The sequence below is a fragment of the Pinus tabuliformis genome, chromosome 1_2 (assembly GCF_031772625.1).
Source record: "Pinus tabuliformis cultivar Carrire ecotype Pingquan chromosome 1_2, CPIR1, whole genome shotgun sequence".
Classification (NCBI taxonomy): Eukaryota; Viridiplantae; Streptophyta; class Pinopsida; order Pinales; family Pinaceae; genus Pinus; species Pinus tabuliformis.
In genome coordinates, this window is record NC_142298.1 from 490,185,297 (window position 1) to 490,329,475 (window position 144,179).

The window sequence follows — 144,179 nt, forward strand, 5'->3', positions numbered from 1 at the left end:
TACCAATGTTCAAGCCTTGAGATTTTTATTCGTCAATAACCCTTATCCTTCTTGTGCTTAGGTTCCTCCTTTTTCAGATCTAGATCTGCACCATAACCCGATCACACGTATTCCAGATCTAGCACAATATCAGATATTCAATAATTCAGATGGTGATTTGCCACATGATCTCCTTCCTCTTTTATAGTTTTAGGCCTTCCACAATACCACGGTCCAAAACCATAATAAACCAATACCAAGGGCCCAAAACCTGGGGTCAACTCTTCTGACGAGATACCATGGTCCACAACCATAGGTTCAAATTCCAAGGACTAACAACCACGGACCAAAAATAAGTTTCCCACCATGTACGCGCTTTTATGTGCATAAAAGTGCGTGTATACGCATACGCGACTTCGGAACGTATAAACCGCGTGTATACACGTCTTCTGCAAGCTGTACCTGCGTATACAAGATTTCCTTTATTCTAAGCACCTAAACTGAGATCTATCACCAAAGTGAGTTGCCATCAAGGACAACACCTGTACCATAGCGCCATACCTGTGCCAAAATGCCAACAAGTTCTCCTCATCATGCATGCATGAAGAATTGTCTCTGGTGCTCCGTCTGATCTCCTCCTGCACAAGATCTGACCAAAGTCTCTCCCATCCTGGCAATTTCTCACGACTATTGACAGAGTCCTGATAGGAATGCCAACTGTTCGGAAGACCAAGGAGAGCCAAGCTCACCAAGTTCTCATCACCGACAGTCACCCCCACACTTCCCAGCTCATCCCGGCATTGGGTGAACTTCGTGAGATACTTGGACATACTGTCTCCATTCTCACACTTAATGTTTCTGAGTTTATCCTTGAGTGCCGACTTCCTCTGGTCGCTCTTGCTTTGGAATATATTTTTCAACTCTTTCCACATCAAGTATGGAGAAGCCTTTCCATGCAGGCTGGATACCATGTGATCCTTCATGCCCTCCAACAGAATCCTTCGACACTTTGCTGTCTTCTTTTGCCAAGCCACAGCTTCAACAACATCAGTAGGTTTTGGGACTTCAGCCTCTATGAACTCCTTCAACCCATTGTCATCTAACACCGCCTCCATCCAGTCTTTCCATGCAATATAATTTGAGCTGCCTTCAAGAGCATTCTCCAATTGCAATCCTTAGAAAGACATTTCAAATTTGACACCAAGAAAACACTGCTGCAAATTCGAATTCCACCAGCTCAAAAACTCAACCTCTTCTGATCTAAAATTCGTGAGAACAAAGTATTTCTTGTACAGAGATTGACTGTATGGGCTTTTACCGGATATCTCACCTTCCAAAGGAAGGATGAATCCAGAGGCTACCTGGCCCGATTACAAACTCTGCCTGAAGAATAAGATGTACACACTTTCTGAATAATAGATCTAATGATCAACAACTCTGATACCATGTAGAAACTTTTTCTACAAATCATCTAGCTCTGATACCATGTAGAAATTTTGAATAATTAAGTACTTATTCACAGAGAATATCTCGATTATACACTATTGCAGAATACATGCACAATACATAATCTCCTCTACGTTGATCATCAATTTAGCAACATCAAAAACAATGAAACATCAATCGCATGCACACATTAACACAGTATGTAACCCGGGGAAAGCATACAGCTGGAAACCCCACACTATCTGTATATTATAATGATTGAGAACATTTAACAATACATAGTACAATACTCCTCACAAGTACTTAGTACTATCTCCACCTGTTACACACAAAAACTAGCTCAGATCCGAACAAGTCACAGGTTCAAATCTTCTCTGCTTCTTTGCCTCCCTCCATTGCACAATCCAAAGTGAAAATCACATGAGCACAAGCTACAATTTCCTTGGTATTGGCCCACACTGCGCAATCCTCATTGGCATTACTCAATCCATGCATGTGAAAATATCATGCACAACTATAGTCAAAACTGATAGCAATCTCAACCTCTAACACCTGTCTCCACTGAACTGTACATGCACTGAGTTAACTGATGTATTCTTCAGTTGCATTATGAGTTAATAATTAGTGAATTAATTAATAATTAATTCACATCACTCATCACTAGTGTATTCTGCAGTTAGACTAAATACAACTAGTTTAACCAAGTCAAACTGAACACAACTCCATCAACTCCACAATCAACTCCACCAAACTCAACCACATGAGTTCTAACTGATGTCCTGCATGCAATAGCTCAACTGAGCCACAAAGAAAGCGTATTTCCTTCTGACAACTGCATGTGCCACATCTGTAGCTCAAACTGAAGTGCTCCAAGAGGATAAGATAATGTTTATAGTCCAAATATTATTATGAGACAATAATATTCGACTGTTCTATTTTTAGCCTGGCAGTCTAAAAATAGAAACCTGCCCATATGTCTAAAAATAGAAGTCCATATATTTTTACCAACATGACCAATCATCCACAAATAGCATCATGCAACTCATAGACCATGATCCATATGTCTAAAAATAGACATAGTCTAAAAATAGACTTTGCACCAAAAATAGCCTGCGGGCCCACTTAGTGAAGGCGAATTCTTTTCACTAAGATCCATCATCTTGTTGCATTTTCAACATAACCCAGCCGACCTAACAATAATAATATAAAGCCACAAAAATAACAATAGAGGGATTCTATGGGGCACAGTAATAACAATATGGGGATCATAGGGGCACAACAATATTAATAAGGGATGCAACTACAATAATAAAGGGGTAATCACTAGTATTATAGGGACCCAACATGCCCCTCTCCTTCAAAAAAGTGTTTTCCTCAATGCTTCAGTAGTTCTGGATGCTTCTGTATAAAATTCTCATCCTCCCATGTGGAATCTTCAGCGGATAAGTTCTTCCACTTGATAAGATACTCTAAAATTGATCGATTTCGTTGCTGTCGAGTTCTTGTTTCTGTGACTACTTCCGGTTCCAATATAATTTTTCCTTCCTTGTCAAGTTCTGGAAATATTTTTTGAACTGGGAGCTTGTCGCCTATAACCTTATTTAAACATGAAACATGGAAAACTGGGTGAAATCGAGAAGCTGTAGGAAGCTCCAATTTGTACCCAAGGATTGTAGCCATTGGACTCCTAGTACAACATCAGCACCTCCCATTCGAATGGAAAGCATTGGGCTAGTCAATACATATTCTCCCATAGATAGCTTGATATTATGGCACTTTCCAGAGCAATTTATCGTTCCTCCATTTGCAACCATCACTTGACACTCTGGTGTTGGATATATGAAGCAATTCAATTCTTTTGCTACCTTACAATGAATAAAATTATGGTTACTTCCTGAATCAATCAACACTATTACCTTTTTCTTCTTGAATTGTCCTTTGATCTTGATGGTCTGAGGAGTGGTAATTCCAGCCAATGCATTACAAGATATGGTCTAATTCGTTTCTTCTTTATCTAGGCTTTGTTCTTGGAGTATATCCTCTTCTTTTGACCTTTCTTGCTCCTTTTCTTCTTCCTCTTCGCAATCTATGTAGAATAATTTCTTCTCAGCACACTTATGACCTTTAGTGTATTTGCTATCACAACTGTAACAAAGCCTTTTTTCTCTTTTTTCTTCCAATTGTTGTGGTGTCAACCTTATAGGTTGTGGAAAACTAGGGGCAACAACGCTTCAATATTTACAGTTGTGAGTGGTATGCTTCCTGGTTGCCATAATTTTGCTTTCCATTTTTCTTGCTAACTTGAATGCCTTCTCTAATGAATCAGGTTCCCAAAGGTGAACATCGTGTTGGCTATTATCCTTTAAAGTCCCTACGAACACATCAATCCTATGCTCCTCTGGGATATTTTTTACCCTTATGTTCAATTTTTGGAACTCGTCAATGTGCTCCATTATTGAACCCTTTTGTTTGAGACTTATCAATTGGCTAAAAAAAGTGTTGCTTTTTGTATCCTCATAATGTGTTTTCAATTCTTCCGTAAAAATTGCCCAAGTGATAATTTGTTTATGATAACAAAGCCATTGATACCATACAAACTGATTTGGTTCCAAATATAAAGTTGCAATACGTACCTTTTGTGTGTTTTGCACATTATTGAGATTGAAAAATTGCCCCATCTGTAATATCCATGTTGCGGGATCCTTGCCATCAAACTTCCGCATATCGATTTTTGGAATATGGTGGGTCTTCGATCCAACATTAAAGTATATGAAATCATGATTAAAATTTCTTTTGTTTGCATCATGAATTTACTTTACTTCCCTTTCACCAATTGTAAGTATTTCTTGTAGAAAATTTGTCAAATCTGTCTTCAAATCTGCCATGTTTGTCTTCAAATCTATCTTCAAATCTGCCATGTCGCTCTTCAAATCTGTCTTCGAATCATCCATCTTAGCTTCCATGCCCTTTATTTTAGATTCCATGCCATTTATCTTAGCTTTTGTTAGCTTTTGTGAGAGTGACATTTGTTGCACTTGGTCTTGTAATTTTGATATATCATGTAGCATATCTTCCACTTCTTCATGAGTCATGCTAGAGCTTTCAGGTTGCTTACTAGGTGATTGCATTTTCTTTCCTTGGGGCATCGTTTATCGATAATAATGCTCTACTATTCCCTTTGAATTCCTTCAAAATAATTTTTCAAACCAAGCTTAAGCAAAAATTTTAAAAAATCTACACCTTTTTTCACTTTGTAGGAGCTCAATATTGCCTCTGATGTATCTCTATATTTTCAAATCATCCAGTTCTAAAAATGTGACCTGAAGTAGCCCTCTGTGTCCTATTTCCAATGCCACCAGTCTCATCCAAATTGGATTCTGCAAGGAATAGTTATGCCAAATCTCCCACAGTGACTGGATTATAGACTAGTTCAGTAGAGCGAAAGTACGACATGCCACGAGTCACTATTTCGACCTTTGGCTTTGAAAAATATCTAGAAGAAACTATAGTCCGTCCTCTTTTTGTAATTTTTGACAAAATTTCAATCCTATGTTTAGAGAGAAAGTTATGACGAGTTTTCCTAGGTCACCTGTTTGGAATGTAATTCAGGAGTCTGCACAAAGACCAACTTCCTTAGATCATATCTCCGCAAATATAGTGCAAAAAGCTCTGAAATTTGGATCCGAGGTTCAATGCGATTTCATCTCAAATGGGTTTTTTTTTAAGCTTCTGAAATGTCACAGAAAAAAAGTTATAGCAAAAATTCCACGATGACCTATTTGGAGCAGCGAAACCCTAGAATCCAAAGCTCTGATACCAAATGTTATGAAACTAGCTCACAAAAAGATAGAAAAGATAGATCAACGCCTTAGAATTCAGCCTCTTCGAGGGGGAAACCTCCTTTACATTACACAAATGAATGATTCTTTGATGATTCAAATGAAAAAACCTCCTTTCTATATATAGGAGTCTAAGGAGTCACAATATAAGCCAGTCGACCTAACAATAATAATATAAAGCCACAAAAATAACAATAGAGGGATTCTATAGGGCACAATAATAACAATATGGGGATAATAGGGGCACAACAATATTAATAAGGGATGCAACTACAATAGTAATGGGGTAATCACTAGTATTATAGGGACCCAACATGTTAGTATGCCCAAACCGCAATCTCATCATTCTTCTATAGTCCCGCCATCCCTCAAAGTTATCCTTGTGCGTACCCCACCATCATGTGTTTGTAGCGTGCATTGCCAAATCTAATGCTTGGAAGCGGTGATGCTCAGCGAATTCATGTTCAAATGCATCCAAAAACTTATCCACGTTAGTTAAACCATCATAATAAGGTAAATTCCTTACCTCCGATGACACACAACGCATCGATTTTGTCATCATATTACATCGCAGCTTAGATAATTCATGCAACCTATTCTACTAGTGCTCCAACTCTTCGTTTAAATCTAAGGTAAAAGAACTTTCTCGGTCCCATGAAATTCTTTCCTCCACCGTCAAGTTAATCTAGTCCTAGTATCGTGCTGTTATTTTGTAGATATGATCTATCTCGTCCTCACTATCTTCATAGTCACAGCCCGGTTTAGTGTAGTGCGACCCTTCTGCAGGGTCCAATGACACTACAACTCGAAGTGATTTCCATTCAAACGACATTGTCATTTTATTCAATTTGATGACTCCATTCATGTCAATGGCCCAGTCAATTCGCAGGAGCACGGGGTATGGATTGATGTCATCAATGATCTATATCAATTCAAAGTCATCCATTGTGCTCACACCTTCAATATCAACAATTACTCCATATAATCGTCCCATAGGGATGATATTTTACTGGTGTGCCATTCTGAGCTGAATCGGAGACCACTGCAGTGCAGGTCTCCCCATTCTTTCCCATGTCTGTTTAGGTAAAATGTTCGCGTCAGACCCTAGATCCAAAATGACCTGGTCCATCTCATATTCTCCTATTTGCATGGTGAGCCTCATCTTGCGTCCTGTTCTTGCCTTATGTATGCCAATTTTTCTAACTACACAGTGTCCATCAGGGGCATTTTCTTTGCTAACGCATTTGTTTATTAACTCTTGCAGGCCCTTCACAACTTTTCTATCACGCATCAGTTTCATACAGGTCTCCAAGAACGTAGTAAGGATAGAGGGGTTGACCTCTCTAGGTGTACTGGTTTTGTGTACTTTGTTTTGGTTTCCTGAGGTGGATGCCTCAGTGAAGCTTTTCTTGGCATCCATAAATGTTTCCTTTGTGCACTCCAAATAAAAACCAACCTCCTTTTCTAGGGCCTTGCGGACCCACTCGTCCTCTTAAGGGTGCTTTCCCTTATCATCACCAGTCATTATTCTACTCCTCAACACTATATTCACATTCTGATCTTCTTCATGGGGCTCAACTCTCATCATTTGTAAGTTCTGTGTAGGTTTCTGAGGTTGCGCCTTCTTCTCCTGCATCTTAGCTATCAACACAGTGCATTCTTCTATAGTGTGGTCAAACTAGCTGCAGTATTGACATGACGAGTGTGTCTAATTCTGACACTCTCGCACGTAGTGCCCTGGCGTTCCACAGTTATAGAAAATAACTTGTCCGTGACCTCTACCAGGTCCTCCTCCTCTGCGGCCTTGTCCTCTTCCTTGATAACCTCCACGCGCTCCTCTGGCACCCTGACATGGAGGCCGAGTCTTTGCTTGCATCCGGTACATATGCATTCTCTCCATCATTAGTTCATAGTTGCGACAATGGCGCTCATCATGGCCCACAGATTTACAGATGTTACATAACGACTGCTGTGGTGTCTGAATGAACTTTTGAAGAAAATGACAATTATCCGTTGCATGTTTTCAAGTCACCTAACAAATAGTGCACCATAGCGCAGCTCCCATGCTCGGTCCTCTTGGGGCTTTTGGCTTCAGGGGAATTGGTCCCTGTTACATAGTAATTTGTCACCGTTTGTCACCGTCCCTGTTACCCCTGTCCCGCACACTGGAGGACTCATTTCGGGACCTGTGAGAAGTGACATGACCTGAAACCACTTGCATTATATTCCTCTAAGTATGAGCTTCATATGCCCTGAAGACATCTCCTGCAGAATACCCATAAAAAGACCTCTTTTTGCATTGGCGCGGTTCCACAGTGTACTGCTCACGCCAATGGGGGAAATCCTCTAAAGAGGGCATGCCAATGGCGCTCTGTCTCAGAGTCGCACTCGCGCCAACCCAGTTGGGTAAAGTTTTTAACAAACAAACTTCCGAAGGTTCTCCTTAACCCATTCACCAACTGAATCCGTGTTGAGTTAGGATGGTTTTGCTTCGAATCTCCATAGAAGGGAAGTGGTTTGCCACCTTTCATGGAAGCTTCTTAGTGATAAAGCCAATCCCATGAATATTGTGGTTGATCCCATCTCCTTCCCCTCTATCTATAAAAGCTTGTTCTTTTGCCTTGAGCAAGCTAGTTCCAGCAGAGTGCTAGTGATAGTAAGAGTTCCAAGAGTTCAAGAGATCGAAGTTGCAAGAGCCTTCTTTGCATCCATAAGGCCAAATCTAAGTGAGGAGATTCTTGTCACCAAGGAGAGAGAGGCTTGTTTCCCATCCTAACAAGCTTTGCAAGACTTGTGTAGCTGATCACTCAGCCAAAGGAGGATTCGACGTCAGAACTATGGTTGTATTCTTCTTTATTGTTTATCAATAATAGATGACTATCATTATGGTTCCACTCTCATTGTCCTCTGTAATGATTGATGTTGAGTTATATCTTTTCTGACTGATATATAATTGCATCTATTGGATTTTATGCTTGTATTTGTGTTGTTCTTTGCATGTGCAGGTGTCCAATCACGGAGATCGTGGGGATCGTGACCGGCCGAAGCAAAGGAATGAGAGCGACGTCTCTTCTATGAATATTAGCGTTGGAATCCAAGTAGGTTCTCATCATCCACCTTTAATTTGCAATTAGGAACTTGCGTGATAGCATTGTTTGATTGTTGCTAGACCCGGTCTGGGCTAGTAGGGATCGTCTCTGTCCGCAGAGGGGATTTACCTCCACAACAATTTGGCGACTCCACTGGGGAGTTAGCTTGTTGTTTGATTTGTAAACTTTAGATGGAGCCTGAAGTACGGCCAGATAGCCTTCGAAATGCTATTGCTTTGCATTAGCGAAGTAGATCAACGCCACTTCAGTCAATCTCTGGTTTGGTTTATGGACTAAACAACTTGGAGTTTGTCTTGTCTCTTTAGTTTTCTCTTGTTTGGATTGCTTAGATAGCTTTCTGGGTTGGAATCCAGGCTGCGATTTGTGGCTTATTATGATCATTACATGACTCATTCACTGGATGGCTGTGACCATGCCTGAGTCTATTTATCGATCCTCACTGGATGGCTGCGCCCATACCTTGGATCTAGATTCTTGTGTGCTCCGTTATGGATGGCTGCGACCATACCACATATATCATGTACTTGAGATATCAGTTGTATTTCTTTACGCAGGTTCTCCGGCGGCAGTGTTTTCAGTTACGCAGGTTCTTGTAAAAGCATTTCACCCCTCTCTCTCACTCGGGCCTCATGCTTTAGGGGGCATCTGTTACACAGTAATTTGTCACCGTTTGTCACCGTCCCTGTTACCCCTATCCCGCACACTAGAGGACTCATTCCGGGACCTGTGAGAAGTGACATGACCTGAAACCACTTGCATTATATTCCTCTAAGTATGAGCTTCATATGCCCTGAAGACATCCCCTCCAGAATACCCATAAAAAGACCTCTTTTTGCATTGGCGCGGTTCCACAGTGTACTGCTCGCGCCAATGGGGGAATCCTCTAAAGAGGGCGCGCCAATGGTGCTCTGTCTTAGAGTCACACTCTCGCCAACCCAGTTGGGTAAAGTTTTTAACAAACAAACTTCCGAAGGTTCTCCTTAACCCATTCACCAACTGAATCCGTGTTGAGTTAGGATGGTTTTGCTTCGAATCTCCATAGAAGGGAAGTGGTTTGCCACCTTTCATGGAAGCTTCTTAGTGATAAAGCTAATCCCATGAATATTGTGGTTGATCCTATCTCCTTCCCCTCTATCTATAAAAGCTTGTTCTTTTGCCTTAAGCAAGCTAGTTCCAGCAGAGTGTTAGTGATAGTAAGAGTTCCAGGAGTTCAAGAGATAGAAGTTGCAAGAGCCTTCTTTGCATCCATAAGGCCAAATCTAAGTGAGGCGATTCTTGTCACCAAGGAGAGAGAGGCTTGTTTCCCATCCCAACAAGCTTTGCAAGACTTGTGTAGCTGATCACCCAGCCAAAGGAGGATTCGACGTCAGAACTATGGTTGTATTCTTCTTTGTTGTTTATCAATAATAGATGACTATCATTATGGTTCCACTCTCATTGTCCTTTGTAACGATTGATGTTGAGTTATATCTTTTCTGACTGATATATAATTGCATCTATTGGATTTTATGCTTGTATTTGTGTTGTTCTTTGCATGTGCAGGTGTCCAATCACGGAGATCGTGGGGATCGTGACTGGCCGAAGCAAAGGAATGAGAGCGACGTCTCTTCTACGAATATTAGCGTTGGAATCCAAGTAGGTTCTCATCATCCACCTTTAATTTGCAATTAGGAACTTGCGTGATAGCATTGTTTGATTGTTGCTAGACCCGGTCTGGGCTAGTAGGGATCATCTCTGTCCGCAGAGGGGATTTACCTCCACAACGGTCCCCCTCCTGTAATATAATTCACAAAGACAGGGTAGTGGTCTTTATCGTGCCCTTGACTCTTGCATTTCAGACACCAGACCTCCACACACACCTCTGGTTTAGTCTCCTTCTCTTTCTTTAAGCTCTGCAATTCCAAGCAGAGGCTCTACAACTGGGAGTGAATCTGTTGTACCCCCAAGGTCGGATTGTGAACGGGCGTTGCATGCAATGTCATGATGATTTCCAGGGCTTCTTTCTGCGTTCCTATCTTCTGTTGTGGCAAAGCAATCCTCAGGTGGGGCAGAAGTGAGGCTATAAACAACTCCAAGTGTGCAAAGTGTTCTCTGTTGGACCGATATCCATAATTTATAGGGGTTTTTGAATTCAAATCTGACCATTCCCCCCAAATTTTGATCATTAATGCAGTTTTGGTGGCATATCTGCAAAGATTTTTGCCTTAAATGCTACCAGCCCTCACCTCTTAACCGTCTTCTGGCTGTCAAGTCATGAACATTGACTCCAATGATCACTTTCATGTTGTGCTGCACGTACCCCTCTCCATAGCACAACTTCTTGCATGCAACACCATAAATTGTAACTCCACCATCTTCCGTGTAGCCCACCTGTTGTGTAGTCCTCCGACCTTGGCAGTGTAGCTTATAGTCCCGTGCTCCCTTGCAACTACCTGGAGCACTAAGACTATCTTGCGGCCATATAGTCATTGTGCAGGATCCCCTATATACAGATTCAATCGGCTGCCATTCACTCTTCCCGAAAAGGGATCTCCATTCAGCTTTGTGAGCTGAACTATGCTTGTTATAGACATTTTTGGGCACTGCAACCCCAATCATACATGTCCATAAACCAAGGGTTCCTAAGTCCCTAAAAGTGTTGTTTCACACCCTAAAGGAACAAGGTCAGCTGATTACATCATCTCCCAGAAGTTCTCCACAGGAAACTGCTCAGAACTGGTCAAAGCTGGACCATACAGACTGCCCAGTGCAGAGAGTGCGATGCATCTCACATGCTCAGTATAAAAGGTGCGATGCATACTGGAAAGCCCTTCTGTAGGGTGTGATGGGTGAGAGTAGACAAATGGTAGAGACAGTTTGCAAGGTGGATCGTCATGGAATCTTCCAGAAACTTCTCCTGTGACACTTGCCTCTCTGAATTCGCCCAGGGATGAGTAAGAGATCATCAATCTCTAAGTGGAATCAAGAACTATCAGAGAGAGGACACTAATAAAAATATCAGAAGCTGACTTAGCCCCTTCCGATCATCTCTATATGGATCCCGCATCCCAGAGATCCAGAGGTTGGAATTTTGTATCTTGTAAGGAAGAGCTATTGGTTTCTTGGTGGAATATCATAGTGTTGGGTGATTTAAGCTTTTCATGAGGTGAAGAAGGGCTTTCATGCTGGGAGGATGATGCTGGGTCAGAACAATTGGTTGTAATCCTCTTTTCTATTCTTGATATTAATAAAGCTATTCAAGTTTTCCTCCACATTCTTGTATGTTTGATGATATATGCATTTGTGTGGTCAATATATATATGGTCCTATATTGTTTATGGTTGTAGATATTTGTTCTTCGATAGTATTATGTTGCTTTGATTCCACAGGTGCTCTTTGAAGTTGGGAAGATGAAGGCAAAGCGACAAGGATCTGTCAGAAGGGAGAGGAACCAAGCAAGGAACTAAGCACAAGACTGAGGTTGGTGTCCTTTGTTCCCCTCTTATCTACTTCTCATAAAGGAGAGCGAAAGTAGTTTTAGTTTGTTTGTTTCTAAGATAGATACCAGTCTTAGTGGGACTAGCAGCTCTAAGTGGACACTAGATTTCCCGATAACAAAATGGCGACTCCGCTGGGGAACAAATAGATTGTTTGCTTGTCTATATTTGTTTTTTTTATAAACTTACAGACAGAGCCTGAAGTCAAGCTAGCTAGCCTTCGAACTGCATTTTCTATGCAAGTGCAAAGTAGATTAATGTTGCTTCAATCTATCTCCGGGTTTTGTTTATAAACTGAACAATCGATTTGCAAACCTTCTAATTTCCCTAGTGGTGGCTCTAGTAACCTCATTAGATTAGCCCCTGTGATTTCTATTTACTGACTATCATTAGCTCAGCCTAAATCCTTGAACTAAGCTCCAAACTGTGACCCGGAACCAAGTTGAAGTCTCGTCCCTAGACCATCGCACTTTCTCCTCTTGGGAATTTGGATGCATCGCACCTCCCGTGTGTAGTAGGTTCGCTGCATCGCACTTTCCCTGTGTTGCAGGTGCGCTGATCAGACCTCTTCTGCTCTCAGATTTTGGTTTCTGTGTTCACTCTCTTCAGCTTTATTCAGGAGTTTTGCTGTCTATGATCAGTATACCACTGTAGAAACTCCCTTATTTTTCATGATTCCACCTCCATACTACAAAGAATTTCTAATTTTTTTATGTATTGTGCGCCATTTACAGTTCTCTTTTACAAAAAAGTAGCATAATCAAACTGTCGTCTTTTGATTTGAAAGTGTTGCAAGTGTCATTTTCAGTCAAAAAAAAGAATTCTATTGTTCTTGATGGTCAATTATACAGTTACTCTTGTATTTGATTTGAATTAGTAGTTTTTCAAGTGTCGAAAGCAGTTTTCAATTCAAAATAGCAAAGTGTCGTCATTATCTTCCTTTCATTTTTGAAGAGAAATTTGTTAGTACTGTCGCTTTGAAAAGATAATTCAGATTTGTACTTAGCATTCTTCTTGTCATTCAAACATTAAGAAATCTAAAAACAAATACATGCATGTGCATTTACATTTAGACTGCTTGTTGGTTTGATTTAGGACAATGCATCTAGTGTGTGCTCTCTGCTCTATGTTGAAAGAATATCGTGTCTCTTTCTTTAGTAGCTAGGATTTTCATTGCAAAAAGAAGATTAAACGATTGTTTATCATCTTAGATTTCATTTTAGAATTGTATATCTATATCATGCGGTGAACCTGAAAGGAAAATTTCTTAAGAAATATCAACTGTAAAATAAATTCAATGAACATAAAAACGCTTTGGAACCTAACGCACAACATCTAGAAGTCTAGGCTAGAGACATATTCCGACGTCGTAAAGCCTGGTAACTGCCACTTTCATTGTTGGTTGGGTGATTCCTCCTCTTTGAGATGACAAGTGCCAGTACGAACTTGTGCTCCCACGTATTATCGAGTATATATTGGGAGACCACAATAGTTTATATCCTTTAAACATAGGAAGTTGTGTCTGCTGCCCTATCGATCGTAATGCACTGAACACAGCATTCGGGAAGATTGACTGCCGTACCGTAAAAAGTATTCTGTAGTTTTGCGATTGGTTTGGTAATCCCTTTGTCTATATTTCCACAGTAGTCTCTTTCTTTCCTTTTTAGACTCCTTAAAGGAAAAGGTCCATCTCAGCACTTGTCACTTCAGGCTCATTAAAAATCAAAGGCGACTAGAGTCATCTTTTGTTTTTTCTCGACTCTCAAAAATTGAAAAAACAAGTTGTGTCAAAGCATCTAAAATTCATTTAATTCAAAAACATTTTCCCCTTTATTTTTAGTTAATCGAGTAATTCGCAGTCGTGGAGGAAAGTCAATTAAAACCTCGTCATTCGCGGAGACTTACGAGTCAACTGTCTTTGTCTCCAGAATCAAAACTATTCCGGACAAAGCGAACTCATTTAACTAGCTCAAAGTCCCCTGGTCTGGTTGGAACAAGTGTTCCGACACCCTCGAAGACTCCGGTTACTCCAAACATTTCTGGTACCCCTGCCTTTATAGAAGAAGTTCCGCAGCCACTAGAGGATAGTAGAACTGATCCTAGTGTGAGGGTAAACACTTCTATACCTGAACCGGCTCCATCTACAGCTGATTCGGAAGGTGTTATTCCCCAAACATCTGTCACTGCAGAATCTATACCTTCTTCGACACCGGAAATATTTTACGGACCTGACGGTCTACCTCTTCCACCCGGGTTGATTGCTATAGAAGAGATTGTGGAGGATCCCCCATCTAGTACTCCATCGCATTTTGGGGTTGGGATCACCCTACATCCTTCTTCGTCAGAAATTAGTCTACCATTATCAGAAGCTCCTATAGAATCGCTAGGAAATCTTTTGGATAGACTAGATATGTCTGAACAACCGTCGACATCTAGGACTGTGTCATCTAACACAGTAGCGGCAGAACTTCCTACTGCCACTCCGAAAATGTTCGTCGACGTACCATCTATCGCAACTAGCTCTCAATCGCTGGATGGAATCCATCCAGGGTTATTTTGACAGTATTGTCTATTCCCGTTTGTTCGTCCAGAATAATATCTGGAATCTCTTATGTTGAGTCTCAGCAAATTGATCCTTCACAGTGTCAATTTGGGCAGTCCATTCCTCAAAGGCAAATCATTCCCTTAAGCACTAGATTACCGCTATATGGGGGGCAATATGCCCTTTCATTGTCTCCTCCGGGAGATCAAACATACGAGAGTTCACAACAAAATTCAGGTTATGCTGGAATTACATCCAGTGGTTGGATGCCAATACTGCCTCAACAACCAAGAGTTGTATACTCAATGCAACAAAGTCTGCCTATGTCAAATATCCCCACTACATCAGCTATTGTGATGGTGTCGCAAGTACAAGCGTTACCTATTGTATGCCAACCTCAAGTCTCTCAGGTCGCAATCCAACAGCCCCTTGTCTCTACGACGCCACCACAATCATCGATTAGTGGCTCCTTAACTGGAGTGACCCAGGCTCAAACGGGTACCATTACCCCTCATCTTGGTCAAATAGCCAGTATTGGACAACAGAACATGGTCTCACAACCATGGCTGGTGCAATATCAACAACCGCAATTCCAACAAGTTTACCAAGGATCTGAGCACCAAATCTTTGCAAGTAATGGGCAACCGTATATTCAAAACGGTCAACATCAACCATTTCATAATGGTTATGCCCATCAACCTTACCAAAGTTATCAGCATCAAATGCACCATGTTGGTATGCAAAGACCCACGGCTCAGGCAATCCCATCTTATCCTGGGTATGCCTCACCAAACCTGAATCAACAGTTTCCCTTCGTGGCAACTTTAGAGTTTCTAGATCTAAATCGGCTAACAAATGATCCAATCACTTATGCCCCTTGGTGGCCAGCGATTCCTCATAAACTTCCGTCAGATATTTCTAAATTTAATGGAAATCCGGGTGAAGACTCGTCGAATCATGTGATGACCTTTCACCTGTGGTGTTCATCTAACACTCTAAATGATGATTCGATCAGGCTTCGCCTTTTTCAAAGAACGTTAACTGGTCCAACAGTAAAATGGTATATCGAATTGCCTAGAGATTCATTTGATAACTTGAGTACCCTAGCCACAACCTTTTTAACCCATTTTTAGTTACCCATAAGGTACGAAACAGGAATAGAGCTTCTTACCAATTTCAAGCAAACGACAGTGACTCACATATCCGATCATATTCATGAGTGGCGACGTCATCGTAGAATGGTAAAAACATATGTTCCTAATCAGCTGTTGGCTGAATGGTTTATTAAGTCATTGTTACCTTCTATTACAGAAGATGTGGCAAAGGGAGGAGTCGTCACTGAAGAGCAAGTCATTGCTCGTGCGAAATATTTAGATTTGATCTATACTTAGTCTGGCATGCTCTACGATAAAATCCCTGATGCTCCTAGACCAGAATTTTCCATTCCTCCCTCTCCTAAATCAAACAAAGACTCTCATGCCAGGGATGGCGTGATAGGAATGACCAGCACGAAAACCGTAAAGGCTAAGTCGAAAAAGGCCTGTACGGTTTCAGGTCAAAATGCAAATGAAGAACTTCTCGCCTCGGAAGTAATTGCCGTATCGACTGAAAAAGGCAAAGAAACCAAGCAACTAGGAGGCAAGAAGAAAAAGAAAGGGAAGAAGAAGAAACAGGAGGAGTCGTCCCCTGAAAAATCTTCTACAAACCCTTCTGGAGATAGGAAACCAAATCGTCCATGCCTTATATGTGATGAGGATCATTGGATAAGAGAGTGTCCATATAAAGTTGAGCTTATAAAATTCTTCAAGAATTCAAAAACCTCGGCGGTATTGACTGATCCGTCTCCAAACCCGGGAACCAATCTGGTTGCTAGTGACAATGCTTCCTGATCCCAAGTGCTTATGTTGTCTATCTCAAAGCAGCAAAATGATGCTTTGATATCGACAAGGAATAAAGATTACAGGAATCCATAGCTGTCGAATAACAAGGCTACCGATCAACCTAGTAGTTTGACAACAACTTCAACCGAAGTTGTGCCACCCATCATTCCTGAACTAACGATAAAACCGCCTAAGGGAGTAGTACACAAATTGACATTTAATCCTCGTGCTAGAGCAACACAGAATTATAACATAGTAGAGGACCTGGCCCAATCGTCGTCCGCTATGTCGACACTTGAGGCACTGCAAAATTGCCCCTCCTAAAAGCAAGCTTTATTATCAGCGATAGGTGGGATTGACCCAACGGATTCCAATCTTGTGGCCTTTAATCACAAAGGATATGACCCTCAGTTACCAACTCAACTAGCTTTCCTTATTCAAGTGAAAGCCCTCGACAAAACTGTTCATCGAACAATTATTGATGAGGGGTAATCTACATGTATTATGTCGATGAGTTGCTGGAAAAATTTAGGCTCACCACCCTTGTCACGATCGTCAACGACGTTAAAAGCATTTGATGGATGAACATACACCCCATATGGGATTTTAAGTAACTTGCAAGTTGAACTGGGGGGCAAAACAGTAGAAATTGATGTTGAGGTTATCGATGGAAACCTCGATTACAACATCCTGCTGGGAAGGCCCTTGATTTATGCTATGGCTGCAGTTGTGTTGACATACTTCAGAAAGATTGCATTTCCCCTCCAAGGAGGGATTACGATCGTCGACCAACAAACCTTCCTCCCCAATAGTTCACACGTTACGGGAAGCATTCCAATGATCCATGGAAGCTCTCAATCACTTCAAAATGTCGGAGTAGGCCTACTAAAAGACCCTACATTAATGGGGAATTTTGCTCTACCGCCTCCAAACAATCTGGCAGAAGTAGCCACAGTGGGAACCTACAATATGATATCTTCTATATCTAAAAGATTTGAAAGATTCCTAAACATTTTGTCAGCATGGAAAATCGCCATTTTAGAAATATTGTAGCAATCAATTTTCTTGGCCTGGGAGGCAAACCCAAATCAATGCTCATTAAGCGTTTGGATAGACAGGTCTAAGGAATCTGGCACCTCTTCAGATCCCTAGTCGCATGTATGTTCTACAGAAGAAGGAATCATTAAGTCAATGATGATAGGAGAGGCACCATGGGAAGATTACCACCATCGTTCCCATATTCCAGATTACCACGAAGATTATTCCAGCGACCTTAATCATCCTTCAGTTTTTTATTTTCTATCAAATACTGTAAAAACAGTGGATTCAAAGGACGGTTCTTATCTCATGTCGACCTCGTCAAAAAATGAAACAAGGAGTCATGAGGATAGTTCTTTTACTGTGTCAACCTCATTACAAAATGAAACAAATCCCTTTCCAAATCGAATCTTTGATTACGATCTAGTAAAATCCAAGTCGATTCTTTCAAAGATCTCGAAGGTAAACCTTCATTCCAACCACTGTGTTGAATGCAATGAAGCTTGGGAGGCATGCACCTCGATTTTCATGATTATGCTGGGGGCATGCAAACTTATCATGAGCAGTGTTACCGCAGGGTTCAAGCTCATTAAAAAATAAACCCGCCACGAGCAGTTTTTGTGTGAAGCTCAAGTTCGTTAAAAATTAGACCTTAGCAATGAGCAAATGTTTCCCCGAGAGTTTAAGCTCATTAAAAAATGAACCAATCCTCGGTAAATAACCATTGTGAATGCATTATCATCAGCTTTTGAGCCCTGTTTATGTTCTTACCATCACCTCCACTCTAATTTAGCCGATCATTCACCTCCATTTGATTGTTTACCCCTTTTGAGGAATAGCTACGACGAGTGATCCTGTTAGCCATCCTTGTGACACTGCCGGGATTGGAAAATTCCAAACCTTACCTGGAATCAACTGCTACCTGAAATTATCACTTGTTCTTCAAAAAACGAGTCTCCTTTAAGCTCTTTTCGTCTCACTCGTAAACTATGAAAATATTGCCGAGCAATTGGCCTCTCCAGCTCGTTAAAGCTACCAAAAGTGCTATCCCTCCTCTAGATTTTAATATTTTTGGACCTGAGGGATTATTACACAAAAAGATCGAGCACTTACTTTGTTCGGCGCGTTAAAATTATCGAAAATTCATCCCTTTCGTATTATTTTATACTTTTTCGGACTTAAGGGATTATATGACGAAAAAGGATTATTGGAGTCTCCTTTACATCCCTTTCAGACTCTCTAAAATTGAAAAGGACCGAGTTATATTTGTCGTTAAACTCGTCAAAACCAAATAGCGACAAACTTGTCCATATAGACAAGAATGGGTTTCACTATCACTAGGCTCGTTAAAACATAGCGATGGGTTTGCCTGAAGGGAAAATTATAGAACAAGCATATGTTATCCTCCTCAAGCTTGACAAAAATAAAGAGGTATAGGTCAGCGATGACTGGGGAAAAATTGGGAAGAAAACTTGAAGAAACTTTATTGGTAGCAAGTCGCTCTTGAACATGACACTTTCACTCTAGATCCGAGTCAGGTTGGGTTATTCCGTTCACCGGTCATATCACCATTGGTCCATCACACCATCCATATTTTGGATAAATGCTACCAATCCATGTCAGTGTCGATGGTATGTTCAAGAGAAGTCGCTCAGAGAATTCGCCTGTGTCTCATCCACTGCAATACATTCACGCTCCATTCTTTCATGACCGCCACCCTGAACCCTATATCATCAGATTGTTTTCACCTCCAAAATCATTTACTCCATTCTGTGTTGTAGATGTGGGATTCATTAAGGCCCTCCTACGACGGGTCACTTCTTGTCGACATCAGCTCATTATCCAAGAAGTCGACTTAGGAACAACCCTTTCAGTACTTTGAAGCTTGCATGCCTCAATGGCAAGTTTCTCACTTCCGGTGACAGGTTTACATCAATGGCCTTCGACTGAAAGATTTTGCGTGGTGTTCAATGCCAAGTCCCTTTTCACACCACGCGAATTGTACTGTAGTACCTTGAGGGTCATCATCATTATCGGTGATTCCTCTCACACTTGTTAACAGCTTACATCATTGGCTGGTAATCTCCATGTTCGACTCTAGAACATCTTTCACATGGATCGACTTGTACTCCGAGTGAAGATTGGACGAGTTTGAAGACCCGGATCTAGTTTCATCCATCCAGGCTGCGGTATATTCAGGAAAATAAAGACATCAAATGTACATCATCACTGCACAGATGATCATCCGAATCAAAGGATGATGACTCTATCAGAATCATCAGTCTGCCACACAGACAGTTGTCTGTCTTATGTACATGAAAATGAATTTATAAAGCTGAGCATGGGAATGCCCACCTCAGCTAGATCATGAAAAATATTATGAAGATAATGTATTGTATTGTATCTTATTACAGGTCGCCTTCTAGCACGAAAAAAACTTCGGATCCTCATGATAAAGCATTTCACCCAACATCAAAAGATTAACGACCTCATGCTTTAGGGGGCAACTGTTATAGACATTTTTGGGCACTGCAAACCCAATCATACATGTCCATAAAACAAGGACTCCTAAGTCCCTAAAAGTGTTGTTTCACACCCTAAAGGAACAAGGTTAGCTGACTACATCATCTCCCAGAAGTTTTCCACAGGAAACTACTTAGAATTGGTCAAACCTGGACCATACAGACTGCCCAGTGTAGAGGGTGCGATGCATCTCACCTGCTCAGTGTAATAGGTGTGATGCATACTGGAAAACCCTTCTGTAGGGTGCGATGGGAGAGAGTAGACAAATGGCAGAGACAGTTTGCAAGGTGGATCGTCATGGAATCTTCCAGAAACTTCTCCTGTGACACTTGCCTCTCTGAATTCACCCAGGGATGAGTAAGAGATCATCAATCTCCAAGTGGAATCAAGAACTATCAGAGAGAGGACACTAATCAAAATCCTAGAAGCTGACTCACCCCCTTGCAATCATCTATATATGGATCCCTCATCCCAGAGATCTAGAGGCTGGAATTTTGTATCTTGTAAGGAAGTGTTGTTCGTTTCTTGGTGGAATATCATAGTGTTGGGTGATCTAAGCTTTTCATGAGGTGAAGAAGGGCTTTCATGCTGGGAGGATTATGCTGGGTCAGAACAATTGGTTGTAATCCTCTTTGCTATTCTTGATATTAATAAAGCTATTCAAATTTTCCTCCACATTCTTGTATGTTTGATGATATATGCATTTGTGTGGTCAATATATATCTGGTCCTATATTGTTTATGATTGTAGATTTCTGTTCTTCGATAGTATTATGCTGCTTTGATTCCACAGGTGCTCTTTGAAGCTGGGAATATGAAGGCAAAGCAGCAAGGATCTGTCAGAAGGGAGAGGAACCAAGCAAGGAACTAAGCGCAACATTGAGGTTGGTGTCCTTTGTTCCCCTAAGCGAAAGTAGTTTTAGTTTGTTTGTTTCTAAGATAGCTACCAGTCTTAGTGGGACTAGCAGCTCCGAGTGGACACTAGATTTCCCGATAACAGTGCCTCCATCCGTAATTTCTTTAATAACATATGGCCCAAGCCAGTCCATATGAAATTTCCTTGAAAATTCAGTAAACTTACTATCATATAACAATACCATATCATTTACCTTGAACGTGCGAAGCTTGATATGTCAATTGTGCCATGCTTTCTCACGCTCCTTCTGTACTTGTTGATGAAATCCAGCTAGAAATTTATCCTCCTCAAGCTCCATCAGCTACACGAGCCATTTATCCAAGGCCTCGCGGTCCACCATTTTCTTTAGAACCACTATGTGTAGACTAGGAACAATATACTCCATCGGCATTACAACTTCCACACCATATACCAATCTAAAAGGTGTCTACCCTATCAGCTTTTTACAAGTAGTCCTGTAAGCCCATAGTACTGCTGGTATGCACACATCCCAGTCATTTCTCTGCGCATTGCAAATATTCGTCAGTGCATTCTCCAAAATATTATTAAAAGCCTCAACTGTTCCATTAGCCTGTGGATGATACAGTGTGCTCTTTTGATGATAGACATGGAACTCCTCAGTCAACGCACTAATTGTCTTGTTTAAGAAGTGCATACCTCGATCACTCATTAACACCTTTGGATAGCGAAATCTGGTTAAGACATACTAAAACAAAAACTTTGCTATTGTAACCCCTGTACAATCCTCAACCGACTGTGCCTCTGGCCATCTAGTCAAAATACTCCATCGCAGTGATGATGTAGCGCGCACCAGTCTTATTCCCTGGGAGTTGAATTGGCCCAACAAAATCAATCGCACATTTTTCAAATGGTTGTAATGATACTTGAGGATTTAGTGGCAACTCGTCCCTCCGCGATGGTCTACCGATTCATTGACATGCATCGCATGCCCTACAATATGCGAATCTTTATGAAGCATAGGCCACCATAAACTTGCGTGAAAAATCTTCTCCGTAGTCGCTTTTCCTACATAATGTCCTCCCACAACCCCTCTATGAGCTTCAACGAGGATACTATTTCTCTCAAAATTTGGCACATATCTCCGCAGTATCTCGTTTGCACCCATATTATATAGATGTTTCCTTTGTGCACTCCAAATCAAAACCAACCTCCTTTTCTAGGCCCTTGCGGACCCACTCGTCCTCTTCGGGGTGTTTTACCTTATCATCACCAGTCATTATTTTGATCCTCAACACTATATTCACATTTTGATCTTCTTTGTGGGGCTCAGCTCTCATCATTTGTAAGTTCTGTGGAGGTTGTTGAGGCTGCACCTTCTTCTCCTACATATTAGCTATTAACACAATGCATTCTTCTATAGTGTGGTCAAACTAGCTGCAGTATTGACATGACGAGTGTGTCTAATTCTGACACTCCCACATGTAGTGTCCTGTCGTTCCACAGTTATAGCAAATAACTTGTTTGTGACCTCTACCAGGTCCTCCTCCTTTGTGGCCTCGTCCTCTTCCTTGATAACCACCACGCGCTCCTCAAGCACCCTGATATGGAGGCCGAGTCTTTGCTTGCATCTGGTACATATGCATTCTCTCCATCATTAGTTCATAGTTGCGACAATGGTGCTCATCATGGCCCATAGATTTGCAGAAGTTACATAACAACTACTGTGGTGTCTGAATGAACTTTTGAAGCAAATGAAAATTATCAGTTGCGTGTTTTCCAACCACCTAACAAATAGTGCACCATAGTGCAACCCCCATCCTCGGTCCTCTTGGGGCTTCTGGCTTCAGGGGAATTGGTCTCCCTCCTGTAATATAATTCACAAAGACAGGGCAGTGGTCTTTATTGTGCCCTTGACTTTTTCATTTCAGACACCAGACTTCCGCACACACCTCTGGTTTAGTCTCCTTCCCTTTCTTTAAGCTTTGCAATTCCAAGTAGAGGCTCTGCAACTGGGAGTGAATCTGTGGTACCCCCAAGGTCGGATTGTGAATGGGCATTGCATGCAATCTCATCATGATTTCCAGGGCTTCTTTCCATGTTCTTATATTTTGTTGTGACAAAGCAATCCTCAGGTGGGGCAGAAGTGAGGCTATAAACCACTCACGGTGCTAATCATCTGTGAGTTGCATATTAGCTTCGCAGATCACACATTTCGACCTTTGATCTAACTCCCAAGGCATCTCATCAACCCTCATCGTGATCTTCTTAAATCCAATTACTAAATGAGAGTTAGACTTAGACTTACTAAACTCTTTGTTTAAAGCATCCTTAGTCTCTGCAAGCATTTCCACATGATGATTAGAACAATACTTAATATACCACGTCAACGCGCGATCCTGTAGAGCAGTAACCAACTGCCCCTTCTTTATGTTGTCATCAATAATCTGCTCTGCTATCCACACAACATTCGCAACAAACCAAAACTGATTTGTATCTTCACTCTCTAGACCCTTGAAAATCGGCATATTCATTGTATTCGACACGTTGAATGGTGGTGGTGGTGGTGGAGGTGTGGGCGAAGGTGTATGCGGTGGAGGTGGAGTGGATCGATGATGTATTTAGGGAAACCCCTAAGTGATTAGCTGAACAACGCTTTGCGGTGGAGTTTGTTCCACCCCTTCATCATCACTCATAGGGGATCTAGTTAAAGGACTGTAGTCTGGTCCTAATCCTTCACGATTTCTAAAGATCCGTCCACTTCGCGTAGATCTGAACATCAAGGAAATGGCATAACCCATTTTTCACACAACAACATTTTAATCCAGGTATTCAAAGATCTTAGATACTTACCTCGTGGTCCCTTGAAGAACTTTCGCTCTGCTTCACTGTAGATGATTGAGGTATCAACAACGATTTCTGTAACAAATTCTCCTATAATTCAATCGAGCTAGTGATAAAAAACGCACACGGTCTTGTCTTTAGAGGCTTCTAATCGCCGCACCAGTTCTGGAGTCCACACTATTGGACCGTCAAGCTTCCGTCTCCCTTGACCATCCGCCAACTTAGATAACCACTCATATAATTTGATTGTGAAGGTATAAAAGAAAATTTCATGTATTTCTATATACAAATATCTATCCAACCACTGCTCCTTTGGCAGGTGCGGATTCCTGTTTTCCTGCACCATGAATTCGTGAATATTTTTGTCCAACCACTTTTCAATGTCCTTGTTTGTCGGATTGCAGTGATGCAACATCACCCATCTCCTTAGGTAGATCCCAGTCCTGGCAACAAAACCATTTGTTGGCTTAGGGGGTCTTGACCTAAGTTCAGAGTTAATTGCACCAAACAAAACCCTACACTACTGGCCTTTTTGGAAACAACCCACATAGTATAGTTTGCACTCTCACCTAGATTAGTATGGGGGGATGCTGGAACCAAGTTTCCACATCTAGAGATTAGCGTGATGTATTTTATTGCCCTAGATCTGCCTTCGTGAAGATCTATAAGCCCCTAGGGCTTGATACTGCAACTCTGTCTAAACAACCCTTAGACCTTCGCGAAGGTCTATGACCGGATTTTGCGGACCTTTATCAGTTGATTTATCCACTTACGCACATAAGAAAATAACCCTAGATCTGAGCTCGCGCAGATCTACTTAAGCGTTTAATAACCATGACAGAATGTATCACAATCTTCGTGAAAGTATTTAACATGTATCGCGTACAGTTATTAATACTTATTCCATAGAGTCACGCATAATTAGATCAATATTTCATAAGCATATTATTCATCAACAACATAAGTCGCAAGCATAAATAAACAGCGATAAACAGATAAACTCTGGAATTCTCGATAATCTTATTTATTGATCTTCAATTAGGATTTACACACTCAAAAATACCGTACGCACTCAGCTGCAGGGGTCCACGCACTTAGCTGCAGACTCTACCTAGGCGTCTACACACTCAGCTGCAGAGCCTTTCTCCTCCTATTTGACTCACCTCTCTGCGCTATATTCTATTGACACATTACTAACAATTTCTCATATACATTTCTTAGACTCTCTAATACACACCTATTTATACAATCCCATGGTTCGTGGACCATGGGTGGATCTCAAAGCCGACTCAACTTTACATAAACAAGGGGCTAAAACCTATTTTACTCCTAATCATCTATGCGCTCCGCATCCACAATTCATGGAGACTTTACATCATTTACAACAATTACATCAAAACTTGGGTTTTTAACCCCAAAACTGACCCAGGGGACCATATCCCAACAAGCATTATGTAGGGAAAGCCACCACGGAGAAGATCTTAATATTAGGGTTGTGGTGGCCCATGGTAGACAAAAATTCAAAGGAATATTCCAGTAACTGTGACATTTAACAGAGGACTGGTAGACTGTCAAAACGAGATGAATTTCCATTTAATCCACAACTCACTCTGCCTTTTGAAAAATGGGTGATTGATTTCGTAGGACCAATCAACCCACCAGGTAAGAAGACAAGTGAGCGATATATTATTACTGCAATAGAATATCTGACTAGGTGGGCTAAGGTAAAGCCAGTAAAAAGTTGCAACGCGGATACTCCCTTGCAGTTCATGTTTGAATACATTTTGTCAAGTTTTGGTTGTCCAAAGATCCTGACGAGTGGCAAAGGATCGTATTTTTTACATGACATGATTGAAGCATTGATGACTGAGTTCCAGGTACATCATCAGAAAAGTATGCCTTATCATCCACAGGAAAATGGCACCGTGGAAGCTTTCAACAAGATTTTGGAAAATGCTCTGATGAAGGTATGTAATGTCAATAGAAATGACTGGGATGTGTGCATACCGACAGTTGTTTGGGATTACAGGAAAACCTCTAAGAAATTGATGGGACAAACTCCATTCAGATTAGTTTATGGGAAGGAAGCTGTCATTCCTATGGAATACCTAGTGCCAAGTCTAAGAATTTCTGCAATCACAAACATGGTAGGCAACAACATTATGGATGAATGATTAGAACAACTGATCGCACTGGAAGAAGATCGTTTTGTCACAAGTTTCCATCAACTAGTCCATAAGGCTAGGGAAAAATCATGGAACGATCGACATATGAAGCAACATACCTTTAAGAATGGTGACTTGGTTTTATTATATGATAGTAATTTCATGAAGTTCCTAGGTAAGTTCAAAATGCATTGGTTTGGACCCTACATTTTTAAAAATATCTCCAATGGTGGCGCAGTTCAACCTGCGAAGCTAAATGAAGAAACATTCCCTAGACATGTGAATAGAATTCGATTGAAGATATATAGGGATGATTCTGTCCCTAAGATTACACAATGACTATATGGATGGAGAAAAGTCTTAGTGTTATGGGAAGTTGAAAGGCAACATGGGACTCTAAAAAACTCTGTCGAAAGACAATTGTGTCAAAGTACGAGAGTTGCACGATGTTCAGAAGGCTGGCATAGCTAGAGAAAGCTGCAACACAGAGCGGGTGGCTATGCAGCAAAGGTGGGTCTAGCACAGCCTGTCTAGAATATGACCATTGGTAGTGCTACAATTGATATGAGAGGGAATTTTCCGTTAAAAGGAGCGGGGGAAATGCATTTAAGGTGAAAATATGGGAGAATCTACTGCAAAATTCACATTTATGAGGAAGATCTAAGGGGGAACTGGCAATTTGAATTTGAAATTAGCTATAAATATCACACCCCAGTCCACATTTGGAAACTTTTCTTATTGAGAGTTGTCCATGTGTTTTTTCACTTAAAGAGTCGAGTGTGTTGTTGCATGTATAGTTACCTAAGTTGGGAAGAAGTTAAGCAAGATTTTTTGAAAAGAGGAGTATGGAACATCATGACTGTAACACCACCAATCCACAATATAACACCCAGTTCACCGAGGCTAAAGCCTACTGCCTCTGTGGTAGGAGATAAAAATCAAAAGAAATCGCAGAAGGCACTAGTAAGACAATTGCCACAAAAAATCCCCACAAAATAGAGAACAAAAGAGAGAATGGAAAAACAGAAACAACCGATGGAGCTACAAGAGTTGAATGAAGCGATTGAGGATATCAACGAAGAAGTAGTGGAACCAATTTCTCAGTTGCCACCATATATGCCACTGCGGAAGCCAACCTCGAAAGTGGCTAAGGATCCAGACACTATCAAATTTAATGTATTCATAATGTTACTACTGGAGGAAGTCCCTATTGAAGGTGAATTATTGGCAAAGGTGCCCCATCTCCACATGGAATATTGGGATTTGAACGACCTTGAAAAATTTCCGTAGCTTGACCCCAACAAGTATTTGAAGGCGGTGTACTATGAGGATTCGGGTGTCACAAGAGTTGAACCAATGAAATGGGCGACATGTATTCAATGCACATGATTGTTGAATGTGATGTACGTCCCACACTTTGGATGAAGAAACATAAACACTATTTGTGTCCGCCAGTTGTTGGCGCTGGTCCATGATGGGTGGCTATGGCTGGGAGAGCCCATCCTGATTCATGACATGTTGATATGGAGAATCATAATGCTATTGATGACATTTTGATACGGATAATCACAATGCTACCCTATCAAGGTACAAACCCCACAGATGCTTTTGCGGGGATGTCTCTTGAGGAAACGTTTGCGGACCAAATGAAGAGTCACTTCGGGATGATAAAAATCTCTCAGGGATAAGCCTTCATTTCAATCAAAGACAAAGCTATGTGCTTTGCTACACAAATGTTGGTCTGAAATATAATGAGGAAGTGTAGTGCAGATGAATTGTCAGCACCAATGGTATGCTTGGCTATGCAGTGCAGCAAGGGCGTTTAGCTCAACTAGGCATAGTATTTATGCCAATAATTCCTCAAATATTACCATGAAGAGCAGGAGGAGGGAAAAGCATTCCACTAAGTGTGGCTCTTAGTGTTGATAATGCTGATAGCTTGGAGGACGCTGGATGATTCACAGTTTTCCACTGCGGATCAGGTTTTGTGTGAGGTTGCAAAAATTTCCTCCCTGTGGGAATCAAAGGACCCTACTCGCGCCGTAGAAAATAAGATGCTCTAGGTGTTATTTGAAATGGATCTGTAGATGGTGATCAACCAGAAGCCAAGGTTGTCAACGAGTATTCAAGGAATATTAGAGCATCGCTGACTTGGGCCGATTTCTACCATGTTTATATCCACTCGAGGCATGATTTGGTGGAGACATGGATGAACTTGTCATTTTTGGTCAATGAAGAAGATATCACCTAGCTAGTCCTTCAGTGGTCGACTGACTGGCTCACTCTGTTAGGAGCTGAGGCAGGCACATTAGGGACTAGTGAAGATGCACCAAAGGAAAAGAAGGTGACACAGAAGGTCACCATTGATGTAGAAAAGAATACTATGCAGGAACAAGAGTGCAAGGAAAAAGAAGAACAACACACATAAGAACTTGATGACAGTGTCAGACACCCCTATGTAGACATGGAGGACGTTGATTCTCCATTTGTTGTCAAGAATTGAAAGAAGACAAGTGCAGGAGGCACATGTAAGAAGTTGAAATATGATAAGTTCACTAGCATAGAGCCCATGGTTCTCACTGATGGGGACCTCGATGAAATTGGAGACATCGTCTGATTTGTGATGGAGGAGAATTGGGGAAACATCAAGGATCACTACAAAGCCATGTTGACAGAGGTCCAAAAGGGCCTCAAAGAGTTGTAGTTTTAGGTGAGCCAGTTTCAAGTGAGCGTTGTTCAAGCGAGCCGGTCTCAAGTGAGGGTGGTACCAAAGATATTAGGTAGTGTGCAGTCGGTACTCAGTTCAGAGCTCTGCACTGTACACATGCCTGATGGATCTTTACGGTTGAATAATTTTGAAGATAGGGAGAGCATATAGCAGCTTAAGAACGTGAGTATTAACCTTACAGCACTACCTTTGCAGACATTGCATGAGCTACACGAGGGTGTAGAAGATGAACTTAAGGTGCGAGAGCAACGAGCTCTCATGGTGATCAAAGATGTGTAGATCACTAGTTAGAAGATGTGCCATGAAAAGCACAAAGCTCTCCAGGATCGAGATGAGGCAGCTACACGAAGGAAGTAGCTAGAGAAGGCCATTTCTAGAGTATGTTGCGACCTTCCATAGCACCAAATTTAGCTCAAGGCTGGCTCAGAAGACAAAGTGCAGCAACTGGCAGATGCATTCAGAGAGTTGTAGGCACAAGTGGATAAGGTTCATTTTGATTTGCAAATGTAAATAATTGAGCTATAATTGAAGCTATAGCCCACCACACCACTTGAGATCTGAGAGCAGCACGAAGATGCCATTAGAACTAACATGGAAAAGATAGGTTCTACAGTCAAGGATTGTAGCCAACTATTCAAGGAAACACTAGAACTATGGGCCTCACCGCAGGAGGACCCAAAGGTGAAAAATATTGAAGTAGAAATCTGAGATAAGAAACTGTGATATGATGAGATCAAGGAAACGACATGCACCTTAGAACCTGTGTAATGGTTGAACTGATTGAAATAAGGGACCTCCTTGCAAGCACAAATCAAGGAGTTGTGGAAGAAGATGCAGATTATCACTGTGTAGATGTAGCCTTGGGAAGAAGAGTCAGGGAAAATCTCACAGACTGTGAATAGAAAGCTCAAAAGTATGCAACAAACACAACAGACAATCAACTTAGGAGCAAAAGGACTGACTACAAAGAAGTTGGTTGAATAAGTTCAATAGGTAGCAGCACAATGCATGTAGGTGCTTCACCTAGTGAAGTCTTTGTTCAGCAGCTTGAAAGCAAAGATGTAGAGCATACCAATAGAGTGACTCAAGGACGAGTCACATCTTTGTGTTGGGGGCCTATTGGGACTGGGTCCTCTAGGTCCACCTCCAAATTTTAAGGAGCGGAGCATGCAGCTCGCATGCCATTAAGAGTCAAGGGGTATAAGGAATGTCAAAGCCCCTTAGTTTTTTATTGTTTTGAGCTCTGCCCATGGTTTGCAAACCATGGTATCGTAACAGGAAAAAGTATATAAAGGGATGTCTTAGCTTGTATAAGGCGGTATGTTATGTTATGATACTTGTGTTTTGAGCCTTTTATCTTCTGTATTCAGGCAAAGGGGAAGGCTCCTGTTGCTGTGTGCAAATAGACCTTGGTAAGTATGTAGCTATGTGCATAGGCCCTTACAACTGAGTGCGCATGCCCCTGCAGTTAAGTGCGCAGCATCAGAAGTCTGTATTATCGAATAATTGAAGTAATAAAAGAATATTTGGAAGCATATATGTGTTATGTTATCTGTTTTAGAGTTTCTGTACTTATGCTTGAATATTGTTCACTGTAGTATATTTTCCATATAATTGCATCATGAAGACCTGGATACTGTTATTTATGTTGAATAATACATTTTGAAGTAGTTACACATAGCTTATAAATCTGTTAAGTAAGGAAATTGTTCTACGACTATGTTTATGAAGTTAATGGTTCGCAAAGATCAGATTGAGCCCTAGATTAGAAGAACCCTACAACCACACACCATACCCCTCTGGATGTCAAAACCTAGTTCTAACATCCTCTCATATTGCCTCGAGTGAGACTGCGATCTCCCTCTCATGGGTCATTTCCGAAAGGGCTAGTAATATAGGGTTTTGTTGGTTAGCGCATCCTAATTTTGAACCTGGGTCTAAGCCCCAAAGCCAACAACCATGTAGAAACCATCTATATGTGTTTATCACTACCTAAAAAACATTGTGTGTTAGGTACTTTTGGCCCTCAATATTTAAAGATTGTATTACAATAATTTTGAAGTTCCATGCATGTTAAATATTCATTAAAAATATGTATGCTCATCCTACTCCACTTCACCCAATGGTTGTTGTTAGTCGCTTTGCAAAATGGGGGATATATTTCATGTAATGTAAGCCAATCTCATCTGATGGACATTGCTACATCATTGTGGTGGTGGACTACTTTACTAAATTGGATGAGGCTATGGTTACCTTCTCTAATGATGGTTCCACCATAACACTATTCATGTTCAACCGCATTATCACTATATTTGGGGTACCCAAAATGACTGTGATTGATCATGGTTCTCATTTTCATAACCATGTGATGATGGAAATACCTTCCAAGTTTTTTTTATCAAGAACAATCAACCCCATATTATACCCAAGATAATAGGAAAGTAGAAGACATGAATAATGTATTGGAAACCATGCTCTAAACGATGGTAGGGAACACTAAGTCAAATTCACGCCTTACACTCTTTTTCAGAAATTCAGCCTTTGATTGATGAGGCGTTCCTCATCACGGCCGACATCAAAGGAGAACTCGCACAGATGAAAGCGATGCATGATTTAAGATAGGGATTTGACCCTGACAGTGAGCATTCAGCCAAGCGAGTAGAGCAGATGCAGCAGACGGTAGAGCAATGCGCTGTGGACCTTTACGCAACCCAGACATAGTTGGAAGGGCTCCGTGCCAGGATCGTCGCATAGTGACTCGGGACGAGTCATGATGATTGTGTTGGGGGCTTGTTGGGTAGCGGATCCCCCCACAGCATGTTTTTGGGGTTTAAAGCCTGAGTTTTGGTCAATGTAATGTAAAGACTCTGTGAAGGGCGCTGAGCGTGAAAGTCTAGGATGAGTCATAGGGTTGTCCACCCTAAGAAGTGTAAAATAATGAAAATTTGTGTCGGCCTACCCATGGTCCGCGGACCATGGGGTTGTATAAATAGAGCGAGGCTCTAAGTGTAAAAATAGTTTTTAGCAGGAAAGGTAGTAATAGATATATATGGAAGCAAGGCCAGAGCATAGAGGGAAAGTTAAAGTATATTGGGTCATAGTAGTATGAAGAGGCTTTGCAGCTGAGTGCACAGAGGCATAGTAGAGTCCGCAGCTGAGTGCGCTGACCCCTATAGCTGAGTGTGCAGGGTGGAGTCAAGTATGTAAGTGGATTGTACTTGGATTTGAAAGCTAATAAAACGAAGTTTATTCGGTGCATCTATTCTTGGATCTGTATGTTGATGTTATGCGTTACTTTACTCTTTTATTTACTACACACAATTGATAATTACATGTATGGTTTCTTATAAATGAATTTAATCTAAGTAATTGGCTAACGGAGACTAAATAAGGAAGGCTTGGGTAAATAACATGGGTCGCGCTGTGACTAGAACTGCATGAAGACAGTATCACAGGGCTCGAGGTTCCCGCAGGTGCGCATAGTGCAGTAAGTACGAAGGTTGGACCGTGTACCAATCACCGCATATCAGACATCCCTAGGGTGCAGAAACCTAGTTCTAGCACCCTCCCATACTACTTCGGGTGAGACCTCAATCCACGCTCTGCAAACTGTTGCCGAAAGGGCCAATAGTACAGGGCTTTGCATGGCTAAATCACTTCCGAACCTAGGTCAGGCCCCACTAAGCCAACAGTTCCAACTATAGTACTTGGAGCATAGCTTCCATTGCTTGGGTTCGCTTTTCACCCACCAATGAGATTGTGAGTTTATGGGGAATATTTCTTGGCCCTACAAAAAATATTGTGATTGTATATAGTGCCATTATTGAGCTTTTATCTGAGGCCATTTCCTTCGGTATTTTTCACCGGGTTGTGAAACTTGACACATAACTCATAATATCTTATAGGAGTCATTTCTATTTTATGAGGAGTATTGTGTTCTTTCATCATTACTTGAGGGTGCATCTCTTGGAATGATATTTTGATATAATTGTCTGTGTGTGCGTGTATATATATATATATATATATATATATATATATATATATAGATAGATATTTCTCGAGACTCTAACACATTGGTTCATTCATTGGATAATTGTGTTTTAGATTGGAATTTGTCTCATTAAATATTTTCACCATGCATATAAATAATCATCATAAAAAATCCCAAAAAGCTATAGATTCCAAAAACCCCAAAGACATTCCAATATGTCAAGGAAGGATGAGAAAAATACCTAGTGACAATGGAATGTTGATTGGTACTTTGTACGCTTTGGGATCTTGATAAGAAGTTTTGGTGGTAGGGGGATATTTTCTCCACCAATTTAGTTGTCAACTAGAAAATGCATAAATGACCTCTATTTTATCCCTTTTCCCTCTATATTAATACCTTTATAGCTATCACATGTGTGTCTTCACTTGAATTTTTCCATTTACACCGTAGAACTATTTAGTTTTATTTGGATCATGTTTTTTTGACATTTTTTTATGCTCGATTTACATTTGTGTGACAATTTTATGGAGTAAGTTGGTCATCATTCCCATGCATTATAAAAGTACCTTCATCACTATGGACCCTAAGTGCATTTTTGTAAACATGGAATATACAAGTAGGTCATTGCATTCCATTTCAGATGCATTATTAACCATATTTTCCTTCTTCATTACACCTTAGGTATGACCCCTCCAGGTATGACATTACCCCATGTTTGTTACACATCGTAACTTGTGCAGTATGACCTTCTTCCACATGGAATTCCTAGCTTATAACTTTTCATCATTTTGGTGTCCCTGCCACATATTTTTATCATTCCAAAATCCTTCCTTTTGACCCACCATGACTCTAAATTTGAGCGTCATTTCCTTATTTGTTATATTATAACCATACCCTGGGAGGATTCTATCACTTTTTCTACCTTGCAATATATGTTATGCATTATTTTAATTATTTATGTGTGCTAGTGTTCCTTGGTCTAACTTTCATCATTTCAATCACATTGGTCTTGGCCTTATTGATAGCCTTCACTTGGTTTTTTTTATCCTTCCTGGAGGGACCACTATGATGAGGGGTTCTCCCTGTGACCCCATTTTCTTCACCTCACTTACGGTGGTCCCATTAGTGTGGAAAAAGTTGCTACCATTTATTCTACTTGTTCCTCTAGGATGATCTTCCTCTGTGTGCTTCTCATTCTCATTAAACTTTGTAAGGATAGAAAGCATCCCTTTACCACTTTTTTGAGCTCATCAAACCCTCACAAAAAGGACACCCAATATCGAGCATAATTTATCTCTTCTTATAGCTTGTTAAACCATGAAGAAAAAACCTTATGGAGTATTGTTTTATATTTTTTCTGTGTTCATTAAAACTAAACAAAAGAGACACTATCAAGCTTACTTTTCTTCTCTTTCATTCTCATTAAAGTATGAAAGAGATACTAACCAATAAAAAGAGAAGGGGGGAATCAGTTTTTTCCATTTCAATAGTCTAAATGGAAGTGTTAGTCATGTTTCCCTTTAACATGGTGATGAACCCTGGTACTGCAACAAGAATTTTGCAGCTCCTAAGGCTACCGACTTAAATTATCAACCTAGGGTTTGTATAAACTTAAGAGGTGTTAGCAAAATATGTGCAACATGCAATGTGTCCTTCCTTCATTGATCTGATGACCCATATGTGATTATGGAATGCATAGTGAGTTCCAGACACTTTGGAAGAGGAATAATTTGGAGGCCACATTTCCGTAACGAGAACTTGGATATTGGGTTAGCTTGATGTAAAAACCTTCAACTACTCGATAATACCTTAGGAGGGTGGGAGGGTGTGTTACAATTATTCTATTGAGATGACTAATTTTTACCACTATAGGCACTATTGTATTATCTGAGGCAATTTCCCTTGGTATTTGTCATTAGGTTGTGAAACTTGAATCACAGCTCATAATATCTTAGCGGAGTCATTTCTATTTTATGAGGAGTATTGTGTTGTTCATCATTACCTGAGGGTACATCTCTTGGAACTATATTTTGATATAATTGTGTGTGTGTGTGTGTGTGTGTGTGTGTGTATATATATATATATATATATATATATATATATATATATATATATATATATATATATATATATATATATCTATATCTATATATATATATATATATATTTCTTGAGACTCTAACACATTGGTTCATTAATTGGATAATTGTGTTTTAGATTGGAATTTGTCTCATTAAATATTTTCACCATGCATATAAATAATCATCATAAAAAAATCCCAAAAAGCTATAGATTCCAAAAAACCCAAAGACATTCCAATATGTCAAGGAAGGATGAGAAAAATACCTAGTGGCAATGGAATGTTGATTGGTGCTTTGTACGCTTTGCGATCTTGATAAGAGGTTTTGGTGGTAGGGGGATATTTTATCCACCAATTTAGTTGTCAAATAGAAAATGCACAAACGAGCTCTGTTTGAGCCCTTTTCCCTCTATATTAATACCTTTATAGCTATCACATGTGTGTCTTCACTTGAATTTTTCCATTTACACCATAGAACTATTTAGTTTTATTTATCATGTTTTTTTGACATTTTTTTATGCTCAATTGACATTTGTGTGACAGTTTTATGGAGTAAGTTGGTCATCATTCCCATGGATTATAAAAGTACCTTCATCACTATGGACCCTAAGTGCATTTTTGTAAACATTGTATATATATTTATATCATTCCATTCCATTTCAGATGCATTATTAACCATATTTTCCTTCTTCATTACACCTTAGGTATGACCCCTCTAGGTATGAAATTACCCCATGTTTTTTACGCATCGTAACTTGTGCAGTAGGACCTTCTTCCACATGGACTTCCTAGCTTAGAATTTTCATCATTTTGGTGTCCTTGCCACATATTTTTATCATTCCAAAATCCTTCCTTTCGACCCACCATGACTCTAAATTTGAGCGTCATTTCCTTCTTTGTTATCATATAACCATACCCTGGGAGGATTCTATCACTTCTTCTACCTTGCAATATATGTTATGCATTATTTTAATTATTTATGCGTGTTAGTGTTCCTTGGTCTAACTTTCATCATTTCAATCACATTGGTCTTGGCCTTATTGATAGCCTTGACTTGGTTTTTTTTTATCCTTCCTGGAGGGACCACTATGATGAGGGGTTCTCCCTGTCACCCCATTTTCGTCACCTCACTTAGGCTGGTCCCATTAGTGTGGAAAAAGTTGCTACCCTTTATTCTACTTGTTCCTCTAGGACGATCTTCCTTTGTGTGCTTCTCATTCTCCTTAAACTTTGTAAGGATAGAAAGCATCCCTTTACCACATTTTTGAGCTCATCAAAACCTCACAAAAAGGTCACCCAATATCGAGCATAATTTATCTCTTCTTCGAGCTTGTTAAACCATGAAGAAAAAACCTTATGGAGTATTGTTTTATATTTTTTCTGGGTTCACTAAAACTAAACAAAAGAGACACTATCAAGCTTACTTTTCTTCTCTTTCATTCTCATTAAAGTATGAAAGAGATACTAACCAATAAAAAGAGAAGGGGGGAATTAGTTTTTTCCATTTCAATAGTCTAAATGGAAGTGTTAGTCATGTTTCCCTTGAACATGGTGATGAACCCTGGTATTGCAACAAGAATTCTGTAGCTCTTAAGGCTACCGACTTAAATTATCAACCTAGGATTTGTATAAACTTAAGAGGTGTTAGCACGATATGTGCAGCATGCAATGTGTCCTTCCTTCATTGATCTGATGACCCATACACGATTGTGGAATGCATAGTGATTCCCAAACACTTTGGAAGAGGAATAATTTGGAGGCCCCATTTCCACAACAAGACCTTGGATATTGGGTTAGCTTGATGTAAAAACCTTCAACTACTCGATAATACCTTAAGAGGGTGGGAGGGTGTGTTACAATTATTCTATTAAGAGGACTAATTTTACCACTATAGGCACTATTGTATCATTTATTCAAGATAACCCTCCCTTTCATGAGATTGTTGGTGTAGGAATGTTTAAAAGTATGTCATATACCCCTGCCCAAGCTTTTTCTTAATTATATTGCTCCCATGAAATTATATCTTCCATCACCAGTGGATCCCAACAGTCACCTAATCTTCGGGTGATGTCTTCTCCTTTCAAAGTATATCTATGTGGTGGGCACATGCCTCTAAGTCTAGTTGATATTTCTTACCAAATAATCTAGTTGACATCTAATACTTTTGAGTCAGGTGAAACCTATGGTGAAGAACTCGATGATTATCCTTTTCCCATTTGGGCTATTGACTATCTACTTTCTCATGAATTCATTGAAAATTATATTCCTATTGTTGAAGTGATTATGGAGGTCATGCCTATTTTTTATCATCCTCGGGAAGAACTACATCATCAGTCCTCTTTCCTTCCTAGGTTAGATAAGTTTGATGAATCACCAAAAATCCTAGTTTCCTTTAGCCCTACTGAGTGGTCCTAATCCCCCATCATACTGCATTATGTTTTCTCAAAGGGGAACGTGGTGGACATATAAAAAAATATACCAATAAACAATGTTATGAAACCAAGTGTTGCAAAAAATATCACGATTGGTGCAGATTGTACTCACCAAGGAATTGAAATTTACATCACCCTTTCCAAATAGTTTTGTGATGCTTTTTCTTGGTCTTGTGAAGAGATTCCTAGGATTAACCCTTTGATTGTAAAATAATAAATTAATATGCATGATATATCTAAGCTAATTAGGAAAATTCTTAGGCCAATGAACCATCATAAAACAACTTCTATGGAAGTAGAGGTGCAAAAACTATTATACATTGGTTTTATCTCTTTAGTACCTTTGAGAGTGTGGATTTCTAATCCTATTCTGGTCAATAAGAAACAAATAATGATTAGTGTTTGTGTTTATTATAGGAACCTTAATTTAGCATGTCCAAAGGATAATTATCTGACCCCTTTCATCGGTCAAATTCTTGGTGCTTGTACCTAAAGTGCTATCTTATGTTTTATGGATGGATTTTCTGGTTATCATAAAATAAAATAAAATAAAATCAGAATATAAAAAGAATAACATTAAGTAAAATTGACTTAGGGAAATATTCAAAGTTGATCGAGTCAAATGGTGGTGGTTTTGGGCAGGCAGTTTTGTGTCCCATGATTTTATGCCCATGGATTTCATGTAATGGTCCCTTTAAAAGGTTGTGAGGAACTCTATTGTATTAGGGCAAGGAAGTTAGCATTGAAGGATCACTTGGCTGGCTTAACTAGGTTTTGGACATGGGACTAATGGAATTCCATTAGCTAGTTTTTTCCCTAGAGTTGGGTTTTTCCCTGGGTAAACAATGTGTTTATGTTCTATGGATTATGTTGTTGGTATTTAATGTTTCTATCCATAAATATTTGTTTTCTTTTTAGTAAATTTTTAACAATTGGTATCAGATTTGAAGGTGGATATGTCATAACCATGTGTTGGATTCAAGGGACACCCTTTTTTTGGAGGGTTTATTTCACTTGCTAAGTGAGAGAGGCACACAAGTCTGAAACATGGATATTTTTTATCTGGTATTTAATTTAGATCTGATGGGGATTATGCACATGGGAGATAAAGGTTGAAAGGAATGCAATTGTAGTGTTATTGATGCCCATGACCATCATTTTCATTAATGGTCATGGAATTTCTGGTTATAATAAAATAAAATAAAATCAGAATATAAAAAGAAGAACATTAAGTAAAACTGACTTAGGGAAAGATTCAAAGCTGATCGAGTCAAATGGTGGTGGTTTTGGGCACACAGTTTTGTGTCTCATGGGCATAACCATGGATTTCATGTAATGGTCCCTTTAAAAGGATGTGAGGAACTCTATTGTATTAGGGCAAGGAAGTTATCAGTGAAGGCTGGATTAACTAGGTTTTGGACATGGGACTAATGGAATTCCATTAACTAGGTTTTTCCCTAGAGTTGGGTTTTTCCCTGGGTAAACAATGTGTTTATGTTCTATGGATTATGTTGTTGGTGTAGTTTTTCTATCCATAAATATTTGTTTTCCTTTTAGTAAATTTTTAACAATTGGTATCAGATTTGAAGGTGGATATGTCAGAACCATGTGTTGGATTCAAGAGACACTTTTTTTTTGGAGGGTTTAGTTCACTTGCTAAGTGAGAGAGGCACACAAGTATGAAACATGGATATTTTTTATCTGGTATTTAATTTAGATTTGATGGGGATTTCACACATGGGAGATAAAGGTTGAAAGGAATGTAATTGTAGTGTGATTGATGCCCATGACCATCATTTTCATTGATGAATATGAAATGCATGTTTGGAAGGAATTACTTAATGACATGATGGTTACATTGGTGAGATGTAGCCATGGAAATAAACTCTAGAAAGGAGAGCACGAGGCTCAAAGTGTGTCAAGGTGAGAGGATGGAAATATAAATTCCAAAGAAACAAAAAAACAATGAAAGAAATATTCTAATGAAGTAAAATTATTTAAAATTGCATGTAAATGGGCATACCGATGGAATACCTGGTAAGGCATGCGTACCCCAAGGAAATTCTGGGTAAAGTCTAGTGTTACACCTAGGTGATAAGGGCATTCCATGTTAACATATACCTTAGGTATAAACTTTGAGGGTGTTAATGGCTAGAGTGATATAGGATGACACACTTGGATGGTTTGGTTGAATTTGGTCAAGGAAAACCCAAAGTAAAGGTTTAAGGGGGGATTGTTAGGTAAACTTGACTTGGGGAAAGAGTTAAAGTTGATAAAGGCAAACAATTATGGTTTTGGGCACACAGTTTTGTGCACCCATGGTTTTGTGGTCATGGATTTCATGTAATGGAGCCTTTAAAAGGTTGGGAGGAACTCTATTGTAAGAGGTTAGGGATGTGAGTGATGAAACCTTGGATGGGTTAGCTAGGGTTTTGCCAAGCGGCTAATTGAATTTCATTCGTTTGGTTTTTCATCAAAGTTAGGGTTTTCCCTGGGTAAAAACTATGTTCATTGTATTTATGTTTTGTGTACTGTGCTTTTAACGTAATGTTTCTCTTGGTAAATAGTTTATTTCTCTCCAGTAATTTTTAACAAAGACTATACTCATCTGCTGATGAGGAATGTTTTCTTATTGTTAGTTTCATTTTAGTCTTAAAATTGTTTGTGCCACTTTCCAATGGTCCATGTCCTCTAGCATGAGGATCATGTGGCCCATCTTCGGGAAGTCTTTTTACATTGAAGATATATAAGATTCATTTGAACCCACAAAAGTGTGTCTTTTGCATTTGTTTGGGAGGTAACTATGTTTTATTGTATCTGAGGAGGGGATTGAAGTTGATCCTTGAAAATTCAAAGTTATCATTATTTTTCATCCTCCAAATGCTCTTTTCTAACTTCAAGGGTTATAAGGGAAGGATAAATTCTTGCATAGGTTTATTACCAACTATGTTGATATCACAAAAGGTTTTATGCATCTACTAAAGGAAGGTGTGCATTTCGTATGGGATGACTAGGTTAAAAGATATTTTGACACTGAAACAAGACATGTTATTTTCCCCATTATTAAGTCTTCCAGATTTTAATGAAGAATTTTTTCTCTATTTCGTGGCCTTTGAATCAACCATTGGTATTGTTCGTGTCTTGGAAGATGAGATGCGTAATGAACACACCATCTATTATCTTAGAAAAGGCCTTGTTGGTCCTAATATTTTATATTCCCCTATCAAAAAGTTGGCTTTAGTGGTTGCCTATGATGTCCAATGGTTACAATATTATATAATCTTGTGAAATTCCATGGTGATTGCTAACTCAAACCCCATGAAACATATCCTTAGTCAAAATTTCACCGGGGAAAAATATTTGAAGTGGATCGTCATCCTTAAAGAGTTTGATTTGTATTTAGTTGTTACCGAGGCTAAGAAATCATTGGAATTCATTGAGTTAATGTGCAATCTACCCTGATTTGATGAGGAACCCAGGGCTAAAGACTATTTACTAGAACAATCCTTATTTCTCATTAGATTATGTGATCCACATTATGGGAAGGCCTTGCTATATCTCCAAACCCAATTATTTTAGTTTGGGTTTTCTTGTGATGAAAATCGGCGTATATGCCACCAGACTAAGAATTATATTATCATTTCTAATCTTTATCACCATGGAGTTGATTCGGTATTATGTCGATGTGTCACTAATGAGGAGGATGAACAAGTCTTAAATGATTTCCATGTTGGACCATTGTTGGGAAGAGATCCCCTAGGTCCAATTCTGACTAAGTTTTGTAAAAGCCTCCACATTTTTAAGGAGTGGAGCACGCAGGTCATTAGGAGTCAAGGGGTTCTAGGAAGGTCAAATCCCTTTAGTTTCTGTATTGTTTTGAGCTCCGCCCATGGTTTGCGAGCCATGGTAGTATAACAAGAAAAGGTATATAAAGGGATGTCTTAGCTTGTCTAAGGTAGTATGTTATGTTATGATACTTTTTTTTGTGTCTTTTATCTTCTGTATTTAGGCGAAGGGGAAGGCTCCTATTGTTGTGTGCGCGGAGACCTTGGTAAGTCTGCAGCTCTGTGTGTAGGCCCCTGTAGCTTAGTGCGTGGGGTCAGAAGTCTGTATTATAGAAGAATTGAAGTAATAAAAGAAGATTTGGAAGCATATCTGTGTTCTATTGTCTGTTTTGGAGTTTCTGTACTTATGCTTGAATACTCTTTGTTGTAGTATATTTTCCATATAATCGTGTCAAAAAGACCTGGATAATGTTATTTATGTTGAATAATATATGTTGAAGTAGTTACCCATAGCTTATAAATATGTTAAGTAAATAAATTGTTCTACGACTGTGTTTGTGAAGTTAATGGTTCACGAAGGTCGGATTGAGCCCTAGATTAGAAGAACCCTACAGCCATACTTCATACACCTATGGATGTAGAAACCTGGTTCTAGCATCATCCCATATTGCTTCAACTGAGACTGCGATCTTCCCTATGCGGGTCATTTCCGAAAGTGTCGGTAATATAGGGTTTTGTTGGTTAACACAGCCTAACCTCGAACCTCGGTCTAAACCTCAAAGTGTATATTCTGCGTACCATATGGAATATTGTTGGGCCATGTTGTGTGCAAGTAGGGTTGATGGTCGACCCTGCCAAAATTAGTGTTATCATCAATTTAGATTTTCTGAAGAACGTGAAGTAGTTGCGCACCATTCTAGGACACATCGGATATTATTGAAAGTTTATAAAGGCCTACGCATAGATCACTATGCCAATGGAGAAGCTGTTGAAAAAAGACATTATCTTTTGTTGGGATGAGGATTGCCAAAGGAGCTTTGATATTTTGAAAGAAAATATGGTTACTGTGCCAATTCTGGTGTTTCCAGATTGGAAGAAAGAGTTTCATGTCCATGTAGATGCCTCATGCATAGCTTTAAGCACTCTATCGACCCAGCCAGGTGAAGGAGACATTTAACACCCAATTTAATTTTCTAGTAAGAAACTATTGAAGGCAGAGAAAAATTATTCTATGACTGAGAGCGAAGGATTGGCCTTGGTATATGCACTACAAAAATTCAGACATTATCTATTAGGTGCACACTTTAAAATTTTCATAGATCATTCTGCATTAAAGTACTTGGTCAACAAGCCTGTGTTGGGGGGAAATATTTGTCGATGGCTACTGCTCTTCCAAGAGTATGATTTTGAAGTAATCGTCAAGCTAGGCAGATTGAATGTCAGACCAGACCATCTATCAAGAATTGATAATGGCAAAGAACCTACAAATATCGAGGAAGGACTGCTTAATGCGCAACTCTTCGTAGTAAGAGTAATTGACGATTAGTTCGCTGACATCATTTCATTTTTGGCTACTGGTGTAGCTCCCGTAGAGTCTACATTGACAAAGAAGAAAGAACTGGTAGTCTGAGCTACATATTTTTCCTTGATCGCAGGACAATTGTACAAAATGGGTCCGAATGAGATATTGCGTAGATATGTCCCTGAGTATGAAAAACAAAGTATTCTAGTTGAAGCACATGGCAGTGTCATGGGAGGCCATCGTTGGCTTAGGGGGTCCTAACCCAAGTTCAAAGTTAATTACACTAAACAAAACCCTACACCACTGGCCCTTTCGGCAACAACCCGCATATAGTGCAGGTTGCAGTCTCACACGAAGCAGTATGGGGGGATGCTGGAACCAAGTTTCCACATCCAAAGATTAGTTTGATGTACTTTATTGCCCTAGAACTGCCTTTGTGAAGATCTATAAGTCTCTAGGGCTTGATATTGCAACTCTGTATGAACAACCCTTAGACCTTCGCGAAGGTCTACGACTAGCTTTTGCAACCTTTATCAATTTATTTATCCACTTACGCTCATCAGAAAATAACCCTGGATCTGAGCTCACACAGATCTACTTAAGCATTTAATAAACATGACAAATTACAATATTCGTGAAAGTATTTAACATGTATCGCATATAGTTATTAAGACTTATTCCATAGAGTTGCGCATAATTAGATCAATATTTCATAAGCATATTATTCATGAACAACATATATCGCAAGCTTAAATAAATAGAGATAAACAGATAAAATCAGGAATTCTCGATAATATTCTTTATTGATCTTCAGTTAGGATTTAGAGACTAAAAAATACCCTGCACACTCAACTGCAGGGGTCCGTGCACTCAGCTGCGGACTCTACGTAGGCCTTTGCGCACTCAGCTACAAAGCCTTTCTTCTCCTATATCAGCCACTTCTCTGCGCTATCTTCTATTGACCCATTACTAACAATTTCTCATAAAAATTTCTTAGACTCTCTAAGACACACTTATTTACACAATCCCATGGTTCGCGGACCATGGGTGGATCTCAATGCCGACTCAAATTTACATAAACAAGGGGCTAAAACCCCTTTTACTCCTAATCATCTACGTGCTCCACATCTATGATTTGCGGAGACTTTATATCATTTACAACAATTACATCAAAACTTGGGTTTTTAACCCCAAAAATGACCTAGGGGACCCCATCCCAACAGGCCCGCAACACAAAGATCGTGACTCAACCTTGAGTCACTCAGCTGGCACTGTGATCTTATTGCGAAGATCCCCCAACTCCACCTACACTATAACAACTTCGGCAACACTCTGCGTGGCTGCCTGCTTGACCACTTCCATTAGCTTTTCTGTAGCTGGTCCTTTCGTGGCCAGCTTGATTTTTTACTGTGTCTACTGCAAGCCTGTCTGTTGCAAGCCTGTCAGCTTCTCCTGAACGTTGGTTGTGACCTAGTAAGATTTGTCTAACCAAGGTCCCAACCTAGCCTTAAGTAAGGCTTCCTTCTTCTGCGCTACTTCTACCTGCGCGAGGAGCTACCTCTCCTCTTGCAACTTGGCTAGGTGCTACACTGGAGCAATGGGGTGTGCCATTTCCCTAACTTCATCATATTGCTTCTATAACTTCTTGGCCTATGTATTCAGTTTTTGTAGGTTTGGGTCTTCCTACAAAGTAGTCAACAACTCCATTTCCTGCTTAAATAATGTTTTTCACTCTGCAATTGTGGCATCTAGAGTGGCTAGTCCTTCCTGGATCATGACTCCATGCTACTCCCGGACTTCCAGCGGAGTCGATAGCTGCATCTTCAATTGCAGCTCGGTTATCTTCATGTGGAGTTCAAATTGAACTCGACTAACCTCTGCCTTTTCTTCACGCACACCAACAATTAATTTTCTAACCTTCGTCTCTCGCTATGCGTCCTTGGGAGTATGGAGTTCAGGCATAGTTTTACATGCCTCCATGACCGCTGTCTCTAGTTGCAAACTATGCACTTAGAGCGCTTCCTTTTTTTCCAAAATCTATGTCTTCTTGGTGAAAAGTTTCTGATTATTCACCTTGGTCTCACTGATAGCACTAAGTGCTTGTTGTTCCCGAAGGTGAAGTTCTCCCGCAATTCCATGTGATAATTCATGCAATTTCTCCAGTTGCATCGCGGCAAGGTTTAGGCCCATCTTTGGGATGCTATAAAAGAGGGCATGCTCTTCCTCGGTCTTAGTGTGTATTGAACCTACAGGTAAGAGGAAAACACACACATCCATCATTGGCCATAGAACTAGCTCTGCACCTATACTTTGTTCTTGTGCCGGACTGTCTGTTGCGCCACTCACTTTGCCAACATCGGCTTGGAGCTTAGTTGCTTGAAGTTGCAACTCGCAAATATCCTTCTGCACTCCTCCTAATATTTGAATGTACTACTATTCCAACTGCTGCAGTACTTATGTGGCGACATCCTTGACTTTATCACCGATCACATCTAGATCGGCCTTTGTGAGTACTAGGAGTTCATCATGTGTTTTGTGTGCCTTCTGCTTCTTCCTCGATCCCACTTGTTGTTCCAAATCTCTCCTTTTCACCATGAAGGAGGTGTGTTTCCCTTCCTCCCCTCCACCCCCTTGCCTGTAGGTTCTTCTGTTTCTATTTCTGGTGAGGGTGACTTGTCACCTTTCTGGGCTTTACACTGCTCCTTCTCTGCCTTCTCCTTTGAAGTGCGTTCCTGCTCAACTTGAGCCTTCTTAGCAACATCTTTCTTCTTTTGCACGACTAGATTCTACGCAACCTACTTTGTTGCCTCCTCCCATTTCTTTGCGGCTGCACTCTCTGCACCTGTACTTGGTGTAGTAGCTAGATCTGAAGGGGCGCGCCACTCGGCTAGCTAGCGCACCACTACCCCCTGCACATCGGTCTCTGTCACTAAGTATGGAAAATAATGCCACTTCTGCGATGGATCCTTTCGTGCCTAGATATAAATTCTATGAAACTCAACTTTGAATGCTACATAAGCTGACAATTGCATATCCAAGGTTAGGGACAACCTTGGGCACTAGTTAACTACCATGCGAAGACTTGCTTCCATCAAGACCCAAAAAAACTTGGTCTTTGTGACGCATGCGGGGTCCTTCATAGCTCATAGGGAGGCAAACTGCATTGCTTCTGGCAATCATTTTTCTAGCGGAGGAAATTGGCTGTCCTCTGGCAGCTCCCATGTAACCAAAACAATGGAGAGCAACAACCAAGCGTAATGGAATGGCTTGGTCTCATCCTACGCCTCATAGCAATTTGTGAGGAATTCTTGGGATAGGTACCTAGACCAATTGAATAGTACACCTTTCGCGTACTGAGTTGCTAGAGACACGACGAGCGATGGAACTTCATCCCCATGAAACCTTTTCATCACCTTTCCTGCCAATATTTGCATGACCAATTGAACTGTAGGGTCGTTTATTGACACGATGGAAAACCGGCGTGCCTTCTTCACGAGTTCATAATATTTTTTCATGCACTCTTCTAGCTCCTTCTTTCCCCTCTTTTCTCCAAACGCCTTGCCCTCCTATCCATAAACACCCATCATGCACCAGAGTGAGTAGTTGGCATATGCAAATTATGTTAATTGGGGTGCAGTGGTAATGTGGCACCCAAATCAAGTTGAGCAGCTCAGATTGCTCAACACCGTAGGCCCATTCCTCTATTTCTAACACTGTCACACCCGTCCCTTCATAGTATACTTGTTTCATGAAGTTATCCATCGCTAAGTGTGGAAATTTATTGTGATCTGCTAAATCCCAGTCCTCCATCTTCAGTAATGGGACTCGTACGAGCCACAGACCTTCAAAAGGCACCTGCTCAGGTAGAAAGGGTGTTGAAATGACCAATTTCTCAGAGTCCAGGTCTTTTGGAACCTTTGCCTTTCCCTTCCTCGGAGGGATATAATAAGGGAGATTTGTGAGGGGCTCTGCACCTTCGGCATCAACATATTCTGTTCCCTGGCCTTCTTCGGCCTCCAGGTCTACAAATTTTTCCTTACCTTTTTTCGACTGCTTGTCTTTTTTCTGGGTTGGAGTCGCGGTATGCTTCCTTGGGGAAGCATGTATCTGTATCAGCTTCTTTTGATTTTCCTGTGCTGCATGTTGCTTTTCCTTCGCCATGGACTATTTCAGCCTTGGCAACCTCGGCATCATGGGTACTGTAGGCGTACATTCATCACTAGATATTTCAGGTCCTGGGGCGTCAGATACAATGACTTCCCCACTCAAAGCTTCTACGGGGTTGGTGGCAGTCATATTCTCTATAAATAACTCACGTGCTTCAATAGAAATGTGTGTGTGGGAGAAGAACTCTTCCCAAAACCCTCGGCTCATAAGCGACAGATAGAAAGTTTCAGCAAAAACACCAAGTGTGAAAAGTGTTCTTTGTTGGAACGATATGCATAATTTATAGGGGTTTTTGAATTCAAGTCCGACCATTCCCCCCAAATTTCGACCATTAATGCAGTTTTGGTGGCATATCTTCAAAGATTTTGGCCTTAAATGGTGCCAGCCCGCTCCTCTTAACCGTCTTTTGGCTGTCAAGTCATGAATAGTGACTCCAATGATCACTTTCCCATTGTGCTGCACATACCCCTCTCCATAGCACACCTTCCTGCATGCAACACCATATATTGTAACTTCACCATCTTCCGTGTAGCCCACCTGTTGCGCAGTCCTCTGACCTTGGCAGTGTAGTTTATAGTCCCGTGCTCCCTTGCAACTGCCTGGAGCACTAAGACTATCTTGCAACCATATAGTCATTGTGCAGGATCCCCTATATACAGCTTCAATCGGCTTCCATTCACTCTTCCCGAAAAAGAATCTCCATTCAGCTTCATGAGCTGAACTGTGCCTCCATCCATAATTTCTTTAATAACATATGGTCCAAGCCAGTGCATATGAAATTTCCAAGAAAATTCAGTAAGCTTACTATCATATAACAATACCATATCATTTTCCTTGAACGTGCGAAGCTTGATTTATCAATCGTGCCATGCTTTCTAACACTCCTTCTGTACTTGTTGATGAAATCTAGCAAGAAATTTATCCTCCTTGAGCTCCATCAGCTACGCGAGCCCTTTATCCAAGGCCTCGCAGTCCACCATTTTCTTTAGCGCCACCATACATAGACTAGGCACAATATACTCCATCAGCATTACAACTTCCACACCATATACTAATCTAAAACGTGTCTGCCTTGTCAGCTTTTTACAAGTAGTCCTGTAAGACCATAGTACTGTTGGTGCGCGCACATCCCAGTCATTTCACTACGCATTGCAAATCTTCGTCAGCACGTTCTCCAAAATATGATTAAAAGCCTCAACTATTCCATTAGCCTGTGGATGATACAGTGTGCTCTTTTGATGATAGACATGGAAGTCCTTAGTCAACGTGCTGATTGTCTCATTTAGGAATTGTGTACCTCGATCACTCATTAACACCTTTGGATAGTCAAATTTGGTTAAGACATACTCATACAAAAACTTCGCTACTGTAACCCCTGTACAATCCTTAATCGACTGTGCCTCTGGCCATCTAGTCAAAATACTACATTGCAGTGATGATGTAGCGCGCACCAGTCTTCTTTCTTGGGAGTTGAATTGGCCCAACAAAATCAATCGCACATTTTTCAAATGGTTGTAATGATGCTTGAGGATTTAGTGGCAACTCGTCCCTCCGCGATGGTCTAGTGATTCGTTGACATGCATTGCATGCCCTACAATATGCGAATCTTTATGAAGCATATGCCACCATAAACCTACGTGCAAAATCTTCTCTGTAGTCACTTTTCCTGTATAATGTCCTCCCGCAACCCCTCCATGAGCTTCAGCGAGGATACTATTTCTCTCAAAATTTGGCGCATATCTCCACAGTATCTCATCTGCACCCATATTATATAGATGTTTCCTTCGTGCACTCCAAATTGAAACCATCCTCGTTTTCTAGGGCCTTGCGGACCCACTCGTCCTCTTCGGGGTGTTTTCCCTTATCATCACCAGTCATTATTCTTATCCTCAACATTATATTCACATTCTGATCTTCTTCGTGGGGCCTAGCTCTCATCATTTGTAAGTTTTGTGGAGGTTGCTGAGGCTACACCTTCTTCTCCTGCATCTTAGCTATCAACACAGTGCATTCTTCTACAGTGTGGTCAAACTAGCTGCAGTATTGACACGACGAGTTTGTCTAATTCTGACATTCCCGCACGTAGTGCCTTGGTGTTCCACAGTTATAGAAAATAACTTGTTCGTGACCTCTACCGGGTCCTCCTCCTCTGCGGCCTCGTCCTCTTCCTTGAGAACGTCCATGCGCTCCTCTGGCGCCCTGATATGGAGGCCGAGTCTTTGCTTGCATCCGGTACATATGCATTCTCTCCATCATTAGTTCATAGTTGCGACAATGGTGCTCATCATGGCCCATAGATTTACAGAAGTTACATAACATTAGATATCATTTTTGGGATTCAACTGCGTTAAGTAAGTCATTCAAACGTATGACCATTTCCATGAGAGGTAGTCGTAACTGACTAATTTCTCATGATTTTCGAATAGTTCACTTAGCACTCATTGCATCGGGTGATGCTCACAGGGGTGAAGAAGTGGGATTGAAACTAGTGAAATGTGGAGAACGAATCACATAGCATCAATCATCACTTCCGGGGCTGTGGTGTCTAAATGAACTTTTGAAGCAAATGACAATTTTCCATTGTGTGTTTTCCAGCCACCTAACAAATAGCGCACCATAGCGCAGCCCCCATGCTCGGTCCTCTTGGGGCTTCTAGCTTTAGGGGAATTGGTCCCCCTCCTGTAATATAATTCGCAAAGATAGGGCAGTGGTCTTTATCATGCCCTTGATTCTTGAATTTCAGACACCAGACTTCCGCACACACCTCTGGTTTAGTCTCCCTCTCTTTCTTTAAGCTCTGCAATTCCAAGTAGAGGCTCTGCAACTAGGAGTGAATCTATTGTACCCCCAAGGTCGGATTGTGAATGGGCGTTGCATGCAATCTCATCATGATTTCCAGGGATTCTTTCTACATTTCTATCTTCTGTTGTGACAAAGCAATCCTCAAGTGGGGCAGAAGTGAGGCTATAAACCACTTGCAGTGCTGACCATCTGTGAGCTGCATATTAGCTTCGCAGATCACACATTTCGACCTTTGATCTAACTCCCAAGGTGTCTCATCAACCCTCATCGTGATCTCCTTTAATCCAAATACTGAATGAGAGTCAGACTTAGACTTACTAAACTCTTTGTTTAAAGCATCCTTAGTCTCTGCAAGCGTTTCCACATTATGATCAGAAAAATACTTAATATACCACGTCAACGCGTGATCCTGTAGAGTGGTAACCAACTGCACCTTCTTTATGTTGTCATCAGTAATCTGCTCCGCTATCCACACAACATTCACAACAAACCAAAACTGATATGTATCTTCACTCTCTATACCCTTGAAAATTGGCAGCTTCATTGTATTCGACATGTTGAATGGTGGTGGTGGTGGTGGAGGTGTGGGCGAAGGTGTACGCGGTGGAGGTGGAGTGGATGGATGATGTATTCGGGGAAACCCTTGAGTGATTAGTTGAACAAGGCTTCGCAGTGGAGTTTGTTCCGCCCCCTCATCATCACTCATAGTGGGTCCAGTGAAAGGACTGTACTCTGGTCTTAATCCTTCACGATTTCTAAAGATCCATCCACTTCACGTAGATCTGAACATCAAGGAAATGGCATAACCCATTTTCCACACAACAACAGTTTAATCCAGGTATTCAAAGATCTTAGATACTTACCTCACGGTCCCTTGAAGAACAGATTGTAGATGATTGAGGTATCAACAATGAATTTCGTAACAAATCCTGCTATAATTCGATCGAGCTAGTGATTAAAAAAATGTGCGCAATCTTATCTTTAGAGGCTTCTAATCACCGCACTAGTTCTGGAGTCCACACTATTGGACTGTCAAGCTTCCACCTCCCTTGACCATCTGCCAACTTAGCTAACCACTCATATAATTCGATTGTGAAGGTACAAAAGAAAATTTCATGTATTTCTGTATACAAATATCTATCCAACCACTGCTCCTTTGGTAGGTGCGGATTCCTATTTTCCTGCGCCGAGAATTCATGAATATTTCTGTCCAACCACTTTTCATTTTCCTTCTTTGTCGGATTCCAGTGATGCGACATCACACATCTCCTTAGGTAGATCCCAGTCCTGGCAATAGAACCATTTTTTGGCTTTGGGGTTCTTGACCCAAGTTCAGAGTTAATTGCACCAAACAAAACCCTACACTACTGGCCCTTTCGGAAACAACCCACATAGCATAGTTTGCACTCTCAACCGAAGTAGTATGGGGGGATGTTGGAACCAAGTTTCCACATCTAGAGATCAGCGTGCTGTATTTTATTTCCCTAGATATGCCTTCATGCAGATCTATAAGTCCCTAGGGCTTGATATTGCAACTCTGTCTAAACAACCCTTAGACCTTCGTAAAGGTCTACGACTAGATTTTGGGGACCTTTATCAGTTGATTTATCCACTTACGTGCATTAGAAAATAACCCTATATCTGAGCTCATGCAGATCTACTTAAGCGGTTAATAAACATGAAAGAATGTATCTCAATCTTTGTGAAATTTATTTAACATGTATCGCGTACAATTATTAAGACTTATTCCATAGTGTCGCCTATAATTAGATCAATATTTCATAAGAATATTAGTCATCAACAACATAAATCACAAGCATAAATAATTAGAGATAAACAAATAAACTCTAGAATTCTCTATAATCTTCTTTTTTGATCTTCAGTTAGGATTTACACACTCAAAACTACCCTACACACTCAGCTGCAGGGGAACACGTACTCAGCTGCAGAATCTACCTAGGCCTCTGCTCACTCAGCTACAGAGCCTTTCTTCTCCTATTTGAATCACTTCTCTGAGCTATCTTCTATTGACCCATTACTAACAATTTCTCATATACATTTCTTAGCCTCTCTAAGACACACCTATTTATAGAATTCCATGGTTCGCGGACCATGGGTGGATCTCAAAGCCAACTCAGCTTTACATAATCAAGGGGCTAAAACCTATTTTACTCCTAATCATCTACGTGCTCCGCATCCACAATTCATGGAGACTTTACATCATTTACAACAATTACATAAAAACTTGGGTTTTTAACCCCAACACTGACCCAGGGGACCACATCCCAACAACCATTATGTAGGGAAAGCCACCACGCAGAAGATCTTAATATCAGGGTTGTGGTGGCCCATGGTAGACAAATATTCAAAGGAGTATTGCAGTAACTATGACATTTAACAGAGGACTGGTAGACTGTCAAAGCGAGATGAATTTCCATTGAATCCACAACTCACTCTGCAAGCTTTTGAAAAATGGGCAATTGATTTCATAGGACCAATCAACCCACCAGGTAAGAAGACAGGTGCGCGATATATTATTACTACAATAGAATATCTGACCAAGTGGGCTGAGGCGAAGCCAGTAAAAAATTGCAACGTGGATACTCTCGTGCAGTTCATGTTTGAATACATTTTGTCAAGTTTTGGTTGTCCAAAGATCTTGATGAGTGACAAAGGATCGCATTTTTTACATGACATGATTGAAGCATTGATGACTGAGTTCTAGATACATCATCAGAAAATTATGCCTTATCATCCACAGGAAAATGGCACCGTGGAAGCTTTCAACAAGATTTTGGAAAACGCTCTGACAAAGTTATGTAATGTCAATAGAAATGACTAGGATGTGCGCATACCGGAAGTTGTTTGGGATTACAGGACAACCTATAAGAAATTGATGGGACAAACTCCATTCAGATTAGTTTATGGGAAGGAAGCTGTCATTCCTATGGAATATTAAGTGCCAAGTCTGAGAATTTCTGCAGTCACAAACATGGTAGGTAATGACATTATGGACGAACGATTGGAACAACTGATCGCACTGGAAGAAGATCATTTTGTCGCAAGTTTCCATCAACAAGTACATAAGGCTAGGGAAAAATCATGGCACGATCGACATATGAAGCAACACACCTTTAACAATGGCAACTTGGTTTTATTATATGATAGTAATTTCATGAAGTTCCCAGGTAAGTTCAAAATTCATTGGTTTGGACCCTACATTGTTAAAAATATCTCCAACGGTGGCCCAATTCATTCGTGAATCTGAATGGAGAACCATTCCCTAGACGTGTGAATGGAATTTGATTGAAGATATATAGGGATGATTCCGTCCCTAAGATTGCACAATGACTATATGGATGCAGAAAAGTCTTAGTGCTATGGGAAGTTGAAAGGAAGCATGGGACTCTAAAAAACTCTGTCGAAAGATTGTTGTGTCGAAGTACGAGAGCTGCACGATGTTCAAAAGGCTGGCATAGATAGAGGAAGCTATGACCCAAAGCGAGTGGCTATGCAGCAAAGGTGGGTCTAGCACAGCCTGTCCAGAATATGACCATTGGTAGTGCTACAATTGATTTGAGAGGGAATTTTCCATTAAAAGGAGTGGGGGAAATGCATTTAAGGTGAAAATATGGGAGAATCTACTGCAAAATTCACATTTATGAGGAAGATCTGAGGGGGAACTAGCAATTTAAATTTGAAATTAGCTACAAATATCACACCCCAGTCCACATTTGGAAACTTTTCTTATTGAGAGTTGTCCATGTGTTTTTGCACTTAAAGAGCCGAGTGTGTTGTTGCATGTCTAGTTACCTGAGTTGGGAAGAAGTTAAGCAAGAGTTTTTGAAAAGAGGAGTAGGGAACATCATGACTGTAACACCACCAATCCAAACTATAACACCTAGTTCACTGAGGCCAAAGCCTACTACCTCTGTGGCAGGAGATAAAAAACAGAAGACACCGCAGAAGGCACCAGTAAGACAGTCGCCACAAAAAATCCCCATAAAATAGAGAACAACAGAGAGAATGGAAAAACAGAAACAATCGATGGAGCTACAAGACTTGGATGATGAAGAGTTGAATGAAGGGATTGAGGATATCAACGACGAAGCAGTGGAACCAGTTTCTTCATTGCCACCATATATGCCACTACGGAAGCCAGCCTCGAAAGTGGCTAAGGATCCAGACATTATCAAATTTAATGTATTCATAATGTTACTACTGGAGGAAGTCCCTATTAAAGGTGAATTATTAGCAAAGGTGCCCCATCTCCACATGGAATATTGGGATTTGAACAACCTTGAGAAATTTCCGTAGCTTGACCCCAACAAGTATTTGAAGGTGGTGTACTATGAGGAGTCGGGTGTCACAAGAGTTGAACCAATGAAATGGGTGACATGTATTCAATGCACATGATTGTTGAATATGATGTACATCCCACACTTTGGACGAAGCAACATAAACACTATTTGTGTGCGCCAGTTGTTGGCGCTGGTCCATGATGGGTGCCTATGGCTGGGAGAGCCCATCTTGATTCATGACATGTTGATATGGAGAATCAAAATGCTGTTGATGACATTTTGATATGAATAATCACAACGCTACCGTATCAAGGTACGAACCCTGCAGGTGCTTTTGTGGGTATGTCACTTGAGGAAAAGTTTGCGGACCAAATGAAGAGTCACTTCGGGATGATAAAAAACTCTCGGGGATATGCCATCATTTCAATCAAAGATGAATCTATGTGATTTGCTACACAAATATGGGTAGGAAATATCATGAGGAAGTGTAGTGCAGATGAAGTGTCAGCACCAATGGTAACTTTGGCTACGTAGTGCAGCAAGGGCGTTTTGCTCAACTAGGCAGAGTATTTATGCCAAGAATTCCTCAAACATTACCATGAAGAGTAGGAGGGAAAAGCATTCCACTACGTTTGGCTCTTATTTTTGATAATGATGATAGCTTGGAGGACATTGGATGATTAACAGTTTGCCACTGCGGATCGATATTTGTGTGAGGTTGCAAAAGAACCTGATGACGGTGTCGAAGACCCCTATTTAGACATGGAGGACGTTGATTCTCCATTTGTTGTTAAAAAGTGAAAGAAGACAAGTGCGAGAGGCGCACGTAAGAAGATGAAATATGATAAGTTCACCAGCATAGAGCCCATGGTCCTCACTGGCGGGGACTTCGATGTAATTGGAGACATTGTCTGATTTGTGATGGAGGAGATTTGGGGAAACATCGAGGATCACTATAAAGCCATGTTGATAGAGGTCCAAAAGGGCCTCAAAGAGTTGTAGGTTTAGGCGAGCCAATTTCAAGTGAGCATTGTTCAAGCGAGCTGGTCTCAAGTGAGGGTGGTACCAACGATATTAGGCAGTGCACAGTCGGTACTCAGTTCAGAGCTCTTGACTGTACACATGCCTGATGGATCTTTACAGCTAAATAATTTTGAAGATAGGGAGAGCGCATAGCAGCTTAAGAATGTGAGTATTAACCTTGCAACACTACCTCTGCTGACATTGCATGAGCTACACGAGGGTGTAGAAGATGAACTTAAGGTGCAAGAGAAACGAGCTCTCATGGTGATCAAATATGTGTAGATCACTAGTCAGAAGATGTGCCATTTAAAGCACAAAGCTCTCTAGGATCGAGATGAGGCAACTACCCGAAGGAAGTAGCTAGAGCAGGCCCTTTCCAGAGTATTTAGTGACCTTCCATAGCTACAAATTTAGTTCGAGGCTACCTCAGAAGAAAAAGTACAACAACTAGCAGATGCATTCAGATAGTTGAAGGTGCAAGTGGATAAGGTTCGTTTTGATCTACAGATGCAAATCACTGAGCTACAATTGAAGCTATAGCCCACCACACCACTTGAGGTCCGAGAGTATCGCGAGGATGCCATTAGAACTAACATGGAAAGGATAGGTGCTACAGTCAAGGATTGTAGCCAACTGTTCAAGGAAACACTAGAACTATGGGCCTCACCGTAGGAGGACCCATAGGTGAAAAAGATTGAAGTAGAAATCCGAGATAAGAAACCGTGGTATGATGAGATCAAGGAAACGACATGCACCTTAGCACCCATGCAATGGTTGAACTGATTGAAAGAAGGGACATCCCTACAAGCATAGATCGAGGAGATGTGGAAGAAGATTTAGATTATCACTGTGTAGAGGTGGCCTTGGGAAGAAGAGGCAGGGAAACTCTCACAGACTGTGGACGGAAAGCTCCAACGTATGCAGTAAATGCAACAGACAATCAACTTAGCAGCAAAAGGACCGACTACAAAGAAGTTGGTCGAAGAAGTTTGATAGGTAGTAGCACAATGCACGGAGGTGCTTCACCTAGTGAAGTCTTTGTTTAGCAGCTTGAAAGTGAAGATGTAGAGAATACCAATAGAGTGACTCAAGGATGAGTCACATCTTTGTGTTGGGGGCCTATTGGGATGGGGTCCCCTAGGTCCACCTCCACATTTTAAGGAGTGGAGCATGCAGCTCGCAGGCCATTAGGAGTCAAGGGGTTTAAGGAATGTCAAAGCCCATTAGTTTTTTATTGTTTTGAGCTCTGCCCATGGTATTGTAACAAGAAAAAGTATATAAAGGGATGTCTTAGCTTGTATAAGGCAGTATGTTATGTTATGATACTTGTGTTTTGAGTCTTTTATCTTTTGTATTCAGGAAAAGGGGAAGGCTCCTGTTGCTGTGTGCACATAGACCTTGGTAAGTATGCAGCTGTGTGCGTAGGCCCTTACAACTAAGTGCGCAGGCCCCTGCAATTGAGTGCGCAGCGTTAGAAGTCTGTATTATCAAATAATTGAAGTAATAAAAGAAGATTTGGAAGCATATCTATGTTCTGTTATCTGTTTTAGAGTTTCTGTACTTATGCTTGAATATTGTTCGCTGTAGTATATTTTCCATATAATTGCATCACAAAGACTTGGATACTGTTATTTATGTTGAATAATACATGTTGAAGTAGTTACACATAGCTTATAAATCTGTTAAGTAAGGAAATTTTTCTACGACTATTTTTATGAAGTTAATGGTTCGCGAAGATTGGATTGAGCCCTAGATTAGAAGAACCCTACAACAACACACCATACCCCTCTAGATGTAGAAACTTGGTTCTAACATCCTCTCATATTGCCTCGAGTGAGACTGCGATCTGCCCTGCGTGGGTCATTGCCGAAAGGGCTAGTAATATAGGGTTTTATTGGTTAGCACATCCTAATTTCGAACTTGGGTCTAAGCCCCAAAGCCAAAAACCATGTAGAAACCATCTATATGTGTTTATCACTACCTAAAAAATATTGTGTGCTAGGTACTTTTGGCCCTTAATCTTTAAAGATTGTATTACAATAATTTTGAAGTTCCATGCATGTTAGATATTCATTAAAAATATGTATGCTCATCCTACTCCACTTCACCCAATGGTTGTTGTTAGTTCCTTTTCATAATGGGGGATATACTTCATGTAATGTAAGCCAAGCTCATTTGATGGACATTGCTACATCATTGTGGTGGTGGAATACTTTACTAAATTGGATGAGGCCATGATTACCTTCTCTAATGATGGTTCCACCATAACAATATTCATGTTCAACCACATTATCACTACATTTGGGGTACCCAAAATCACTATGATTGATCATTTTTTTCATTTTCATAACCATATGATGATGGAAATAACTTCCAAGTTTTTTTTTATCAAGAACAATCAACCCCATAATATCCCCAAGATAACAGAAAAGTAGAGGACATGAATAATGTCTTGGAAACCATGCTCTAAACGATGGTAGGGAACACTAAGTCAAATTCACACCTTATACTCTTTTTCACATTATGGGCTTATCAAACCTTAGTTAAAACTGTGACAAGATTCACTCCCTTATAGCTAGTTTATGGGGTGGAGGTTGTACTACCCATTGAATGTGAAATTCCATATTTGAAGCTAATCATAGGACTATGACCCGACACTTCCACCAAATAATAACGTGTCCTTCATTTGGCCAATATTGATGAACAAAATAACTACATTATAGAAGGCAAGATAATCATAAGAAGTGTGTCAAAGCCCAATATGACAAGTTTGTTCAACCTTGTATTTTTGTGGAAGAAGATCTAGTTATAGTCTAATATTATGATCATAACATGTTAGGTGTAGGAAAATTAGAGCCTCTCTAGCATGGACATTATGTTGTCAAATGTGTTCTAAAAAAATAGGTTTACGAGTTATTGTATTATGAGTGAAACCCTTTATCAAAGCCTCACAAAGGGATATATATGAAAAAGTAATATTTATGAGTCCCAGTTCCACATGGTGCTTGTATATGCTATATATGTGTTTGGGTGTGGTGTGGTTGTCCTTTCATTTTGTTGTGTATCCCTTCCTTTGATTGTTCACATATGTGTTTTTTTTTATTTGTAGATGTGTATCCCTTACTTTGAGTGTTCACTTATGTGTGGTGGTTGATTGGTAGATGTCAAGTCCCTCCTTAATCTATGTAGTCTTTACAGTTGGCAGAGCAGTGCGCAGAGGGGATCCAGTTCAACTGGGTGTAGTTCCTTTGCAACGAGTTTTTGATGAACTACAGGGAGGCCCAGGAGTAGGGTAATACCTTCCACTACGCATGGTTGCTCTTATCCATCTTGTTGGTTGTAGGGGAGTTTCCGGAAGACAACCAGTTTCCCACTATTGAGGGTGATTTTCCCGAAGCCGCGAGGTACACCTCACTCTAGGCTACAAAATATGTGAAGAGGATTCACGAGACAAAGGTGTTTTGGGTGTTCATGCAGGCGAGCATCTGAATGTTGATCAACTGATGGCCGCGCCTATCTCCAAAGGTTCATAACATCTTGCAAAGCGTGACAAAGTTCAAGGCGGATATGCATAATCTGTATATTCGGGCGCGCAAGGATCTAGCACAGAAATGGTTGAAGCTTCCATTCATCGCAACAGATGATGCGAATCTCACAGTAATGGAGTCATGGCCTCCAGAGTGGCATGCCCCAGATGTGGCAGAAATGGAGAAGGTCGCAGCCGAGCAAAGAAAGAAGGACACTAAGCTATGCATCGCGTAGCTGGTTGAGAAAAGGCGCCAGGAACAAGAAGCAGCCACACAATAGAAGGTGGTTGATGCAAAAGTAGCGACGTAGATGGCAGAAACCACAATAGCACCAAACAGAGAGCCAGGAGATGTCCACGGGGTAGCAGACCGGGGAAGTGGATAGGGTAGAAGAACGTGCTGACCCTAGTTCCACATCGACCCAACTTAAGCGGTCGCGCGGCACTGAGAAAATAGCTCCCAGGAAGAAGGTAAAAGCAACAAAGACGTCTGTCGACCCGATCACACTCACAGAAGGTGATCTATTTGACATCAGTGAAATGATCCGCAACGTCACAAAGGACGTGCTCCAAGAACTGAGGATGGAGCATAACACTGTGTTGGGGGCGCTCAACACGGAGTTACAAGGCTTATAGGTACAACCCCCCCAAGTAGGTACAATGGCTCAGTACATCATAGCAGGAACCGCCGAGGCTGAACAGATGCTGCGCGCCCGTATGAACAACACTTTTGTATTACCCAAAGGCGTGCTAGCAGCAGCCAGCAAGGGTGACCGGGTTGCGATGAGCAGCATGAAAGGCGTCGACTTGAACTTGGCTGCCCTACCGCGTGAAATTCTGTACCAACTCCAGGATGGGGTCATCGCAGAGTTTCGCGCCCAGGAAGTCTACGCGATCTAGGTCCTAAACAAGCAGAACATCAACATGGGCCAGCTCAACCTCCAGTGTGATGAGTTGGTTGCCAGGCTCGTGGACTGGAGCAGGCGGTAAAGGATGCATGCAGGAGCATCCCAGAGTTGGCTGTGCTGGCAGAGCTACCAGCAACAGAGTGGGTCAATATATTGGTGGTCAGAGTCCGTGAGGCTAGGGAAGAAACGATAAAGTTTCAGTTGGAGCTAAACCTGCAGATCGTCGAGCTGCAATTGAAGGCGTAGTCATCCACGCCCCTGGAAGTTCAGGAACAACGTGCTTATGCTATCCAAAAGGGGCTAGAGGAAATAGGACAGGCAGTGTAGACCTGTACAACGATGTTGGAAGAATCCTTTGTGGTCCTCACTTCCCTACAAGAGGACCCCACCATACAACGCTTGGAAATAGAGGTGTGGGAGCTTCAAATGCAATATGATAGTGTGCGCGGGATGGCACAAATAGTGGTCTTGACCCAGTGGCTTGCGAATCTACAACAGGCGAAGACATTGAAGGAATAAGTGGATGCCACATGCCAAAAAGAGGCAGTACTTAAAGCACGTGTCCAGCCTTTGATTGATGAGGCCTTCTTCATAACGGCCGACATCAAAGGAAAACTCGCATAGATGAAAGCAATGCATGCTTTAAGACAGGGATTTGACCCTAACAGTGAGCATTTAGCCGAGCGAGTAGAGCAGATCCAACAGATGGCAGAGTAGTGCGCTGCGAACCTTCGTGCAACCCAGACCATGCCAGGATCGCCGCACAGTGACTCAAGATGATTGTGTTGGGGGCCTGTTGGGTAGCGGATCCCCCCACAACATGTTTTTGGGGTTTAAAGCCCGATTTTTGGTCAATGTAATGTAAAGACTCCGTGAAGGGCATGGAGCGCAAAAGTCTAGGATGAGTCATAGGGTTGTCCACCCTAAGAATTGTAAAATAATGAAAAGTTGTGTCGGCCTACCCATGGTCCACAGACCATGGGATTGTATAAATAGAGCGAGGCTCTAAGTGTAAAGATAGTTTTTAGCAGGAAAACCAGTAATAGATAGATATGGAGGCATGGTCAGAGCATAGAGGGAAAGTTAAAGTATATTGGGTTGTAGTAGTAGGAAAAGGCTCTGCAGCTGAGTGCGCAGAGGCCTAGTTGAGTCCGCACCTAAGTGCGTGGACCCCTGCAGCTGAGTGCACAGGGTGGAGTTGGGTTTGTATTTGAAAGCTAATAAAAAGAAGTTTATTTGGTGCATCTATTCTTGAATTTGTATGTTGATGTTATGCGTTACTTTACTCTGTTATTTACTACGCACAATTGATAATTACATGTATGATTGCTTATAAATGAATTTAATCTAAGTAATTGGCTAACGGAAACTAAATAAGGAAGACTTGGGTAAATAACACAGGTTGCGCTTTGACTAGAACTGTGCGAAGACAATATCACAAGGCACGAGGTGCCCGCAGGTGTGCGTAGTGCAGTAAGTACGAAGGTTGGACCACATACCAATCACCACATATCAGACATCCCCAGGGTGCGGAAACCTGGTTCTAGCACCCTCCCATACTACTTTGGGTGAGACCTCAGTCCGCGCTCCACGGACTGTTGCTAAAAGGGCTAGTAGTACAGGGATTTGCTTGGCTAAATCACTTCCGAACCTGGGTCAGGCCCCACTAAGCGAAAAGTTCCAACTATAGTACTTGGAGCATAGCTTCCATTGCTTGGGTGCTCTTTTCACCCACCAATGAGATTGTGAGTTTACGAGGAATATTTCTTGGCCCTATAAAAAATATTGTGATTGTATATAGTGCCATTATTGAGCTCGTATCTGAGGCCATTTCCCTTGGTATTTGTCATCGGGTTGTGAAACTTGACTCACAACTCATAATATCTTAGTGGAGTCATTTATATTTTATGAGGAGTATTGTGTTGTTTCATCACTACTTGAGGGTACATCTCTTGGAACGATATTTTGATATAATTGTGTGTGTGTATATATGTATATATATATATATATATATATATATATATATATATTTATACATTTATCGAGACTCTAACACATTGGTTCATTCATTGGATAATTGTGTTTTAGATTGGAATTTGTCTCATTAAATATTTTCACCATGCATATAAATAATCATCATAAAAAATCCCAAAAAGCTATAGATTCCAAAAGACCCAAAGACATTCCGATATGTCAAGGAAGGATGAGAAAAATACCTAGTGGCAATGGAATGTTGATTGGTGCTTTGTACACTTTGGGATCTTGATAAGAGGTTTTGGTGGTAGGGGGATATTTTCTCCACCAATTTAGTTGTCAACTAGAAAATGCACAAATGAGCTCTATTTTAGCCCTTTTCCCTCTATATTAATACCTTTATAGCTATTACATGTGTGTCTTCACTTGAATTTTTCCATTTACACCATAGAACTGTTTAGTTTTATTTGGATCATGTTCTTTTGACATTTTTTTATGCTCAATTGACATTTGTGTGACAGTTTTATGGAGTAAGTTGGTCATCATTCCCATGGATTATAAAAGTTCCTTCATCACTATGGACCCTAAGTGAATTTTTGTAAACATGGAAGATACAAGTAGGTCATTCCATTCCATTTTGGATGCATTATTAACCATATTTTCCTTCTTCATTACACCTTAGGTATGACCCCTCCAGGTATGACATTACCCCATGTTTGTTACACATCGTAACTTGTGTAGTAGGACCTTCTTCCACATGGAATTCCTATCTTAGAACTTTTCATCATTTTGGTGTCCCTGCCACATATTTTTATCATTCCAAAATCCTTCCTTTCGACCCACCATGACTCTAAATTTGAGCGTCATTTCCTTCTTTGTTATCTTATAACCATACCCTGGGAGGATTCTATCACTTCTTCTACCTTGCAATATATGTTATGCATTATTTTAATTATTTATGCATGTTAGTGTTCCTTGGTCTAACTTTCATCATTTCTATCACATTGGTCTTGGCCTTATTGATAGCCTTCACTTGGTTTTTTTTATGCTTCCCGGAGGGACCACTATGATGAGGGGTTCTCCTTGTCACCCAATTTTCTTCACCTCACTTAGGGTGGTCCCATTAGTGTGGAAAAAGTTGCTACCCTTTATTCTACTCGTTCCTCTAGGACGATCTTCCTTTGTGTGCTTCTCATTCTCATTAAACTTTGTAAGGGTAGAAAGCATCCCTTTAACACTTTTTTGAGCTCATCAAACCTCACAAAAAGGACACCCAATATCGAGCATAATATATCTTTTCTTTGAGCTTGTTAAACCATGAAAAAAAAACCTTATGGACTATTCTTTTATATTTTTTTGGGTTCATTAAAACTAAACAAAAGAGACACTATCAAGCTTACTTTTCTTCTCTCTCATTCTTATTAAAGTATGAAAGAGATACTAACTAATAAAAAGAGAAGGGGGAAATCACTTTTTTCCATTTCAATAGTCTAAATGGAAGTGTTAGTCATTTTTCCCTTGAACATGGTGATGAACCCTGGTATTGCAACAAGAATGCTACAGCTCCTAAGGCTACTAACTTAAATTATCATCCTAGGGTTTGTATAAACTTAAGAGGTGACAACACAATATGTGCAGCATGCAATGTGCCCTTCATTGATCTGATGAAATGAAGTGAATCAAAGTCTAAAATAATTACATAAATGGAAATGATGCTTGCTCAAATGTAAGTGCTAACCGTAGTTGTAGGAATGTAAAGGCTATACTATTTGCAGAGATGGAAACATTAGTCTACTTGCAGAATGTAAATGGTACATCAAAAGGAAACCTGGTCTATGCAATAGAAATAACGATGTTGGAAATGGTAACAAAACATAATCATGAAATCATTCTTCAATCATTTCATTCAAGATATATTTTTACAGAATAGTTCCTAAGGTGCTTCTTAAAGTAATCATGAAAATCATCATTATGCTCTTCAAGTCATGAATATGTTCACTAACCTTAACTGTAGAGGTGAATTGCAATGGAGAAGGGGCAAGGCTTAAGAGGTATTTGTTCTTAATCAATCATGTTTTTGGAGCCTAAGAGTCATTTTTAAATGCTAGGAGGAAAAAATCAAGCTCCAAGGACAATTTTGTTCGAGTTTGGAGGGCTTTTACACGACAGGTTGCTATAGGATTGCTACAAGATTGGATCCGTGAGCATTATGAGGTTGGTAAAGGTGATATAAAGGTGGTAAATGGTATATGAAGGTATATGAAGGCTATATGATGCTTTTTCGAAGCTTATAACCTCTCAGAGACCCATATTGCATAAAAACAAATGCACATGGTGTCCTCCAATGACCCATAATTGTACCTTTAGTGGAAGAGTTTTGAGGGCATTGTGTAGTAAGGAGAAATAGGCTGGTGATGGTAGGAGGAATGTAGTATGAAACTGATAACCCTGCAAGTCAACAGAATTACCTACACACAACAAAACGATTATGACTTTTTTCATACTTGCAAAGAGTAAAATACCTAGTGTGCCAGGTAGTCTATCCTCTAATTTATCTCACTAAATGACCAAGAAAATCGAATGAAAATTATATGGGGTAAATTTTGTTATTAATAAATATTTCATAAGACTCTAATACAAGTGGAATTAGTCAAAAATACCCCTTGTAACACGTGCTAAAAAATAATAGAAAGTTACTACTCGAAAGGCTAGAAATTCAAGTGCCAGTGAGCTAGTTAACCTACCAAATGTGTAACATGATCAAGTGAAAATGCTATGGGGTCATTTTTTTTATTAAATTGAATTTTTTTGGGACTAAGTATAAGTAGAATTAACTCAAAAGATCCTCTTTAACATAAAAATACTACTATTTTGCTACAAGAGACTTCCAAAAATTCCATAATTGCGAACTAGTAAACCAATCCAAGTAGCTCAATGATGAATATGAATTTTCAAAGTTGTTATAAGGATGAATCATGATTGTGACTCTGTAAATAACCTTAAAAAAACTAAATTCAACCATTTAACCAATATAACTGCAAAAAAACTAAATGTAGAAATAAGAGATGCAAGTGAAAAATACATTGAAAGGAAATAAAGAAATTGTACAATAGGGCTCTGAGGCTCTTGGGATGGCCAATACCAAGGATACTCAAAGTCCTATGAAGGAAACCAAGCTTTAGATGCTAAAAATGGAACCAAACTTCATTATTTGAATCAATCCAAGTACATCCTTGCTAGAAATAAAAGTAGAGCTGCTAAATAACAAGTTTTCTCCACAAGAAGACTAAGAAATACATGCCCCCAGAGGAAAAATCGAATTGGTACTTATAAAATTGATGGGGAAGCATTATCCTTGAAAGGAGGTAGATTTCCCCTCAAAAATCTGTCAAAAAGTGGATTTTGTTCCCAACAGTAAGAATCTTCATTTAATGACAGGGAACACATTCCAATATTTTCTCAATCAGTGGAGCTCCAAAATATGTCAATGATTTCATGATATCATGTTCATTTATTATCCAATTTTGGTCCATCCTGTAGCAAGGATAAAGTCCCTATATTATCTATTTCATAATTTACTCAATATTATCTCAATATTCTGCAAAAATAAATAATATTATACACTTAATAAGCAAGGATACATCAAATTCCTAAGGACCCATTAATACTATGAATTAACTCTATAATGTGCAAGTAAGTGGGTCACATACATGTTTTAAGTGTTTAGAAATAATCAAATGGTCCTAATAAAATATACAATTTTAGGGCCTATCACATGGCACTTATTTTTGCCAATACGTTACAACTGGGTTTTAGCTTGCACATGAGTTGTACCATACATATGTATTTTTTCTCCTCCGGCTAGTTACTCTTCCAATAAATATGGATCGTGCTTCAATGCCTCTTGTGTTTTTGCCTAATATCACATAGTGTTAATCAATAAATTCTTACAAGTTACTTTTGTGTCATGCTATTATATGTTCAAGGAAATTATAATCCTCAGTTGGCCATTTGTAATCCTTGTTGACCTTTTCTGTAGGCCATCCTTATGTCATTTGTACTTCTTGAATTCATATATTTATATAATCTCTTGGTATATAAGGTGTATATTGATAAAGGATGTATTAACGACCTCCTTTGATGGATCTTCTCATGTCAACTTCAACTCATTATCTAGGAGATTGATCTAGGAACCAATAGTACCTTGGAACTTGTAGACCTTAGTGGCAGGCTTCCTTGTAATCGACAGTGAGTTTTCCTCATTGGATCCTAATTAGTTGAATCCAAAAGTGATTTTTGTTGAAACATTTATTCAAACTTTACATTTTGTCCTAGTTACCTGGGGGGTCCATTTTCATCATTGGTGGGCCCCCTCACATCTATTAATGACATCACTCGAAGAATAGTAATTAGATGATTCCTACTATGCTCAACATCAACTCATTCATTCACACATTATGAATTAATGCCATCATAATCTAGTATAAGACTTTGGTTAGGGACATCTTGGGGAATGTCTTCTCTATATATCCATAGCCTCGCTGATGTATACTATGAGATATATCCACATTCTATATGTTGGTGGCTATTCTCTATTGGTATCTTCCATTGATCCACTATCTATGTATCATGACCATGTACTATCATCTGAGATGACCCTAGTCTTGTGTTAAGCAAAGGGGAGAGGAGGGCCAAGGAATAGAGGAGAGTCTACTGGTGAGTCAAGGTATAGTGTTTTTTGCATTATTCTTGTTTATGAATGGAAATTGTGAATTCTCTTCCATATTTAATGTTCTTATATGTATGAATATGATATGGTTATTATTATATATTCTGGTGCACACTAACTTTCCTTCCATGGAGGAAAACATCATCTTGTTTAGTGTTGTATGTGTGTAGGAGATCATATCAGAGAGCTTGTAGTGGGATCTTTAGATCGGAGCAGGGTTTGCAATAACTCTACAAGGTTTTAAATTTACACCAACCTTCATGTATTCACAAGTGTATTCTTCTCATTCTCTTATATGAGATGAATTATTATTAGTGCATTAGATCTAGGGATTTTAGTTGGATTATAGCCAATCTTGAATTGGCCTCTGAGTGAATTTTAAGCTAGCACTTCATCCATTCACATCATGCCTTGGTCTATTCCTTGTAGATTGATGGGGGATATATTAAGGCCCTACTTTAGTTGATCTTCTCCTATTGACTTCAACTTGTTATCTAGGAACTCGATTTAGGAAGTAGTAGATCCTTGGAGCTTCCAGTCCTCATTGGAAGGATTAATCATGATAAAAAATGACTTTATTTCATTGACTCCTAAGTAATTTAATCCATGATTTTTGTACATCAGCACAACTATTAATTCTCCATGGGTTGTGCTAGGTACCTTGTGGTCCATTTTCATCATTAACGAGTCCCCTCACATCTGTCAATCATATACCTTATTGACTAGTAATTAGATAGTTTATACCATGTGTTATCACAAAATCACTACTGAGGGCTGCAACCAAGCAAGATTTCATGTAACTCTTTCAACCTAACTTTAGACCAAAGATTAGCCTCTTTGATCAGAGAGGGCTCTCTCACAAACTCTTGATAAAATCCTTCACTACAATAGATGGCTAACTCTTTATTCATTCATGAAAGCAAAGCTGGTTGGAAACATATCAAACTGGTTCTCATTGGGCTATGGAGTCTCATATATTAAGTGAACAAGGAAAACATAGTCATCTCATGGAAGTCAAGGCTCTTTGCATTACATGTCAAACATACTCCATCAAAACATAGCTTGCCAAACACACAGGAAGTCAGAGCATAAGATTATGAATTCTGAGTGATTGTGTTACAACAAGGCTATAAAAGAACATAAAGTATAAAACACCATCATTATATTTGAACATAACAATCCATCGAGAATCTTGAGTAGAGAACAACACTGTTTTACTATTACTGTCAAAAAAGTCTTACAATGGCCCAAAACAACTCTGTTTTTCTATAAAATGTCCAACCTTTTTTACATATGAGTCATTTCTATATATAGCCAATCAAAACACTACTACCTGAGACTCCTCAACAAGCATGAAGGGAGCTCGGAATTCTAACATTAATTACCTTATCTCTATCATAAACAAACTAATTAATTACAAGAGATATCGTGCTACGAAAACAGAGGACTCCATTACATTGTCACTTCAAGTCTATCTCCTCGTGTACCTTGCTGCATCCTTGAAACTTGACACCTGTAGCACTTCAATAATAGCCAAACCAAACTGAAAACACATTCACTGGATGAGCAGCTTCGGATGCCTGATGTGTAGGTGATTCATCAACCAATAAGAATATGCACCCTATGTTCACGGTTTCTGCCTCCCATTAGTGTTCATGCATTTAAGATCATGTTTCAAGCAATTTAATCCTCTGATAGTCCCGTATGATTGAAGAAAACTTATGATCTGGCCATCCCATAACTGAACAGGTGTACCACTCAACACCTCAGCAGCCCTACCAGAACCCTAAAAATTCGGACATAAAGTGAAAACTTTAACAAAAGACAAAATTTCACCTTTTCCTTGAATACTTACACCTGGCACCTTTTTAAACATCTGAATGACTTTCTATAATCTCCATGCTAGCTTCGAGTCATCCCTTTAAGATTTGCTGACCTCAGCATTCAATCTCAACTTTTTCACATAAACAGTCATCTACAGCAGTTTCGTAGCGCGCTACGAAACTGCTGTAGGTAATCAAAACTAAGCATATGAACCTTAAAGCAACAATGACTTAGCTCTGTGATTTCTTCAGCCATTTTAAACAGGTGTAAGGACTTCAAAAAGTTTCAAAATGATGACAGCCAAAATTTACCAAAATTTGGAAGGCAAATTTCCCCTTGGATCAATTAGCTAGTTTGCCTAGCTTCCTTTTCAAGCTGCTAACTTCTTCCTTTAACACCTTGTTTCTAGCTCTCAGGGTTATGTTCATCTTTCTGACATGTTTGGCTTGTTTGATGGCTGAAACCGTCCAGGTGTACACCTCATCCACTGCATCTACCTGACTAGCAAAGCTTTTGCTACCTTTCCTTACAGCTACGAAACTGTTGTTCTGCCTGAACATAGCTCTTGGGACAGAGCTCATAACTTCTCACAGAAAACGTATTTGGAAAAACTGAAGGAGGCTTTTGTGAACCAATCCGTGCTGAACAAAAACCTCTTTTAGTTTTAAGGAACCTTACTCCAGCTGCCCAGAATCGATCCTTGAAGAAGATGTATAAAACAGGAAATTAAAAACTGCACCTACAGCAGTTTCGTAGCGCAACCTTTAGTCACTCGTTTCTCCCAGCTCATAATCAATTTGAAGAAACGGAAAGAGGTTTTTCTAGTTCAGTATGTTAGGAATAAAAACCTCTTTCAGTTTTCTAAAATATTCTTTCAGCTGCTCTAAATACCTCCTGGAAGTTGACTGCTTAAAACAGATAACTATGCCTGTAACAAACATCTTCTACAGCAGTTTCAAAAACACAATCTTCATCAAAAACATGTTCTTCAGATAAAAATGATTAATGGCTTCATTACTGTAGCTACTTGAAGTACATTCTGTGCTAACATTTGTTGGCCTTTCTGGAAAAGCATTGCCATGACTGCTGGAAGACTTGTTTGCAAATTTCACAAGATCCTTCCCATTGCTCGAAAGAGATGCAGCTGCACCTGAACAGCAACAGGGTTTTTTCCTTGTAGAACGTGTGACATTACTCTCTTCAGCATCCATGTCACCTTTATTCCATGTGATTTCTTCAAAACCTTCACTAGAAATAAGATGAGTTTTAAGAGGATAACTAAAATCACCTTGAACTAACAGCTGCTTGGAAGAGCTCCCTGTATGAACAGTTTTTTGCCGATGTTCAGTTTATGCATATGCTTCTTGTTGCAAAGAATTAGTTTGTGAAACAGAACATGAATCAGTGATATTTGCAACACTGGGATAACCTATGCTTCCATTAGAATAATCCTTCAAGGTTGTGCTTTCCATCAGAGAATGCATAGGGGAATCCTCACACAAGAGGTTTTCTTATTGTGTTTGCCCATTCCCTGTCAATATCTGTGCTTTGAGCGGGGCTGATGATACTTACTTCAGCAAAATCACTACAAAAGTTCTCTCTCCAACTCATGCAGCCATTTCCCCCATTTCGTAGCGCAGCCAGTGCAAAATATGAATTATGCGCTACGAAATCACCTAAAACATGCCGCGCTGCGAAACTGTTAAAAAGGCTTTATGTGCATCAAACTAATGTGAGCGATTTTGAACTTTTGGCATTGGAATTTTCAGTGATAACAGTGGCTCCACTTGGGATAGTGTGCCCTTGTGGTACACTAAGAACCTGCAGTTCCAGTGCCTTATCCATTTTTGATGAACAAAAATTATTTGACAAACATTTTTTTTTTTTAAGTTTCTTGGGCCTTCACCTCGGGCTTAAACCTGATGATCACTGCAGGAGATAAAAGTCTATATCTACCACTACTAAAAAAAATTGCTCAGTCAACCTTGAGCTTATTTGCATTTATCTTACCTACCTACCCTATCAGCTGCAAGCTCCACTTGTAGCTCAAGCAACATGATATTTCCAATAAAGCCAATCAATTGTCTTTTCTGATATGGGAGGCTCTTGACTGCATTCAACCTCAACATAACCATGGTAGTGGGATGACCAACTCAACTCATAATATACTTGATCTTCATAATGCAAATGAAAATGAAAGACCGGAGTGCAAAGCTTGTCCATATATTCACTTACAGGGTCCAAGAAGACATGGTTATGTTGATGATCATCATAATATTCCACATCTTTAGACAACTGATTCGCAACCACACAAGGTTCTTCTGATATGCTATCCAACTGCTTTTCTGAATGATTGTCATAAAAAATATAATTTTCCTCACTATTATGATCATTATTTGAAGTAAGCTGCTGCAAGGAATTACAAAATTGAGCAAGTTTTTCCTCTGCCTGAGGGTCATAGGAAATTTCCTCCAATATTTCTTCTTTCTGGGTGCAATCAATTTCATCTTCATCATGATCTGAAGCCTGACCAATCTGCTGCATCTCTACATCAATATCAAAGGATGAAACCTGGGTTTCACAACTAAACCCCTGCTGATCTTCATGCTGTGTTTCATGGGATGTTATATCTTCTCCTTGGTGCTGGAATGCATTGTTATGAAGAGCCTCTAAAATTTCTTCATCCATAAATTCATCATCACCATAACAATCCTCCAAGTACTGAATGAGATTTAAAGAATGTCTACAACAATCTTTGAGCAACAATAAGGAAGGATGACACTCTTTATACATGTCATAGAACACATTATGGAAATCAGCAAGAGAAGATAATGAACCATTTTCCAAACTTTTATACCAAGACCATGCTTTTCCTTCTAAAGTGGCCATAAACATCCTCATGAGACAATCATCAGGAAAGTGAACCTTAAGACTGCGTACATGCATATGAAACCTAACCAAATGAAGAGCAGCATCATCTTTCTTTTCATCTTTGAATATTGGAAGATCCTCTAACCAATCAACCTCCGGCATAGGATTTGGAAAACTAGGGATATGAGACCGATCCATAGGAGCATACCTGGCATTCATTCTTGCAGTAGAATCCATCTTGAAACTTCATCAAGCTACTGATCTTCTAGCAGTGGAGTCACCTTCTAATTTCTTATTTGATGTGTGGAGTCGCCAAGGTAGTTTTGCAGCCTCAAAAAGATGTCTGAGCTCCTGCTACCTTCAGAAGTTCAACCATTGATTTCGGGAATGAATAGACTTCAGGCTCCCGGCAGACGCACCAAAATGTTATCACAAAATCACTACTGAGGGCTGCAACCAAGCAAGATTTCATGTAACTCTTTCAACCTAACTTTAGACCAAAGATTAGCCTCTTTGATCAGAGAGGGCTCTCTCACAAACTCTTGATAAAATCCTTCACTACAATAGATAGCTAACTCTTTATTCATTCATGAAAGCAAAGCTGGTTGGAAACATATCAAACTGGTTCTCATTGGGCTATGGAGTCTCATATATTAAGTAAACAAGGAAAACATAGTCATCTCATGGAAGTCAAGGCTCTTTGCATTACATGTCAAACATACTCCATCAAAACATAGCTTGCCAAACACACAGGAAGTCAGAGCATAAGATTATGAATTCTGAGTGATTGTGTTACAACAAGGCTATAAAAGAACATAAAGTATAAAACACCATCATTATATTTGAACATAACAATCCATCGAGAATCTTGAGTAGAGAACAACACTGTTTTACTATTACTGTCAAAAAAGTCTTACAATGGCCCAAAACAACTCTGTTTTTCTATAAAATGTCCAACCTTTTTTACATATGAGTCATTTCTATATATAGCCAATCAAAACACTACTACCTGAGACTCCTCAACAAGCATGAAGGGAGCTCGGAATTCTAACATTAATTACCTTATCTCTATCATAAACAAACTAATTAATTACAAGAGATATCGTGCTACGAAAACAGAGGACTCCATTACATTGTCACTTCAAGTCTATCTCCTCGTGTACCTTGCTGCATCCTTGAAACTTGACACCTGTAGCACTTCAATAATAGCCAAACCAAACTGAAAACACATTCACTGGATGAGCAGCTTCGGATGCCTGATGTGTAGGTGATTCATCAACCAATAAGAATATGCACCCTATGTTCACGGTTTCTGCCTCCCATTAGTGTTCATGCATTTAAGATCATGTTTCAAGCCATTTAATCCTCTGATAGTCCCGTATGATTGAAGAAAACTTATGATCTGGCCATCCCATAACTGAACAGGTGTACCACTCAACACCTCAGCAGCCCTACCAGAACCCTAAAAATTCGGACATAAAGTGAAAACTTTAACAAAAGACAAAATTTCACCTTTTCCTTGAATACTTACACCTGGCACCTTTTTAAACATCTGAATGACTTTCTATAATCTCCATGCTAGCTTCGAGTCATCCCTTTAAGATTTTCTGACCTCAGCATTCAATCTCAACTTTTTCACATAAACAGTCATCTACAGCAGTTTCGTAGCGCGCTACGAAACTGCTGTGGGTAATCAAAACTAAGCATATGAACCTTAAAGCAACAATGACTTAGCTCTGTGATTTCTTCAGCCATTTTAAACAGGTGTAAGGACTTCAAAAAGTTTCAAAAAGTTTCAAAATGATGACAGCCAAAATTTACCAAAATTTGGAAGGCAAATTTCCCCTTGGATCAATTAGCTAGTTTGCCTAGCTTCCTTTTCAAGCTGCTAACTTCTTCCTTTAACACCTTGTTTCTAGCTCTCAGGGTTATGTTCATCTTTCTGACATGTTTGGCTTGTTTGATGGCTGAAACCGTCCAGGTGTACACCTCATCCACTGCATCTACCTGACTAGCAAAACTTTTGCTACCTTTCCTTACAGCTACGAAACTGTTGTTCTGCCTGAACATAGCTCTTGGGAAAGAGCTCATAACTTCTCACAGAAAACGTATTTAGAAAAACTGAAGGAGGCTTTTGTGAACCAATCCGTGCTGAACAAAAACCTCTTTTAGTTTTAAGGAACCTTACTCCAGCTTCCCAGAATCGATCCTTGAAGAAGATGTATAAAACAGGAAATTAAAAACTGCACCTACAACAGTTTCGTAGCGCAACCTTTAGTCACTCGTTTCTCCTAGCTCATAATCAATTTCAAGAAACTGAAAGAGGTTTTTCTAGTTCAGTATGTTAGGAATAAAAACCTCTTTCAGTTTTCTAAAATATTCTTTCAGCTGCTCTAAATACCTCCTGGAAGTTGACTGCTTAAAACAGATAACTATGCCTGTAACAAACATCTTCTACAGCAGTTTCAAAAACACAATCTTCATCAAAAACATGTTCTTCAGATAAAAATGATTAATGGCTTCATTACTATAGCTACTTGAAGTACATTCTGTGCTAACATTTGTTGGCCTTTCTGGAAAAGCATTGCCATGACTGCTGGAAGACTTGTTTGCAAATTTCACAAGATCCTTCCCATTGCTCGAAAGAGATGCAGCTGCACCTGAACAACAACAGGGTTTTTTCCTTGTAGAACGTGTGACATTACTCTCTTCAGCATCGATGTCACCTTTATTCCATGTGATTTCTTCAAAACCTTCACTAGAAATAAGATGAGTTTTAAGAGGATAACTAAAATCACCTTGAACTAACAGCTGCTTGGAAGAGCTCCCTGTATGAACAGTTTTTTGCCGATGTTCAGTTTATGCATATGCTTCTTGTTGCAAAGAATTAGTTTGTGAAACAGAACATGAATCAGTGATATTTGCAACACTGGGATAACCTATGCTTCCATTAGAATAATCCTTCAAGGTTGTGCTTTCCATCAGAGAATGCATAGGGGAATCCTCACACAAGAGGTTTTCTTATTGTGTTTGCCCATTCCCTGTCAATATCTGTGCTTTGAGCGGGGCTGATGATACTTACTTCAGCAAAATCACTACAAAAATTCTCTCTCCAACTCATGCAGCCATTTCCCCCATTTCGTAGCGTAGCCAGTGCAAAATATGAATTATGCGCTACGAAATCACCTAAAACATGCCGCGCTGCGAAACTGTTAAAAAGGCTTTATGTGCATCAAACTAATGTGAGCGATTTTGAACTTTTGGCATTGGAATTTTCAGTGATAACACCATGCTCGACATTATCTCATTTAATTGCCTGTTTGTAGATTCATACCATTAGGGTTGAGTATAAGACCTTGGGTTCATGTACATTTCATTCTTATATGGCACCATTCCCAATATGTGTTGGAGTTTTGTACCATCTTATGTACTTTTAGGGCTACTTTGGGGAACCTCTCTATTATGTGTCCATAGTCCTATTGATGTATACTATGACATAGATCCATGTTGTATTAGATGTTGACTTTATTGTTTTGGTGTCTTGCATGGATACAATGTATATTTCTTCCATTTACTATCATTTCATGTCATGGATATACAATGTATGGCTTGGTGGCCATATTAAATCACTCTTTATGAAAATAATAAGTATGCATGTTTAGGGATGATCTTATCATGATTGAGATTTGGATGTTAGTGTTGCTCCAATATTGTCCCTTAGTTTTGAATCATTCCTTTTTTATTATGTATATTTTCATAATGAATTTTTACCATCATTTTTTCTTTTCAACTCATGCATTAGAAGGAATTTTGTATGACCAATTTTTCCAATTTATGTCATTAAAATGAACCTAATGTCAACCCCGTTTAGTTATTGATATGAACGTGTACTTTCCTCTCCTTTGTTATGCTCACGTAGTAGCCTATCACTCCCACAAGCCCGGTATGTTGTTTACCCATCACAACCATGTAGGTATGCATCCTATCACTCGAGATACAACATGCCCTCATTTTGAGAGTGATGGAGGTAAAAATTATATAGGTGGTCCTTACCAAGGAGATCAACTCAAATTATCTTATCCTAAGCTAGTTAAGGGCCAATTATTGAAGAATCTTTCTAAATTATCATGGTTCACTAGTTGATTAGAAAAATAGATTTTGAGTAATGGTCATATATATATATATATTTTCTTCGCTCTTAACATGGTTCTATATATAATTGCAACTAAGAGAATATTTTGGTTATTCCACCTACTGTTTGACATAACTTGTGGTGCTATTTGTGGAGTAATAGTTCCTTGCATTCGTGTAATTTTAGGGCTAACATAAACTTCAAGTTATAGTTGCATATTATATTATAATTATACATGTAGTGATAATTTTTTTCCATATCTATTGATGACCCTCAGTATTACAACAACAATGCTACAACTCCTAAGGGATATCAACTTTAATTTTGAACTTGGGGTTTGTACAAAATTAAGAGGGAATTAGGACTATGTTTGAAGCATGCAATGTTTTCTTCTTTTATTGATGTGATGCAACTGAAGGGAAACTAGGTTGTATAAAGACAACTTTTTCTATCTATGCTACAAGAAATAATCACAAATTATAGAAAGAAAAAAATAGCAAGTAAACCTATTCTAATTGTAGGAAGGGAATAAAAACCATTTCAAGGAAGTTGAAACAAATAAAATATATTCTAATATAAATGGCAAACAAACTTACAGCAGAAAGAGAGTATTCAAACAATAAACCCTAATTTGCAGAATGAAAGAACTTTTTCTATAGCCACTAGGTTAAGGATTATAGGGGATCTCTAAACTTATAAATTCCATCTTCAGGGTCTAGTGTGTTATCCATGAAAATACCACCTCATTAGATTAGAGGATAGGATTGCTCTTTTTCTTGGAATACAACCCTTTTTAATGACCTTCTGAGACTATAAAACACCCTTTATTCTTCCACTAGAGCACTATAAAGCACCACTTGATCACTTAAACATATGTTACCCTAACCAATAGCATGTGGTTGTTTCAGTAAACCTGCACCATTAGACTTTCACATAGCCATTGGCAAAAAGCATGAGTTAATTAATTGTGACACCCTAATTCACTCCAGTCAACTCTAAAAAGATGGAATGGGTTTGCCTCATACTCATCCACAAATGTTTTCTATCCTAAAAAAGCAGAATAAAATGGGATAAAGAAACAAAGTTGAGGAAACATCTTCCATTCCATAGCTTTTACCCAGAATGCATCTGAAGGAGAAATTGGAAATGTTTGTAGCCTCCCTGTGGCTATAAATTCAAGGCTAGTCCATTGAGATTGGGATCAGAATTCATGTATTGTTATGTTGTTGAGATATTCATTTTTCGAGAGAGAACTTGAGGAGTTAGGAGCTGGAGGAGTTCATGCTGCAACCACTTATGGTTGTAATCTTCCTTCTACACATTTAATATATATATATATATATATATATATATATATATATATATATATATATATATATATATATATATATATATATATATATATATATAGATATTTATTTATATATTCTTGCTTTTTCGATATTGTTGTCTATTATTCATGCTTCTTGTGTTTATTTAATGATAACTTGGAAGATGGTATAATTATTGTATATTCAGTGGTGTACTACTTTTCATTTACTGATTCTTTGTATTGATTATGTTTTATATGTTGTAAAGGTTATTTTTTCTCTCTTTTGTGTTTAGGATTGATATTTGGAACTGGATAGGATAGTTTCACAACCATGCTTACCACTCAAACTAATCTACACGAAATGATCAAAAGGTAACGCTTCACCTTTTCTTTGTGTTATCACCAAAAAATTATCACCTAGCCATTTCTAACTAGGTTGATCAAAATACACCATGTAGGATTAATTTTACCATAGTAAAATCGCTTTCACCATGGGAAATAATTTAGTAAACCATTTTTATTAAATTATTTCTGATTAAAATTAGAAAACCCCATGAGAATAATTGAATAAATCATTATTTATTTAATTTTCTCTAGGAATAATTATTAAATTATTATTTGATAATTATTCCTTGTCACATTTGACTAAATCACCTAGGAATAATTAAATAATCAATATTTATTATTATTCCTTAATTCTATTTTTGGAATAATTGTTAAATCACTATTTAATAATCATTTCAATTTCACGCCATTCTTAATGCTCGTGAAATAATTAATAAATAATTTTATTTGTGAATTATTTATAAAATAAATATATTTAACCATTTTGAATATCTTTTCTCTCTCCAAAAAATATAATAAAGTATTCCTAATGGTTAGATCTTGATTTGGTCAATATTGTTTTATTATTTTCTATTTTCTATATCAACCCAATACTTTGTTATTAATAAGAGGGTTTCCCATTCATTCTTCATTGTGATCATTATCATTGTCATCATTATCATCTTCTCACATCTGAGCTCCCACTTGAATTCCATTATTTGTTTTGGGTTTTTCACATATTGAGAGAGAGAATAGATCCATGAAGCACAAGGACATCAAAGGACCCATCCCGCAGAGGGGGATTTGCAAACCCATGTTGTAGACCTCCTTCACCAAGTGTTTTAATAAAATATTATTCATTTAAAAAGTCTTCATCTATTGGGTTATTACATTGGATATTCCTTGTTTTTTTTTTTTTGGATCATATACAATTTGTTTGCTGCATGGTTTTTTCATTTTATCATTACAGATATGAAGCATAAGAAATCACATACTATTGTGTTATAGTGGCTACAACCACCCTCCAAAAGTTTTCCTATGCGTTGAATTTGGATCCTTCCTTCTTATCCATAGGAGCTCATATTGCATTGTTTCAAGTATTCATGCTTCGACTAAGACTTATATTTTTCATTTGTGCTTGTGCTTGCTTGTTTTCACGATGAATTGATATTTTTGACTCACAAGATGATCTCCCAACTTGGCCTCACAACAGTTTTGGGCTTGCCTCCAGAAACTGCACAAACCTTGAGGGTAAGCAACCTTGATTATTACAATTGCGCAGTTCAAACTAGAAGTCAGCCTTGAGCTCAGAAACTATGCAGTCATGGAAGGCAGGTCAAAATTGATCCCATAAAATGTGCAATCCCTCACTTAGCTCAGAAAATGTGTAGTGCACTAAGCTGGAAAGTTACCCATTTCCCCATAATTGCGCAATTTTCCATGACAGCGTGCGTGGCAAGTTTCCTTGCAAAAGAAAGAAAAATAAAAGGCAAAAAAGCATCCCAAGGAAGTAGGTATCTATTGTTAGTTTCCTAAAGGTGGCACATTGCTAGTTTTAGAAGTTTCTACCAAGTGTCGCTTTTCCATTATTTTAGGCATGCACATCATAAACCCTAATTTGCTCAAATCTAGTTAATAGATGCCTTTAGAGCTCATTTGTATATACGATCTTGGATCTCTAGCATTATTGAGGATATCAAGAAACCATCGGTGCAGTCTTCATTACTTTTTTAGGTGAGTATCACTTTTGTCATCTTTTGTTGATTTTTTGTCGCTTTTTGTCGTTTTGCTTTTATGAGTGTTGTTTCACTTATTTCTCTTCATGGTTGTTGAAGTTTCAACTTATTTTTACTTGTATAAGTTTTGTTCTAATTTTTTGTTTGCCTTTCACAAGTGTCGCATTAGATTTCCTATTTTTTAACCGATGGTTGCCGTTGGGGAAATTCTCCTCACATACTTGATTTTCCTTCTGTTTGATTAACTACTGCACTTGATCTAAATTGATTTACTCATACTTAGTGATTTTTTCACTCAAGCTCACATCATCACTCACTTCTGCTCATTTTTCACACTTCCTTCGGGCACGTATGCACTTTCTTTAGCCAGAAATTTCCTTGCCCAACTGGGCACTGCACAATCCTAAGGCTCAAGCCACAATCTTGGCCTCTAGAACTGCATAGTGCATAGTACAGGTTGGTTGCAACTACACATTACACAATTCCAGGAGTCAGCATGTCACCTTGGCTACTAAAACTGCACAATGCGCAATATCTCCTAGTCTTTGTGTAGGTTGGGATTGTGCATTGTTCAGTCTCAATCCTCAGGATTCACCCTTGGCTTCTGGGGTTCTGCAATGCATAGTTCCCATAGTAAACCAGTCTCCCTTGTTGATAAAAATTGTGCAATCCTTCTCTCTAGTTTCCCGGTGTGCTGCTTGGTCGTGCTTTGAAGTTAGATTTGCTAAAGCTAATGTTTGCTTGCCATGAGTGTCCTTTTTTTCCGATAGGTACCACACTTGTTAAGCACTTATCTCTTGCAGTGATTGTTACCATCATACCAAAGAAAGCTACTTCAAAAGAGACCACTAAAAGAAGTAATAGGGAGGAAATTGAGCAAACACCAGTAGACTTGCCAATATATGCGGACACTCAACTATTTATAGAAAAGGAGTCAACACTAACATGGAATCAAGTTAATGAAGCTCTTTCAGAAAAGAGCCTCGAGCAGGTCTAGAGGAAAACTTTGGAAGTGACACCAATAGAAGGCATCAATCCCATACAATATAAGGGAAAGATAAAGGTTGCTAATAGTCTTGGGGGAGAACAAAGTTTCAAGATGAAAGCGGATCCAATCCTTATGAAAAGAGATTTAGCTTCGTAAGCAAAGAGGAAGTAGAGGATGAAGAGAGAAGAGCAGAGGAAGAGAAAGGTAGATCTTGTAGGAAGTAAAACTGAGATTGAAGCAAGTAGAGAAAGAACTGAAAGAAGAATGAGAGTTCAGGAGGAAATAACAAGAAGAGAAGAAGAAGTAGGAAGAACAATAAAGGAAAGGCATTGTAGCAGAAGAAACAATGCCAATACAGGTTGAAGAGAAAGAATAGAACTAGCTAGTAGCAGAGGAGGAGGGTGAAAAAATACAAGACTAGGAGCTTTCTCAATAGATTGAAGACTTAATTAAAGTTGCAGATATGGAGTTAGAATTGGAGTCATAGAATGAGGATGCTGACCTAATTCTGAGTGCACCATATGTCATCGTTCAATCTCCACCACCTCTAGTAGTAGAGTTAGCTCCAAGGGAAGAAGGGGATTTTGTTCCTCTTGATGATGATCTGGTAACAGAATTGTACAATATATATTATGATGAATTCTAGAAGATAATTTTACATGCACAGAGAAATAATTTTCCATATGATCATGCATCACCCGGGTTCACTAGATAGAGGGTGATAGTGGCAGACACAACCAAGAATACAGATGCCATTTCCAAAGCCAACTTGGGTGTTGCAGGTGTAGCAAGATCAAACACTTACTATTTGATGGATGAGAATAAGAAATTGGCACATAACTTACACGTTGTCTGGAAAGAGATAGAACAACTCCATGTAGCATCACAGAATGTAGCTTCTGCATGAGTCCACTTGGAGAAAATGAAAACATCGATACTTGCGGAAGTATCAACACTTGAAGAGACCATGCAGGAACTTTATGAGGATATCATTACCCTACATAAGGCAGTTGTTCGCTTGCATGTTTGCAGCAATAGAACAGAGATGTTTTCAAAAGGAATGGACAAGCTACTATTGTTGTCATGCAGGAATGGACAATGTGATACAAAGGGGAATCACTTAACTTTCTAAAGAAAATGAAGCCATAGTTAGAGCCAGAGAAAGCAAGAGTTCTAAGATTGATTCAGAACAACAAGAAACTCGCCTTGTTCCTTGGAAGTATTTAGGCCTTATATGTACAATTATATAACATTTTAGATTTCATGGTTAAAACACAAAAGATCTCATCTTTCAGTTCACTCACCAAAGCAAAACCTAGGAACCAAGTCCGACATGATATTGAAGAGTACTTGAAGCAAATGAGACAGATTTCCACCAAGGAATATTTGGAGATGAACAAATGCAACAACCATAACAACATTGGTGCTCCTATCCAAATCAGAACAATGTTTCTCATGCCTTAGAATGAACTTGAAACTAGTTCCAAGACACCCGGATGCAATGGAGGCTAGAGTTTGCTTCCAGCCAGACACCATCACGTAGTTTGGGGATATCATCACACAGTACATATCTTGGAACCAATATGTGATTGAGAAGCATCAAGTGGAAGTTTCTAAGCTAGAGTTCCCCAAACTCAAGCATCATAGTGTTTTTTCTTGTTGGGCTGTCAAGTTGTGTCTACCTTATTTTGTCTTATATGGGTACAAGTGTAAATTGTAATATTATTTTAAATTATGTTGTAAGTGAAACTCCAAGTGTCAATATTGGAATATGAAGGGTAATGATGTAATGTAATGAGTCATTCTATAAAGAAGTTGAGGAGTCATGAAGGGAGTTGAAGAGTCACCCCCTCTTCTTATAAATAGAATCTCATAACTCATGTAAAGGGCTTTTGGGAGCCAATATTTTCACTAGGATTAGGCTTATAAGGAGCTTGGGAGTATTATGAAGAGCCTTGGGTTCTATGTAGTGTAAAGCGAGTATACTTCTTTGGAGGAGCAGGTGTTCTTGAATTTAATGTTCCACTATTGGAGCTAGTGGTCCGTCAATGGTGTATGTATGAATGGACTTTCACTTATAATAAAATCAGAGCCAACACACATTCATGCTAATGTTGTGAATATAGTAGGACTACTATTGTTTTATTTGCAATGTATTTTATTTAACTTATGCTTATGATTATGAACTATTTCGTTTTCATTTGTATGAATCTTTTTGAATGCATGTTGTCGTACTAATTCATCACTTTAAGTTGTGGACTATTGCACATCTTACCTTATGATGTCATTATGCTCATATGTTCCTTTCAAGCTACACACTATTACAAGCTTCCAAGAGGCACACTTCCTTTTCCCTTCGTGTGTTGGAACCTTTATGCATTGCACTTGACTTTCCGTAGGGTCACACACTTGCTCTCACCAAAGTTACCATTCTTCAATATGTGTATTCACAGTCAAGGCATAACATAACCACCCACTACTGGGAATCCTAATCGAAATGGTGTGAGGTCTAGATGGGACTTAATAGAGAGGATATCCCCTGAATGTTTGTGGGTCTAGAACCATCAAGATTTTTGGTGCTAGAAGGAGGGACAGATGACAAGCTGAGCCCTTGGAGTTTGTTTCGAATTTATGCACTCATCTAATGACTTCTTCCATAATCATAACCCCGACATGTTTTTCCAGAAATGTAAGTCTACAAGTGTCGGTGAGTATCATAGATGACTTGTCAACTCTAAAATTTGATGGAGAGGGTGAAACAATGTTATTTGAGCATACTGCTCATTTTCTTGAATTCTACACAGAACACAACATCCATTATGAGGATGTTGGTTATTCATTCTCACGTTCGAAGGGTGTGTAAGGGAATGGTCTCCCACATCTATTGATGTCTCCACACACTCTTTCAAAAATCTTGTCACAAAATTGTTTCCTAATTTTGATATGTATGATTGTAAATGTATGTGCAAGAAAATGATGCAATTGCGAAAATCACCTAATGAATCACTACATCATTTTCACAATTGTTTCATGATTTTTTTTTTGAATTTCCTAAAGATGAAGTTGACTGGCCTTTCTTGTCAGGGAGATTTCAATATATTGTTCACATTTTAGAAAATTTTCACAATATTGAATCCTTCAAACCACTCACAACATACCTCAGTGTTAGAACTTCTAAATCTGCGATGGATAAGGTTGATGTTCCAAGTGACCCTCCATTCCCTTCTCATAAAAAAGTTCTAGTTCCATAGGTTGAGGTGGGAGAAGTTGAATTCATTTGTTGATTTACCATCATCCTTTCCCACTTGACATAATCATAATTTTAGCATAGGCTTGGGCTATGAGTCTGATGGTTGTGATGAAGTGTTATCTCCTTGTCCTCCATCCTTTGGTCCCTCTAATCCTCTAGATTGTAATGTGTTGTGTTCACCTGTTTTGAATCTCTCTTTTGATGTTCATGAGAATCAAGTTTTGGATGGACTTGGTGTTGAACAAGTAACCTGCAATATCATTTTCGATGAGTATGTGTGGGAGTCTAAATTTGAATAAGAATCAGTGATGAAGGATGACCTCCTTCCTCCCGCACCTCTTCCACATTATCCTGACATTTTCCACGATTCTATCATTCCTGTTGAATCTTGTGAAAATTCATTTTTTGTTGATGTTACTACTTTCAATCATTCTCAAAACACGTGGAATGCCATTTTTTCATCTGAATGCAGAGAGGACAAATATTTTCTGCTTGATCTTCCCAATCTCTCATATTATCTTTCTAGAAATATAGAGGGTGAAATTTCTCATTATCCATCATCCCCTCTTTACGATTTGTCAGAACATGAGGGTGCCTTTGTTTGTAATATTGACCTTTTTGATCATTGTTGTTGTGATATTTTTGTTGATTCATTTGATCACAATTATGATTTTTCCACTGTCGATCTTTCTAAGACATCGGTCTTCGACAATCCATGTTTTGGTAAATTGCATCTCCCTAAAGATGTCACGACACTTCAGCTCAAGTTGATGGTTATGTCAAGTTATCATAGTAATGACCACTTTTAATAAGAAATATCTTGAACCTTTCTAAGCTCCTCATCACTCTGTTGTGTGCATTGGAAATCAACCTGTTTTACAATTTTCGCATTCTCCACCTGTGTCACGAGACCCTATCGCTCAGTCATTGGAGGCGTCATACGTGGCAAGTATAGTTGCAAATCATAAATTTTCTTCTCTCTTTACATTTTCCCCTTTTCGCAGTTTGAAAGTTTTTTCTTGCATGTCTTCATGTCATAGTGTGTCTACACACCACCATGCAACCACAAAATGTCTCCCATGCACATTTCATTCTTACTTTTTTTGCATGTACTTCCAAACTTCAAATGTTTTGATTTGCATTGTTCTGTCTTTCTAGTTTATTGTTATGCTTGTATATCTTTCTTAAAATGCATTCCCTTCTGTACATAGGCTAGATAGTGCGCGAATGGATGCTTTAGAAGTATCATTTCATGCGAGTCTAGAATATTCATTGTTAGGTTAGGAGTAGGAGTAGTTTTTTTATTTTCTTCTTTGTTTCATTGATTTGCTTTCATTTGATTTTCGTTCTACTTATTTCCTTTTGTTTTTTTTGTTTTTAGTGTTAGGATAACTTCTGCATGAGACAATGTTTGTCTTCTTAGACAACCAAGGTCACGAAGTCCAAGAGGAAGTTGTACTGCTATAAATGCTTGGTTATTTGTCTATTCCCTCTCTTTATGTGAATCTTGCATTTATTTTAGTCGATGATGGTCTAATGGAAAATATGTTCCTTTTAGGGAAAGTCACAAGTAAAATCATGATGCTTTCACTTTTAACTAGTATTTCCTACTCTAATCAGTCATCTATTTTCTGTTAATCCTTGTCAACTAAGTCGAGTAGAGTAAGGAGGGAGGAAAACCTTAACAAGTATGTCATAGGTGTATAAAAATATCCTTCTCTAAAAGGAAAAATTCTTCTACTCTCAATAAGTCAGGATCCATCTTCTGCCCCATGAAATAAATAAGTGTGTATGGATAGTTATTTGAACAAATAAACATGAAACAAATAAAAAAAATAAAAAGATTAAATGAAGGGTGAAAGAAGAGATAGGCTTATTACGTAGAGAGGTGAAGCAAGAAACTTTATCAAGGTACTGTCCAACCTTGCTAGCAACATAGCAACACCAGAGATGAAAAATAAGACTCTTACAATCATACTCCTCATCCCTAATCAAAAAAACTTAGTATAACTTGGCTCGGTATGTGTGTTATTGTTGAAGAAAATGGAAGGAAATATATCTTTAACTCAGGCTAAGTGAAGAAGCTATGATAATCGATGGAATGAACAATACTTCCAGAAGAGTTAGACCTATTTTGCATGAGACAAGATCCATATAGCGAGCTAGAGTTCTTCTAGTGTGTCATCAATGTTGTAGCGGCTACAATCACCCTCCAAAATGTTTCCTATGCTTTAATTTTGGATCCTTCCTTCTTACCCACAGGAGCTCATCTTGCATTATTTTAGGTATTCATGCTTTGACTGAGACTTCTATTTTTTATTTTTTCTTGTGCTTTCTTTTTTACACATTGACTTGATATTTCTGACTCACAAGCTGATCTCTTGACTTGGTCTCACAATAGTTTTGGGCTTGCCTCCATAAACTGTGAAATCCTTGAGGGAAAGTAGCCCCTATTATTGGAATTGCACAGTTCAGATTAGCTATCATCCTTGGGCTCATAAAGTGTGTACTCATGGAAGGTAGGCCAACACTGATCTCAGAAACTGCACAATCCCTTATTGAGCTAAGAAACTGCACAGTGCACTTAGTTGGAAAGTTGCCTAGTTCCCCAGAATTGTGTAATCTTTCCTTGCAGCATGCATGACAAGTTTCCCAGAAAAGAAATAAAACTAGAGGGAAAAAATCATCCCTTGGAAGTATGGATCTATTGTTAGTTTCCTGAAAGTGGCACATTTCTATTTTTAGAAGTTTTTGCCAAGTGTCATTTTTTCTCGATTTTAGGCATGCCTATCATAAACCCTCATTTGCTCAGATATAGTTAATTGACACCTATAGATCTCATCTACACATACGATCTCAGAGCTATGACCTTCCCGAGGAGATCAAGGAACCTTCGGTGTAGTCGTCGTCGCTTTTCTAGGTGAGGCTCACTTTTGTTGTCTTTTTTCCGCTATTTTCTGTCGCTTTTTGTCTTTTAGCTTGTGTGAGTGTTCTTTTACTTATTTCTCTTCATGGTTGTTGGTTTTTCAACTTGTTTTAACTTGTATAATTTTTGTTCTAAGTTTTTGTTTTCCTTTCATAAGTGTCGCATTCGTTTTCTTGTTTTTGCACCGATGGTCACTGTTTCGGCAACTCTCCTCACATACTTGATTTTCCTTCTGTTTGTTTAATTACTGCACTTCATCTACATTGCTTTAATCATACTTATTCAGTTTTTCACTTAAGCTTACATCATCACTCACTTTTTCTCATTTTTCACACTTCCAATAGGAAGATCTGCACTTGCTTTGGCCATATCTTACCTTGCCCAGTTGGGTACTGCACAATCCTAAGGCTCAAACCAAAAGCTTGGCCTTTGGAACTATGCAGTGTGTAGTATAGGATGGCTCCAACTATGGACTGCATAGTTCCAAGAGTCATCCTATCATTGTTGGCTTAGGAGGTCCTGGTCCACGTTCAGAGTTAGTTGTGCCAACCAACAAATCCCTACACTACTGGCCCTTTTGGCAAAAACCCGCATAGCGTAGGCTCTAGTCTCACCTGAAGCAGTATGGGGGGATGCTAGAACCAAGTTTCTGCATCTAGAGAGGAGTGTGATGTCTTTTAGTGCCCTATATCTACCTTCACGTAGATGTATAAGCCCCTAGGGATCGGTACTGCAACTCTATTTAAACAACCTTTAGACCTTCACGAAGGTCTATGATTGGTCTTTGTGGACCCTTAACAGTTAATTTATCCACTTACACGTAGCAGAAAAAAACCCTAAATTAGTGTTCGCGCAGATAGTTAGGTTATTATTAAACATAACATAATTCATTTGAGTCTTCGTGAAACTACTTAACATGAATTGCATACAGTTATTAAGTCTTATTGAAGAGAATCGTGCATCATTAGATCAATATTCCATAAACATATTGTTCAACAACAACACATGTCATAAATAGAAGTAAACAACAATACAAAAGATTTCTTCAAAAACAGCTCTTTATTGATTTCTAGTTCAAAATATAGACTGAAAACTTCGCTGCACACTCAGTTGGAGGGGTCCGCACACTCAAATGCAGACTCTACTTAGGCCTCCGCACACTCAGCTACAGAGCCTTTTTCCTTCTATCTACCCGCTCCTCACATCGCCTTCACTTCACTCAACACATAGACATGCCTTAGACTCTCTAAGACACACCTATTTATACCATTTTTCATACAATCCCATGGTTCGCCGACCATGGGTGGATCTCAAAACTGACTCAAAATTTACATAAACAAGGGGCTAAAACCCCTTTGACTCCTAATCATCTATGTTCTCCACGTCCAAAAATCATGTAGAATTTACATTATTTACAAAAATACATGAAAACTTGGGTTATTTTAACCCCAAAACTGACCCAGGGGATCCCATTCGAACAGACCCCCAACACAAATATCATGACTTGCCCTCAAGTAACTCAGATGGTGTTGCAATCTTGCTGTGAAGATCCTCCAGCTCCACCTGAATTACTGCAACCTCAACAACGCTCCGCGTAGCTACTTGCTTGACCTCCTCAACTAACTTCTCTATAGCTAGTTCTTTTGCGGTCAGCCTCATTGTTTGTTGCGTCTGCTAAAAGCCCTTGAGCTTATCCTGAATAGTGGTCATGACCTAATAAGTCTCTTCTAACCAAGGTTGCAACCTATCCTTAAGCAAGGCCTCCTTATTTTGTGTTGCTTCTACCGCCACGAGGAGCTACTTCCCCTCCCGTAATTTGGCTAAGCACTACACTGGTACAATGGAGTGTGCGAATACTCTGACCTCATCGTACTGTCTTTGTAGCTCCCATATTTCTGTACCTAGGGTTTGCAGGTTTGGATCCTCCTACAGATTTGTCACCAACTCCATGGCCTGCTCAAATAATGTCGTTCAGTCAGCGACTGCGGCATCCAGAGTGGTCATTCCTTCTTTGATCGTGGCTCTACGCTGCTCCCAGACCTCCAGCGGAGTCGTGGGCTGCATATTTAATTGTAGCTTAGTGATCTTCATGTTGAGCTCAAACTGAACTCGGTTAACCTCAGCTTTGGCTTCGCGCATGCTAGCAGCTAGTTTTTTTATCTTTGCTTTTGGCTATGTGTCCTCGGGGATAAGAAGCTCAAGCATCATCCTACATGCCTTTGCGACTGCTAATTCCAGTCGTGAACTATGCACCTAGAGCGTCTCCTTCTCCTGCAGAACCTATGTCTTTTCAATGAATAGTTGCTGATTATTTACTTTGATTTCACTGATAGCATGCTCGATGTTCCCTGATGCAAAGCTCTTCCATGACTCCATGTAGTAATGCATGCAATGTCTCCAGTGATATCACGTCAAATTTTAGAACCATATTTGGGACTTTGTTAAGGAGGGAGCGCTATTCCTTAGTGCTGGCGCAGAATGAACCTGCAGGAAAGGGGAAGACTCACACATTTTGCAGCCACAGAACCATCTCCACGGCTGTATTTTTTCCTCGTGTCAAACAACCTGGTGTGCCTCTCACCTTCTCAACATCTTCTTCGATCTTGGTTGCTTGAAGCTGCAACTCCCGAAGATCCTTTTGAACTCCTCCCAAGGTTTTCATGTATTGTTTTTCCAACTATTGGAGTACTTATGTTGCGGCGTCCTGAACTTTATCAACGATCTCATCTAGATCGCTTTCGGTGAGCACCATGGGATCAACCTATGTTGTTTGAGATTTCTGCTTCTTCCTCGATCTAGCTTGCTGCTCTATTTCATGCCTTTTCAGAATGAAGGGGGTGTGTTGTCCTTTCTCGCTGCCATGGCCTTGTCCTATAAGTTCTTCTATTTCTATTTTTGGTGAAGGTGACTTGTCACCTTTCTGGGACTCACGATGCTCCTATTTTTCCTTCTCCTTGGTAGCGCATTCCTTCTTGACATGGGCCTTCTCTACAACATCCTTCTTTCTCTCCGCGACCAGGTTCTGCATAGACTCCTTAGCTGCCTCCTTCCTTTTCTTTACGGTAGCACTCTCTGCATCCGTGCTTGGCCCAACAGCTAGATCTGAAGGGGCATGCCACTCTACTAGCCATCACGCTACTACCTCCTACACATCTATCTCTGTTACCAAATATGGCAAGTCATGCCACTTCTGCATTGGATCCTTCCTCGCTTGGATATATGTTGGGATGGGGTCCTCTAGGTTAGTTTTGGGGTTAAAATAATCCAATTTTGATGTAGTTTTTGTAAATGATGTAAAGTCTCTACTGTTTGTGGATTTGGACCGTGCAGAGGATTAGGAGTCAAAGGGGTTTTAGCCCCTTGTTTATGAAAAGTTGAGTCGGTTTTGATATCCACCCATTGTCCACAGACCATGGGATTATATGTAAAAGGCTATAAATAGGTGTGTCTTAGAGAGTATAAGAAAAGATCTAAGATAACTAAGGTAGATGATAGTGATGGATGTAATGGGTCAATAGAAGAGAAGTGTTGGTGCAAGGAAGTGGGTCAGATAGGAGAAGAAAGGTTCTATAGCTGAGTGCACAGAGGCCTAGGTAGAGTCCGCAGCTAAGTGCACGGACCCCTGCAGCTGAGTGCGTAGGGTAGTTTTGAGTCTGTAAAGCTGAATTGAAGATAAATAAAGAAGATTACCAAAGAAATATTGTGTATATCTATTTATCTCTCTTACTTCTGTTTACAATATATTCTATGGATGAGTAATGTGTATGTAAAATATTGATCTAATAATGCGCGATTCTATTGAATAACTGTTAGATGATGTACGCAAGCATGTTTATGTAATTTAGTGAAGACTCCGACAAATTATCTAATGTTTAATAATAACCTAAGTAGATTTGTGAGAACACTAATTTAGGGTTATTTTCTAGTGTGCGTAAGTGGATAAACTGACTATTAAGAGTCTGCAAAGACCTATCATAGAGCTTTGTGAAGGTCTAAAGGCTGTTTGAATAGAGTTGCAGTATCAAGCTCTAAGGGCTTAGATATCTACGCGAAGGAAGATATAGGGTGCTAAAATACATCACACTGATCTCTGGATGTAGAAACTTGGTTCCAGCATTCCCCCATACTACTTCCGGTGAGACTTCAGCCTGCGCTACATAGGTTGTTTCCAAAAGGGCCAGTAATGTATGGTTTTGTTGGTTGGCGCAACTAACTATGAACTTGGGTCAGGACCCCCTAAGCCAACAAATGGTTTTGTTGCCGGGAATCAGATTTGCTTGAAGGAGATGTGTGATGTCACATCAATGGAATCCGACGAAGAAAGAAATTGAATAGTGGTTTGATTGAAAGATTCACGAGTTCGTGGCGCAAGAAAACAGGAATCTGCACCTATCAAAGGAATAGTGGTTGAATAGGTAGTTGTACATAGAGATACATGAGATGTTCTTCTGCACTTTTCCCATCGAATTGTATGAGTGGTTAGCCAAATGGATAGCCAACCAAGGAAGGTGAAAGCTTCATAATCCTATAGTGTGGACTCATGAATTAGTGCGGCGATTAGAAGCCTCTGAAATCCAGATTGTGTGGGCCATTAATCAATAGCTCAATCGAATTATAGGAGGATTGGTTACAGAGTTCGAGGTTGATACCTCTATCAGCTATAGTGAAGCGGAGCGAAGGTTTTTCAAGGGACCATGAGGTAAGTATCTAAGATCTTTGAATACCTAGATTAAAATTTTGTTGTGTGAAAAACGGGTGATGCCATTACCTTGATGTTCGGATCTAACCAAAGTGGATGATTCTTTAGAGACTGACAAAGAGCAGGACCAAGGTATAGTCCTCTGATTGAACCTCCTGTAAGTGATGACAAAGGGGCGGAACAGACTCCACCACGAAGTGCTGTACAACTGATAACATAGGGTTTTCCATGAACACATTAGCCATCCACTCTGCCTCCACCTCCACCTCCATTGCATACACCTTCACCCACACCTCCACCTCCACCACCACCATCCACCATGGTGAATACAATGAAGCTTCTGATCTTCAAAGACATTGGGGGCGAAGATACAAAGCAATTATGGTTTGTTGCAAATGCTATGTGGATAGCGCAACAGATTACTGATGAAAAGATAAAGAAAGCACAATTGGTTACTACTCTATAGGATCACACGCTGACTTGGTACATTAAGTACTATTCTGATAATCCTCTAGCATCGTTAGCAAATATTAAGGCTGGTTTAAACAAAGGGTTTAGTAAGCCTAAGTATGACTTGCAGTGAGTAGTTGGATTTAAGGAAATCATAATGAGGGTTTGTTACACTAAAAAATGTCACCATGACTATTTACAGTTAGTATGGCTCTATCAACAGTCATGCTATCCTCCTGGGTAAGTCTTATGCCTCTGCTCTCCATGTCAAACTCCAAAAAGAGAGAAAGTCTTTGTAAATGTGTTTATCTCTGGGTACGCAGATTCTCTCGGCCTTACCTGCGTATACGTACCTAATGTTCACAAAAACTGCGTACTTGTACGCTCTGTATGTAAAGGGGCAGGTGCGTACCCCTGTAAAGGTCAAAAGGCGCGAGTTTCATCTTTAAAAAGTTACTTGTGGTCATTTCTAGAGGCTTCTAGAAGTATGTTTGACGTGTATGAAGCACCTCCAGATGGTTCATGTACCCCTACCAAAGAGGAACTTATCCCATCAATAAGGGAGCTATCCCATCCAAAGAGGGGATTATCCCATTGATGGTGGACCTGATTAACTTCCTCTTGAGCACTATAAATACAGACATTGGGCCAGAAGGAGGGGAGGTTGAAAGCTAAACATTTCTAAGGGTAGATGCTGCTGGAATTAGGACTCCCATTTAGAAGCTTGTGAGGAGAGATTACCATATTTGCTTGCTCTATTTGGAAGTGGGTGAGCTTTGTCAAAGTAAAGGAGAACTCTTGATGGACCCTGGAAGGGACTTGCACAACACCAAGGCTCAGGTTGTAATTGTTCCTTTTGTTTCCTATTAATGCAAATGAGTCCATTCTTCTCAATAACTTGTTATCTATGAGTTGTTTCATGTACTCCTTGGTCTATATGTTAAATATGTTTTATTTTATGAGATTATCAAGTGCTAATTAATCGTTTGATTGTTAGTGAATGCAGGTTTCGAAGTGAAGGAGGAGCTCATCTGGATCGGCGAGGCTGGACTACTACAACAGCGCTGGACTACAGGTAGGATCTAAACACTTGATTTCTTATATGGTAAATGCATGTTTAGAGAAGGATTGCTCTCGTTTGTCTTGTTTGTCACTAGAGAGTCTTAGGCTCCTAGAGAGGTTGGTTGTGTCCGCACTATCGACTCTTTCCGCCTGACAAAATGGCGACTCCGCTGGGGAATCCATTGATGTGAAAGTTTTTTCCTTTGTATGTAGCTTTGATCTGAGAAAAGTCATTTATTTTCTGGTTTTTGGCTCTGTGACTTTGTATTTGGGTGGGCTAGCTTAGGGTTAGATTGAATTTAGTTTTTCTTGGTTTTTCCAGTAGTACGCACCCTCTGAGTATTTCACAGTGCGTACCTGTACGCACTGTTGCTGTGTGCACAGAGCGGGCCCGCACCTGTCTTAACAGGTTGCCTGCGTACCCTGCTAAAAATTAAGAAATTTCCATTTTTTACATTTTTCCTCTTAGATTTTGCTTTTTCTTAGTGTTTACTGCCCAAATCCATTAGTCTCCTGTCAAAGATCTTCACCTGAACTTGTTTCGATAGCATTGAGTATTTTAGTGGATTTCATAGAAGTTTAAGCCCTAGGGTTTGATTTTTGAGTAGGTCCTGTAGTGACTTTGGCGGTAGAAGTTGTCAAGCCTTAGATCTCTCTGGTTTTGTTAGCCTTCTTAGGAGTCGGACCTGTCATAAAGTCTACCTGTGAGAGCAACTTACCTTTGAGTTGTCTCTTTGGCAAATTTCGAAGTGCTTGTTGATTGAGTATTGAATTCCATTTTACAAAAAGAACAAAAAGATTTGAGTTTTGTTTTGACTGGTTTTTTGATTCTGCATTAGCTGGTCCTTGGCTTGATTGTGGTCAAGTAAAACAACCTAGAATCATCCTTGTAGGCTTTTTCCTCGTTAGGTTTTCTTTAGAGTAAATTTCCTTTTGATTTGTTTCTGAGTCAATTTTTCATAGATTTTATAGATTTTGAGATTGATTTTCGTTAAAATAGATTTATATGCTTTATTTAAAAAAAAAATACAAAAACATCTCCTTTGAAAAGTTTTGTTTTGAAAGAGAAAGGATTTTTCGTGCACGTAATGAGTGGTCATGTTTGTATGCTTGGAAAGATAAAGAGTTTTATTTCCTTGATTTTCGTTGCCAAGAGAGTTGTTTTTATATAAATTTGCATTCTCTAAACTTTCTTAGCTAAGAATTTCATCGAAAAAGAAAAGTAGCGTAAATCATCTTAGGTGCATCTTTGTAGTGGTTGCGAGTCGAGTCTACACACCATTGGTTTCATTTCCGCTACCTTTTGTCTTTAAGAAAAACCATAAAATTAACGCTTAAAGTAAAATCAACTTAGTAACTTTTATTTACTAGGGCTCTGAAACAGCAATTTAGATCAGGCTAGTATCTTGGAGTAGGAGAGTAATTAACTCTCCAAGACAACATAACCAAACAAGTAGCTTATCTTGTGATAGAATAAATCCAATTGTCTCATTTGTACTCTGGGAAAGCTCCTCTTAAAGGAGAAGCACGAGCTCGTGTCTGAACCAGTGAGGGGATCAATCCTCCCTCGTTGGGAACGACGCCAGACATGCACGTATTACAAGCGGTAAACCTCGGATTAACCATTGTCGAGGAGCCAGGGGTCACTTGTCGGTAAACCTTGGATTATTGTCAAGGAACCGGCAAGGGGATTGAGCTTGATACTCTGCCCTTGCGTGTTGTCGGAGTGTAGACTATTCCCCCAGGTGCATTTGTTGCGGTTGGTAACCTTAGTGACCATTATCTTTAGGATTCTACCGAGGTGACGGTGGAGGGAAGATCCCATTGTACTTGGAGCAGACGTCGGCTAGACTCACTTGGATTTTCCGGGGGGTTCACTTCACTCGAGACGGTTAAAGTGGAGGAACTTGTGCCGGTCTATTCATTAAGCAGGTTGCCGGGGTAACTGTTCCACCCGCCACTTCTGTACTGAATCCGGCGATGTTGGGTTTCATCTCCAACTAGCGTTTTCGGTCTGGAAGGCTACTGTTTGTGCTTGGTTTGACGCCCTAGATTCTTTAGGCGTGTGATTCAAATTTGTTTGGTTCTTTAGCGACTTTAGGTGGTTTGATTTGAGATTTTACTTTGTTTTCGTGTGTAGTAGTTAAAAGTTTTTAGCTGTGGCGGAATTACCGAGACAGTCCCGTAGACTTCGGGGCAAGTCACCTGAGATTGTTACCGGAACTGATTTGTTGAGGAAACTCCGTAGATCGCGGGGTGGATCTGCTGAAGACGTCCCGGGTTAGTACGAAGGATTGAAGGTCCTTGTAACTCCTCCTAGTGGCAGTAGAGTAGGTTCACCCGAAGAAGGAGAGTCTTCCTTGGTAGTCCATCCAGATTACCAAAGTCTAGAGACAGGTTATAATCCTGAAGCTGTTACAGTTTCTGAGCTTGCTGGTAGTTTTTCATCTACTAGTGATATAGGCGAAGAACCTGAAATATCTAAACCTGTTACTCCAACTTCTAGTGTACCAGATTCACCCAGGGTAGAAAGAGTCATCACCGAAAATCTTCCTACTGGTTTGATAGCTATTAAAGAACTTGCTCCAGAGGAAGAATTAGGCGTATCTACCCTTGAAGATCAACCTACTCTTTATCTAAGAGAGCGTGAATCTATCTTTTACAGTCCTCCTAGAAGTACTACTTGGTACCTTTCGTTAACCAATTATTTAGACAACTCAGGGGTAGGTTTTTATCCACCTCGTACTCCTTTTCCACCTGGAGGTATTTATACTCCTGTAAATATGTCTGGTCAGTCGTCCGTGTTCACTCAATCTCCTGAATCTTTTTTACACGGCGGTCCTTCTGTTCCCACCGGGTATCAGTCACTTTCTGGTACCTTTGCGGGGGCATCTCCTCAACCCATTGATCATGGGTTATTAGCTGGAAACAATGGTAATAAACCATTGGGTGTAGGAGACATTTACATGATGTCAGGATCAGTTCCCATTTCTCAACCTCAAGGTGGCCAATTACCGCCTGGGGGGCAGCCTCAATTAACGCCTGGGGGGCAACCTCAAGGTACACAAATTGTGTCGGGGGGGTAGCCTCAAGGTCAGTATGTACCTATGGTGCAATACATGCCTCAAGGTCAACCCCAGCCTCAATATGTACCCCAAGGTCAACCTCAGTATCAGTATTTACCTCAAGGGTATCAACCCCAAGGGTATCAACCTCAAGGGTATCAACCTCAAGGTCAAGGTCAACCCCAGTATCAGTATTTACCCCAAGGTTATCAACCTCAAGGTCAATACTCGAGTCAAGGTTATCAACCACCTCAAGGTCAGTCATATGTTCAAGGTATGGGAACTGTACCTTTCAGTTATCAATCCTATCCTCAATCCGGTTATGGATCTCTGTATCCTCAACTTGTTATGGGTCAATACCCCAGAATGATAGTGTGGGATCCATCACAGGGTCAACAGGTGTTGCAGCCAAGTATACAGTTGGTACATCAAACTGGACAACCCGTGGTTTCTGGTTCACCCCGGCAACCGCAACCTGTCCAGTGAAATGTTCAAACTTCTGTAACTTCGGTAGTTACTCAGCCGCCAATTGCACCTAGTACTCCATCTCAAACGGCTGCAGCAACTACCGCAACATCTGCCGCACTTACTTCTGGAGTATCGACAGCTCCTGTTTCTACTGTCTCTGTGACCACTCCTCAGACATCTTTACCCTTATCTGGATCTACGATTCAAACTATGGTTCAGATGCCTGTAGGTCAGCCTGGTATAAGTACGGTTGTCACTACTCAACCGCAATTTGTTCATCAACCGTACCAGGGACAGTACCAATATGGGCAAGCTGTCCAGCAGCCGGTTTACCAGTATCAACCGTATCCTGGGTATACTTATCAACAACCTCAACAACCCCAGTACGGTCCGGTTAATCCTGGTTTTCCAGGAGGATATAATATCCCGAATGCGATTCATGTTCCAAGTTATCCTGGATATCCTCCTCCTGGGACTGGTCTTGTGACCCAGAGTTTCAGAGATCCTAACCGGCAGTTACCGTTTATCACAACTTTGGATTTACCAGACTTGACGCGCCTAATGAACGATCCAATTCAATATCTTTCGTTCTGGCCGCCAATGCCAAATAAGTTGCCCAGTGATATACCCAAGTTCGAAGGTAAGTCTGGAGAGGATCCATCCAATCACGTGATGACTTACCACCTCTGGTGTGCTTCAAATTCTATCTCGGATGATTCGATCCGCTTACGTCTTTTCCAGCGTACACTCATTGGTCTCGCGGCCAAGTGGTACATTGAGTTACCACGGGCCTCTTTTTACAATTTTAGCCAGTTAGCTACCTCGTTCTTAACTCATTTTTAGTTGCCGGTCAGATACGATAACGACACGGAGTTATTAACTTCACTAAAACAATCGATGTCCACGTATATTTTTGATCACATTCATGAGTGGAGACGTCGAAGAAGGTTAGTGAAAGTTTTTATTCCGGACCAAATCTTAGCTGAATGGTTTGTTAAATCATTATTACCGAAGATTACTGAAGATGTAGCTAAGGCCGGAGTAGTTACTGAGGAGCAAGTCATTTCTCAGGCGCAGTACCTTGACTTAGTTTATACTCAGTCGGGTACGTTACACGAGAAGATCCCAGATCTTCCAAAATCGAATCAAATCGCTGCTGCTCCTTCGGGATTTCATGCCGCTGATGGTATGATTGGTACGGTGAACACAAAGAGTAAGAAGAAGTCTTCCAATAATTCTACTACTACTATAATCACCTTGCCTGATTCCCCGACGGGAGAGTCTTCTCCTGAACTTTCCGCCGATATTCACGATGTAGAGTCATCTACGGCCAAATCAAAAAATGGTGGAAAGAAGAAAGGAAAGAAGAAGGCTAAAGCAGACAAGGCTCCGAAGGAGAAATCAGAAAAGTCGGAAACCAATGACGAAAAGCGCAAACCTCGATATCCTTGTCTTATTTGTGAAGAGGATCATTTTACAAGAGATTGCCCTCATCGGGCCGAGGTTGTGAAAATAGTCAAAGGTTCTCCCACTCTTGCTGTGTTGAAAGATCCATTTCCAAAGCAGGAGAGTAAGATGATAGGTTCTTCCTCGACTGCCAGTGAAGAACCCATTTTGATGATATCTCATGTGAGGATTGCGACTCGGTCGCTAGATTATGGTAGTAAGAATCCTGTTGATGGTAAGGAAGCAGAATCTTCTCATTCTAATCCATCAACCTCAGCTCCTGGTTCCGATCCACTACAGATCGAAAAACCTAACCCGGACTTAGTAATTAAACCGCCCGCCAAGGGTGTTCTTCGAAGGTCTGCTTTCAATCCACATGCGAGAGCGGCCCAGAATTACAACATTGTTGAGGATTTAGCTGTTTCACCCTCAGCAATGTCGGCTTTAGAAGTGCTGCAATCATGCCCAACACAACGAAAATTACTTTTGTCGGCTATCGGAGCTGTTGATGTTCAGGACCCGAATCTGATAATCTTCGATCTAGAAAATAGTACACCGCGCCTTCCCCATCAAATGGCTTTCCAGATTCCAGTGATAGTCAAGAACAGGCCTATTCATCGGACTGTAATTGATGAGGGAGCTTCCACATGTATTATGTCAATTCAGTGTTGGAGATCGCTTGGTTCTCCTTCGCTGAACCAATCCTCGACCATCCTTAAGGCCTTTGATGGCCGTGGGTTCCGTCCGTTTGGTATTCTACAGGAATTGCCTATAGGGGTAGAAGGTAAAACCTTTAGTCTGGATGTGGAGGTGGTTGATGCCCCTCTAGACTACAACCTTCTTTTGGGTCGAAGTTGGTCATATGCTATGACAGCGGTCGTTTCATCGGTCTTCAGAGTAATAAAGTTTCCACATAACAGCAAGACCATGACAATTGATCAGCTGACATACTTTTCATCCGACCCAGCCTCTTCAGAGAGTATCCAGCATGTCGGTAAGACGACAATCCCTTATAGGGACGTTGGCGTAGGTTTAGTTAAAGATTCCGGTTTACTGGGAACTTTTCCTTTCCCTCCAATCAACGCAGACCCTTCATTTGCATCAATTCATATGATTACATCAGACACCATTATTTACGACGATCCTTGGATTGTCCCATCTGAATCTGAGATAGACTCATTAGGTGATGCTATGCCTTTGAGTCCATATGAAATTGCTTATGAAGCCGTCGTGTCTTTTACCGACTCGCGTTCAACCCAAATCGACCAAATGAATGTGGTCAGTGAGGAATCACTTTTCACATCAATCTCAGAACGGATAGCGTTTCCCGAAGTCGTGTCATCTGACGAGCAACTTCGCGAAATCCTAAGTGTAGACGATCTACCATGGGAAGATCTTCATCATAGATCTTCGTTTTTACCTGAGGATGATGCTTTTGAAAACGATTTTTCATCTATTTTTACCGCTGAATATGTCAAAGACGCTCAGAATCCAACGAAACATTCTGATTCAGAGTTGAATTTAGGGAATATTTCTCGCACTATTCCCATTGACATTTCAGTGAAGCCCGGAATTGAGGAAAACATTCATATAGGTGCCTCATGTACAGAAGATGAAATCCAAACTTACAAGGCCCTATTCCAAGAATTCCGCGATGTGTTTGCCTGGTCTTACGAGGAAATGCCAGGAATCGATCCTGCCATTGTTGTTCATGAAATAAAGACCTACCCGGACGCTAAACCCGTCCTGCAACGGTTGCGTCAGATTCACCCTCGAAAAGCGGCTGCGATTAAAGCAGAAGTCGAGAAGCTGTTGAAAGCAGGTTTCATTTATCCAATCCCGTTAATGGATTGGGTATCGAATATTGTTCCGGTTAACAAGAAACAAGGAACAATAAGAATATGTATCGACTATAGGGATATAAATCGAGCTTGTCCAAAAGACAACTATCCTACGCCTTATATCGATCAAATCATTGATGATTGTGCCGGAAGTGAAATGTTTTCCTTTATGGATGGTTTTTCAGGCTATAATCAAATCAATATTCTACCTGCCGATCAACCAAAGATGACATTCATTTGTCCATGGGGGACATTTGCTTACTGCAAATTACCTTTTGGGCTTAAGAATGCCGGAGCCACTTTTCAACGGGTGATGTCTTATGCATTTCATGACATCAAGCACATTGTGCAACCGTACCTCGATGATTTGCCTGCTCATTCTTTACATCGAGCTGATCACCTTGTCCACTTACGAGCAATCTTCATGAGGTGTAGGCATTATCGTATTCGGTTGAATCCCCACAAGTGTGTCTTCTGTATAGAAACGGGTCGATTGCTGGGATTTGTTGTTTCAAAAGCCGGCATTCGCGTCGATCCCTCGAAGGTCAAAGCTATCATCAAATTACCTCCTCCTTCGAGTTTGCGCCAACTCCAGACTTTGCAAGGGAAAGCAAACTTTTTACGCTGATTCATTCCAAACTACGCTGAGGTCACTAAGGGTTTTACACGGTTGTTGAAACAGAACGCTCAATTCTTTTGGGACGAGATTGCCCAACAATCTTTTGATGCACTTAAGCACGCGTTGACCCATGCACCGTTGTTGCATCCTCCCAACTACAACCAGGACTACTTCTTATACCTCGTAGCTTCGCATTCCACTATTGGAATGGTGTTAGTCCAAGAAGATGAATTCGGAACGGAACATGTGAAATATTATCTTAGTAGGACGTTAAACCCCACTGAGCTAAAATATTCGCATGTGGAGAAATTTGCCCTGACAGCCGTTCAAGCTGTCCAGTGTTTTCGTCACTACATTCTTCTCCGTAAAACTACAGTTATTTCGGATTGCAACCCTATGATTTATATTTTGACAAAACAACTGCTAGGGGGCAAGTACTCTAAATGGATCGTTATCCTGCAAGAGTTCGACTTGGAGTTCGAAAAGTCCAAGTCTAAGAAATCCTTAGTTTTTGCGGAATTGATGTGTGATTTCCCGCATGCTGACACAGAAACTGTGGCAGAAGAGTCCATTGCGGACGAATCTTTGTTTCTTATTCGTACTTTAGATGCGTGGTATGGGGATATAATCATCTATCTCCAAACCCAAACCTTTCGGCCTGAAGCTTCAAAGTCGGAACGTCGAAAAATTCGGTTTCAATCCCAGCAATACAAATTTATTGGAGATACACTTTATCGCCGGGGGGCCGACTTAGTTTTTCGATGTTGTTTAACTCACGAAGAGGCTGAGAGGGTTTTGAATGATTGTCACTCTGGAGCGTGTGGCGGTCATATGTCTGGGTATGCCACAGCTCAGAAGGTGTTGCGTGCTGGCTATTTCTGGCCGTCCATGTTTAAAGATTGTATCATTGCGGTCCGAAAATGCCACAACTGTCAAGTGTTTGATCGCAAGATGTGCGCACCACCTGCTCCTCTCCATCCTATAATTGCCGTTGGTCCTTTCACCAAATGGGGTATTGATTTTATTACTTGTAACCCTCACTCGGCCGGGGGGCATGCGTATATCATCCTCGCAGTTGATTATTTTACTAAATGGGCCGAGGCGATGCCTACATTCGACGCAAGCGGCAAAACAGCTGCAGTTTTCGTATTCAATCACATTATAACTAGGTTTGGTGTCCCACAAGCGATCATCACTGACCATGGGAGCCATTTTCGAAACATCATGATGACTGAGCTTACAAGCCAGCTTGGTTTGCGCCACGATAGCTCTACTCCTTATTATCCGCAAGCCAATGGTTTGGTTGAGTCTATCAACAAAGTTCTAGTTATCATGATCCGACGAATCATTGGTATTCATCAGTTGAATTGGCACAACATGTTATTTTCAGCGCTATGGGCATACCGAACTTCAGTGAAAACTTCAACAGGGTTCACTCCTTTCCAGCTAGTTTATGGCTGGGAAGCCGTGTTACCCATTGAATGCGAAATCCCATCACTTCAAATGGCTGTCGAATTACTCCCAGCTACTTCCGAAGAGGAGAAACGTTTATTATACTTAGCTCAATTAGATGAGACTCGACGTGACGCTGCATTGGCAATCGAGACTCACACGAAGCGAATGAAAGCTCAGTATGATAGAAATGTGACCCCTCGAAGTTTTTCGGAGGGAGACCTAGTGCTATTATATGATCAAGCTAACGATAAGCTAGGTGCTGGAAAATTCGTTCCTATGTGGCATGGACCCTACATTGTAAAGCGAAAGCTAGCAAAAGGGGCCTATGAGCTAGTAGATTTTGATGGGGACTCTTTGGGTAAACCCAGAAATGGACTTTACCTAAAGAGGTATTATGCTTAAATGATGGGTATGGAGAATTTTTAGTTAGCTTAGGCTTTCTTTATAGCTAGTATGTTTGTTAGTTTAGATAGTGTGCTTAGCTTAGAAAGTGTGTTTTTCGTCGTTATTCTGGCTTATCTTGGTTTTACTCTTGATATTGCAGATGTCGACGCCTCTCCAAACGTACATTGGATTTGCCGATGGTGCTTGTCGTAGTACACGGAATATCTCTTCCGCAGCTTGGGTTATCTATTCGCCCTCTGACGAGTTAGTTTCTATGCATGGGGTGAGCCTCGGTCAAACAACGAACAACATTGCAGAATACAGTGCAGTGGTTGAATTATTGTCTGAATCTATTTCATTTGGAATTCGACGTTTGATAGTGAGGTTAGATTCTTAACTCGTTGTATTACAGCTTAATAGAGTATATGCCATTAGAAATCCTCTGTTATTAAGGTTGTTTTTGAGAGTGCGTCTCTTGGAACGTGAATTTGATTACATTGAATATCAGCATATTCCAAGGTCTTTAAATACATTAGCGGATGCAATTGCTTCTCGAATGTTGGACAGACATTTGCGATAATCATGCAAGTAAATTTAAAAACATTTCATCACACATGTTAAACAAGATAAGCCGGTAATAATGATATATATATATATATATATATATATAGATAGGAGTGTGTCAAAAATATACATCGTCTTCGATCATAGGTTGAAAAACACCTTATGATCGGCAAAAATGATAAGTACAAAAAACCAAAAATGTCATATGTGTCTACAAAAGTGACTAGCCAATCACTGGTGGTGCTCTCTATACGAGACCACTGCCCGCGCTACCCTACACAGGAACCTCCTAAAAGGTCCTGGGACTGCAACCACATAACGCTGAAGTCGAATAGGAATGTCATCTATGGTGGTCTCTGGTATACCCGCCGTCAGATGCTCTAGATCCTGTTCCAGCTCGGCTAAGGTCTCTGCGGCCGCATCCTGTGGGGCTGGTGCTGGTACAGCTGGTACTCTCCTCTCAAAAGCCCGGAGGTTGGCCGGACGCCGTGGACCTACATCTGCATTTTGAAAATTTGTGCTGTCAGTTTTGAGGCGATATATAAAAACAAAAAAAAAAATACATAAATTAAAAAACTTGTGAAGAATGAAATACCTCTGTCGTCCCACTGTTCTCCCTGTGGAAGAACCATGTCCGGATCATTCCGAAAATCCATTCCGGCATAGGGAAAATCTTGAATAGCAAAGACCTGGCTCTCTAGCCAGTGAAAGTAACCATCAGGAAATCGAACAACTGTCGCGCCCTCATCAGGATGCCGGGCCATTACCGCAACCCATCTCGTCAACTTAGGCTCCCGAGGAGCCCCAACTGGAACAGTAAGATGCAGGGGGATCAGCATTGGAACTCTCTCTAAGGCAAAGCTCACAACTAAAGGCCCATATCCAAAGGTCTTCAGCTGTCCGTTCTTTGCCCTGGTTAGTTGGCCCTTCATATTGGCCAACACAGCATCGCACCAGTTGAAAATGGTGCCTCGGTAGCAATCTATCGCCATCCGCATTTGGGACCCGGTGGCAGTGTTCAAGGCGGCTGCGCCGCAAAGTCTGGTAACAGTAAAGGCTATCACCATAAGTTCGGGCAAGGTTATGTACTTGATTTCTATCCCTCTCTCCTGGTTCAGATTGTTGCACCACTCTAGCTGGAGGCTAGCAAGGGATTGGCCACTCGGCCTAGTCCCGGACAGAGTCAACTGCTCGCCCCTATTAGGTAAGCCAGAGAGAAAATATATGTCATAGGGCTCTATCTCGAGCTGGTTCTCTCCGATGTAGAAGCATTGATCTTGAATGTTCCACCTTTCAACCAGCCACTCAAGGAATGGCACCTGGCCCCTCATGCCAGGTATGGCCCAGTATTTGTACAGACCGCATGCTTTTAACGCATCAATAGAAGGTTGATGACCAATTGCGGCCAAATCAACATCCTCGTGTTCTCTTTCTCTCCAATCTAGCATGGTGAATGCCCTACACACCAAAAAACAATAGTTAGAATTCATTAAATAAAATTTGGTTGGTTGAAATTGGAGTTTGGGGTTTCAAAATGCGTGTTTCACGGGGTACGCACCCCGCGTTCAGAACACAGAGCGGCGGTACGCAGCTGGTCTGAAGGCGGGCTGCGTACCCCGACCTTTTTCCTATATACAAAAAAGGTCGGGGTACGCAGGTCGCCCATAGGGCACCTGCATACCCCGAGAAACATATCCTAAAACCCTAAACCCCCTAAAAAATCAAACTAAAACCTAAAAATGAATTTTAAACGGATGAAATTGAAGAGGAGGATGTTGTGGAATACCTAAAAGAGACGGCGCTCAAATCTGACGGTCGGATTCTCCGCAATGTCCACGGGAAGTTTTCTTGTCAAAAGCCCTTTTCTCAACCTCAACAGTAAAATGGTAGAAATGACATGGTAAAAAGTCTTTTTATAGGTTTTTTGGATAAATGAATGCTAAGTTTGTTTATTTTTCACCATGGAAAGATGTTTTTCAATGTGTTTTTCCCCATCTTAAACAGGTATGAGTAATGTGTTGTTTTTGTGCAGAACAAAAAGGATTTAGAGGGAAAATTGTCATTTTTCATGAACCAAAACATCAGAGTCATATTTTAAGCCCTTTTCTGACTCCTAAAACATGAAAAGATTGCTGAGCGTTTCTTTTACACTCGTTAAAACGGAATTAAAAGACGGTCCCCTTATAGCTCTTTTCTGACCGTAAAAAACAGGAAAAGATTGCCAGGTTTTTGTCGTTTCAAACTCGATACGGAAATAAAACGACGTGTCTTTGATCGCTTTTTACATTTCAGGTCAGTGGCACTAATCATGAAAGTACTCCTTGGTCGCAAGATCAAGCGGTTCTCCCAGGTATTATTTTATACTTTTTCGGGCTTGGGGGACACAAATTTACGAAAAAGTTCAACCTGGAGTCTTCTTAAGTTTTTCAGACTCTCTAAAATTGAAAAATGCCGAGTTTCTCCTATACTGGGCTCGTTAAAATTTCACAGTAAAGGGCCTGTTCAATTACAAACAGAAACGAACCACTCCTTCCTAAGGTTCGAATCAAAACTAGGTTGGACTCATCCGAATGATGAGCTTATAATAAAGCATATGTTATCCTCCTCAAGCTTGTAAAAAATAAAGAGGTACTTGCCAGAAATGGTGGGGGAAAAGAGAGAAGAATGAGCCTATTTGTTATCCTTTGTCTCAGAAGAAACCTTATTACCTCTCTTGAACACGACACTTTTCATTCACCTGGGTTGGGAAATCCTTTACCTCACAGTTGATCAAACCACATTAAAAGTCTTCCGCCGGGTTCTAGGGATTAACTTTGAGTCATTTGTTACCAAGCCATCTGTTGTGTCGTTATGTGTTCAAGAGGTCTGCAAACAAAACTGTCATCTACAAAAATACTTGTCATCCATTTTGACCATCCCTGAGTCAGTCCTTACAGCAACATTTCTTCAACTTGAACAATGATTTCGTGTTGTGGGCTTGCCTGCAACGGGTCACTTTCTATCGACATCAGCACATTATCTGGAAAGATGACTTAGAAATCGACAGTACCTTGAAGTCTGCATGCATCAATGGCAGGTTTATCGCCTTTGACGACAATTTACATCATTGACTTTCGATCAGAGGATTCGGTGACGTGTTCGACATCAACTCATTTATTCACATTTCATGGATTGTACTGGGTACTTTGAGAACCATTGACATCACTGGTGGTTTCTCTCACACTTGTTAACAGTTTACATCATTGACTGGTAATCAAGTGGTTTCTACCATGTTCGACATCAACTCATTTATTCGCATGGCTAGAATCGTACCAATTCGGGAAGTAGAAATGAAGACCCTGGATCTAGTTCCCACCATCCAGGCTGCGAGGAGTTTTGTATTCATTATCTAGTAGACTAATCATAAACAGATGGCTGCGTCCATACTGTGTCTACAAAAGTCTATGATTATGATGTGCTGCAAGATCATTCCTGTATCAGAGTAGTTAGTCTGTTAGTTAAAGTTTTGATCTGAGTATGGGAATGCCTACCTCAGCGATGATATAATCTTATACATGTATTTTGTGTTGAAAATTGCAGGTTCTGACCAGGCTCTCCACGAGATAATCCTTGAAATGATAAAGCACTTCACCCTTCCTAGATAATACAAAACCCTAATCTACTACAGGCTTCGCACTTTAGGGGGCAATCTGTTACACTAAAAAATGTCACCATGACTATTTACAGTTAGTATGGCTCTATCAACAGTCATGCTATCCTCCTGGGTAAGTCTTATGCCTCTGCTCTCCATGTCAAACTCCAAAAAGAGAGAAAGTCTTTGTAAATGTGTTTATCTCTGGGTACGCAGATTCTCTCGGCCTTACCTGCGTATACGCACCTAATGTTCACAAAAACTGCGTACTTGTACGCTCTATATGTAAAGGGGCAAGTGTGTACCCCTGTAAAGGTCAAAAGGTGCAAGTTTCATCTTTAAAAAGTTACTTGTGGTCATTTCTAGAGGCTTCTAGAAGTATGTTTGACGTGTATGAAGCGCCTCCAGATGGTTCATGTACCCCTACCAAAGAGGAACTTATCCCATCAATAAGGGAGCTATCCCATCCAAAGAGGGGATTATCCCATTGATGGTGGACCTGATTAACTTCCTCTTGAGCACTATAAATATAGGCATTGGGCCAGAAGGAGGGGGGGTTGAAAGCTAAACATTTCTAAGGGTAGATGCTGCTGGAATTAGGACTCCCATTTAGAAGCTTGTGAGGAGAGATTACCATCTTTGCTTGCTCTATTTGGAAGTGGGTGAGCTTTGTCAAAGTAAAGGAGAACTCTTGATGGACCCTGGGAGGGACTTGCACAACACCAAGGCTCAGGTTGTAATTGTTCCTTTTGTTTCCTATTAATGCAAATGAGTCCATTCTTCTCAATAACTTGTTATCTATGAGTTGTTTCATGTACTCCTTGGTCTATATGTTAAATATGTTTTATTTTATGAGATTATCAAGTGCTATTTAATCGTTTGATTGTTAGTGAATGCAGGTTTCGAAGTGAAGGAGGAGCTCATCCGGATCGGCGAGGCTGGACTACTACAACAGCGCTGGACTACAGGTAGGATCTAAACACTTGATTTCTTATATGGTAAATGCATGTTTAGAGAAGGATTGCTCTCGTTTGTCTTGTTTGTCACTAGAGAGTCTTAGGCTCCTAGGGAGGTTGGTTGTGTCCGCACTATCGAATCTTTCTGCCTGACAGGGTTGATGAGACACCTTGGGAATTGGATCAAAGGTTGAAATGTGTGATTCGAGAGGCGAACATGCAGCTCACAGATGATTAGCTTTGTGAATGGTTTATAGCTTCGTTTCTACCCCACATGAGGATTGCTTTGTTGCATTAGAAGATAAGAACTCAGGCAGAGGCCCTTGAAATTATGATGAGATTGCATGCAACGCCCATGAAAGAAGTGACCTTGGGGGTACAACAGATTCACTCTCAGTTATAGATCCTCTCCTTGGAATTTTAGAGCTTGAAGAAAGACAAGGAGTTTAAAATAGAGGTGCACGCAGAAGTTTGGTGTCTGAAGTGTAAGAGCCAGGGCCATGATAAAGACCACTGTCCCGTATTCACGAATTATATTATAGGAGGGGGACCAATTCTCCTAAATCCGAAAGCCCCAATAGGACTGAGCATGGGGGTTGCATTATGGTGCACTATTTGTCAGGTTGTTGGAAAACACACCACGGATAATTGTCATTTGCTTCAAAAGTTTGTTTAGACACCCTAGTAGTTGTTCTGCAACTTCTGTAAATCTGTGGGCCATGATGAGCGCCACTGTCGAAGCTATGAGCTGATGAGGGAAAGAATGCCTATATATTGGATGCAAGTAGAAATTCGGCCCTCAGAGCAAAGTGTTGGAGGATCGTGTAGAGGTTATGACGAGGCCGCGAAGGAGGAGGACTAGGTAGAGGTCGCGGAGAGGTTATCTGCTACAATTGTGGAACACCAGGGAACTACACATGGGAGTGTCATAATCAGACATGCCTGTCATGTCAATACTACAGTTAGTTTGAATGTACTATAGAAGAATTCCCAGTGCTAATAGCTAAGATGTAGGAAAAGAAGGCGCAGCCTCAGCAGCCAAGGCAGAACTTACATATAATGAGAGTTGAGCCCCACGAGGAGGATCAAAGTGTGAATATAGTGCCATGTAGTGGAATAATGAATGGTGATGACAAGGGAAAATAACTTGAAGAGGACAGATGGGTCCACAAGGCCCCAAAAAAGGAAGTGGGTTTTGATCTGGAGTGCACTAAGGAAACTTTTATGGAAGCCAAGAAGAGCTTCGCGGAGGCATCCACCTTAGGAAGCCAACACAAAGTGCAAGAAAACAACGTGCCTACAGAGGTTGATCCTTCTGTGCTTACCACATTCTTGGAGACTTGCATGAAACTACTGCGCGATGACAAAGCTGTCAAAGGCCTGCAGGAGTTAATAAACAAATGTGCCAGCAAAGAGAGTTCCCTTGATGGACACCGTGTAGTTAGAAAAATTGGCAAAGATAAGTCAAGAACAAGGTGAGAGATGAGGCTCACCACACATAATGGTGAACCAGCAGAAGATCATCCCTATGGGATGATTATACGGAGTGATAGTTGATATCAAAGGTGCGAGCACAATGGCTGACATTGAAGTTTTAGAGATCGTTGATGACAGTAATCCATACCCTGCGCTCCTGGGAATTGAGTGGGCCATTGATATCAATGGGGTCATCAATTTGAAGAATAGGACAATTTCGTTTGAAAAGAAATCACTTCGAGTTGTAGTGTCGTTGGACCCTGTAGAAGGAGTGTGTTACACTAAACCAGTCTACGATTATGAAGAAAGTGAGGATGAACTCGACCAGATCTATAAAATAACAATGCGAGACTAGTACTGGATCAATTTGACGGAAGATGGAAGAATTGCATGGGATCGGGAGAGTTCCTACACCTCTGATTCATATGAAGAATTGGAACATTGGCAAAATCGACTGCATGAAGTATCCACGCTACGATGCAATATGATGACAAAATCACTACGCTATGTTTTTTTGGAGGTAATAAACTTACCTTATTATGATGGGTTAACTAACGTGGATAAGTTTTTGGATGCATTTGATCGTGAAGTCCCTGAATATCACTGCTTCCAAGCATTAGATTTGGAACTGCATGCTACGCCCGTACGATGGTGGGGTACACACAAGGATAGCTTTGATGGATGGCAGGACTATAAAAGGATGATGAGGTTGTTGTTTAGACATCCTAACACTTGATTGACTGAGAAATATGATGAAGGGATGATCCATGCGATCACTTAGAGAAATGGATTGAAGCTTATGGAACAGAGCTACAACCAGAGTGGGTACACCTATTTTGCCATACTTTGGACACAATCCCTATGAACTGGTATTTGGAAATGGAGCTCCACCATGGCACCACAGAATGGGATATACTTAGGGAAGGATTCTTATTAACCTTTAGTTTTTAAGATAGAGTCATGAGCATCAATGAAGCCATACATGAGATTAAGGCAGTGATCTTCAGAACACTACAAGAACCTCTGGAATGGGTCGAGTCAGATTGTAGCACCCAGCTAAAGAGGAGGATGACAATCCAAGAAATATTAATATTTTGGAGGTGGAAGGGCATCACGAAGTTGAGGGCCCGCAAATAGAGAACCCGAACATCAATGCACTGTTGAAAACGAAGCAAGTGAACATTGGAACTAAAGTTTGCAAAGATTGTAGATTATTGGGACGATGCTACTATGGATAAGGTTGCTAGGTTACTTCATGAGTATCAGGATCTTTTTCCTACCAAGTTTTCAGACCTGAAGGGCATAATAGGCGATTTGGGCATCATGAGGATTACACTGAAGACGGACGTGAAGCGTATTAAGCAGTGGTCATGTACTCTTAATCCAAAATACAAGGAAAAGGTTCGTCAAGAGTTGGATAAGATGTTGGAGGTGTGAATCATAGAACCTGTGGAGGAATCTAATTGGGTAAGCCCAATGGTGGTGTAGGAGAAGAAATAGAAGGGTGAAATAAGGATTTGCGTAGATCTGAGGAAACTTAATGATGCCTATGTCCATGATCCATTCCCATCGCGATTTACCGATGAAGTATTAGACAATGTTGGAGAGTAGGAGGTCTACTCATTCAATGACGGTTTTTTAGGGTATCATTAGATCAAGATCCTGCTAGAGTATAGGAGAAAAACAAGCTCCGTGATGGAATGCGGTTGTTTCTAGTATACTGTGTTGCCGTTTGGACTTAAGAATGCGCTTACAATATTCTCTCGCGTATTTGTAGTAGCGTTTAAGGAGTTTATCCATAATTTGTTGGAAGTATACTTTGATGATTGGACAGTGTTCAGTTTAGTGAAGTGCCATGTAGCAAGTCTACAGCTAATGTTAGATACGTGTCGTAGATATCAGATCGCACCGAATTTGAAGAAATGCCTATTTTATGTTCCTTTTGGAATTTTTATGGGTCATTTGGTGTGCAAGAAAGGGCTAATGGTGGACCCTGCAAAGATCACAATAATAGTAAACCTAGAGGCCCTGAGGAGCATTAAGCAGTGGCACGCGATGCTGGGACATACGAGATACGACAGGAAGTTCATCAAAGCTTTTGATCAAATTACTGCACCCATGGAGAAGCTACTGAAAAAGGATGCAACATTCTATTGGGATGAAGAATGTCATTGCAGCTTATATGTTTTGAAAGAAAATGGTCACTGTGCCAATCCTAGTATTCCCCCATTGGAAGAAGGAATTTCACGTACATGTCAATGCCTCTTGCATTGTGTTGGGTGCAGTATCAACACAGGTTGGTGAAGGAGAAATGGACCACCCTATAGCCTTCGCAAGTAGGAAATTATCAAAGTCCGAGAAGAATTACTCAATGGCTGAGCACAAAGGATTGGCCATGGTGTACATGCTACAGAAGTTCAAGCACTATCTCTTAGGAGGGAATTTCAAGATTTTCACAGATCATTCTGCTTTGAAATACCTGGTTAATAAGATTGTGTTGGGGGGGGGAAGATCTACTGACGGTTGCTGCTATTCCAGGCGTATGACTTTGAAGTAATTGTGAAGCCAGGAAGGAAACAAGAGAGGAGCCTAATAATTTGGAGGAAGGGTTGCCAGATGCACATCTTTTCATGGTGTGTGTAGTAGATAATCATTTTGTAGATATAATTCACTTTTTGACAACAGGGATGGCACCAGAAGGGTATAAAAGTTAGCAAAAGTAGGAACTAGTAGTGCGCGTGACAGAATTTTCAATTATTTTGGGTCATCTGTATAAGATGGGTGTAGATGAAATTTAGCATAGATATGTGCCAAATTTCGAGAGAGATAGAATTCTCCCTAAAGGTCATGGAGGGGTTGCGGGAGGACATTATGCAGGAAAGGCGACTGGGCATAAGATTTTGCACACAAGTCTATGGTGGCCAATGCTGTACAAAGATTCCAAAGCATATTGTAAAGCATGTGATGTGTGTCAGAGAACGGGTAGATCATTGCGGAGGGATGAGTTGACACTATAGCCTCAAGTGTCATTGCAACTATTTGAAAACTGGGTAATTGATTTTTTTGGGCCAATCCAACCCCCAGGGAAGAAAACTGGTGCACGTTATATCATCACCATGACAAAGTATCTAACCAAATGGGCAGAGGCACAACTGGTTAAGGATTGTATAGGAGCCACAACAACAAAGTTTTTGTTTGAGTATGTCTTAACGAGATTTGGCTGCCCGAAAATGTTGATGAGCGACTGAGGTATGCACTTTATGAATGAAATGATCGATGCGTTGACTGAATAATTTCAGGTCTACCATTAGAAGAGTACATCGTATCACCCATAGGCCAATGGAACTGTTGAGGCCTTCAATAATATTTTGGAGAATGCATTGATGAAGATCTAAAACGTTTAGCAAAATGATTGGGATGTTTGCGTACTTGCAGTTCTATGGGCATATAGGACTACTTGCAAGAAGCTGACATGAGAGACACTATTCATATTGGTTTATGGGGTAGAAGTTGTAATTCCAATGGAGTATATTGTGCCTATTCTTTGCATCGCAGCTCTTAGAGGTATGGCAGATTGTGAAGCTTGGAGTAATGGCTCCCGCAACTGATGGAGCTTGAAGAGGACCGATTCTTGGCTGGATTCCATCAACAAGTACAAAAGGAAAGTGAAAAAGCATGGCACGATTGACACATCAAGCTTCGTACGTTCAAGGTAAATGATTTGGTCTTGTTATATGATAGTAAGTTCACTAAATTTCTGGGAAAATTTCAGATGCATTGGCGAGGGCCATATACTATCAAAGAAATTACAGATGGAGGCGCAGTTTAGCTTGCAAAGTTGAATGAAGAAACTTTTCCAAGAAGAGTGAATGGAAGTCAATTGAAGCTGTATACAGGGGATCCTGCATAATGACTATACAGAAAAATGACAGTCTTAGTGCTGTAGGAAGTTGCAAGAGAGTGCGGGATTGTAAAATACACTGCCAGGTTTGGAGAATTGCGCAGCAGGTGGGCTGTGTGGAAGATGATGAAGATGCAACCTATGAAGTTGCGCGCAGGAAGCTACGATATGGAGGGAGGTGCCGCGTAGCATACCATAAAAGTGACCATTGAAGTCACTATTAGTGACTTGACATCCAAGAGACGGTTGAGGGGAGCGGGCTGGCGACATTTAAGGCAAAAATATTTGAAGATATGCTACCAAAACAACATTAATTGTCAAAATTTGGGGGGAGTTTTGGATTAAAATTAAAAAAGCCCTATAAATTACGGGTGTTGGTCCAACAGAGAACACTTTGTGCCCTTAGAGTTTTTGTTGAGCTTTGTTGTCTATCGCCTATGACCCAATCATATTGGGAGGATTTAGTTGCGAGCCCTACATTTTCTAAGCTTTCGAAGTTGAATCATAAGTTCATTCTCAAGAAAATGCTTGGACCAAGCATGCAGGAGCGACAAAGGAATTAAGAGCTTGGGAGTAGGGCACTCTCAATCTCATCAACGAATACATAGTGAACAACAAGCAGATTTTTGTTGAGAAGACGAAGGCCTTAAAAGAAAAGGAGATGTTGTAGGCACAAAGTTCTCGACTGGAGTCCACATTCGCAGAAGCATGTAGGATAGTGCCTGAACTCGATATCCCCAAGGATGTATATCCAAAAGTGAAGATCAGGATGTTAACCGTTGGTGTGTGCGAAGCCAAGGCATAGGTTGTCCGAGTTCAATTTGAAATGAATATGAAGACCACAGAGCTGCAGTTAAATTTGTAGCCCATGACTTTGCCCGAGGTCAAAGAACAGTGCGAAGCTACCATTAAAGATGGAATGGCCACCCTAGATTCCATAGTCACTGACTATTCGACATTATTTAGGAAAGAAATGGAGTTGGTGACAGCTCTACAGGAATATCCAAACCTGTAGACACTAAATACAGACGTCCGGGAGCTGCAGAGGCAGTATGACAAAGTTAGGGAAAAAATGTGCTCCATTGCACCAACACAATGCCTAACCAAATTGTAGGAGGGGAAGCAACTCCTCGTGTAGGTAGAAGCAGCATAGAAGAAGGAGGCCTTGCTTAAGGCCAGGTTGCAACCTTGGTTAGAGGAGGCTTACTAGGTCATGACCAATATTCAGGAGAAAGGACATTCTTACTTTTGTAGCGGAATGCGACGTTTTTCAGTGCCACAAAGGAGAGACTGTCAAAGCACCAGGCACATTACAACCATTGCCCATTCTGACATCAATATGGATGGAGGTTTCTATGGATTTCATTACAGGCCTTCCAAAGTCAGGAAACAAGTCAGTCATCATGGTGGTGGTGGACAGACTTTCTAAGTATGCTCTTTTTTGCGCCCTACCCGACCCTTTTACACCAACTTTGGTCACTCAATCTTTCATGGATCAGATCTTCAAATTTCATGGCATGCCCACTTCCATTGTGTCTGATCGTGACCCCGTCTTCACTAGTAATTTTTGGCAGGAACTCTTCAGGCTACAAGGTACCCATCTAAAGCTCAGTACTTCCTATCATCCACAAACTGATGGTCAAACTGAAGCAGTCAAAAAATGTTTGGAAACCTACCTTAGGTGTTTCACTTTAGAAAAGAAACATCTCTGGGTACAATGGTTACCTTTAGTTGAATGGTGGTATAACACCAACTATCATGCCACCACTAAAATGACTCCATATGAAGCAGTTTATGGTCAACTCCCTCCTTCCCCTACTTCTCATATCAAGGGTTGCTCAAAGGTACAAGCAATGGATGAACTCCTATAGAACCGCACAACCATGCTCGCCCATCTTAGAGAGAATCTTCATCAAGCTCAAAACTGCATGAAGCAACAGGTAGATGAACATCAATCACAATGCCAATTTCAAGAAGGAGATCAGGTATTTTTGAGGCTGCAACCATATAAGCAAACATCACTCAAAGACAAGGGGTGTTACAAACTATCTCCAAAATTCTACGGACCGTATCAAGTACTTTAGCGCATTGGAGAAGTGGCCTACAAGCTAGCCTTGCCACCCACTACAAAAATCAATCCAGTTTTCCATGTCTCATGCCTCAAGAAAGTGATTGGGAACAATTGCAGAATTCAAACCAGTCTACCTGAATTGGATGAAGAAGGGTCAATCTGGCTCCATCCTGAATAGGTCCCGGACACACAAGAACGGCACCTGTGTGGCCGCATGATCAAGGAAGTCCTTGTCAAGTGGAAAGACATGTCTCCGGAAGATGCAGCCTGGGAACCAACCACTATTCTTCAGTAGTTTCCAGAGCTTCAGCCTTGAGGACAAGCCTATTCTTATGGGCGAGGGCATGTTAGGGTCCCACCCTAACCCCCTTATTTGTGTAGTAGGATCAAGTCATAAGTATAGTTAAGTAAAGAGTCAATAAAGCCCATATTAATAACTGTAAGTGGTTAACCTGCAATTAATGACGGGACCACAGTTAGTTTCAAATGGGCCATGGTATTAGATAGATGGTATTAATAAGAACCATGGTATTACTCCATGGTATTGCATGTATGAATTATATATAGAGGATAGAGACTCCCTGCGAGGAGCATCGTGTCTTATTTTGTAATCGAGCTCTGCTCTATTAGAGGTTGCCCCCTCGAAGAGACAAGTGAACATTGCTTTCTGAATAATAAAATACTTGCTATTGTTTCTCACTGTTCTATGTTCTGGGTATATTTCTTCGCATATTTGGTATTCTGGTATCGTCTTGCAGGTTAAGAGCATAACATTGGCCTGATTTAGTCCTTCATATGGAAGGTGCATAATCCTATGAATGAGCATGCCAGTGATGAGTATAGGCCCTCCTAGCCATAAACACCCATCATGCACCAAAGCAAGCAGCTGGAGCACACAAATTGTGTTGATAGGGGTGCGGTGATAATGGGGCACCCACGATAGATTAAGTAAGCCTGAATTCTCCACAACGTGGATCCATTCCACCATCTCCAATGCGGTAACCTCTAACTTCACGTAGTAGATGCGCTTCATGTACTTATCTGTTGATAAGTGTGGAAACCTATCATGATCTGTGAGGTCCCAATCTTCCATCTTTAGTAGTGGGATCTGCGTAAGCCGCGGACCTTCAAAGGGAACCTGGTCAGGTAGCAGGGGTGTAGAAATGGAACTCTGAATATGGGTCCTTTGTGACCTTCACCTTCCCCTTGCGCAGAGGGATATAGTCAAGGAGCTTCTTGATGGGCTTCACTCCCTCAACATCTATGTCTTTTGTACCCTAACCTTCTTTCACCTCCAGGTCAACAACTTCTCAGGTTGTTTATCTTTCTTTTGTTTGGCTTGTGCTGCGGAATGGTTTCTTGGTGATTCACGCACTAGTAGTGGCTTTTTCTGTTTATCCTTCTTTAGCTTCTGTGTTTCTTTTGTCTGGGTGGGATTCGTCCTAGGCGACCTCGGCGTCGTAGGCACAGGAGTCAAGGCTTCCATACTCACAACTTCTGGGGCTGCTCCTTCAGAGGAAACATTGCCACCAGTACTCATGGTCTCAGCAGAGCTTGGTCTGAGAATTTTGTCCAAAATAAATTTCTGCTTCAGCTTTGATAACTTTGCAAACATTGGGCTCGTAACCAAGTATTCCCAATACGAGTGGTTCATAGGCGACAGACAAAAAATCTCACTAGTAATTGTTAGAGCACAAATTTTTCTCTGCTGGACAGGCACGTGTAATTTATAAGGGTTTTTGAATTCAAATCCAACAATTCCCCCCAATTTCTGACAATTAATGTTGTTTTGGCGGCATATCTTCCAATATTTTTTCCTTAAATGTCGCCAACCCGCTCCTCTTAACCATCTTCTGGTTGTCAAGTCATGAACAATGACTCTAACAATCACTTTTCTGCTGTGCTATGTGACACATCCCTCCATGGCGCAATTTTCTACGCTCAACTTCATATGTTGTAACTTCACCATTTTCCACGCAGCCTGGCTGCTGCATATTCCTTCGACCCTAACAGTGTAGTTTAGGGTCCCGCTCTCCCTTGCAACTACCTGAAGCACTAAGATTGTCCTGTTGTCATATAGTCATTGCGTAAGATCCCCTGTATACAACTTCAATTGGCTTCCATTCACTCTTCCTGGAAAAGGTTCTCCATTCAGCTTCATGAGTTGAACTGGGCATCCATCTGCAATTTCTTTGACAATATATGGTCCTATCCAGTGCATCTAAATTTTTCCCAGAAACTTAGTAAATTTACTATCATATAACAAGACAAGATCATTTAACTTGAATGTGTGAAGCTTGATGTGGCAATCGTGCCATGCTTTTTCACGTTCCTTATGTACTTGCTGATCAAATCCTTCGAATAATCGATACTCTTCAAGCTCCATCAGCTGCACGAGCCATTCCTCCAAGGCTTCGTGACCCACCATACCGGTGAGAGCTACTATGCATAGAATAGGCACAATATACTCCATCGGCATTACAACTTTTACACCTAGACCAATCTAAACGATGTTTGTCCTGTATGCCCATAGTACTATAGGTATGTGCACATCCTAGTCATTTCACTACGCATTGCAGATCTTTGTCAGTGCATTCTTCAAAATATTATTGAAGGCTTCAATAGTTCCATTAGCCTGTGGGTGGTACAGTGTGCTCTTCTGATGGTAGACCTGGAATTCCTCTGTTAATGCGTTGATTGTTTCATTCAGAAAGTGCGTACCTCTGATGTTCATCAACACTTTCGGGCAACCAAATCTGGTTAAGACATACTCAAACACAAATTTTACTATTGTAGCCCCGGTACAGTCCTTAACGATCTATGCTTCTACCCATATGGTTAGATATTATGTCGTGATGATGATATAGTGCGCACCAATTTTCTTCCCTAGGGGCTGAATTGGCCCAACAAAATAAATCACCCATTTTTCTAATAGCTGCAAGGATACTTGAGGATTTAGTGGCAACTCGTTGCTTTGTGATGGTCTGCCAGTTATTTGACATGCATCGCATGCCCTACAATACGCCTTGGCATCTTTGTGTAGCGTTGGCAACCATAGCCCTGTGCGCAAAATCTTCTGCGCAGTTGCCTTTCCTACATAATTTCCTCCACAACTCCTCCATGAGATTCAGCAAGACTGCTATCTCTCTCAAAATTTGGATTTGCACCCATCTTATATAGATGTCCCACAATAGTTGAGAAATCTATCGCACGCACTACCAAGTATTTCGAAGCAGAATGATTTGTGTACATCTTGAAATGCCCTCCCAATAGATAGTGTCTGAACTTCTGCAGCGCGTACACCATGGCCAATCCATCACGCTCAGTCATTGAGTAATTTTTCTCGACGTTAGATAGTTTCCTACTTGCGAAGGTTGTAGGATGGTCCATTTCTCCTTCACCGACTTGCATTAACAATGCACCCAATGCAATGCAAGAGGCATCCACATGTACATGAAATTACTTCTTCCAATCGAGAAATACCAAGATCAGTGTGGTGACCATTTTTTCCTTCAATACATCCAAGCTGCGCTGACATTCCTCATCCCAATAGAATGTTTCATCCTTCTTCAATAGCTTTTCCATGGGTGCAGTAATATGAGCATAAGCTTTGATAAATTTCCTATAATATCCTGTATGTATGAGCGTCACGCGCAATTGCTTAACGGTCCTCAGAGCCTCCAAATTCACTATTACCACAATCTTTGCAGGGTCCACAATCAATCCCTTCTTGCACACCACGTGACCCATCAAAATTCTAAAGGGAACATAGAAGCATTTCTTCATATTTAGCGTGATCTAGTATCTACGACATGTATCCAACATCAGGCGCAAACTTGCTACATCGTGCTTTACTAGTCCGAACATGATCCAATCATCAAAGTATACTTCCAAGAACTTATGGATGAACTGCTTAAACGCTACTACAACTACGCGAGAGAATGTCGTAGGCACATTCTTGAGTCCAAACGGCATCACAATATGCTGGAAACAAACCCATTCCATTGCAAAGGTTGTTTTTCTCCTATCCTCTAGCGCGACCTTGATCTGATGATACCCTGAAAACTTGTCAGTAAAGGAATAGGCGTCCTGCCCTCCAACGTTATCCAATACTTCGTCTGTAAATGGCGTCAGGAATGGGTCATGGACACAGGCATCAATAAGCTTCCTCAGATCTACTCATATCCTTATTTCACCCTTATGTTTCTTCTCCTTAATCACCATCAGGCTCACCCAATCAGATTCCTCCACAAGTTCTATGATGTCTGCCTCCAACATCTTATCCAATTCCTCACGAACCCTTTCCTTGTATTTAGTATTAAGATGATAAGACCTCTACTTAATAGGCTTCATATCTAGCTTCAGAGTAATCTTTATGATGCCCAAGTCTCCTATTATTCCCATTAGGTCTGAAAACTTGGTAGGAAAAAGATCATGGTACTCGCGGAGTATCTCAACAACTTTATCCACAGTGGCATGGTCCCAATAATCCCCAATCTTGCAAACTTCATTTATGCTTCATTACCAATGTTTACTTGCTTTGTCTTCAAAGGCGTGGTGATTTCAGGGTTCTCTAGTTGTGGACCTTCGACTTCACGATACCCTTCTTCTTCTAGGATAATAATGTTCCCTGGATGCTCATCATGCCCTTCGGTAGTCACATTATAGCATTCCAGTGCATGGCGCAGCTGGGTGCTCCAATCTGGTTGGACGCAATCTAATGGTTCTTGTGGAGTTCTAAAGATAACTACCTTAATCACTTGTGGGGCTTCATCGATACTTGCGAAACCATCTTCAAATTTGAAGATTAATAAGAATCCCTCCCTCAATATATCCCATTCCACGGTACCATGGTGGAGCTCTATCTCCAAATACTAGTTCATGGGAATTGTGTCCAAAGTATTGCAGAATATATGTACCCACTCTGGCTGCGGTTCTGTCCTCCATGCCTTAGTCCATTTTTCTAGGTGATCACGTGGATCATCCTTCCTACTATATTTCTCAGTCAATCTAGTTTTAGGGTGCCCAAACCATAACCTCATCATTCTTTTGTAATCCCACCATCCATCAAAGTTATCCTTGTGCATATCCCACAATCGTCCGGGTGTAGCACGTAGTGTGAAATCTAATGCTTGGAAGTGGTAATCCTTAGGGACTTCACACTCAAATGCATCCAAAAACTTATCCACATCAGTTAAACCATCATAATAAGGTAAATTCCTTACCTCCAATGAAACACATCGCAATGATTTCGTCATCATATTGCATCGCACTGTAGATAATTCATGCAAACGATTATGCCAATGTTGTAGCGCTTCATCTGAATCAAAGGTGCAGGAACTCTCCCTGTCCCATGCAATTCTTCCATCTGTCATCAAATTGATCCAATATTTATCTCACATCATTATTTTATAGACCGTATCTAGTTCATCATCACTCTCCTCATAATCTCAGACTGGTTCATTATATCGCGCTCCTTTTGTAGGGTCCAGCAGTATTGAAATGCAAATTGTTTTCTTTTCAAATGACATTGTCTTCTTCTTCAAATTGATGACCCCATTCATGTCAATGGCCTAGTCAATTCCCAAGAGTGCAGGGTATGGATTATTGTCATCAATGATCTTTATCACCTCAAAGTCATTCATCGTGCTCGCACCTTCTATATCAACTGTGACTCCATATAATCGTCCCATAGGGATGATTTTCTGCTAGCATGTCATTCTGAGATGAATTGGAGATAGCCGTAGTGCAGGTCTCCCCATCCTTTCCCATGTTTTCTTCAGCAACATGTTCGCATAAGATCCCAGATCCAAAATGACCTAATCCATTTCATATTCTCCTATCTGCACGGTGAGCCTCATCTCGTGCCCTATTCACTTCTTATGTTTGCCGATTTTTCTGACTATGCGGTGAGCCTCATCTCGTGCCTTGTTCACGCCTTACGTTTGTTGATTTTTCTGACTACGCGGTGTCCATCAGGTACCTTCTCTTTGCTGTCATATTTTTTTATTAACGAAACCATTTTTTGGGTTAGGGGGTCCCGACCTAGGTTCAGAGTTAGATGCGCCAACCAACAAATCCCTACACTACTGGCGTTTTGGCAACAACCTACGTAGTGCAGGCTGTAGTCTCACCCGAAGTAGTATGTGGGATGCTAGAACCAAGTTTCTGCATCCAGAGAGGAGTGTGATGCCTTTTAGCGCCCTAGATCTACCTTCTCACAGATTTATAAGCCCCTAGGGCTTGATAGTGCAGCTTTGTTTAAACAACCTTTGGACCTTTGCAAAGGTCTATGATTGGTCTTTGCAGACCCTTAACAGTTAAATTATCCACTTACGTCACCATAAAACAACTCTAAATTAGTGTTCATGTAGATCTACTTAGGTTATTATTAAACATAACAGAATTCATCCGATTCGTGGTGAAAGTACTTAACAAGCATTACGTACAATTATTATGTCTTATTGAATAGAATTGTGCATAATTATATCAATATTCCAAAAACATATTATTCATCAACTCTCCATGATGACCTTCGCTAGTGTCCACTTCCAGCCAAATACCATCATGTAGTTTGGGTATATCATCACACAGTAGCAAGCTTAGCGCCAATATGTGACCAAGAAGCATCAAGTGGAAGTTGCTGAGCTAGAGTTCCCCAAACTCAAGCATCAATTTTTTTTTCTTGTTAGGCCGTCAAGTTGTCTCTACCTTATTTTGTCTTATATGGGTACAAGTGTAAATTGTAATATTATTTGTAATTGTGTTGTAAGTGAGATTCCAAGTGTCAATATTGGAATATGGGGGGTCATGATGTAATGTAATGAGTCATTTTGTAAAGAAGTTGAGGAGTCATGAGGGTAGTCCAAAGTTCACAAAGGGGAGTTAAAGAGTCAACCCCTCTTGTTATAAATAGAACCTCATAACTCATGTAAAGGGATATTTGGAGACATGCTTTTAGCTAGGCTTAGGCTTAGAAGGATCTTGGGAGTATTGTGAAGAGCCTTGGCTTCTCCATAGCGTAGAGTGAGTATGCTTCTTTGGAGGAGCAATTTTTGGCTTAGTGGGTCCTGACCCAGGTTCAGGGTTAGTTGTGCCAAAAAAATCCCTACACTACTGGCCCTTTCGGCATAAACCCACGGAGCGCGAATAGAAGTCTCACCTGAAGTAGTATGGGGGGATGCTGGAACCAAGTTTCCACACCCATAGATCAATGTGATGTCATTTTATGCCCTAAATCTTCCTTCACGCAGATCGATAATCCTTTATGGCTTATCGATATAACTCCCTTTAATGAGCCTCTAGACCTCTGCGAAGGTCTACAACTGTCTTTCGCAGACCTTGAATAGGCTAATCAACTATTTATGCATATCAGAGATTTCTCTTAATCCAGCAATTACTTAGGTCGACCTAAGTGTTCGATAACTTTAACATACAACAATATAATCTTCCTATAAATAGTTAACATTAATTGTATTCATATAACAATATAAATCAAGCAAAGTCATGCATCAATACAATATTATTTCATAAACCCATCATTCGTCACAACATAAGTGCATTCGTTCATAACAAAAGTAAATAGACGGAACATAGGAATTTATGCAATAATCGTCTTTATTGATAATCAGCTCAAGCTTACAGATTCAAGACCTCCCTGCGTACTCAGCTATAGGGGTACGTGCACTTAGTTGTGGACTATACTCTAGGCCTCTGCACACATAGTTGCAGAGCCTTTCTTCCTACTCTTCTTTGCTCTCTCTAGACTTCTCCCATAGACCAAACTTCATTACCTGCCTGAGAAATCCTAAGACACACCTATTTATACAATCCCATGGTTCGCGGACCATGGGTAGATCCTCAAAATGCCGACTTGACTTACATAAAGAAGGGTAAAACCCTTTATGAATCTTTAGCTATCTATGCGCTCTGCAACCACAATTTGCGGAGACTTTACATCTTTATACAACAAAACTTAGGATTTTTCCCCAAAACATAGGGTTTTGCCCCAAAATTGACCCTGGGGGATCCAATCCCAATAGGTCCCCATCATAAAGATCGTGACTCACCCTCGAGTCACTCGGTTGGCATGGATATCTTACTGCGAAGATCCGCCAACTCTGCTTGTGCAATTGCTACCTCAGCCATGCTCTACGTGGATGCCTGCTTGATCTGTTCCACGAGCTGCTCTGTGGCTGGTCCTGCACTGTCCTGCTAGATTTTTTGTTGTGTACTCTGCAAGTTTTCCAATTTCTCCTGAATATTGGCGAAGACGATGTAGGCTTCATCCAACCAGGGCCCCAATATGGCCTTGAGAATGACCTCTTTCCTCTGTGCTTCTTCCACTTGTGTAAGCAGTTTCTTAGTCTCCTAGAGCTTGGTAAGGCATTGTGTTGTAGCAATAGTGCATGTCATCAACCTTACTTCATCATATTACCATTGGGGCTCGCGGAATTCCCTATTTAAGACCTACAAGGTGGGATCTTCATTTAGGGCCGTGACTACCTCCATGGCCTGCTCAAACAACGCGGTGTAGTCCACCATGGTGGCATCCACTATTGCAACTCCATATTTTACAGCGACTTCGCGCTATTCCCTTATGTCTAGGGGGGTTAAAGGCTCTGAATTCAACTCCAGTTCAATTATCTTTAGGTTCATCTCAAACTGAACCCTGGCCACTTCTACCTTGGCATCATGCATGCCGGCTGCCAACTTTTTGATCTTCACCTCCAACGGCGCTTCCTCTGGAATATGCAATTCGGGCACCGTTCTGCATGCTTCTACCACCACAGCTACTAGCTGGGAATTCTACACATGGATTGTGTCCTTGGCCTTCAACACCTTTTTCCTCTAAATGAACATCTATTCTTTTTTCAGCTAATACTCACTGATGAGGCTGAGCATGCGTTGCTCTTGAACTTTGAACTCTGCTGTCACACCTCCCTGTAGTGTGTGAAGGTACTCATTGGGGAGCGCACCTAAGTTGAGGGCGATATTATTCAACGAACTTACGATGATCTTGTCACCGGCCATCATTACACTAAAAGATCCATCTAGAAGCACAACTTCTCGAAGATCGAGTGATCAAACCTTCTCTGCTGCCTGAGTGTTCCCTGGTGCCAAACTTGTTGATGCGGCACTGATCTAGGCTGCGCCTACCTCGATCCTACTTGTCTGAATCTGTAGCTCACGCAGATCCTTCTGGATGGTATTGAGTGCTTACTAGTGCTGCTGTTTGAACTCATGGAACAATTATGTCATGGTGTCACACCCATTTTCACCTATTTCATTAAGGTTGCCATCTGTTAGAGTGACTAGGTCCAACAACGTCTTAGTCGCTTTTGATTTCTTCCGCGACCCTTCCTTTCCTTGTTCCCTATATATTTTGATCTGGAAGGGGGTTCTCTTCTACTCCTAACCACTGTCACCCTGCTCTGCCTGCTCCTCCTCCTCTGCTTGGGGCGAAGGAGAATTACGACTATGCTCAGATCCATGCTCTTCTTGTTCTGCCTGCTACTTCGCGGTGCGGTCCACTTCCACCCGGGCTTTCTCCTTGGTTTCTTTTCTCTGCTTCTCAGCCAATTGCTAGACCTTATCCTCTAATGCTTCCTTCTTCTTCTTGTCTCAGAATTTGCTAGTGCCCATAGTTAGATCAGATGGAATATGAAAATGTGTTGGTCAAAGCTTGATGACCTCCTGAATAGTGTCTTCTGTAGTGAGGTAAGGTAGTTCAAACCATTTTTGTTGCGGATTCTTCCACACCCATATGTACATGCGATGGAAGTCAGCTTTGAACTCCACATACTCTGAAAGCTACTCAAACATGATTGGTGACAACTCTAGCTTCTGGCTAATGGCTGGTGAGCACCAGTATTGTAGCAATAATTCTGCAATTCCTGGGCTGCCTACTTTACTCGTATCAACCCGGTAGTTCGTAACAAACTTGGAAGCATCGCTGTTGTATGCACAAGTACTAGTTCTCACTGCAAGTTGTCACTTGGTCAGCCGATGCAAGATCACTAGGAGTTCAAGCCAACTTCTATGGATTCCAGAACAAGCTCTGTATGTGATGGAAGGAAAGAAAGATTACTCTATAGATGCTATTCTAACTGCAGGAAGGAGAAAGACTGAAATGTAAAGCAAACCTAGTAAACCATAATTAACGAACTAATTCTACTTTTGCAGAAAGCGCTATGAAAACCATGAAAGGAATGCCATTACCTACTCAAGGAAGTAAACAACATCTAACTATGCTATTTCTGGAAGTAAATAAGGAAAGAACATAGTTTTGGATTTTTATGTTTTTTTATGTGAAATTGACATGCATGAAACTTATTGTGTGCGAATGTGTCAGCGAATAGGTGGCATTGAAGAGCGGTTTGGGGACTAGAGAGGATGTAGGATGGTGTGGATGGGTCCTATGAGATCTCAGGTGGCCTTTTGGAGGCTTTTCCCACACTTGGCCCTCAAAATAAATCCTACAGGAAAATCTACAGGAGGTCACAGGAAATCCACAGGAGGAAAACAGAGAAACTGTAGGGGGCCTACAGGAGGAGGCCGAGAGCAATTTTCACTATTTTGAGGGTGTGAGAGTGGGTAAAAAAGGTTGATGAAGGTTGGAATGATGTGTTAGGGTGCCTATGGTCTACCATGAACCACCAGGAGAGAGAAAGATGATTGGATTTTCTCAAGGAGAGAGGAAGAAGTTGTAGGAAAAATGAAGGAAACTAAGGTAGAATTGAGGTGAGGTTTGGGAGACCTATAGGGCATGGATAAAGTGGAGGGTGTAATTGCTGATAATCTAGCCTACTTCTGGAAGAGATCCGCTGCATAGAAACTGACAGTCAACCAAGCGAATCAAGCAACAAGTGAAATGAATGCATTTAGGAAAAATAGAGTTTTGCATAAAAATGATCTAAACTATGATCTATGAAAGGAAATGCTGAAATTCTATAGGAAAGGAAAGCATGAAAGAATACTATTGAAAAACAGGAAGTGAGCATGATGAAGAATATCTAAAGCAAAGCAAAGCTGGACTATTAACCTAATAAAAAGCTGCAAACACTCGAAGTCCTATGAAGGAGGAAAATCTATGTTTTTGGCGAAGTAAGAGGGTCTTTGTCTCAAATCGTGGTCCCAAAGGGAGGAAGAGAGGCCAAGGCACTATTTCTAGCCTTTTGAATCTTTTTTGATCACTATTTAACCTGCTACATAAGGCACAAATGCAAGAAAACTACTAGATCATCGAAAGCAACCTATTCTTAACCATAAAAGAAATGCATCTAACAACAAACTAATCTACAAACTAAAACAAAGCATACAAATACAAGTAAAGAGGAGCTTCGCTACTTGGATTGAGCCATAACCTAAGAGCTTCAGCCCTCTGAGGTAACTGAGTGCTAACTCAAAAAGGGTTTTGTTATAGACATTTTTGTGCCTTGCAGCTCCAAGCATGAAATGTCCATAAACCAAGGGCTCCTAAGTCCCTAAAAGTGTTGTTCCAACCCCTAAAGGAACAGGGTCAACAAATTACAGCTTCTCCCAGAAGTTCTCCACCAGAAACTGCTCAGAATAAGTCAAAACAGGATCATTTCAGCTGCTCCACTAGCTAGTTGCATTGCATAGCACCTAAACACACTAGCTGGGTGCGTTGCAACGCACCTAAATGCACTATGAGGGTGCGTTGAGCGGGAAATGACAAATGGCAGTGCCATTCCACGAGGTGGAAAGACAATGGAAGCTTCCAGAATCTTCTCCTATGAGACTTGCCTCATTGAATTCGACAAAGGATGAGTAAGAGGCTTTCAGTCTCCAAGTGGAAGCAAGAACTGACAGAGAGAAGACACTAATCAAATCACAAGCTGACTCATCCTCCTTGCATACATCTATATATCGATCCCTCATCCCAGAGATCGAGAGGCTGGAATTTTGCACATTGTAAGGAATTGCTGTTGGTTTTGAGATAGAGATCAGAGTATTGGGTGATTTATGCTTTGTTGGAGGTGAAGAGGGGCTTCTTTGCTGGGAGGTTGATGCTGGGTCAGGAATCATCGGTTGTAACTCCTCTTGGATCTTCTTGTATATCAATAAAAACTATTTGAGTTTTTCCTCCATGCCTTTGTATCATTGATGCTTGTTACATTTGTATGGTTAGCTTAAATCTGATCCTAAGCTGTTTATGAATATAGATCCATGTCTTTGTATAGTTTTCTTCTTCCGTGATCTTACAGGTACTTGGTGAAGCTGGGAAAGTAAGGGAGCAGGTAGCTGGAAGCTGTCAAAGAAGAGAGGGATTGGATCAAAGGATTAGTGCAAGACACAGGTCGGTTCTTTCTATCCCCCTCTATCTTTAATTCATAAAGGAAATACAAAAGTAGTTTTCTCTATTTGTTTCTAAGGTAGCTGTCACACCTTAGTGGGATAGAGCAGTTCTAAATAGACACTTTTCCCGGTAACAAAATGGCGACTCCGCTGGGGACGATTGTCTAATTAGTTTGTTTGTGTATCTTTTTGTTGTTTGTTTCATAAACTTATAAGTAGCATTCGAACTGCATTTGCCACAACAAATGCAAAGTAGACATCTGCTGCTTCAATCCATTCACTCGATCTGTTTATTATTTGAACAGCTGATTCACAAATGATCTGATTGCCCTTTGTGATAGCTCTTAGACCCTCCTTAGATCTACCCCATGATTGTGCATTACTGATTGCTTTTACTCGGCCAAAAACCAAAGACTAAACTGCAAACCGTGACCCAGAACCCGAACAGATTCTCATTTTTGGCCCAGCGCAGGCACTGTTAAGAGATCCTGCATTTCAGCACACTTCCCGAAAGGGCAACCTGCGCTGCAATCCAGTTTCTCTGTGTTACAGGTGCGCTGATCAGACTAGCCCTGTGCAGCTGAGGTTCATTCTTTCCAGTTTTGTCTCTGATTTTTGCAGCCTGTGATCAGTATATGTGTCTGTTTAAAAACTCCTTTTCCTTGTTGTTATTCCACCCCCTTTGTACAAAAGAACTGTAGATGTTTTTGTGTGTTTGTTGAGTCGTTTACAGTTTTCCATTGCAAAAGTAGAATAGTCGTACTGTCGTCCTTTGATTTAGATCTGTTGCAAGTGTCGATTTCGATCATAGGAGAAAGTTTGATTGTTGTTGGTGGTCGATTATACTTGTACTATTTCCTTTGGTCTGAATTTTTGACTTTCTAGTGTCAAAAACGAGTATTCATTTCAAAATCGCAAGGTGTCGTAATCGTCTCTATCTTTTGATTTCGAAAAGAAGCTTGTTTGTGTTTGTCGCTTGAAAGCAAATTCAGATTTGTACATCAACTTTCTTTTTAGCATCAATACTAAGAAAGTCGAAAACAAATACATGCATGTGCATTTGCATATTGACAGTCTGTTTGGCTTGATTTAGGAAAGTGCATTTACAGTGTGCTCTTTGCTCTTTGTGAAAAGATTGTGTCTTTCTTTTCCTCTAGTAGCTAGGATTTTCATTGCAGAAAAGAGATAAAAGTTTGTTTATCATCTTTAGACTGCATTTTAGGAATTACATCTACATCTCGTGGTGAACCCAAAAGGCAAACTTCATAAGAAAGATCAAATTAAAATAAATTCAATGAATCTAACAACGCTTTGTAACTTAACGCACAACATTTAGATGTCTAGGCTAGAGACGTATTCCGGCGTCGTAAAGCCTGGTAACTATTGTCCTCACTGATGGTTGGGTGATTCTTCCACTTTGAGACGATAAGTGCCAGTACGGACTTGTGCTCCCACGTACCGTCGAGTATATTTTGGGAGACCCCTATAGGCTTAAATCCTTTATCCATAGGAAGCCGTGTCTGCCACCCTATCGATCACAATGCACTGAACACAACATCCGGGAAGATTGACTGCCGTACCGTAAAAAGTATTCTGCAGTTTTGCAATTGGTTTGGTACTCCCTCTACCTAGATCTCCAGAGCAGTCCCTTTCGTTCCTTTTTAGACTCCTTAACGGAAAAGGTCCATCTGAGCACTTGTCACTTCAGGCTCATTAAAAATCGAAGGAGACTAGAGTAATCTTTTGTTTTTTCTCGACTCTTAAAAATTGAAAAAACAAGTTGTGTCAAAGTGTCTAAAAATTTATTTTAAACGGAATATTCATTACCCATTTCCTACGTTGATCTTGGGTTGAGAAAATGGAGTCTACCAACCAAGGAATTCCCCTTGGAGGAAATCCTAGTCCCTTCTCCTCTTGGGGAGATGTTGGTGCACCCCATATGGCCACATTGTCGCTTCCAGGACTAACAATTGGTTTGCCTGTATGGCTCTTCTCAACCTCTGTCGTTCAGAACACCACTATTCCTGAACAATCGAATCAACAATTAGACGAGTCCAGAGTTTCCCACCAACCTTCTACTTCCTCTAATTCTTCCTCTCCTCCTTCCTCTTCGCTTGATGGGGCTGGTAAGGCCAAAAGTCAAGTTCCTAAGGAGAAGAAGGAAAATAAGAAGAAAGAGAAGGAGAAGAAGGAGCCAAAGGCGAATGGGGGAAAACGAGTGTCGTCTAACGAAAATCCACACACTGCACCGACCAGGCCTAAATCGCCATGTGTCATTTGCAAAGGAGACCACTTTCATAGAGATTGTCCTTGCATCCCTCGGATATTAAGGGACTAGTCTCCTAGATTGCACAACCTGGTGTCGTCAACCTCTGATGATCATGTTGAAAGCACACCGTCGACTAGTGAAAGTGAAGCCCCAGGACAAAAAGGGAAATGTAGATTTCCTTGTAAACTGTGCGAAGGAAATCATGCCGTCCACCATTGTCCCTTCTTAGACGAAGCTAAAAGAGTTTTGGATGATCGTCTGGTTTCACCGTTACGACTTCCTCATGGATATAAAAAACTCTTGCCAAGTCCGTCACTAGTTGAAAATCAGGCTGGCCCGCTCAGGTGGTCGGCTGAAGCACCTATCATTGAAGATAAACCATCTGGATCCATACCAGACGAAAGTCAAAAGGTCGAGGCGGCAGTTGACCTGGTCTTGCATTCAGAGGTTTCATCTTCAGATGATACACTCACTGAAGAGAACAAGGATGACACCTTCCAAATTCTTTTCATAAGCACAGACTCCAACGAACATGAGGGAAATTTACCCGTTCCTTTACTGCAGGAAGGAAGTTCGTCAGATTCGTACCAGGCCGTCTATTCGGTCCCACCTCCAAGCAACCTAGTTGTCTCCTTCGACTGGAATCAACTAGGCAGACCCCGTTTACCAGCAAGCATACCGTTCCGAATTATCGCCCAAATATATAGAATGGTTATGGCTGGTACCATCATAGATGAGTGGGCTTCTATGAGTATCCTTTCCTCAATTGCTTGGAAAGCGCTTGGTTCGCCATCGCTTTTGCCTGAGATGAGAAATCTGACAGGCTTTGATAAAGAAACCAGTCGACCTTTAGGGATCCTTCCTGATGTGCCCATAACATTGAGAGGGAAAACCGTTCACCTGAACGTAATGGTAGTTCAAGGACCCCTAGATTACAATCTACTCCTTGGACGAGACTATATTTATTGCATGGGAGCCATTGTCTCCTCACTCTTTAGAGTAATGTGTTTTCCGCACGAAGGAAGAGTGGTCAAGCTCGTGGTCCAGCTTTCATTTCCCGGATCATATAGAGCAAATAGTCATATACCATCCCTGAATGGTCTTTTCACACAAGAAATGTCTCAATTTCTAGTCCGTCCTCCCAATGAGCGCAAGTAATTCGGAGGGATATGACTGAAACCCAGGGGGCATGCATCCTGGTCTGCTTCGGCAGGAAAACTTCGGGTATAGAGTAGGTTTCCGTGCGAGAATATGCCTAGTCTATACCCCCGTCCGTGAGTGGAAGAGGGGGTTATTCTAGTACAGGATTCTCTTCTCAAAGTTATGTGAGTTTGCGAGCACCGCCACTCACCTTTGTTTATCTCGGTAGACATCGCCAAAGAAGTGTTTTGTTTGCGGCGCGAATAGAACAATCTTTGGGTAACCTGTTAGAGGTAGGCCTCTCTCGGTAAAACAAATGTTTTAGCAGAGAGAAGTAGAGGTAACGTTGAAACTCTGTTTTATACCTGGGGGCATGTAAACCTTTTGGAGTGCAAGCAAAGAGCGGTTATTTATCTGTTTTTTTTGGATTAGTCGTTTCCTAACTTGCATAAAGAAAGGATGTGGGTAAAAACTCTAAAAGTTGCCGTTTTTATATGAGACATTCTTATCATATGACTGGATTAATCGAACAGTTTTAGCACATAGTTCAAGCTCGTCAAAAAATAAACATAAGACATGAGCAAATGTTTCCACCTGCGTTTAAGCTCATTAAAAAATGAACTATTCCTCAGTAAATAACCACCGTGAATGTAGTACTTCAGCCATTAAAGCCTTGGTTGTGTTTGCACCGTCACCTCCACTTTTACATTGGCCGATCATTCACCTCCATTTGATTGTTTACCCATTTTGAGGAACAGCTGCGAAGAGTGATTTCACTAGCCATCCTTGTGACACTACCGTGATTGGAAAATTCCAAGCCTTACCTGGAATCAGCTGCTACCCTTTTTTATCACTCGTTCCTCAAAAGACAAGTCTCCTTTAAGCTCTTTTCAACTGACTCGTAAAATATAAAAAGATTGTCGAGCCATCGGCCTCTCCAGCTCGTTAAAGGGACAGGAAGTGCTATCCCTCATCTAGATTTTAATCTTTTTGGACCTGAGGGATCATTGCACAAAAAGATCGAGCGATTGTTTTGTTCGGCTCGTTAAAACTATCTAAAATTCATCCCTTCTGTATTGTTTTATACTTTTTCGGACTTAAGGGATTAGATGACGAAAAAGGAATTTTGGAGTTACCTTTATGTACCTTTTCAGACTCTCTAAAAATGAAAAGGACCGAGTTATCTTTGTCGTTAAACTCATTAAAAAGATTAATAGCGACAAACTTGTCTTTAGACGAGAACAAGTTTCACTATCGCTAGGCTCGTTAAAACATAGCGATGGGTTTGCCCAAATGGAAAATTATAGAACAAGCATATGTTATCCTCCTCAAGCTTGACAAAAATAAAGAGGTACTGGTCAGCAATGACTGGGGAAAAATTGGGAAGAAAACTCAAAGAATCTTTGTTGGTAGCAAGTCGCTCTTGAACATGACACTTCGCTCCGTGTCCGAGTCGGGTTGGGTTGTTTCATTCACCGGTCACATCGCCATGGTCACGCCATACCATCCACATTTGGGGTTAATGCTACCAATCCATCACATCAGTGTCACTGACATGTTCAAGAGAAGTCATCCAGAGAAGTCACCTGTGTCCCACCCACTACCATACATTATACTCCATTCTTTCATGACCGCCACCCTGAACCGTATATCATCAGATCGTTTTCACCTCCATCAAAATCATTTGCTCCGTTCCATGTCATTGATGTGGGATTCATTAAGGCCCTCCTTTGACGGATCACTTCTTGTCGACATCAACTCATTATCCAAGAAGTTGATCTAGGAACACCCCATTCAGTACTTTGAATCTTGCATGCCTTAATGGAAAGTTTCTCACTTCCGGCGACAGGTTTACATCAATGGCCTTCGACCGAAAGATTTTGCGTGGTGTTCGACGCCAAGTCCTTTATTCACACCACGTGAATTGTACTGTAGTACCTTGAGGGTCATTATCATTATCGGTGATTCCTCTCGTCCATGTTAACAGTTTACATCATTGACTGGTAATCAAGCGATGTCTTTCCATGTTTGACTTCAAAACATTTCTCACATGGATCGACTTGTACTGCGAGTGAAGATCGGACAAGATTGAAGACCCCGGATCTAGTTTCATCAATCCGTGCTGCGATATATATTCAGGGAAATAAAGACATTAAATGTACAACATTGCAGCATAGATAATCATCCTACCAAAAGGATGATGGCTCTATCAAAATCATCAGTCTACACTCAGACGATTGTCTGTCCTATGTACATGAAAATGAATTTATAAAGCTGAGCATCGGAATGCCCACCTCAGCTAGATCATGAAAACAGTATGAAGATAATGTATTGTATTGTATCTTATTACAGGTCTCCTCCCAACATTGAAAGAACTTCGGATACTCATAATAAAGCATTTCACCCGATTAACGGCCTCATACTTTAGGGGCAACTGTTATAGACATTTTTGTGCCTTGCAACTCCAAGCATGAAATGTCCATAAACCAAGGGCTCCTAAGTCCCTAAAAGTGTTGTTTCAACCCCTAAAGGAACAAGGTCAACAAATTACAGCTTCTCCTAGAAGTTCTCCACCAGAAACTGCTCAGAATAAGTCAAAACAGGATCATTTCAGCTGCTCCACTGGCTAGCTGCGTTGCATAGCACCTAAACACACTAGCTGGGTGCGTTGCAATGCACCTAAATGCACTATGAGGGTGCGTTGAGCGGGAAATGACAAATGGCAGTGCCATTCCACGAGGTGGAAAGACAATGGAAGCTTCCAGAATCTTCTCCTATGACTCTTGCCTCACTGAATTCGACAAAGGATGAGTAAGAGGCTTTCAGTCTCCAAGTGGAAGCAAGAACTGACAGAGAGAAGACATTAATCAAATCACAAGCTGACTCATCCTCCTTGCATACATCTATATATGGATCCCTCATCCCAGAGATCCAGAGGCTGGAATTTTGCACATTGTAAGGAATTTCTGTTGGTTTTGAGATAGAGATCAGAGTATTGGGTGATTTATGCTTTGTTGGAGGTGAAGAGGGGCTTCTTTGCTAGGAGGTTGATGCTGGGTCAGGAATCATCGGTTGTAACTCCTCCTGGATCTTCTTGTATATCAATAAAAGCTATTTGAGTTTTTCCTCCATGCTTTTGGATCATTGATGCTTGTTACATTTGTATGGTTAGCTTAAATCTGATCCTAAGTTGTTTATGAATATAGATCCATGTCTTTGTATAGTTTTCTTCTTCTGTGATCTTACAGGTACTTGGTGAAGCTGGGCAAGTAAGGGAGCAAGTAGCTGGAAGCTATCAAAGAAGAGAGGGATTGGATCAAAGGATTAGCGCAAGACACAAGTCGGTTCTTTCTATCCCCCTCTATCTTTAATTCATAAAGGAAATACAAAAGTAGTTTTCTCTGTTTGTTTCTAAGGCAGCTGTCACACCTTAGTGGGATAGAGCAGTTCTAAATAGACACTTTTCCCGGTAACAGGTTCCATATTTATTTTCAAAACAATAGCAAGATTACATGAAACTATCGCAAAAAATAAGCCCAAAGTTTGAGCAGACTTTACATAAGCAAAAATCCAACAAAAATTTGACAAAAATCTGACCCTAGTGAGACCCTAGGCCCCTCTACTTATAAAAATGAAGCTACCAACAACTTCCTTAAAATCAGGGAGGCTTGGCTCCCAAAACTCAAGATAATCATCAATCATCCTCCACTTGCTCGGTTGCCTTCTAGTGCATGATTCAGCTGCTTGTACTTCGAGCTGAATGAAGGGGAATTCGAAGTGAGGAGTAACAAATGAGGGGATTCCCTCCTATAAGTCCTCTCCTCTTATCACTTCGAGTTATTGCTGCCATTTGTCCACTAGATCCTTGACTTTGACCTCAAAATCCATCAATAATCTGTATTAAATACATGTTAGATCACATGGCACAATAACTAACTCAACTCACTCTATAAGCATAAATATAATCAGAAAATCATACAATAAACTAAGAGAATGGTTGATTTGACTAGGTTAGGAGGTAAAATGAGCCCATATAATTACCCATTTATGAGGCTCATCATGCCCCCCTACTAAAAGTGTTGCTCATCCTCTAAGCAACTTAGTCAATCTCCTCATCTTTTATGGCCCTGGTGGCCTCCCTAGCATCCCAGGCTTCTGATGTGGTCTTCTCTTCTTTGCCATAGAATCCTGCCTTCCTGTCTATCTCCTTCCACTGCTCTTCCTCTTCTTCTTCCCTTCTGCCTTCCAGCATGCCTAACAACAGTGGGGGACTCAATTTGAGGCCAATCTAGTTGACCTTCAGCCTCTGCATGGAGTGCTTGTACATTGGCACTCTTTTCAATGCCTCCTTCAACCTCATGGGGGAATGATATTCCCTGATTTGCAAACTGTGTGGTAAGGTGTTCCATCTCCTCATGCATGCATGCACACAGTCATCCCCAAGTAGCCTTTGCATATCCTCAAAGTGTGCAATGGCTTGTGCCTGATAGGTGAGATATCTAGGGGCAATATAAGGGTCATTAGCAAGCAGATTGTGTGTGCTGATGAGTGCCATAGGATCTAATGGCTCAGCTCTTATCATTAGTGGCTCATTCTGCTCATTTATCATCAATATTTTTATTTTTGCTGCCCTCAATTCTCCATGGTTCATCCATGAGGCAATGGCCATTAATTGCAGGTCCCCTAGCTTGGCATTGGGATCCCACACATTCATGTCTGTGAGGGCCATGTTGTGTAAGTAAAATTCTGTCATCTTTGCCTTATCCTCTGAGGTTCTTTGGTCACACAGGTCCATGAACTTCCTGTAGTCTTGGAAAGGCATTGTGCCTCTTTGTGCCAAAGTATTTATTTGGAATTGTCTCCATTGTTCCTTGAGATAGATGCCATAGGATTTGGCTGGTGTTCTGCATTGCAATGCCTCCATGGATAAGTTGGCCATGCATGCCAGCTGAGTCTCTTTCTCTTGCAGCTGCCTCCTTAGCAATTCAATTTTAGTTTCAAGGTGGCTTCTTGTAATTGCTTCCCTGTCTCTGATATCACTCAACTCTCTGCCCATTTCTCTGAGTTTGTTTTCGATATGGCCAACATCCTCAACTCCTTTGGATTTGGCTATTTGCATCCACCTATGTGTTCTCACTCTTTCTTTCTCCAATTCAAAAAATAGTGGAATTGCAAATTTCTATGGGATTATCCTCCCTCCCTCAAGTAGACTGTAATAGAAAGCAAGACTAGGCTGGGGATCAGGTTCTTGTATCTCTTATGCTTCCTCCTTCACCTGTGGCTATTCTTCTATCCTTTTCTCAAGCTGTTGGGTCTCTTGTACTTTTGACAGTGTCTCCTGTAGAATTGCCTGAGCCTGCTATAGGACTATTTTTGGGTCCTGTAGTACTACCTTTTCCTTCCATGTGGAAGATCTAGGAGTCCCCCTTTCATATGTTATAGGTGTCTTAGAAAGGGATTCTTTCCCCTTGGCAGAGGGTGAATCTTCAATCGTAATTGGCACTTTTGAAGAGGGTTGCGGTTTGTCTGTTTTGATTCTTGTGCTCTTCCTAGCCCTGAAATACATGGAGGTCTATCTTTTCCTCTTTTGCTTTGGCTTGATTTGTGTACTGAGGGAAGTAAGGGTAGTTGCTTCCTCCCTTCTAGAGTCTCAGGGGACTCTTCCCCTTGTTCTGCCTTCTTTGCCTCTTTTTCTCCTTCTTCTGTCTCTTTCTGTTCTGTTTCTTCAGCTTTCTCGTCCTCTATTTTAGTTCCCTCCTCCTTCCTTCCTTGTTCCTCTATGTCACCAGTGGACTCACCTTCTCCCCATTGCTATTCTTCCTCCTCATTGCCAGTAGGACTAACATCATAGGTTAAGGCGTTTATGTCATCCTCAGGTATCATGTTTCAGAAAACTTCCCATGCTATAGGGAGTGTAAAGGTATGGAGGGCTTCCTCCACTAGGATTTTGATTAAGCCATGGTGAGCTAGCTGCTCTGAATTTCTTGCTTGAACCTTAGTGCTGGAGTCAATGAGGGACTACAAGAGGAAGTATGGGATACTGAGCTTCTGAGGTGTTGGAGTGTCCATGCCATACCTTAATTCATGGAGGATTCTAAAGTGATAACCATAGACAATGTTGTACCTCCCCTCACAAGAAATGTATTTGATTATTTGGTAGCTAACCTCATCCCAGGGATATGGTATGCTAGCCCTTTTAATGCCATTTTTATCTTCTACAGGGGTTTCATTGTTTTGGAAAACGTTTTTCTTGGCAGCCTGGCCAATTGGTTTCTCATCCTTACTCCAAGGCAGCCCAAGAGGAAGGATAGTGACCCTACTAATAAATTCAGGGGTTATCTCCATGGAAAGACCTCTAAAGGTGACAGTGGCATGAGTTCTTGTGTGGGGTACCAGAGAGAAAGAAAACTGTTGGGCAATTTCCTCATCAAACCCTTGGAATTTCTCAAAGAAATTCATCTAGTTTGCCCATGTGAAGATGTCCACCACTTGTGGATGTGCATGGAGCCTAGTGGAGCTGGTGGGCTCCTTTCTCATAAACCCTCCTGTCATATTGTCTATACTCTTTTGAAAAAACCAAATATGGAGATGGAGATAGAGAATTTTGAGAAAAATAGAGAAATAGAGGAGACTGTGTTTTTTTAAATAAGCAATTTTTTTTAATGTATTTTCTCCTCTCCTAAAGACTTTATTTCATCCTCAAATTGAACCCACTTCTTTCATATATTGATATTCAATAGGGGGCATGCATGAACCCTACCTCTTCAGACCGAAAATCGTGTAAAAAATCGAGTTTTCTCCATTCAAAACGACTCACTGTCCCTCTTGTAGAAGTCTGCTATCCCTCCTGTAGAATTCCTGTAGGTGCTCCTGTAGAAAATGCCGAGAGAAAGAATATGGGAGGGATCAATGGAGGATGATGGTTACGAGACTGTGGGGGCACAAGGAGACCGCTGTAGCTGAGTTACAAGTAGAGAATGAAGGAAAAGGTGGTGAGAATGCTCGGGAAGGAGTACTTATTACCCTTTATGGATATTTTCGGTGATGGGTGCTGAGCTGGCAAGGTATACATTGGCCACATGCGGACCGTTGGTCCCCACCTACTTGGTCATCATGGCCTCTCCTCATAATCATCCCTCATTATTGCATCGGAGTTCACACCTCCTCCACTACCTGTCCTTGGAATCTTGTGTTGGAGTTTACTATGTGCATGTGTGGGTGACGTTTTGGATGAGTGGATTCAACTAGATGAAGGTGACCAAGTTTACTGGCCACCTTTCCCTCATTCAACCTCAACCATCTCGTTTTTTTTGCATGACTTCTAATTACACAAATGCAAATAGAGGAGCGATTTAGTTACTTACCTGTGATCCGAATGTATTTGTTGTGAGGTGATGTGGCTCTCTCTGTTGCATGCCTTTATTTCTTTTGATGCATGCTATTTGCTTGATGATGTGTGGCTATGTTCTTATGCAAGTTATTCTCTGGTTGGATTTGAGCTTCAGGTTCCTTCTTAACCTTCATGTTTGCACTCTCTTGCTGCTGGTGCTGGATTTTAATGGGATCAACTGCTACAGGAATTCCTACAGGAGCTCCTGTAGCTACTTCTCCCCTTGAAATGTTAGCTTCTCCCTGTGCGTGGAGCTTCGAGGATGATGCCAAAGGTGTAGATAAATATGGAGAGGTAGTAGGTAGGCTTCAGGTGAGGTTGATGGTGCTTTTTCCTCTTATTTTTTTTTCTGTTTTTCTCTAAAAAACTGAAAAACTATTTTTCTGTGTTTTTCTTGGGCAGGAAGAAAAATGATGCTTGGGGTGTGATGCAGGTTTGGAAATGATGGCAAGGAGGTTTGAAGATTGTAGGAGGGATTATAGGTTCTTAATGAAGCTTATTTTTCCCTCAAACTGCCTTCTGTAGCCACTTTTGGCTCTTTGTAATTCCTACAGGAGTCTCCTGTAGAAAACACAATTTTTTGAACAAGAGGTATAGTAGGGTGAAAGAAATGCCAAATATGATGGATGAAGGTGTGGAGAAGGTGAGATGGATGTTGGTGTGAATGTCAGGGTCCCCTTGGCACTTCCTTTTGCTCCCTATAGTCCTCCTACAAACCTGCAATGCAACAAAAATTCATTTCTTTTTTCTCTATTTTTTTTTTGTTTTTTTTTGAAAAACAACTAGGGCACCTCAGAGAGGTTTTCACCCTAATTGCCTGTCCTGGGTGCCTCCAAGGGAGGTTTTCACCCAGGGATCTTATTATTTTTTCTCTTTTTCTTTGACATCACTGGGCCACCTTAGAAGAGGTTTTCAACCCAATCATGGGACTCAAGCGCCTCATGGAGGTTTTCACTTGAGTCCTTATTATTTTTTTATTTTTTCTTTTCTTCAGTGAGTGGGTGAAGTGGAAGCTAAGACATGCTCCACTACCATCACTATTTTATTCAGACCTTCAATAAACTCTCGCTTGGAGAGGTATTTCTTGTAGAGTTTCAACTGATGTCCATTTACAAGAATGGGGATGGATTCATCGACAATGGTCCTGATCAAAACTGAACCATTGTCATTACATTCTCCACAGTGTAGGGTCCTAGCCATCTTGTCCTCAACTTGCCTTTGAAATCTTTGTATCTTGAATCATAGAGTAGTGCCCAATCTCCCTCTTGGAATTTCTTCTCCTTGATATTTTTGTCATGCCATATCTTTCTCTGAAGCTGAACTACCTCTGTGTGGAGAAGGGCTTGCAATCTGTATTCATCCAATCCATTGAGCTGAAGTAATCTCTCCTTTTGTGCATGGCTGAGGTCTAGGTCCAACTAAGCTGCCATCCTTAGTGTATTGAACTCAAATTCTATTGACAGCAAGGCCTTCTTCCCATAGACCAGTTCATAGGGTGTGAACCCGGTGGTGGTCTTCCATGTGGTGTTGTAGGCCCAAGTGGCCTCAACTAATCTGTCAGCCCAGTCTTTTCTGTTGCTGCTCACTACTTTGGTTAGGATCCCTTCCAATGCCCTGTTAGTGACCTCCACTTGCCCATTGGCTTGTGGATGGTAAGGGGTGGAAGTCCCGTGCTTGATCTGATGATGTGTGAGTAGGTATTCAATCAGGTTGAAAGTGAATTGACTGCCTTGATCTGTGACCAACTCTCTCGAATACCTGAACTTATAAAATATGTTTTCTCTCAAAAACTCAGCTACTTTTTCCTCTGTCACTGCTTTGATTTCTTTTGTGTCTGCCCACTTTGTCAGGTAGTCGGCGCACACAATGATGTATTGTTTCTGCTTTGAAGGAGGGTTGATAGGCCCCACAAAGTCCATGCCCCACTTCTCAAATGTCTCAAAGGTCACTTGAGGTTGCATGGCATCTCATCCTTTGGAGTAGGTTTCCCCATCCTCTGACACCAATCACATTGGCTTGTATATCTCCTCACATCCTGATGAAGAGTGGGCCAGTAGTAGCCTGCTTGCAGTGTCTTGAAGGCAGTTCTTTTTGCTGCAAAATTACCTCCACAAGGCCCATCATGACAAGTCAGGAGGATGTCAAAGACTTCCTCCTCCCTGACACATCTTCTCATGATCTGATCTAGGCCAAGTTTGAAGAGGTTTCCCCTAATCCAGGTGAAAGTGGTGCTTTTCCTTACTATCTTGCTCTTCTCTTTTGAGGACAGGTGTGGTGGGAACTGTGTTGAAACCAAGTAGTTTGCTATATCAGCAAACCATGGAGAGAGTACTGAGATAGCAAATAGATGTTCATCTAGCATTTGGTCATCCACCATTCCTTCTTCACCTGCAGGAAAATTTACTCTAGACAAAAAGTCAGCAACAACATTTTCTTTACTAGGTTTATCAATAATGGTCAAGTCAAACTGCTGCAATAAAAGAAACCATCTAATAATGCGAGAATTTACATATGGTTTGTTCATTAAATATCTAATTGCAGCATGATCAGTGTGTACAAAGGTTTGATAGCCTGTGATATAATGTCTGAATTTGTTTAAGGAATGTACGACAGCTAGGAGTTCCTTCTCAGTCACTATATAGTTTAACTTTGCCTTTGACAAGTTTTTGCTTATAAATTATATGACATAAGGTAGCTTTTCATCAATTTGTCCCAAGGTTGCTCCTATTGCTTTGTTTGAGGCATCTGTGTGAATGTGGAAAGGTAGGGCCCAGTTTGGGCCTCTGAGAATTGGGGCAGTCACTAACTTGCTCTTCAAGGTATCTAGGGCTTCTTGATAGTTTTCTGACCATATGAACTCAACATCTTTGCCTAAGAGGCCAAAAAAAGGAGAGGCTAGCTTGCTGAAATCTTTAATGAATCTCCTGTAATATCCAGCTAAGCCTAGGAAACTTCTAACATCTCTCACCTTTTGAGGAGGTGGGACCCTTTGGATGATGGCAATTTTGTTGGGGTCCACTTGCAGTCCTTGCTGAGATATTGCATGACCTAACACGGTCCCTTCAGTCATCAAAAATTCACATTTTTCCAGATTGAGGGATAGGTTCATCTCAATACACTTGTCTAGAACTTTTCCTAGGTTAGATAAAGCTTCCTGAAAGTTAGAACCACAAGGAGTAAAATCATCCATGTATATTTCTACTGCATCATGAACCAATTCAGAAAATATACCCAATACCACTCTTTGGAAAGTGGCTAGAGCATTGCACAAACCAAAAGGAAGGACCCGATATGCAAAGGTACCCCAAGGAAAAGTGAAAGTGGTCTTATCTTGGTCTTCTTGATTGATTTGAATCTTATTGTACCCGCTAAACCCATATAGGAAAGAGAACAACTTTTTCCTTGCCAGACCGTCTAACACTTGATCTATGAAAGGTAAAGGAAAATGGTCCTTTTTAGTGGCTTTTTTCAATTCCCGATAGTCGACAAAGCTTCTCCACTTACCATTTTTCTTTGGCACTAGCACCAAAGGAGAGACCCCTTCACTATCAGAGATGGGATAAATGAATCCTGCATCAAGCAATTTCTATAGTTCATCCTTAACAATATCTTTAAGTGTTGGATTCATCCTCTGAGGCTGCCTGACTGGCTTGGAATCTTCCTTGATGTATATATGATGAGTACATACTTAAGGGTGCACTCCCTTCATTTCCTTATAACTCCAGGCGAAGGAATCTAGATTTTTTTTTCAGCAGGTTGCATAGCTCCTTCTCCTGGGAAGTAGAGAGGGATGGATTGATTTTCAAATTTCTTTCTGGGCTGAACTCTATATTTTTGACACGGGAAGTAGTAGGATCGTCCACATAGAGATCAATGGAGGGGTCGTTTTGGGTTTCTCTTACTATGTCTTCTAATGGTGATACACTGGAAGGTGGATTCTGAATCAAATTTTTGATCATATCATCCTCATCTTGTGGTTTTCCTCCCATGGCAGTTTCTAATGTACAAAGTGGTGCAGAATAAACTTCATCCTCATCTTCCTCCTCCAACTAGAGAGGTAGATCATGTTCTAGCAAGGGTTGGGCAGGAGGATATAGGATTAACTACTTAGACATGTGCCCATTCTTTATGGTCCTGTTCCCAGCTCGATAGCTGATGTAGGCATCGGCTGTAGCCAACCGAGGTCTTCCCAGAATGAGAGGATACCCAATGAGTAGGGTAATCCCAAGAATCAATAGATACCATCACATATTCCATAATCCCCTCAGGGTTCACGGTGGAGCAGTTTGCTAACTGTAGAACTGTCGTGGTCTTCCTCAAGGAGCCCTAGATGTTGAGTTTTAGCATCGTGTCCCTTGTCATCACATTAATGGCAGCTCCTAGATCAATCAAGGTATGTAGGATCATTGTGCCATTGATGTGAACATCAACTATTGGGATTCCAGGGTCCAGATATTTTGGACAGGTTAGTTGCCCCAACATCAGGTCGGACAGTTGCCCTATGACATTGATGATTGGAGAATCTCTCTTGCACCTTCCTAGATTCCTAAAGCACTTCTCTTTGAACAACACATTGTAGATAGGCACATATTTTATGGCTTGGAGAAGTGGTATCTTTACACATAAATGTTTCAATTCTCCCAGGAGTTCAGTCTCTTCTGGGGTAGGCTGGACTGTCACGGATAGTCTCTCAGGAAAGGGTGGATTTGCTTTAGGTTTGATTTCCTCTTTATCTTCCTCAACCTCCCTGGGTGGAGGCTGGATATCTGGGAGAACTTTCCCATATCGCAAGTTGATTTCTTGAATCTCCACAACATAAGTTGGGCATACACTTGTTGAGCCCATCTGTTTTTCAGGTTCAGATTTGGTTGGGCATGCATTTGGGGTTGCCTTGGTGGAGTAGAAGGTAACGGTTGTGGTTGGGCAGGTGGTGGAGGCATAAGAGTGGGAGGAGAGTTGTATTAGGACCTCCACCTCTAATGAGATGCATACCAATAAGGCTGTGGTTGAGCATAGGATTGAAATGAATGGGTTGTTGGTTGGGCATGATATTGAGATGTGAAAGACCAAGGAGGTGGTGTGGACTAGGAAGGATGAGCAGGGGGACTCCAAGAAGGTATGGAGGGCACTTAGTTGGGGTTGTAGTATGCCTAAGATGTCCCTTGCATCCCCTGCTGGTATGGTCTAGGTCCATGCGGCCTTCTTTGGTTTATGTAATAGAGGTGTCCAGTGACTCGCTCGGCCCCTTGATATATAGCTTTAAGTCTGGGCAAGGAAGGGCACTTATCTGTAGAATTATTTTCTTTACAGACTGAAAAAACCTCTATAGAGTTCAACGGGTATTCATTCCTAGGATGCCTCCTGGTGCATCTAGGGCAAAAAATGCCCAAGGCCCTCTCTGCTTCCTCTTATTTTCTTTTGATATGTAAGGTTTCCATTTGCATGGCAAAAGTCTGTAGCATCTCACTCTTGAAGTATTCTAGCATGTTTCCAATTTCTCCTTTAATGGATGATTTGGGGGAAGAGGTACTGGCTATGGGTTGACTCCCCCTACCTTTCTTTCTGGCTACCCTAGAATGGTTTCTAAAAATAGTCTTTATGTCCTCATAGGGCAGTAGGTAGATGTCTCCCCCAGCCAATAGATGGAGGGTGTCTAGAAGATCTTCCCAGATTCCCCTGAGTAGGACCAGCTTCAGAGACTCAGGGTCAAGTGTAAACCCATCCCTTTTGTAACTGAGCTGGAACCTCCCTTCATAGTCTTCCAGGGACTCAACACTTCCTATGGTCATTTGGAAGATTTATTCTTTCGTATCTTTTGACCTACAATAGTCTCAATACTTGTTGTTAAAGGCATGCTGCATTTGAGCCCAAGTTGTGATGCTATTGCTAGGTAATCCCACCAACCGGCGTAGTGCTTCATCCTTGAGAGTAGAAGGGAACAGTTTCATATTTTGCTCATCTTCTGCATAGTCATAAGTTTGACAGATGACAACAAACTTGAATAAGTAGGTGTTAGGATCTTCTGTAGTCAAACCATGGAAATGAGGTAGGGTGGAAGGGCTTATATTCTTCATTTTGGTGTCCCCATTGGTCTCCCGAATGGGAAAGGTACCCTCTATTCTCTCTCCATTCCCCCTAGCATTTTTGTTTTCAGCCATTAGCTCCAAAGGAATGTTTTCTTCTTCTTCTTCCCCTATAGGTTCTTCAAATATGTTTAGCTGTTCACCTAAGGTTTCTTATTGATCACAGCCACCGAAGAAGAGAGAAGGTTGGCTGTGTGAAGTAGTGGGGGTGTTGGGAAAATTTTTTCTTGAGTTATCTCTATTCCTACGAGGCATGAAAGGAAATATTTTTGGTTGGTTTTTTCTTTTCCCCGCACTGATAGTACCTGTAGAAATTGAAATTGTGATTTGAAAAAAACAAATTGCAACTAGCTGAAATGGAAATTTGCAAAATTGAAAAGGAAAGCAAGGAAATACAAAACTTGAAAGGAAAAGAAATGACTATTCTAATTTTGCTGAAATGAACTATTAGCAGAATTTTGCAATAGGAAATAGAAGAAAGAAGTAATCACAGAATACTCTGATGCTTCCCCGGAAACAGTGCCAAAATGTGGTGAGCACCAGTATTGTAGAAATAATGCTGCAACTCCTGGGCTTCCTACTTTACTCTTATCAACCCGGTAGTTCGTAACAAACTTGGAAGCGTCGGTGCTGTATGCACAAGTACTAGTTCTCATTGCAGGTTGTCACTTGGTCAGCCGGCGCAAGATCATTAGGAGCTCAAGCCAATTTCTATGGATTCTAGAAGAAGCTCTATCTCCGATGGAAGGAAAGAAAGATTACTTTACAGATGTTATTCTAACTGCAGGAAGGAGAAAGACTGAAATGTAAAGCAAATCTAGTAAACCCTAATTAACCAACTAATTCTACTTTTGCAGAAAGCACTATGAAAACCATGAAAGGAATGCCATTACCTACTCAAGGAAGTAAACAACATCTAATTGTGCTATTTCTGGAAGTAAATAAGCAAAGAACATATTTTTGGATTTTTATGTATTTTTATGTGAAATTGACATGCATGTAATTTATTATGTGTGAATGTGGTAGCGAATAGGTGGCATTGAAGGGCGGTTTTGGGACTGGAGAGGATGTAGGATGGTGTGGATGGGTCCTAGGAGGTCTCAGCTGGCCTTCTGGAGGCTTTTCCCACACTGGGCCCTCAAAATAAATCCTACAGGAAAATCTACAAGAGGACACAGGAAATCTACATGAGGAAAACAGGGAAACTACAGGAGGCATACAGGAGGAGGCCGAGAGACGTTTTCACTATTTTGAGGGTGTGAGAGTGGGTGAAAAATGTGGATGAAGGTTGGAATGAGGTTTTAAGGTGCCTATGGTCTACCATGAACCACCAGGAGAGAGAAAGATGATTGGATTTGCTCAAGGAGAGAGGAAGAAGTTCTAGGAAAAATGCAGGAAACTAAGGCAGAATTGAGGTGAGGTTTGGGAGACCTATAGGGCATGGATTAGATGGAGGGTGTGATTGTTGATAATTTAGCCTACTGCTGGAAGAGATATACTGCATAGAAACTGACAGTCAACCAAGGAAATCAAGCAACAAGTGAAATGAATGCATTTAGGAAAAACAGAGTTTTGCATAAAAATGATCTAAACTATGATCTATGAAAGGAAATGCTGAGAAATGCTATAGGAAAGGAATGCATGAAATAATACTATTGAAAACCAGGAAGTGAGCATGATGAAGAAGATCTAAAGCAAAGCAAAGCTAGACTATTAACCTACTAAAAAGCTACAAACACTCGAATTCCTATGAAGGAGGAAAATCTGTGTTTTTGGGCAGCAAGAGGGTCTTTGCCTCAAATCATGGTCCCAAAGGGAGGAAGAGAGGCCAAGGTACTATTT